General features: G+C 41.7%; 1 protein-coding gene and 1 long non-coding RNA gene across 7 annotated transcripts; both read left to right on the top strand.

Annotated features, from left to right (window-relative positions):
• The first annotated feature begins 32,735 nt into the window (after window positions 1-32,735).
• On the top strand, window positions 32,736-70,819 carry LOC145405848 (ankyrin repeat domain-containing protein 61-like). 4 transcript variants are annotated; one of them, XM_080277098.1, is made up of 11 exons: window positions 32,736-32,930; window positions 40,903-41,173; window positions 41,319-41,409; window positions 42,481-42,668; window positions 44,009-44,209; window positions 45,258-45,335; window positions 59,931-60,007; window positions 61,767-61,933; window positions 62,711-62,949; window positions 64,563-64,736; window positions 67,840-70,819. In XM_080277098.1, the coding sequence occupies exons 2-11, from the start codon at window positions 40,904-40,906 to the stop codon at window positions 67,978-67,980; spliced, it is 1,626 nt and encodes a 541-aa protein (XP_080133224.1). In that variant the 5' UTR covers window positions 32,736-32,930; window position 40,903; the 3' UTR covers window positions 67,981-70,819. The 4 variants fall into 4 exon arrangements, with proteins under 4 accessions (XP_080133224.1, XP_080133223.1, XP_080133227.1 ...); XM_080277097.1 differs by having other exon boundaries at window positions 61,710-61,933; XM_080277101.1 differs by lacking the exon at window positions 45,258-45,335.
• Window positions 70,820-72,655: 1,836 nt separating this feature from the next.
• Window positions 72,656-111,832, top strand: LOC145405748 (uncharacterized). 3 transcript variants are annotated; one of them, XR_013898446.1, is made up of 9 exons: window positions 72,656-72,717; window positions 87,753-88,024; window positions 90,411-90,485; window positions 90,915-91,181; window positions 91,890-92,186; window positions 93,125-93,231; window positions 94,846-95,309; window positions 97,405-97,532; window positions 109,634-111,832. It is a non-coding gene; the product is annotated as an uncharacterized LOC145405748 (long non-coding RNA). The 3 variants fall into 3 exon arrangements; XR_013898448.1 differs by lacking the exon at window positions 72,656-72,717 and adding an exon at window positions 82,589-82,627; XR_013898447.1 differs by lacking the exon at window positions 93,125-93,231.
• The last annotated feature ends 32,347 nt before the right edge of the window (window positions 111,833-144,179 follow it).

Below are 144,179 nucleotides of genomic sequence, written 5' to 3'. Positions count from 1 at the left end.
GAACATGAAGCAGGGCCGGATCCAGCACTACTCACTATCAGATTCCCCCTTTTCGCTGAATTTTTTCTGTGATGATATTAAAGTACGACATTTATTTCATATATATTCTTAAATGACATTGTTCGTTAATTACGAACAAATACTTGTCTGCCCAAAATAGGGGGAGTGCATACCCTCCACCCCCCCCCTCTCCAAATCCGAGCCTGTGAAGGATATTCCCAATAAACACATCCGTATATCGGTATAATTCGTCCTTTTGAACAGTACACGGGACTGTGATATCAAGACATTCTTATCTAGTGTACAAAGCTACACTTTGCTGTCAAACAGTACATCATCATGTGCTTGTGTAACCACAAAAAAAGAAAAAAAAAGACCTGACAGTTAGAGGAGAGGAAGGCTCACGTGTCAGGGTATGGCGTGGCGTGTGTGATGACCCGCTTCCAACATCTCTAGCAGGCCCGCACAGATCTCAGGGTGACATGACAGATTGGCTTATTACGGTGTCCTCACTGCTCATCAGGGCGATACTTCACTTATTATATTCAAAACGATGTATGCTGTAACTCTCCTTCTTGCTGAGTAATAATGTAATTCCCATGCAGGTTGATATGTATTGATATCATGATAAACTGAGTTGAGTAAACGGTAGCAGCCATTTCCATTCCTCTAAGCTGTACGGGCCGGGGGCTAGGCTACATTAGCTCAGAAGTTTTAAGGGCAGATGACCAGCCTACCTCCCTTGGGGGCATTACATGATTGAAAAGCCTCCAGTCACCTCTTTGGGATCGAACCTGTGGAAGGCCGTCCCTCCAACGTCCACAGGTAAACTTATATTCACATACCACGAACGTATACACAACACACGTATTGCACACATGACTTACACATGTAAACATTCACACACACACACACACACACACACACACACACACACACACACACACACACACACACACACACACACACACACACACACACACACACACACACACACTTTGCACATAATAGCTTATGTTATCTGTGTTGATTTGTGTTAGCCTTGGACTGGGATATTTCCCATCATGTTTCTACGTTTTAAAAGGCGGTGTATCATGTTCGCGTGGTTGAACTTTGTTCAGGTAATGGCCACTGTCCAAGCTGCACAATATCCGCAGCAGCCAGGACACCATCAGGCAGCAACAAGACGGGTTTTACAGTGGTTTGCCCAGTACTGCCGCCAGCCTGTTGTAAAGGAAGAAAATGAAAAGTAAGGTGTGCAGTAAGATTTGTACTTTACGGGTCTCAGGTTAGAGTTTTGGCTGTGTATAATACTGGCCGAGTTGCCATGCCAGGAGTAACAATTGTGTAACTTAATGATAGTACGTCTTGATGGTACCCTGTTAGATTATACTCCGTTTCTTGCTTGATATCCCTGTGGTTTGAGGGGAAAAATTATGAAAAAAAAATAGGGATGTAGTATAAGTTCTAGATTTCCTGAATATTTTAAAGCCTGCATAAGGTGGGAGAGCCCTGGTTTGTCGTCTGGTGCCCTGGTGCATCGGTTTCTGTTGCTGGGATACTTAATTCTCTCTCTCTCTCTCTCTCTCTCTCTCTCTCTCTCTCTCTCTCTCTGTCACCAACACACACACACACACACACACACACACACACACACACACACACACACACACACACACACACACACACACACACACACACACACACACACACACACACACACACACACACACACACACACACACACACACACACACACAACGATTTTACTCATTACAGACGAACCTCCCAGTCCTGAAACACGAAGACATTAATAAATATAACAAAATTCTAGTTTTCTATAATCCACCAGATATCCACTCATCATTGTCAAGGACGTCATTCCCCTGCGCCATGACCTTCGTACTTGGAGTTGTTGCTCGAGGGCCTTCTTGCACAGGGGAAAAAAAGAAGTGGTCACAGTGCTGGTCAGGGATGTAAGGTGTCATGTGTAAAGGTTATTCAGTTTCACTTGCTTCACTTTCATGGGTTGTGGGTACTTTCATCTCATCCTGTTTGAACTTTGACGGTGCGAATTTGGAGTTACCTGAATTTGGGGGACTTGGCTATAACCACGGTGCGTACCCCATTGAATTAGGTGATTTTTTACCCACTTGGAGGCGACACAAAAGGCATTGTTTCACTCCCTGGGTAGCGAACGACCTGAGGAAGACAGTGGTATAAGAAAATAATAATAATAATCATAATTTTAGCTGAAGTGGCGCGTACCCACATGTTACAAGGCGCCTCGATTATAAAACCACAGAGTAAGGGTTGCCGTTTTAGATATATATGAAATGGTGCATACTAGTCTGTTATGGCGAGACAGTTACAGAGATCATGCACTTGTGTACATGTTGCTTAGCATCACTTTAACCCCCAACTTGAACCGCACTGTAACTTGTTTTGTCTACGGGCAGTATTAGCCCATATTATTCTCCTTATTGCCATCTGCAGTATCCATTGGGCTGAACTTTTCTTGTTATATAAGAGGGTATGGCGATGCTAAACGATAGGAGCGGTGTTCTAAGTATCAGTATCTCCATCACCACGTACATAGGAATACGGTAGCGTGAGTGACTGTGCTCTAGTTTTATCTCGTTTCTCTAGCATGTTACTTTTAATTTATCCTAGTTGACTTGCGTTTGTTCATATTGGGCTTATGTATGCGAAAATGATAAGCCAATGAGACCTCTGTCCAAGCTTTTATTACAGGTTTATTCAGAACAGAGAACCCCCATAGGTCTCAGTAGGATAATATATACAGAAAATATGTACCAGTACTTAGTTCATCGTCGATGACATTACCTGTTCTGTAATCTGTATCACTGCCTTGGTTTGCCCTACTTTATGTAGAAGTTACTTCACACCCTGTTACTTCACCATTAGAGTGGTGTGGGTACGATGGTAGGTGTGATGTAAGTTGAGGGTGTGTGTTGGGGGGTTTAAGGGTGGGGATAGGGGGTGGAAGGGTGGTACAGATCCCCTAACCCCCACTCAAGTCCTCCCCACTCCCCTCCGGCTGGTGGGGACGAATATTTCCGTACTGTAAGCTATTTTAGCATAGCGCACTTAATTTTCCCAGCCTAGGATAATCATGCCCATACTGTATTTAACCATAACCTAACCCTCGCAGTCTAAACTGACCTAAGATAACCCAAACTAGCCTAACATGAACCTAACCTAAACTAGCCTAACTTAACCTAGAACTTCCTGGAAAAGAAAAAGTGCCGAAATCAACTACAGTAAGGAAATCTGTGTTGGGGATGCAGGCAGGAGTGCGTCGCAGAGAGAGGTGGGGCGGAAGGTGCCATTGACCGCAGTGGGAGAGAGAGAGAGAGAGAGAGTTCTGTTCACTGTTACATCTTAATCTCATCTTAGTAGCATAAAACTCTGAAAGTGTAACAAAATATGGGACACTCATAATCTTAGTGGTGATTCAGAGAGAGTGGGGCTGTAGCAGACTGTCGTGTTTTTCATCCACCGACAACCCCAAAGCGAAACGTCGTGGTCTCAATTTTCTGCCTCGACTCTTTTAATGTTGGTATGAAAATGGTAGCTGTTACGGTGCCAAGCTGCGGTGAGAGGGCACGTGCAGTGTCTCCATGCAGGCTGTCATACTGTGGTAACGCACAGTGAGGGGAAAATGTTCGTTATCACTGTTGCTACTTTACACTTGATGCACAGTCATCACTTTCCTCCCTGATGCTGCGTTGTTAAAGAGCATCATGTGTGGGCTGAAAAGCATGGAAAGGTTCTTAGGGTAGGAATATTGGCCGGCAGAGGAAAGTGAAAAGTGGAAAAGTGTACCGTCTGTGCTCACTGCCTGGTTAGGTTTTGGTCATATGAAAGAAATATATATGTAAAGGTTGAATATATTTCGCAAGAAAGAATTACATATATCTTGCGTTTTCATAAAATGAAGCCTTTTGTAGAATACGCAGAGTTTGAACCATAATATTTCATTTTATTTTCTGTGTAAGTATGAGTTAAGTAATTGACATTTTCCAAGTGAATTGCCATTAAGAAATTGAGGGTGCAGTATCAACAGTTTTACCCTCACACAATCCTTTCTTTTATATTTAGTGTGGAATGGGATTTATTGTCAGTGTTTATTCATATCTTCAAACAGCTCTTGAAACTACATCAGCTAATGTTTCTTAACTTTTAAATTCATGCAGTGGTATTTCGCTTCGCATATCAGGTCTTTCTTTAATCGGTATGAACGTGGTTGAATATAAATTGTATTACCGACAGATGGTTTTGGAGTTCTTACTGGATGAAGATTCGTTTTAATGTATATAATGTACCTACACCAGATTGAGGGGGGGGGGAGGTGACGCTAATGTATTATTAGGGCGGAGTGAACTGACAGGCAAAAGTAAACACCCAAATTAAATAAAGTATATTAATCTGTATGATTTCTGCAGTTTATCATCATCCGTCATCGTCGTTTAGTGACTTTAGTCGACGTCGTCGCTCCCGCCGCCGCCGCCACCGCCGGCCACTAATACGGTGAGAGGAATGTATAAACAGGATCTGTCAACAAAGTACCTAATGAAGTGGACCATACATATATTCCCTTATAATTTTAAGACCTTGATTCTTCTCTCTACAATTTAAAGCCTAACGAACCCCCCCCCCCCAAAAAAAAAAAAAAAAAAGTTTCATAATGCCTGTGAGCTAGAGACCATTATGTCTACCTAAAAAAAAAAGTGCAAACCTTGTCATGTTCGTCTCCGTACCGTACATATTTTATCCATACATTTTGGTCGTCCATCAGTTATTTTCCATCATCTGCTTCCATACCTCACTTAAACACACATTTACTCATTATGAATTTCCACTTTCTTCTTGGCCTTCCATTTTGCCTGTTATTCTCAAACGCACTCATAATATAGACTACCCTGTGTCACTGCCTTGTTCTGTGTTCATAGCCATTCGTTCAGTGTGGCCATTACAGCACACGCCTCAGTACCATCAGACCAACAGACTTCCTTACTCCATTCGTTTTCCTGTTTAGTATCCGTTTCATTCTTTTCGCCCTTACACACCTCATACTCTACATAAGCCCCATTTCAGTATTTTCCACACTTGGGTTTTTATTCTGATACCATTCCTGAGCTTTACCCTTACGTTCATGTAGACACTGGCACTCGTTCATTCATTCGGTTGCACCGTCGCACACGTTCATTCAGTCTTCATGCACCATCCATACTCAGACCTTTATTCCGAACCAGGGCCTTCCTCCGCTCCCTGTATGGTAGGGCAAAAACCAACCAAGTGAAGTGTAATAGTAAGGATGGAGTGTGAGAATGAGGGTGTAGTGTGAGAGGAGAGTGGTGGAGTGTGAGGGTGAAGGTGAAGATAATGTGGAGTGAGAGTGATGGCGTGTGAGAGGAGGGTGGTGGAGTGTGAGACAGAGGGTGGAGTATGAGAGTGAGGGTGGTGGAGTGTGAGAGTGAGGGTAAAGGTGGAGTGTGAGGGTGAGGGCAGAGTGTAATGGTGAGGGAGGCGTGTGAGAATAAAGTTGGTGTTAGAGTGCAGGTTAAGTGTAGGAATGAAGGTAGAGTGTGAGGATGAAGATGGAGTGCAAAGGTGAGAATGGAATGCGAGGGTGAGGTGAGAGTGGAGTGTGCGAGTGGGGGTAGTGCGTGAACGTGAGTGAAGTGTAAGGATGACGGTGACTTGTGAATATGATGATGATGATGAAGATGGGGTATGAGGGTGACGGTGAGACGTGGGGGTGAAGGTGAGAGGTAAGGAAGGTGACAGTGTAGGCGTGGCACTCAATATCATGAGGATGGACACGAGGCATCTTCAGTGCCAAGCCCTCATATTGCCAGTACGTCACGTTGGATGTTATGCGATGGCCGGGAAGGAATGGGGATGGGGAAAAGAAGAGGAGGAGGAGGACGAGGAAAAGAGGAAGAAATGAGAACGTAATATAAATGGGTAAAGATTAAGATACAGAGAGGAGAGGAGTGAATAACAAAAAAGTACGGTAGGTAGACGAAACAAACGAACTGGAAATAAAAAGAAAGTCAGATAGAATGAAGAAAGAATAAGTGATAAATTGAAAACGGGGTTGGAACAGAATATCATAACTTTGCGAGTATTATGTATTAAAGAAGGTCTCGTACAATATATATTCGAAATTTAGTAAGTAACATTCCTCTGTGAACCGAGTTGGAGAATAGTGTACTTGGAAGTGTAAGAAAATGGCAAGAGAAAAAGAATGTAGGCAAACTAATAAACTGTATTTTGAAAAGACATATATAAGGACTGGGTATGACATGAGGATAAACTTAAGAAACTTGATGAGCGACGGGGTGTGGACTGGAATGGTCATCACTGTGCTCTCCCTCCACGCGTCTTGATTCGTATGTGTTGTAGTTTTACACACACACACACACACACACACACACACACACACACACACACACACACACACACACACAGTCGCTTACATTCTGACACATGTGGAAGAATATTGTAATTTTGTATGTTTCATTAAGCGCAAGTAATAATAATAATAATAATAATAATATAATAATAATAATAATAATAATAATAATAATAATAATATTTTATTATTATTATTATTATTATTATTATTATTATCATCATCATCATCATCATCATCATCATCATCATCATTACAAATAGTCACTCGCTTAAGATTCATAATCATAAGATACACAAAAGAGTCAGACATAATGAAACATACTATACATCATTGCCCCTCCCGCACCTCTCCTGTCTCCAGCCGCTCACATCCAGATTTTAGGAAGTACTCAGTTTTAAGTTATTTATTTATTATTTAAATTTTCGAGGTAGGAGACAAGTTTGGATATAAAACTGACCATGCTTGTGTGTGTGTGTGTGTGTGTGTGTGTGTGTGTGTGTGTGTGTGTGTGTGTGTGTGTGTGTGTGTGTGTGTGTGTGTGAACCCCTAAAGTACAATGGCTTTTATTGTCGCCATGCGATTTTAACTTCAGAAAGGCCTGTCATACTGAAGCGGGTAGTGAAAACTATAACTCCCCAGTCTGAAAAATCTCAGTGCTGAATAAAATCGTCTAAAGTTAGCAAAATAAAGTAACAAATAACAACCTGATTCCAGCCAAAAACACATTTCGTAGACCTGAAAAAAAATCGTACCAAGAATCGTACCGAGTTGGCAGAGGGGGATTTCTACAGTATTGCTATGTCTAGTTTAATTTTATATCTCGCAGAATCCAAGGTCAAGAGTACAGATCATCAAATTCATATATTAATTCGTCTGTTTATTGGATGCGTGTGTGTGCTGGGAACGAGGGTGGGTATAATGATCATAGCGCAGTTTGTTTTATATATTTCGGTCCTTTTCTTGGAACTCAAATTTAATAGTTCTTATATTATCGTGCCCTTTTCTTGCTACTCCGATTTAATTGTTGTTTTGTATATTTTCCTTTTCTTTAAACTCAGATTTATTAGTATTGTTTTGTATCTTCCTATCCTATTCTTGCAACTCATCTCTATGGGTTTCATCATTCTTCGCATTTGTCACTTTTTGCATTCATCTCTTCTTCCCAGCTCTCACCTATTAACGTAACATTTTATGACACATCATGTATGTGTCTTACTCTTCTCCCTTTCTTTCACCCCCCCCCCACCTCTCTTCAGTTCTGTCTCCAATCCCACATTCTTCTCTCATTTATTTAATTCTTGTTTTCTCCCATTTTTCCCGCTCCTCTTTCCTCCTTTACAGTTGCTATCAGTACCATCTTCACTGTGTCAAAACTGTGTCAAAGATTAATGATACGTAGCTAATTTATAGTCTGTTTTCATCTGACAGTACTGGGCCACTTCCTCAACTTGAATACTAAGCTGTTGTTGCATTAAATTCAGTGAGCCTCAGTTATGAAATGGGAATGAATCTCCTTGGTTGCTTGTCAAATTAACCCCCCGTTCTGGTTATACATGGCCATCTGAGCTGAAAGGATTAGAGATCTTTGTCAGGCCTGATTCGCAATAATCAAATGGGTTGGAGTCTCGCTTTGATAGTTCACACTCTAAATATGCAGAGGAACCATTGACGTCCTCACCCTTAGTTTGCTTCTGCCTGCACACCAAGTCAAACCAAGGTGGGGCAAAGCACGTGGTTGTTTGGCTCTGCAGGTAGGTGAGTCAGCGCCCAGGTGAAAGCTCTTTCTTCCCAACCGCCATCACCACTACCACAGCCACTGCCAACCAACCTTCCCTGCCACCACTACTAAGTTTTTTGTTCTGTTCTTCCCTGCCATCACCGCCACTACCACAACTACTGCCAGCCAACTTTCTCTGCCACCACTACTAATTTTATTTATTTATTTATTTATTTATTTTTTTTTTGTTCAGTTGCTATCACTACGAGGTTTATCGTACTCTTGCGACCACCTTAAGGTTCTGGTCGTCTGTCACCATTGCTAATTCTCTTGCTGTTTACCACCACTACTAGGCGTCACCTCTACCACCATAAGTATTTTTATTGCTCTCAACCATCACTACAGGGTCATCGTCCTCTGCCTTCACTTCAGGGCCCTTCCATCCCCTCCCATGGCCACAAGTGTTGTTCTGTGCCTTCATTAAAACTTTCATTGTTCTCTTCCACTTTTACACATGGTTCACTGGTACGAGTACCACTGCAAGTTTTGTTCCATACCCCCCACTTATACCCCTTCACCATGTTTTCTGCTCTAAGATAACCTGCTTATTTTCCAGTTGCTACCTCAGTTCATTCGTGATCTGATGAAGGTAGATCTTTCTTTTATGATTAAGCTTAGGTCAGGTAAGAGGAAGGTACTGTATTTGTGTGATGAGCGACAGACTGTACAGTAGTGGTGGGATGGAGATGCAGGTCAGATCACAGCTAGTCAGCATACCTGTACAGTACGTAGAGAAAATGGAAAGTAATATCAAGTGAATTGAAAACCAAAATGATTAAGGGTGAGATTGTTGGAAGATACGGATAATTTCCATCAGTTGAGGGGAAGGGTCAAGGCTAAGATAAAAGCGATAGCAGCATGAATACTCGTACTGGGAGTAAAGTTCAGCGTCTGGAAGGTGAAGTCCAAGATGAGCATAGCCTTCCACTTGTCAAGGACTCACAGATTAAACACTAGGGGCCGGAGTTGCATGTTGAGGGATCCAAGAAGAAATGTTTGTCGTTTACTGAGTGTAGGATACAAGGTGTGACCGAGAAAGGTAATGGCAAAATCTTCAGTACCTCAGAGAACTCAGTCTTTATTATTAGGGTAAGCAGTAGTAAAATGTTTCAGGCATATCAAGAGGCTTTTTGGAGGTACGGGTTTGGACATTATAAGGAAGCTCGGGCCCCTGGGAACAGCCGTCGAGGTTAGTTATCTGTGGTTTGCTTTCATGGTTCATTCGTAGTAAACTGCTGGAGTCAGTGGACAGTAAGTTAGAAGGTTTGTGTACAGTAGGTGGTGGTGGTGGGGGGGGGAGCGTTGTTTGCTGATGCTTGAGATCGTTTTTTTTTTTTTACCATGATAGAGTTTATATAGAAGAGGCAACCTCCACCTCAAAAGAATAAGAACAGTCGTATTAGACAGAACCCTAAGTGATACCTAGATGCAGACTCTGAATAGAGAGAGGGAGGGGGGGGGTCACTAATCATCAAAATTGTTTGCTAATTCTCAAACCCAACAACAATTAGAAGGTAGAGTTTTAATATAAGTTAAAGATCCATCATTTATAAGCTAGTTTTATAATCTGGATGTGAAAGCTGTAGACCAGTAGACCTCCAACTCTGTATTTCGTTTGTACCCTTCTCTACTCTTGCCTGCTCCTCTGCCACCACCACTGCCATACTTTGTTATCTTTAACTAGGCGGAAAATTGCCATTTCTCTGTCTTGAGTCGCCGAACGATAACAAGAGATTCACTTTAGAATATGGTGCAAGTCACGAAAAAGTGCTGTGGAAAAGTTGTGAAGTCGTATTATTGTCCATTTTACGATCAAGCTACGAGAAATAGTCTGCAAAATATCGAAAATCTCCGCAAACTAAAGTGAAAGAACTATTATCATTTATTGCCCCCAACACTGCCAGTCCTATCATCCCCTACCACTACCACTACTAGGCCTATCTTTCATGCCACCACCACTGCTTGTCCTGTTATCCCCTGCCACGACCACTACTTGTCCTATCATCCCCTGCCACTACCACAGTTAGTCCTATCATACCCTGCCACCACCACAGTTACTACTATCTTGCCGCCACCACTACAAGTCTCATCACCCCTTGCCTTCACAAAAGCTTCAATGGTCTTTTGATACCACCAGTTTTCCTTTTTCCTTTCTCATAACCAGGGACACATTTTTGACCATTGCATTCACTCTTTCCCACGCTACTTTCCGTATTTCACTGGCATTTCGTTTGTCATTCACCTTCTCGTCACCTTCTCCTGGTAAGTGCCACCATAATTAATGTCTTCTTGTCACTTTCTCTTCCTTCCTTCATCAGCACCACCAAAACTTCCTTCGCCTCCCTCACTGTCCTCTGCCCTCTCTGCCGCCTTTATCATTCACAGTATTTAGATGTAGAAGCATCTTTAGGAGCGGTTCAGTCCATGTGCCCCTCACTTATGATTTTCGGAAGCGAGGTGCTTCACTCCCGTAGACTTAAGCGATTTTAGCGAAGCCACCGCACCTTCTCACATCACAGCACACCATATCATCTCCTGTACGACACCATACCAATGGCATTAACCTAAGGGCCCTGAAACTCGGATGTAGGTCTGTTGTACTTTTTTTTTTTTCTTCTTCATTCGCCGCCACTATTGCTAACCTCAGACTCCTGGCGGTGCTGGTAGTCCATGTGTACTGTTAGTAGGGATGACTGAGACGCTTTAATGTTCCAAAGAAAAAAAAATAAGAGCAGTGAAAACAAAGAACAAGAAAGTTCCTGATAACAGTAAGAAGTAGTACAAGTTTGAGTAGCCTCACATTGATGATATAATAAGATAATTTTATAGTGGCGTGCTGGTTGAATTTGTCCCTGTATGAATATTGAAGTTGGTGCATGATGGCGTTGGTTCCCCTTGGTAGTGTTAGAGACAGTTCATTGTCAGGTCTCACTTGGAGCAGGTTGTTCATGGCAAGATGAAAATAGAAGTTTGGGACCCGTCCCACCCTCTTCTTCAACTCTGATCTGTATTGTTCTCGAAGGGCAAGCGAAACTTGGCCAGAATAAATATATAAAGAGATAACTGTAACTATAACTATAACTATAACTGTATATATATACTGTATATACAGGGTGTCCCAGGAGTTAACCTAAATACTTTGGGAAATGATAGATGAGGGAATTCTAAGCAAAAAATGTTATATGAACGTATGTCCAAATCTCAACTGTTTCGGATCTACAATTACTGATGACCTTATAGGCGAAGTATGGACACCATTTTTGCCCATAAGGTCATCAGTAATTGTAGCTCCGTAACGGTTGAGATTTGAACATATGTTCATATAACATTTTTTGCTTAGAATTCCCTCATCTATCATTTCCCAAAGTATCAGGTTTAATTCCCGGGACACCCTGTATATATATATATATATATATATATATATATATATATATATATATATATATATATATATATAATGTGCACAGCTTTGTGTACTGGTCTGTTTGGCTGTGTGCAGTGTCTTTTCCTTTTAAAAATACATCTTAGGTGTACCTTATTATTGACGTATATGTAGAAATCTTCTGAATAACCATACTTTGAATGTGGCGTGCTGTCTAAGGATACCTTATTACCAGAGGGAGCTTTGATACGGGGTTCATCTTGTAGGGCAGCGTCGATGATCAATGCTTATGATTCTGGCCACCTACTGTCATGTATAATAATGTATTGCCAATTGTATGTTGTCTCGTTGCAGGCAGTGAACGTAATGTTTACATTTCGCCGAAGATGAATTATGAAACAGTGCTGTCAGTATACTGTACATACTGGTGTATATTTGCTTTATGTATTAATGTATTTATGTACGCGCATACATGTGGTTCGGGTACGTTCGGTTGCATGTGCGTGTGTGCGTGTGATGGAAGGACATGTGAGCCCCACCTGCCTGACCTCTGGGGGTTCCCTGCCTCCTCTGGCTCGCTGGTCCGGGGTAAATTTAGTGAGGCAGGTGGCACAGGGGGTGGCTGGCACAGGGGGAGGGTGGCACAGAGATTGATGGCACAGAGTATGAGTGGTATAGGGGCCTGATGTAACACAGAGTAGATGGACAAGTGGGATACGGCACACAAGTTGATGGTATAGCAGGATAAGGGTACAAGAAGTGAATGAACTAACGAGCTGATGGTACAGGGTATACATACAGCAAGTCCGCGTTGGATGAGTGATAAACGATACGGTGAGTGAAACAGGTTTACCTGGCGACACAGATGTCAGGTGCCACTAGTTTATTGAACACTAAGGATTAGCATGGTACAGGATATGGCTGCAGGAAATACGGGTAGTTGTAGCAAATTCAGTTGCCTCAGGTTTTAAAACCTCCTCTCTTTGATAGATAAAATGCTTGTTATACTTAGTAATATCAAGGCATTCTTTGGCTCAGAATAAATGGATGTAAAGGATCTGCTTGGCAGAGAGGAGACTGAATGATAGTAAAGTGAAAGAGTGATGAATAGGAAAGGTGTCAGGTGATGCATTGTGTACGAGTGGTGAGGTTTTGGAACATAAAAGGGACTTGGAGAAAAGTTGCAGTGCCTGCAGGGTTGTAACAGGTTTGGTGGTAGAGGCAGAGAAGTAATATATTTTAATGTTGTCGTGGCTAACGACGTAGTAGGAGGAATGGCCGTGTTGGCTTCGGGTGTTTGCCTTGTATAAATGTTTTTAGTGGAAACAGTCAAATTAGTTGAGGTTATACTGAAGGCGCAACCTACCACTGGATCTTACACCAACAGTTAATATATTGTAGGTCAGTCAAGGAAACCAGGACAAGACACTGTTGTGAGATGGCACTGGTACGGAGGCTGAAGTGGTGCGGAAGGCAACGAGAGGCATGATGGGAGCGGAGAAAGGAGATGAAAAGTGTAAAGAAAAATATACGTTCTGCATACGGTGATGGAGGGCAGAGGTTATGAGGTATAGGGGCAAGACGACAGCCAGTAGTGTGGAGTGTAGGGGTGTGAGGGGTGGCAGGGTGTAAAGGATGGGTGTATTTTAAGCTTGGCATGGTAGGGTGTGAGAGGTGTAAGAAGAGTTAGGGTATACCAAATGTTTGTGGTGTTATGATGTGAAATGTGTAAGGGAAGCTAGGAGATGCGAGGTTTTAGCGGTGGTAGGATGTAAGGAGTGGTAGGATGCCATAGGTAGTGGGGGTAACGGTATGCTTAGTGTTAAAGGATGGGGTGTGCGAAGTGGTAGGAGTGGTAAAGTATGTGATACGTTATGTGTTAGGGGAAGAGTAGTAGGGTGTTGAGGGTGATGAAGGTAGGGTTGGTATGCTTGTGTTAGGGATGGCGTGGTGGTGGTGTAAGGGGTAGGCTACGAGCATGTGTGTGTGTGTGTGTGTGTGTGTGTGTGTGTGTGTGTGTAGGGGGAGGGTATAGTGTAGGGTAGTAAGGGTGGGGGTAAGGGTGAGGGGTATTTGGGTGGTGTGTGCGTGAGGGGGGAATAGGGGGCAGGGGGTGTAGTGATAGAGAACGAGGGCTTGGCAACAAGGTCTGGAGAACCTGTGACTATCACTCACAGCTTCTACACTACTTCTTCCTTCTTCATTTTCTTCATATTTTCCTTCATTCTTCTATTCCCCCTTTCATTACCTTTGCAACTCCACTCCTTTGTCTCTTTTCCTTACTCCTTTCTCGTTTCCTCTCGCTCATTGCCACCATCTGAGTGTATCCATATTTTTCTTTCTAGTATTCCTCATCCTGTATTACCCTTTTGTTTTCCACAGTCTGTTCTTTTCCTTAGATCTTCTTCATTCGGTTTCACTTAGTACATTCCCAGTCATCTGTATCTTCACTTTACCTATTTCCTCCCTCGATTTTGCCTTTCCCCAACTTCATTACTTTTATTATTGTCCTCCATAAATAGTCTTTCCCGAGTTCTTTCCCAATTCATTTCGTTCATTCGCCAGGTATACCCACACCGCCAGTTCTCCCTCCTACGCCTTTAGTGAGCCTCGCCTTGGCATGACGCTCAGTAAAGCCAGATGTGTTTGTGTCCCTGCGTTTGTTTGTATATACAGTTTTTTCCTGCGATGCATTTACCCAAGAACTCGTATTTTTAGAGCGCCGCCCTGCCCAAATATTGTGCCTGTACTGCCGAAGGAATGATGTGGGGGACCGTACTGGTATATCAGAGTGAAAAGTTAAGAAATATGTTCTATAATACCACATTACCCCCACACCTGGTACTGTTAATTGGGTAAAAGTGGCATATTAGTTTTATAGGTGGAACTCTTGTAGAATTTTTTTTTTTTTCCAACTTACAGGGGAACGATAAAAAAAAAAAAAGTAAAAAATGCGACTACTGCGAAATCTTAAAGTTCGAAGCACTGTTTTAGTCAGTTTTTCCGCAAAAGTGGAGTTCATAGCGAAAATCAACGTGAGAGAGAGAGAGAGAGAGAGAGAGAGAGAGAGAGAGAGGGACTTATTACGAGAGCTTCCAGTAAGGGGAGTTTTAAGAGGCAGTTTATCTATAGCTTACCATAGCCCTAACAGCACAGGAGGACGTCAGAAAATGTGACGTAATGATGAGAATTTGGTGCATAGGTGGGAGTCAGAGCAGGTTTGGATTATGGCAGGTTTACTGAGGCGTCTTTCCGTTTCTCGTGTGTTTTCCCTCGTCCTTATCATTGCGTCTTCTTCATCATCTCCCCATCTCATATTTCATCATGTTTCGTCTTTTCCATCGTTTCACTTAATTCTTGTTTTTTTTGCTTTTTTTTTATTTGTCATTCCTCCTCCTCCTCCTCATCCTCATCCTCATCCTCATCATTATCATCATCATCATCATCATCATTCTTTTTCATCCTATTTCTACGTCTTTATCCTTCCTTTTCTGTTTCCCATACCTCTTTTATGTCTCCTCCCTCAATAATTATCTTCCAGTTTTGTCTTCCCTTTTCTCCTTTTCTGTATACTTCTCCTTGGTCATTATCTTTCCTGTTCTGTTTCCCAATTCCTTTTTTATGTCACACGTCTCACATTGTTTGTCTTTCTCGCATCTTCCTCTTCCCCCTTCGCTTTATACTTCCATTTCGTCATCTTATCATTCGCTGTTTCCATCTTCTTTCTCCTAGCCTTTCTTCTTTCTCTTCCTCCTTCATATTCCTCTCTCATCTCTTCACCCTCGTTCTGCATCTCTCTCTCCCTCCTCCTACACCTTCCTCCATCGTCTTCCTCCCCCGTCCCACCTCTCTCCTTCCCCACACACCCTTGCCTACTAATGCTCCTTTGTTATTGTCCAGCAGAATAATACAGGAACAGTAACATTCTGCGCAACACTTACATCTCCTGTGCTCCAAATTTGGCGCTGTACCTTCCTCAGACCCAGTTTTCTCGCTCTCATTCTCTCTCTCACTCTATCTTTTTCCCTCTCCCCATATATTTGCCACTCCATCACTCATCTTTTTTCATTATTATCTCTCTCCCCTCCCCCTCCAAGCGCATCTTTGCCCCATTTCTCCCCCCCCCATATCTTTTCTCTTCCACTTTTTCTTCCGTTTCTCATCCATCATTCATCCCTTTTCCTTACTTTTCCTTCTGCATGTTATCTCCTCTTCGTTGCCCCATTTTCTCTCTCTCTCTCTCTCTCTCTCTCTCTCTCTCTCTCTCTCTCTCTCTCTCTCTCTCTCTCTCTCTCTCTCTCTCTCTCTCTCTCTCTCTCTCTCTCTTTCCTCACCTTCCTTCCCTCCTCCACCTTCCTCTCCCGCTCCTTCTCTCTCTCTCTCTCCCTCACTTCCTCTCCCGTCCCCTTCCCCCTCCACTCCCCTCTCCTCCCCTCTCCCCTCCCCTCCCCTCCCCTCCCCTCCCCTCCCCTCCCCTCCCCTCCCCCACTCATTTATTCTCAGTCTTTGCTTCCGTTGTAAACATTTACCTTCTTTCCAATAACTTTCTTCCTGCTTTTCTCCCATTCATTTACCCATCATAACTTCACTTATTTTCGTCCTCTCTCTCCTTCCCTCTCCTTTTTTACCCAGTTCATGCATCCAGTCTGATGATTATTCGCTTTCCGTTTTCTTATATCTCTTTCGTCCTTTTCAATATTCCTCTCTCTCTCTCTCTCTCTCTCTCTCTCTCTCTCTCTCTCTCCTTACCTAAATTCTGAATCTTCACCCACTTTCCCCTTCTTCTTTTCGTCTTCCTTTTTCCCCTTTCCTCTTCCCTTCCCCCCCTTTTTCACTAACCATGTCTCTTATTCCGAATCATTGCCCCTTTTTCCCCTCTTCCTCTTCCCCCACTCCTCTTTCCCCCTTCCTCTTCCGTCTCCCTCCCTCTTTTTTTTTTTTCCCCCCTTCCCTCCATTCTAAACCTCCTCCATCCCTCCCTTTTGCACTATATCACCTCCCCTCTTGACGTCATCCCTTGCTCTTGTTGCTGCACTTCGCCTCCTCTTCCTTATTCACCCACACACTCCTCACCCACCTCTTACTCACATACAGAGGCCATTCATTGCCTACTCTCCCACACACGTCTCCCCATTCACCACACACACACACACACACACACACACACACACACACACACACACACACACACACACACACACACACACACACAGAGTCCATTCATTTATTACCCCCCCACACACACACACTTTTGCTTCCCCATTCACACACACACACAAGTTTGCTTCCCCATTCACACACACACACACGTTTGCGTCCCCATTCACACACACACACACACACACACACACACACACACACACACACACACACACACACACACACACACACACACACACACACACACACACACACACACACACACATACACACACACACACACACGCACGCACGCACGCACGCACGCACACACACACACACACACACACACACACACACACACACACACACACACACACACACACACACACACACACACACACACACACACACACACACACACACGCGCGCGCGTTGCTTGTTGACTCATTCAATTTCCACACCTTTCCCATCTCACTCCTCCATTCATTCATTTAATTGCTCCATTCTTCTCCTGTCATTACTTCTTCCACCCCTCCCAGTCTCTCCCCACCTCTTCCACTTCCCCTTTTCACCACTTCCAATCCTCCATTACCCCTCCTCTCTCTCTCTCTCTCTCTCTCTCTCTCTCTCTCTCTCTCTCTCTCTCTCTCTCTCTCTCTCTCTCTCTCTCTCTCTCCATTTCTTTCAGAGCCAACCCCTTCTTATTTCTCAATCCTTCTCCACTCCTCCCCACCTCTTGCAGCCCCCCTCCACCCCCACCAAGTCCCCTTCATCCCTTCCAATCCACTTCCACCCCTCCAATCCCCCTCCACCCCTTTCAGTTCCCCCCCCCAGTTCCACTCTACCCCTCCCATCCCCCTCCACCCCTTCCAGTCGCCCTCCACCCCCCCAGATCCGCTCTACCCTTCCATTTCCCTTCTACCTTTTCCAGTCCCCCTCTCCACCCCTTTAAATGGCTCCATCTCTTCCAGTCCCCACTACTTCCCTCCAGTCCCCCTCCACTCCACTCATTCACTGTCCTCCTTAAATCCCTCTCCATCCCTTCCTGTCCTCCCCAACACCGCTCTCAATCACCCTCTATCCCTCCAAGCCTCCTCCCCACCCCTCCCCGTCCCTCCAAGCTCCCTCTCCATCTCGCGAAACCGCCTCCCCCCTCTCAGTCCCCGTTGTACCCCCCCCCCACACCACCTGAGTCCCGAACATAAGTAAATACGTAACATCATTTTCGAGAAGATGGTCCAAAAAGCAGGGGCCTAAGTTTAGTGTGGTGGGGAAGGTGGGAGGCAGACAGTTTTAAAAGAGAGAGAGGGGGAGAACTGTATGTGTGTGTGTGTGTGTGTGTGTGTGTGTGTGTGTGTGTGTGAGAGAGAGAGAGAGAGAGAGAGAGAGAGAGAGAATTGTCCGTCTTTAACTCTTGCTTTATATAAATTTTACTGATTGTCCTCATCTTCCGCAAAACTTCGTGTGTATACGTTTTTCTTAGTTAGGAAGTCTAAATAATGCAATTACTTCATAACATGGTGCCAATAACAGTTATAAAGTGTGATGAACTGATAGCCTTCAAACGGTTATGATATTAAAGTAATCACACACACACACACACACACACACACACACACACACACACACACACACACACACACCCATCAGGGGACGTACACACTCTATCCACCACACCACACTGACTTAAGACTTCTGAGAACCTTGCAACTTCCGGTGGGTTTACCTTTATGCTTCCATGTTGCACTGATATTTTTACTTTCTCAACCCTCGCCAGAAGTGCGGGAAAATTTAATGTAATTTCCTAGTCTGAGGACGGTGAAAGCATAATCTAATATACTATAGCACTATCCGTGTGTGTGTGTGTGTGTGTGTGTGTGTGTGTGTGTGTGTGTGTGTGTTTTGGGCAGTCGAAACTACACATTCAGATCGCACCAAAATTGGCACAAAAATCGCAAAAAATTCGCTGATGCGAAAAAGCTTGGTCCCATCACGATTGAAAAATTTTTACTATATTTAATGAGCGATCACATGTTGACCAAAAAACGCCGCTTCCGGCGCCCGGCATAGGATTTCCGTAGAATTTTTTGCCCACAGCTATAACTAAAATATAGCAGCACGAGAGCCCTCCGCAGGAGCAAGTGCGAGGGGCCCGAAGGGCCCACGAGCACTTGTACTATACTGCGGATGAGAAGTTAGAGGTGCAGTACACATTCCAGGGTTGTACCTCCGGCTCATATGGTATGCGTAGTGACTGAAGCCTTTATGGACACTGGATGTAATGCTATTTTCCTGGTTAACGGTAGGCCCAGGCTGCCCCAAGAGATGTGCGAGAAAAGAAAAGTAGCGGGGCTGTCCCTGCTTATCGTACACGATTAAAAGGCATGGGAGCTGGGAGCTGGAATTCCTTTTTATCATGCAGAACTTTCCTGAGTAATAGAAAATATTATATTAAACACACACACACACACACACACACACACACACACACACATATATATATATATATATATATATATATATATATATATATATATATATATATATATATATATATATATAGTATACAGTATATATATGTATGTATGTTTTTTTTTTTTTTTTTTTTTTTATGTGTCCGACTCTGGGCAAAGGCTCAGGGCCTATTTCTTGGGGGCAGTTGCCTATCCCAAGGCCCAGTAGTCCTCCTACACCTCCACATGTCACCACTTCGGCGCTAACACCCACCGTCCATATTGAATACATGCTAGGGCTGTCTCATACAGGACTGGTGTATTGGTATTAGCGGGGGTACTTTTACGACATGTCGGCGGGTCATCTGGTAGATCAGGAAAGTCTGCTTTTAGGAAATTCAAATCCTTAAACTGTTCCCTGCCCCAGCCGAGATTCGATCCTGGGTCCATTAGGACTGCAAGCCGCCTCTCTACCGATGTATACATACTGTATGTATTTATGTACAACATGGGTGTCCGAGAAAGCATAACTCGTAATGCCGAGTAAAAAATGTTACATCAGCATACAGTAGTCCAATTCGCAACAGTTACGAGGTACACTACTGATGAGCTTTTTGGTGAATTATGAGGTAGACAGTTTTCGCCCATTTTTGAACGTTACCTTCAATACTTTACCCACTCCTGTCATCCATTTCACCTGGGAACTCATTTTTCCTTCAGCATGCATCTTGCTATTCTTAGAGTGGTACATTGCCAAAACTGGGATATCTGTATATGAAAAGTTATTGAAGGTCAGTTATATGACACCCATCAGATGCGAGACCAAGAAACGCCCTTTGTTGGTTATTTACGTGTCTAGTTTGTGCGTATTTGAAAGTAGCCTACGCCGCTTCTACATCTAGTAGTTAGTGTGTTGTTTGTTTTCTAGTTACTTTATGCGTCTTTTGTTGCTTGTCTGTGTGTTGGGGAGGCGGGGGAGGGGACCACGTGTTGGTGTGTTGTGACTTGGCTGTTTTTTGCGTCCTTAGTAGCCTTCTCTGTCAGATGTAGTAGAGTTGCGTATGTGGTCGACCCCGTGGTGTGTGTGTGTGTGTGTGTGTGTGTGTGTGTGTGTGTGTGTGTGTGTGTGTGTGTGTGTGTGTGTTGTACAATAAGAGCTCGTGTTATATGATGACGTAGATTCGTGTGTGAATATGTAGGCTATGTATGTAAGTGTATATATATATATATATATATATATATATATATATATATATATATATATATATATATACAGTATATATATATATATATATATATATATATATATATATATATATATATATATGTACTCGTATGTGTATGTATGTGCGTATGTATGTATGTATATGTATGTGTGTATTTAATCCCTTGCCACAGTTACTGGCTAAGAGGGGTTCAGAAAATTCAGGTACTAGGGGAGAGGTGGTTTTTCATTGGTGTAAGAAAATTAGGTAAAATATGCTTGTTTGAACTACTTTCAAAAGGTTAAAATGCGGTCAGGTAAAAGCGCAGTCTGAAGTATATTTAGGTGACCTGCACTAGAATATTAGCCTGCTCTTACAGTTTTGGGATTGAGTCCAGTGTTGTGATGCTGAATGTTTTGTATAATCATTTTGTGTAAACAGCTGCTACACACACACACACACACACACACACACACACACACACACACACACACGTGTGTGTATGTGTATCCGATTCTGAACATAAGGCTGAAATACCCGTTTCCGAAGTTCAGTAGCCCAATCTTGCCACACAGCATGCATTAGATGGGACCGCTTATCACGTGTCACCAACTTACGCTAATACCCACCGTCTGTACACTGTTGTTTGTCATTTAAGGCTGCTGTGGTTTTCTGTGAGCTGAATAGAATCGTTTTATGTTGAAAGTCATAAATAACGAAATCCTTAGTTATTGTAGGCCAGAGTGTCAGGTATTTTATGTTATTGCTGCCTGGGTTTCCCTGAGTAAAGAAAATGATGTAAACTGGAATAGAACACAAACTTGTGGATGTCGCAGCGAAAGGGTTAATCTGCTTAGAGTACTATGCAGTCCCTGGAGTGGCACCATCCCATGTATATAAGCGCACACTTCGAATCATTTTCAATATTCACACATACCCGTAGATCAGAAAATATTCAACATTGAAAAGGCGGGAACAAAATAATTTAATTGGAATGTTTAGATGTTTAAGAGTTTGAACATTCTTGATGAGCAGCAAGATCATGGTGCTCTAGAAGGAGAGAGCAGAGATTCTACTTTCAAAATCACTCACACTATTGATATGCTCGACCAGTAACTAAACTAAATCGGCGACGGTAAGGAGGAATCGAAAGTGAATAGAATATAGGAGTATAAAGGGAAATGAAAGATGATTTAGGAAAAAGAATACAGTGACGCACTTTCTGATTCCAGTCTCCTTCTTTTGGATATCTCTGTGTCGAACTGAATCACACTGAGTTAGAAAATATTCTTCTTCATCATTGTTCTGAAGAGGTTAATGGACATAGATTCTGACTCCCTCATTAAGAGAAGAGTCTTAATATGAATATAATCGCGTGTCGGTCGCCCGAATGAAAATAAATTATCATTGTACTGAACGGCTACATGGTGCTGCTGTTGCTTTTGTGGCCCCAGGCTCGTCTGAAACGTGAACCCGGTAGACTCCAGGCTTAAGCAGCCATTCAGCAGTCCACCGTCTTCCTTTCAGGAGACAGGGAGGTTGCTGAGGGGCGTCTGTCTAACCGGATAGGAGCTGCCTAGTTATATTGATGCCACCACGTGAGGGCGTCCCTGTCCAGCAACCAGTAATAACGTAGTTACCAGTAAATGTCCCATGGATCCTCGCCATGGACGGTGATATAACGGCCAAAACTGCAACAGAAACTGTCAGCATTGTAACACACACAAACTGGCTCTCTTCCTGTGGAAAGCAGCAGCTGCAATGCTTGTAAAGGTTCATTTAGAATGGGTCTTGGAGGGTAGAATAAAACAGACGACTTTGGTCCGTTTTCGGTGTAGAGTTAATGAGGCGGCATATGTAAGTAGCCAGATTATAGATTATAAATTTCTTTTCTGTCAACATAGTCTGATTTTATATTGATTGTCAGATAATTTGTGTAATATCATATTCATACTCTACTAGGGCATAATCTAATTTGACTTCAAGCAGGCCACACACTGGCGGTTTTAAATCCTGATTACTAGACATCCACAGAACATGGAAAGAGAGAGAGAGAGAGGTAAGACGTACCAATCAAGGTAGTACAGCATACAAAGAGAGAACCTTCAGGGTCGGTGATCGAGGACGCAGAGTATTGAAGCAAGTGGGTTGAGCAGAAACAGAGAGAGAGAGGGAGAATTTGTTTATATATATATATATATATATATATATATATATATATATATATATATATATATATATATTGTGTGTGTGTGTGTGAGAGAGAGAGAGAGAGAGAGAGAAGGGTACGAAGAAAATGAAATAAAAGTAAAACTATTTATAGATAACTTAAACATAGAGACGGAGAGAGATACAATCAGAGTTGTACTGTACACGAAACAAGAGGAACTGAAAACATGAAAATGTAGTGTGTGTGTGTGTGTGTGTGTATATATATATATATATATATATATATATATATATATATATATATATATATACCGTAGAGAGAGAGAGAGAGAGAGAGAGAGTAAAGAGGAAGTGGATAAAAGAGGGTAGGAAGTGGAGTGGTGGGGTGGGAAGTCACGTGTGTGTTGGGCAACGTATTTATAACCTCTCTTCCTTCCCAAGCGGCACTAAGGGTGAAGCCAGCATGATCACTCTTATGTATGACACCCCTTATGGACCACAGGCTATATCGGGAACCCGGCCGAGGGGAAGGGATGGGAGAAGGGCAGGGCTGCGTAGGGCAAGGGTGGCTTAGGGCCAGAGGGCTTGAGTAGGGCAGAGGTAGAGGGAGTTTTAAAATGTGGGAGGGTAGAGTAGGATATGGTAGGACTGGGCAGGGCAGGGGGTGCATAGAGGCAAAGGACTTGAGTAGGGCAAAGAGTAGAGAAGAAGATGGGAAATAAAGGAATGTGAAGAAGTAGAGGGCTTGAGTAGGGCAAGTGGTAGAGAAGGACAAGAGGGGAGGTAGGGGAGTGTGAAAGGGCATAGGGCTTGCGTAGGGTAGGTTTAAAGACTAAGGAAGGGTTTGGCTGGGTAAGGCAAGAAGGTTCAGGTAGGGAAGCAAAGGACTCGGGGTAAAGAAAGAGAACAGGGGGAGTAGGATAGGGGAAGTGTGAGATTCTTGTATACCCTCCAAATAACCTGTGCTATATACACCTGTACTCTACCAGTCTTCACTTTCACCTGTTATACCTTCCCTCTTTAGCTTCTTCCCATTTTCCTTTTCTAGCCTCTTCCCGTCTTCCTTTTCTAGCTTGATCATCCCATCTGAGAAAGGATGATAAATTTTAAAGAAAGTGAGAAAGGGAAGGGAATTATAAGGGGGACGAGAAAGGGTAAGGATTAAAGGGTGAGGAGGGAGAGTAAGATAAGGAAGAGATGAGAGGTGGTAAAGGATGGGAAATGGGAAGGGAAAAAGTGTGAGAAGTGAGAAGAGATAAGTTAGGGGAGGAGGGGAAAGGGGGCAAGATATAGCAAGGTGGGTGAGAACACACACACACACACACACACACACACACACACACACACACACACACACACACACACACACACACACACACAGGATGAGAGATTGGATGATGTAGACGATAAAACAGAACAGGGAAAAAAGAACGAACAAATAACGAAAATGTTGGATAAGGATTGAAAACAGGCGAGAAGAGGATAGGGAATGAGAGAAATAGAAAATATAACAACCAGCAAAGGAAATGAGAAACATATGGAGAGGAAATGATACCAAAAAATACAGAGGTCAGGGGGAGCTGTAACGCAAGGGAAAATATGAGATGAAGGAGGGAGAAAAGGAATAGGAGGAGGATTATGCTTTCTCTCCAGATGAAGTTTAGAAATTGAACGGATGAGAGGTGAGCTAAGAAGGAGGAAGGGGAATGAGTAGGTAAGGAAAACTAGAGGATCGAATAAATAACGAAATGAGTGAAAGAAGATGATGGGGAATGAAATATTGCATAAGACTCAGAGTATAACTGGGTGCAAGATTGAAGAGGATGTTAGAGGGGGAAAGACAGGAGGAAGATAATAATAAGAGATAATGATCTCTGTGAAAGAATGCAGAAGAGAGAGTAGGGAATAAAAGAAATGGGAAGAATACAGGTGAAGGGTGTGGGGACGAGGTAGGCGGGCGTTGATGGATATAAGGGATATTTACTTCCGCTGATTTGTGTTTGGGCACGGTCGAGGTGGCGCTAAATTTAAGGTTTTGTGGTCTATTGTTGATGCTGTTGTGACGCACGGAGGACGCGGTGGGGTGGAGAGGGAAGGAGAGACGGAGGGCGAGGGGGGAGAGACTGGAGGGAGGTGGAGTTAATTCAGGGGCACCAATAATAGAGACAGAATAGTCAGTCACACTAGTTCTGGGAAACGAGAGAAAGTTGCATCATGAATCGAAACTCTTGCCAATGGAACTAATACATTCAAGTACATTTCTGACGTAATTTCACGATAGACCTCGCCGCCATACGATTCCGTAGACTGTATAATAACCCTGATATTGACTCTAACGTGTGAAGAGTTGGTCCAAGCTCTTTTCTCTTGGGATTTCAGAAACTTGAGGTGATTGTTGGCCAGGAAATAACTCCCTTTGTAAGCACAATTGTTGCTTTACCTCGCTGCTTTATATTTTTAATTGGCGGCAGATGAAGTCACATGGTTAAGTGCATTAGTTAGAAGTGAACTGCCATGAACAGTTCAGGTTCTTGCATCAGTGCACTGTAGGGAACAAGCATCCACAGGTATGAAGATGTTGACTTATTTTCCCCTACAGCGTCAGTGATGAGTTCATAGATCACAAAAGCCATGAACTGTTAGACAGGACTAAACATAAGTTATTATCAGGTTGTCAAGGGCGGGATAAGGGGAGAGGGGAGATAGGTCAGCAACATTTGTGGTGGTATTCTGGGCGGTTGAGGAGGCTCCCTACCACATCTTTCTTCCCAGTAAATTTCTGCATACAGCACGTTCATGATCTTTTGTGTGGTGTTTACGCGTCTGTATTAAAATTATATAAGCAACATACAAGAGAACATCAGGTGTAATCTGAAAAATAGGTAGATAAACAAGAGGCTTTGGTAAGCTTCCTAACCACACGAAAATACCGCCCTTGGTCATTGTACCCTCCTGTCCCCTTAGCCAATGGAGGGCGTGCGAGGGGAGGGGAATGCTTTCTGATTAATGATTTTGTCTTCCGGTTGAGAGAACTGGGTCGCGAGTATCCATCACACAAGTTGCATTTAACAGCATGCACACTCCTTGACAATCTTTAAATAGTCAAGAAAACATGCAAAGGCCTAAGTTATTACTCTCTTCTGTCTTTCATGTTATAAATAGGCCACGGTATAAGAGGATGCAGAGAATATACTGTGAGAAAGGAAAGAAATATAGTAAGGAGTGTAAATTGTCAGAAATAAGAATGAGGGGAAAAGAACGTGGTACAGGATTTGAAATAGAGAGAAGGGAGGTAACACACTCTCGTGGCTGGCGGTAAGAGTTATGGTAAGGGGAGGGTGTGCTTTACAGTGTTTGCTGCCTCCTGTAGTGGTTGTGGTCACGGAAGTAGATTGACGAATAAACTTTGGATCAGTTTCCTGTCTCATTGGTCGTCATAGAAAAACGAGAAGCGTGAGAAGGCTCTGACACTGACCTGCTCTTGTAGTCGTTCATGCAAAAAAAAAAATAAATAAATAAATAAAATAGTTAAGACAAGAAATTGATCGTAAATTTGTGGCGAAATTGCTTGCATTACATTTCCTCCTAAAATGAAAAATCTTAGTTAGGACAGGAAATTAATTGTAAGTTTGTGAATTAACTGCTTGTATTAGATGTCCTCGAAGAAGAAGAACAAAAACAAGAGGATTAGGAGGAGGAGGAGGAGGAGGAGGAGGAGGAGGAGGAGAAGGATTGATTGAAAATTTGTGAATAAACTGCTTGCATTACATGTCCTCATTATCTAAAAAAAAAAAAAATAGTGTAGTTACGACACAGAAATTGACCGTGAGTTTGTTTGTGAATATACTTAATGCTTTATAAATCTCATAACGTAAGAAATTAGTTACGAAAAGAATTGACAATAAGTCTCTAATGATCTTCTTGTATATTTCCTCAGATAGTTATAAAAATGTTACGACAGGTATTTAATGGAAATGTTGTATGTGAATGGACTGAGTGGTCTATGGTCCCAGTTAAAACAAAGAAAAAAGAAAAGAAAGAAAAGGGAAAACTAAAAGAAAAATGGGAAAAAATGATAAGTACATGAATTTAGTTACGACAGAGTATTATTCGTAAGTTTGTAAGTCCACATCCTGCTCTACATTTCCTTGTGCAGTACATCACTCTGCTGTCACCTCCATTTTCACACCGAACATTATCCTCATTGTCCTCTCTCTCTCTCTCTCTCTCTCTCTCTCTCTCTCTCTCCATTCTACGTTTCATTTTCTCTAATTTTGTCGCAGCGTCTCAATAAGCTTATTATATATCAAGCCAGCTTTCTGTATCATGTCCTTGGCCGCATCTTACTCTAGCAACATGTACCCCTCTTTCCTAACATACTTCTTCCTCTCGCTCATCTTACTGTGGTATACTTTGAGAGAGAGAGAGAGAGAAAGGGGGGGGGGAATTCGCTTTGAGTTACAGTGAGCATACGACACTTAACCCTTTCACTTCGATGTCGTCTTTTATCATTTGTTCTCATTTTCTAGTGACGATATTATTCAGCTTAGATATACTTAAATTGTAGGTATGATAATTTCCCTTCGTTAATCTCATCTTGCCTCAGCTGGATACACTGTCATGAAGATAGCAAAATTGTACTGAGACGTTATCATAGCGAAGAGGTTAAGCAAATTTAGTTACTTGTAGTCCCCCTGTGATAAACTAGCCATATTTTTCACCAGCATCTGTCCTTCACCTAGATTACATCCTGAAGTCCTTCCCTGTACACCTACACCACTTTTTCGTCTCCATTCTAAGAGGTGTACTCGATATTCCCCTGTTAGTCTTTTTGTTTTCCTCTCATTGATCTTACTGTTATTCATTCCTCTGACCTCTTGTCTTCCAACTCGTCCTTTCCTTTTATTCCCCATTCCTTCAGCCTCCTTTCCCCCCCTCCCGCTTCCCTGTACCCCTTCCTGGTTCATCCCTGGTACAAATATCTGGTGTGATGAGATGACCTGTTGTTCTTTGGGGACCGATTCTACTTTGGGCGTTGCGTGGTTGAAAGGACAATACCCTCTGGCGTTGGATCAAGGCAGGGTTGGGTGGGGTTCGGGTCGCGGTGTGTCTGGTGTTGAGTTCACTGATTGTGGCTTGGGTCAGGTCAATGTTGGATGGACGGATGATACCAGTTCAGATTACTTATCCCTCTCATGACTACAAAGGAATGCAAATAACGACAGACATATTGGTTCTTTCGAGTGTAGGTTATAACTAAAGTGACTTTTCAGTGACTCGGAGGTAAGGATAGCAAAGCAGGAAAGCTCAGGGCAACTCTTGGTTTATATTTCAGCCACTAGTAGAATTTAACCCAGCTGAGGGTGAGTCCTAAAAGCCTGAGAGTGTAAAAAAAAAAAAAAAAATCTTGGCTAAATAAAACCAGAATATTCATGCCTATAATATATGAGGTCAGACGGCTGTCAGTGCTCTACCACTAAGCTCTGGTTTCATTATTTGAATATGAACAACACAAACCCTCTTACGTACTTGAAATCGCTCTCTCTCACTGACATGTGAGCTACTCTTACGAAAGATCAGGGTCTGGATCCACGAGCAAACTTACGACCAGCATTCTTACGTATGTAGAATATATTATTGCAGGAAGAAGAAGAGACATGGGAAGTTGTAGCAGTCTTCCCTCTGCCCTTCCTGCGGTAGCAGAGCTTGCTTACGACAGGAAACTGGTCGTAAGGTTGTGAATCCAGGCCCAAACTCACTCACTCACACGAAGTCCTACGTAATATCAGATTTTTACTTACATGAAATCAGAGTCGTACTTGGCAAATCAGGCTCACTTACTCGAGATCTGACTCTCTTATCTGTGATGAGACTTTTAATTAGAACAGATTCATGGTAGGTCAAATTCTGTATCTTACCTGAGCTACTCTTACATGTATATTAAGACTCTTTCTTCCGATAGGGCAGGATCTCCTACATACAGTATGTGAATTCAGATTCTTTCCTACATAATATTAGACTCTTATTAATATTAGGTCAGATTCTCTTATTTACCCGAGATCAGGCATGTTTACTTCTAAGTCAGATGCTGTTACTTAAGTCACTCACACCTGTTTATATGAAATTACATTCTAGGGGTTTCAAGATGCCCAATTCATTTACTTCCAAGTGGTCAAATTTTCCTACAAGATATCTGATACAGGTGTTTACAAGATGTCAGTAGATGCGTTAATTAGATCAAGTTTTATTACTTAAAGATGTCCGATTTAGTTATCCTTACTTGCATGAGGTCAAACTAGATTACTTCCCTGAAACGAGACACTTACTTAGGAGATGTCAAATTCATATACTGAAAATTTAGTTTTTGGAGATAGATCAGAGCTGGTTGCTCACAGGATTTATGATTGCAAATATGTACTGTATATATTCAACGATGTATGTGCGACCTGGTTAGAGTATATCAGACTACATGATCTGCGATGTCGATTTGGTTTGCCTGCCTGAGTGAGAAATTATTGTCTGTGTTTTCTACCTAAATTGCAAGATGTCACGTATATTAGAGCAGATGTCCCTGCATTATATATTTCTATTTTATTTATATATTTATTTTTTAATTAATTATTTCTTTATTATTTTTCGACCTTATGAAAACTTTGATGTAAATACTCACGATACATGTCATTGAACTTTCGATACTCGTCTTCAGTTGATGCACAACTCCCGCTCTGTCTCTCCATTTTGCTACCCCAGGCCGTCCCATCCACCTGCCCCCTCCCATACCATCCTTCTTTAGCCACTTCCCTCCCCACTTCCAATTTTCTAATTTTCCTTTCCACCGTCAACCCCATGCTTCACGCAACGTCTACCTCCACGTTGTGTACTTTTCCCGCCCTGCCCCACCACACACCACCAACCCAGCCACCCCACCAACTCTCTACAGTACACCCCATCCAGCATTCACTTTCTCAATGACCACTGAAGCAATCGAACTGTGATTACCTATATATGCTCGTCATGTCGCTGTGGTCGATTATTTTGGCGAGACTGAATTGTGAGATGCTGAGGGGAAAATGTTGGGCGAGTATCTTGGTTCGCTAAACACCATCAAAAGCTTCGATTTACAAACACTGTGAGGCCAAACTTACCCCAGGCAAGGCTGTCGGGGCACTATTTTCATGCCGAGGTCAGTGAGCGTTGCACTGAATTCAAGGTTATTATTTACCCATTCACTGTGATGAAATGGTGCTGGAAACGGACGCCATGGATTGGTGGCAGTGAAATAACCAGGTGGCTCAACTTACCCGTTGTGCAAACGTCTCAGGGACTTCTCTGTGCCCCGAAAGAAGGCTTTCTGTAAACAATGCACCCAGACCATCCCATACGAGCCGTATCCGGCTGGAGCGTCTTAACCCACTAGACCACCAGGCATCTGTTTATTGGCTCTGTGGTTACCACCCAGCGTAGTAAATGGTTTCCTGGGTTACAGGAATCCACTTGGATTGTCACTCAGTGCAGTCACCTGAAGGTAGCACTACAAAAAGTGAGGGGATGGTGAGCGCCCTTATCTAGCACTAAAATAAAATGCAAGAAACTATTAACCTGCTGTATGCTTAAATAACTAGCTTCAATTTGTTGCCATCTGACGGAACTGGGTCACTGACAACTTTAATACTAAGTCGTGGTTGCATGAAATTCATTGAGCCCGACTTGTTTGGTAGGAATAAATAAATCTTTTTTGTTACTTATCTAATCCACCCTTCAGTCTGACTACGCTTGGCCATTAGCTGAGTTGCAAAGGGTTGGGCAGATGAAAATAAGCAGAGTAGCGTATAGAAGAGGACCTGGAGAGGCTCTTAAGCTGACGGGAGGACGGGCAGCAGCTTCTTACGCATTGACGATTTCGGTCAGACCCTGCATGTTTACGTAAGGGCGGAGTTCAGTGTGAAGGAAGCAGAGTGTGAGGCGACGAGCTGGCTGGCTGAAGCAATCCTTGGTATTTATGAAGGAGCTTAACCAAATGAAGGATAAACAAGCCTCCATAGCACTTCACTGTTATGAATAGTCGTCTTGATTTTCGTATATTCTTTCCTTGATATTCATTCTGTTTTGGTCTTGGAAATTAAGGAAGCTGTAAGAGTTGAGGGCAGAAGAATCCACCAGCCATCTTTTGCGCGACTTAAACCCATGAAAAATTGCACTGTACCAAGTTCGCCAAAGCACACGTAGACCAATCAAGCTTAACCTCACACAACACACCATTCTTTACTCCAAAATCATCTCCAGTGTTCTCAGTTTATGGCCTAGCTTCTCCAATCCATTTCAACGCGAGTGTGTCCTTTTTTTGTAATACTGTATTGAGGTTAGGAGAGTTTTCGAACTGCGGGGTTAATATGTAACTTTCACAAGCTCCTTTCCTGTAGTGCGTGTTTTTCTTTTTTTTTTTAAATCAAAGACCCCTAATCCCTTTCAGCTCATTTGTTGGCCTAATGTGAACAGATTACAGGATTGGTTTGACGAGTAACCAAGGAGACTCATTCTTGGGTATTCTGTATCTTCAATTTTGTATTCTGGACCATTTAGTTTTTTTTAATCTATATCATTAATTTTTGGATTGTCATTAATTTTCGATTCTGTATAATTCCTTTCGTATTCTCAGGCATTAATCTTGTATTCTGTAAGAGTAATTTTGTAATGTCATTTATTTTTATTTGTTTCATCAGTTTGACATTCTGTATCATCAATTTTTTGTTGTGTCATTAATTTTGTATTTCACCTCATCAGTTTTGTATTTTATCATTATGTTTTATTCTGTATCATTAATTTGTATTCTGTATTAATTATGTATCCTGTATAATCAGTTTTGTATTTCGTATCATTAATATTGTATTCTATGATTTGTTTTGTATTTCGTATAATTCTTTTTCCCACTCGATCGAGCACAGCGTTTCCTGTTTCCATCGGACCCATCTCTGCAGTATTGGCCCCGAGACCTTCATTGCGGGTGTTGGCTGATGTGACCCTGGGGCTTGCTTTACACACACACACACAACGTTATATTCTGACTACCGCGAGCCTCACTGGTTCATTATGTACTTTATTGTTATTTTTCCCCTGAAGTATTTTAACCCTTTCAGTTCGATGACGTAATTTTCACTTAATTGCAACTATTCTCATATTATTTTATTCAGGTGACGCTTTCGGCTGTTTGAACTAGAGTTATTAATGAAGGCTGCATCTAACCCCCCCTCTCCCCAGTTGGAAGCTGAATAAAATCGTCTAGAAATAGCAGAAGTAAGAAGTGCGTCATCCTAGTGAAGTGGTTAAGGTAGTGGGGGCGTCCTTACGAGATTTCCAAAGCTTACGTTGTGTCAAAGAGTGCTTGTTCGTAGCCTACTTTTGTCTCCACTCATACAGCAGCCAAACACTTCACAGCCAAAGTAGAGCCAACATTTGTGTGTGTGTGTGTGTGTGTGTGTGTGTGTGTGTGTGAGAGAGAGAGAGAGAGAGAAACAAAAGAAAAACTATATATATGATAATACTAAACTACTGGGAAGACTTATTTATTCTACGAACTGATTGAGATCTTTGATAAATACGAATCCAGGGCTTTATCCCCCACCCCCACCGTCACTACGCGGGGAAGTGTTGCGTAGCGGCCGGGATCTCTCGTGGCGCCCTCACCCCTCCCAACTGCGTTTCCTCTACCCATCCCCACCTACCCCTCTTTGTCTCCCCCACTCCTCTCCCTTCAACACCCTCTCTTCCTCGTGGTTTCTATATTTCAATTTCTCTGGCTTTCCTAACACCACACTCATCACACCCTGAGGTCTTTCCTATTATCCATTACATCTTATCTTCTCCTCCCCCCACCTCTCTCCCTCCATCATCAGTTACTACACATCTCTTTCTATCTGACTCAGGGTCTTCTCCACCCCCACCCCATCCCCCCTCTCTTGGCTTCCCTTCTCTTTTCATCCCCGGTTCTTCCTTACCCTCCCACCCCTCGCTGCCCCACCTTTTCTCTGTCACCTGGCCCCCTTCCTTTCCCCCCATCCCCATTACCCTCGCCACCCTCTCCCTTCGGAGTGGCCGCGACGCATGGGCGGGGTATATAAGGGGAAGAGACGGGCGGGGCGGACCCAGACAACAAGGAGAAAGAACGAACCAAGAGAACCGTGTTTGTGAACCTCGCCTCAGCGGAGACCGGCAGGACAGTGTGGGTGAATCTATGTTACAGAGGGACAGTGGCCAGAGAGACATTGATCTTACTGTGTACCTACGTGGATATCACCAACGCACTGAGTCGTGATTCTTTGGTGTTGCTGTAGTGTGTTCACGCCAACGCTTCCACCACGTAAGTGTTGCAGTATCAGTGCTGTGGGATGGATGCTCTGGCAGAGTTTGTCTAACTCTGCCGGTTAGAAAATGCTTTCCACAACAAATTAGTGCTTGTATTAAGCCTCCGGTGGGAAAATACTCTCCAGAACTAACCTCCCGTCTGATATCATGTTGAAATTAGTTACTTGGCGTGACTTGCTACCATCTGCCATCACGGAAATGCAAGCGTTCGTGCTGCAGAATTCAAGTTTGAGGTTCATTGTTGTCAGATAATAAATAATATCAAGAAAAAATCGGTAATATGAAAATGACCACAAAGCTACTAATATGAGAGTCATTGTACATCAGAATAACTAATTTTCCACCTGGAATAAGCTAATTTAGTTTGGCATATCTTTCTTGAAGAGAAGTGCTAGTTTCGTGTATTACACAGTCTCTTATTGAGTTTGTCCCCTAGTTTAACTTTTTAAAACACGAAAGCCAAGAAAAGTGAATCTGCATTCATGTTACGTCAGAGTGGATCAGCTGATCGTGTAAACAAAGCCACGTGGTGAGAGGCGCCACTGCCGCATCCGCCTCCAGAAATACCCCGCCGTTAAACTTGTGTGGGATGCGAAGTTGGCTTTCCCAGCTGGCAGGCGGGCTGATGGTGACGCAGCCACCCAGGTGCTGCTGGGGAAAACAAATGACTCCCCTGCTGCTGTATTATTAGTTCCACTGGGGTGATCACTCCAGTATTGCTTTTCTTTCCATGACCCCATCCTCCCTCCAGTAGAAGGTTCATTCCCGCAGCGGATCTTAAATGAACTTTTACAAATAACTCGCTTTCACCTTGGCATCCACGTGTATTAAATCACATTTAAGTAACTCTGCATTATGTATAAAATTATATATTTTTCATGGTAAGTGTATTTAAGCTATAATTAGTCGGGAGAGGCTGTTGCGAAGGTGAGGACAAAGAACAAAGAGCCAGAGCAACGCGTCTTGCCCTGCGCCAACGTTGGTTGCATCACAGTCGTGTCAGCGCCAACGTAACAAAACAGTAAACAATGGCACCATGCGGGAGAGTCCCACCACACGCCGTCTTTGTTGTTCTTACTATTTCTGGCAATGAAATGAATTTCATACTGACAGTCGTTTGTTCAGTAATTTATTACGACATCTTTTGCGATGTTTAAGCCTTTAATTCCATCCATATAATACTTAAAAATAAAACGTAGTTAGCTAAACCGATAAATAAAGAACGTTAATATGCTTTACTACCTCCCACATGCCTTGTCAAATACTTTTTTAATGGATTGGACCGTAGGCATAGGCTTTGAAGCACGTTCCCGAGGTCACCAGTAGCAAGATGATCCCCACTAGTCATGTCATCACCTGGTCACCAATATCAACTAGTTCCGTTATTATACGTTATTGATGTCACATTCCGGTGTCACATTATTTGCATTTTTTTTTTTTTTTAACGTCAGTGGAGCTGCATAGATAAGCAGGAAATCTGTTGTTAACCCAAGGGCAACGAGAGGCTATTCCTAATGTGCATATGGTAGTCTGGGAGTGGTGATGCTAAACTGATTTCGATTTTTGTGGACTCTAGAAGAACTGGACTAAGATTAATTTCTCATTGTTCCCAACAACAGTTAGGATGAACCGTGACCACACAGTCCCCAACCCACTGATCTATCAGCTCCACCTTGCTTTGTACACCTAATGTTTGCAATTCTTTTCCAGCCGGTTCTTATACACGTTGCTTACGTTTTTAGCAAACTTCGTTTTTTTTTTCTTCTCACTGCAGTTGACCTTGTTGTGTTGCAATAGGCCTCCAGTTATCTGTACTTGCATGTCCTCCCATATTTCTTGGTGCCTGCCCTGTCTCACCATGCCCACTTGAGCCAAGCTCACCTCTCCACCACTGTGCTCTCCTTTTACTTTCCTTACAGGGATTGGTTCGCATCCTTCCTTCATTCATCGTACTTTGGGCGCGGTAACTTTCCACAAGGATCTATTATTGGCTGAAGGTAGAAACAGACGAGAAACCGGAGTAGACATGAAGTAGAAGGTATTTACACAGTCTCGTAAGGGGCCTGTTATTGGCTGAAGGTAGAAGCAAATGAAAAACCGTAGTAGACATGTAGAAGGTACACTAGTGACCCTATAGGCATAGGAGGCTCTCTAACACTTCTTGCTTAGCGATTAGTTTTCCGTATAACACGCATACACTTTCTCGTGCTATTAATTTTGTTCCATTTCAACGGCGACGTGAATCGTTTAAAGAAACATATCAGAGAAAATTGTAACGTGCTCCCTCACGAAGAATCAGATCATTTGGAGGTTGAAAGTCGAACCTATAAAATACCACATTGGACTGAAAGGACTAAGGTGAGATGACCAGAGACTTAGGAGTATGAGGTGAGGCGGGGAGGAGATAACCTGAGGAGCCAGGTGGTTGCTATTTGTGTTGGTGCCTCACGCATGGCAACACAACCGCGCAGTTATCCGGGCACTATACTCTGGCATTTTGACGTGGCCTTTAAATTGTCATCATCTCCATTTTGAACGATGAACTGTCGTAACGGAGAGGAAAGCAGGACCAAAACTTTCCGGCGATAATTTCGGAAACATGTGAAGGGGGCATACATACACGTCTGGCCTTTGTACTGTTGCCGACTGTGTTGTTGAAGATGAAGTAATTATCACAGGCTCTTCGTGAATAATCGTCAGAAGTTGCGGCCTTGTCTGGACCTGTGTAAATGGTTTTAAGAATACGGCTTCAAGTTTGGCACACATCTTATACTGGCTCTTGTACATGTCAAAAATTTAATGTACCCCAGTTTACCTCCTCTGCCCTCGAGCACTTTTTTCTTTCTTCTTCAGAACAAATGCCACTCCCCCCACGTCAGATACATTGGCGCATGTGGCTTTGTTCACTGTTATGCAATATACTTTTAAAATCTTGGGTAATTTGGAAGTAATGTCACAATTCAGGGTCAGCGAGTGATAAAGGTTACTGGGCTTCTACCTGAGTCACCAAAGTGTATGAGAGTAACACAGGCTTTCTCTCGTCATGTTAATTTTGAAGAAAACTTGGATTTAGGCAATCACGTCGCCAATACGGCCCGAATTACAGCACCCATCTTCACACACACACACACACACACACACACACACACACACACACACACACACACACGCACGCACGCACGCACGCACGCACGCACGCGCACACACACACACACACACACACACACACACACACACACACACACACACACACACACACACACACACACACACACCAGTCGTTCCTCACTTTCCGAGTCTTTCTCTCACCTTTCACCACGTGGCGTTCGATTTTGTCCCAGCCAACCCATCCTTTTCTGTACACTCAACATTTGTTTCACGAAAACTTCATTGATGGATGAAGAAATGGTGTGCGTCAGGAAAGTCTGCATCGTTCTTTTCAGTATCTGCTGATTTGCGATATAGTGTAAATGTCCTCATCTAATGTCCACCTAAACCTGTTTCCCTTGACGCTAATAGACCCTTGAAGAACGCTCTTGTTTTTCAGCAGCTAGAGAGTAAAGAACAATGTTAAAAGTTTTAAGAGCGAGAAAGAGAAAGATTTTGGTTCAGCAAGGTTACATGACCAGTTTAGACCATACTTAAAAATTGTACGAAACTGTACGTCTGTTACGTTCGTAGAAAGTGTCCTTAGTTTTTTTTCCGACATTAACCTCTTAACCCCTTCAGCTCAATGACGGACTTTTCCACTTTATTGTGGTCACCCTTCCGGCGGGACTCACTTCAGAGAAAGTTTTCGAACTGAAGGGGTCAAATAACAGCCTTCATTACTCCTTGAACATCGAGATCTCCCTTAAACCGAATGAGATCGTCTGGAAGTAGCAACAAAATATAAACATTTATTTCATCGCAGTGAAGGGTTTAAATTTTGTAACTGAGCAAGCGCTGGGGATTTTGTAAGGCCGAGCCAAATGCGGAGGAGGGGGTGATTGCGGGTATAGAGCAGTGGAAACATGAACCCGGTATAATGAGACAGAAGTAAGAGTAGATGTGGATACTGTGAGGCATTTTACTCCCAGTTCACCTCATTAAAGGCTGTACGACGCACCTGAGACAGTGTGGCGTCTTTTGTTCCGCGTATGACGTCAACAGGGGGGCTTTGACCCTCCCTCTTGGCACAGTGAGTAGAGGGGTAACACCTCCCCCCCCAGCCACTGCCTCTCTCCAACCACCACGCCTTTATCTCGCACGACCATACCAAGAAGTTAATGGCTCCTGAGATCAGTTTAGTTTATCTTGCTTCAGTAAAATCTCTTGTATTTGAAGGGATTGATATACTATAGGAGACCATTTTATCCAGCTTCAGTGAGATCTTTTGTACAGAAAGGGATTGATATACAAGAAGACTATTTATTCAGTTGCAGCGAGATTTCTTACATGTGAAGCGATTGATAACATTAGATTCACGAAACCTCTGTATCACGAGTTTTCACATTCCAAAGTACTTTTTTTTTTTTGGGGGGGGGGATAATTTTATCTTGATCCTATCACTGCGAAGTCTCTCTCTCTCTCTCTCTCTCTCTCTCTCTCTCTCTCTCTCTCTCTCTCTCTCTCTCTCTCTCTCTCTCTCTCTCTCTCTCTCTCTCTCTCTCTCTCTCTTTTAACACTAACACCAGTTCAGCTGAGGAGAGACACATTGAAGAGGTGTTGAATAAGAACTAGAAGATAAGGTGGTGGGTGATGGTTTACTGGTGAAGGGAACATTGCGTTATTAATCCTTTAAGGGTATTGTCGCATATATGCCGGCCAACGTCAGATCCCCCCCCCCCTCTTTTTCCAGCTCTGGGGGAATTTCACCCGATTCAGGAATTCAGAGACAGATGCCAGTACTAGAACTCTCTCTCTCAGTCCCGCGAGGAGTAGAGAAAAGCATATGGACAGCAGAATCACTCACGGAATTCGTATGGAAGCATTTCCTTTTAATTATTGTGGCCTCAGGCTCATCCGAACATGGATACAGTAGACTGCAGGCTGAAGTTTCCCTTCTGCTGCTTGGTTATTGAGATGAGACTGAGTGACGTCTGTACGTCAGTGCTACCGCGCGATGGCGTCCCCCTCCAACACTTTTCTGTAGATGTACCTGTTTCATACAGCCAGTGTCTTATTGTTTTGCTATTTGTCGTGAAATTATTTTGCAGCATTGAACAGGCAACTATTAGAGCTGTCAGTGTACTTAACCAGTAATTGTTCAGCTAGAGAAACATTAAACACTTGTCACATTCGAAACATATCAGTTGCACAATTGTTTAGTAAAGTGTGTGTGTGAGGGGGGAGGGAGAAAAGAAAAAAAAAATCCTTTTGCCCTTTGTGGTTGCAATGACGTCACCCTTTAACACACCACCACTTTATCATCATATCCTCTACTTCTGATTGACTTTAATTCAGTAGTGATTTATTTTGATTTGTGTGCTGGAACTGTTGTCCCTGTATCTACTTAAATTTGGTCCCATCATTATCGGTAAAGTGGACACGATCCAGAAAAAACACACACACACACACACACACACACACACACACACACACACACACACACACACACACACACACACACACACACACACACACACACACACACACACACACACACACACACACACACACACACACACACACACACACACACACACACACACACACACACACACACACACACACACACACACACACACACACACACACACACACACACACACACACACACACACACACACACACACACACACACACACACACACACACACACACACACACACACACACACACACACACACACACACACACACACACACACACACACACACACACACACACACACACACACACACACACACACACACACACACACACACACACACACACACACACACACACACACACACACACACACACACACACACACACACACACACACACACACACACACACACACACACACACACACACACACACACACACACACACACACACACACACACACACACACACACACACACACACACACACACACACACACACACACACACACACTTGCAAACTATTTGCAGTTCAACATATAACAGTGAAATTTTTCGCTCATTCTGCACTTCGAAATTCTTAGCTCCATCCGCAGTGAAATGAACTACACATTAATTCACTCTTTCAAACCTTGGGAATGCTTGGTTCTGTCCCATGCTTTTCTTGTTCATTTACTCCTACATAGACCAGCAAAGTTTGCTTTACCACCGATGTCGGACCCGGTACTGGACAGACCAGTAACGTTACATCATAGCACCGGTAGTATTACCTATCATTGCTGGCCAGCATATCCTCATCCACTTCATCCTACAACCGATCCTACAGTTACGTTGCTTTCGCATAGCAGTCATTTCCAGACTGCTGTTAACACCTGCTTAAGGCAGGTAGAATAAATAATAGGTGAAGAGTGCTGTGCAGAGTTGTCTTGGTTGCCTTCAGTCCTGTGTAGGCTGTGTTGATAACACCTGTTTGAAACAGGTAGAATATTAGATGAAGAGTGCTGAGAGTGATGTACAGAGCATCTATCTTGGTGGCCGCCAGTCCTTTGTTGTTAACACCAGTTTAAGGCAGATAGAATAATAGACGAAGAGTGCTGTACAGAGCATCTGTCTTGGTGGCCGTCAGTCCTTTGTGCTTCAGATACAGCTTGTCTGTAATATACAGTATAGTGTCCACTGTTTGACATCGTGAGTGAATTATAGCATTTACCAGCCAGTGGGAGGGGAGGGGGGGTCAAGATAGTTCAACTCAGTGCCCACTGCCCCAGGTCCTAATAAACAAGAAGGGTTGGCGTCAGGACATCCGCCCGTAAAAACCGGTCAAAACCAAAACTGAGCTGTAGCTGTATGGCGAAGATTGGTCATTCACATCGACCCCCCTATAGAAATGGGAAACTATACAAGAAAAAGATCAGTAGGAACTGAATTCCACTTGACGCAGTGTGCTCAGTATCACTCAGCCGTACTGTACATACCATGGGCAAAACTAATACAGAAAAAAATATACAGCATATATACAGCACCTGCGGCAAACCGCAGTTACAGAAAGCCGGCTCAAGATTCATTCCAGTTTTGGTAGAAAAATCAGTTTCTCCTCAATTTTGACTTCGGATCACCATCTCACTCCTTTCCCAAATTCTCTGACGCTCATTATAATGAAGAGTATACAGTTTTTGAGGAAATGACAAGAATAATAATTTGTCAAAGCTTTGCAGGCTCCTAAAGATGCGTCCAACTCCAGTCATTCCAGTAGATGTTTAGGTTAGATAAGGATGTGGCGTTTCTGGTTGGCAAGGGTTGAAATGGATGATTTTTTTTTTTTTTTTTTTTTATTCTCATTCCCATCTGAAGGATGCCAGGTTAGGTCTGAAAATGCCAAAATTAGGTCCGAAAGGCAGGAGGGTTAGGGCCAAAGGATACCTAGAGTAGGCTGGATACAAATGATTTATTTATTTATTTTCAGCAGAATCGCCAGTTATAGTGAGACTGCTAGTCCCTCCCAAAAATGGGGGTTTCCCATGGAAATGAAGGTTTTACATGAACAAAACGACAGTGGGGTTTTCTGAGGAAATGATGGTTTTATATGAACAAAACACTGAGATATACCAGATTTTTCTACCAGTAACTAGTTGCAAATTAAAATTAATCTTTTTCCTAAGTTTAAAGATAGTTCCCCCGTAATAATGCTATTGTTATGTATGTGAATTTCATAAATCCGTGAATACTGTATCTAGTTTAAACAAATATGCATTGGCCCCAAACCCTTTTTCTTCCATTAGCTAACTGGAAATTTGGTGTTCTGTCTCCTTCAAAGATTATTGACTGATATGCCAGTCATTATACATTGATTGTCAAAACTATTGTGCTGATTATTTATGGAGTTATCATTTACAGTATGCCTTCAGAAACAATCACTCCTGATTTGCATGGGGAAAGGGACGTGGAGGAAGAGGACGAGGGAGTAGTGGAGGGATCTGAAACAGAAGAAGAGGGAGAGGGTAGTAGTAGTGGCAGCAGCAGCGACACTGGCACAGATGACAGGAAGAATGAAGACGAAAGAAAGGAACCTCGTCGCACCACCACCATCCAGAGAGAGTTGGCGGATGCCATCGTTCGTCTAGCACCCATTGAAGAGTTGAAGTTCCTTCTGCAGTGTGGCGCCAACGTGAGTGGATAAGCATGTCAGAAATATGTAAGTCTAACTTGTTTTTGACATTGGTTTTGACAAAAAAAAATATATATCACTGAAAACAGTGATGGGACCATTGAAATAAGGGATGAGCTCTAATAGTTATGGTCTGTGTTTTCAGGTGAAGGATCCAGTGACCCAGGGACTTACACCATTGCATTATGCTGTGTGGCAGCGATACCCAGAGGCTGCAGAGTTCCTCATCAGTGAGGGTGAGAATTCACTTTACACTATTGTGATGTATTCTCGTGCACCAAGTTTTTACAGCATTTTTTCTTTGCCTTTTAAGGGAGGTAAGGCTTCCAGAACCTTGGAAAGTTGTAATACAGACTCACTGTGACATTCCTTAACACAACGTCAAGATCCAAAAAAAAATTTCAGCATGAAACAGCACAGAACGGAAAAAAAAAAAAAAATCAGTCAGGATATACTGTATGTTTAACTCAGTTGAAAGGCTCCCTTTGATGATGCCCCTAAACTACATTTTTGTGAATGACTTCTGTTTATTAAAAACTTAAACTTAAGTAGGTGCTATTACAGATCAGCCTATATATTGTAGTACAGGACATTTCATATTCATCACCACAAATCCACTGACTTCTGGATGAAAGAAAATACACTACAGAATTGTGTAACTTAAGCACATTTTTCTTTACTATTAGAGATCACTTTAGGCTATTAATTTAGTCCCCCCTCCCCTTCCCTGGCCAGTAGGTTGAATTTTACTAATTTCTGATCATGTACACTCATGCAGACTGGTTGTTTTGAACTGCTGTAAATGCCAGTATAGGTCAGGTAGGCTTGTTTGATATAGTTTACAGTTTATCTGAGACAGTTCATTACCAGACGCCATGTATCCCAAACGGGGTTGCCAAGGGCTTAGAGTTAATTGTTTTACAGGGAGGGGCACTAATCCTCCACCAACCCCACCAACCTTATATATCTGAGACAGTAGACCAAAAATATTTTGAATGTAGCATGTTGTTATTATTTGAGTATGTACACTGCTGACACCAGTAACAGCAAGTGCACTTCCATACCTGCTATATCCAACCTTATATTGTATAGTTTCAGATTACCAGAGAAGTGGTACGGTAGCATTATAGTACATTACTGCAACAGTACTCATGTTTACTTTATTTGGTTCATGAAATGCCAGATTAGAGCCGTGAGCATTGGAATGAGGAAGTAATGGATAGAAAGAGTATGCTGTGATTTTAACTGTGCTTTAGCTCTGGCAGTTGGGTACTAGTAATTGGTATGATAATTCTTGTTAACACCAGGCTGTGACATCAATGCTCGTGATGAAATTGGGTACACAGCACTTCACCTGTCAGCTGAGCATGGATACACTGAGATGATGCGGGTCTTGCTCAAACACAATGCTCAAGTCAACTTCAATCCCCCTCCAGAGTTTGACGATGACTTCCCTACAGATGCTTTTGATGAGCCTCTTCGACTGGCCCTGAAGGTAAGATAGCATCTTATTTATAAAATTCAAATTGAGACAGTTTTTTCAGCAATCAGTAAGATTCATTTTTAGTTACTGTACATTATTGACAGTATCTGTTGATCACAGATGATTCCATAGTAAATTCCCCTTTTGAGGTAGCTGTAACAAGAATGATTCTGGGTAACATTATTCTTTGCACATCCTGTCACCTGGCATGCTCTTTCACTTTTCCTCTGATATTCTAACATGCTTTTGTACCTTCCAAGGGTGTCTTCCTCCAAAACCATCTGTAAATTCACTTTTGATCTGTGTTATTTATTGTATTTACGAATTTTGACTTCATAATCTCATATAATTTTCCTCCATTCCTCAAGGCTATATTATATACTTTTCTGTATAAGTATATATAGATAGATAGATAGATAGATAGATAGGTAGGTAGGTAGATAGATAAATAGACAGATATTTCTCAGTTGTAGTACCTGTACCTTAGTACTCTACCTAGGGTAAGACCTAGGGGAGGTAATTGTGGTAACCTCGATAATGCAGTGGCCCTGTATCCCAAGATACCGTAATGGGTGAATAACCCACCATAGGCTCAAATACGTATGTTTAGATGGGCACCGTTGTAAGCTCCTCATGGCATCTGCCCCCACCTTTACCTCTTAGTACAGTGCTCATTATGTTTGCCTGTGTTCTACCAGTCACTGTCAGATTTTGTAGCCTTTACCTGTGATATTTTTTCTTTCGCTACAAATGCACATCATATATGGAACAGTGGTCTAAAATTAACTAAATTGTATTTCCTGGATTAATTTTACTTTGCTAATCAATCATCCTTTTCATATCTACCGGTATACCACGTATGTAGAAGTTCAGTAACTGTATTCTTATTCTTTATTTTTCTTACAAACTATACTTCAGCTTTTCCTGACATACCAGTTGACCTAAAATGTGTGAACTACATTTATTTTAACATATAATTACCCAGAATTATGTTTCACTTCCCATTATTATTGCTGTTAAATACTGTACTGTATGTAATGTACCAGTGCCATGACTTTGAACTACGATGTCCCAGTAAACAATAATACATGTTTTATGGTTTTGAGCACAAGTATGTGGGATAGATATTCTGGGTGTGTTTTGTCTGTGGTATTATGTACCTGTAGTTATAGTATGAAAGACCAGCTTAGGAGTGTAATGAAACTTTCAAATGATTGTACACTGGTAGGTGTCTTGGGAAAGCATAAATTATTTTGCTTGTTCATGGAATGCTGAAAATTGTTCATGTTTAGGAAGTATTTGACTGTAATCACAAAATAAACTGCAATTTTACTGAACTGATATCTTTTCAGCATGACCACCATGATGCTGCCCGTCTGTTGTTGGAACATGGTGCCAATCCCAATACACGCTATTTCTTTGGCTCTGAGATCAACCTGGTGAATCCTCTCAACACCCAGCTACTGCATATTCTTCTCTCCTACGGTGCTGACCCTAATGCACGTGACCGACAAGGTTTTACTCCTATCATGAAATGCTGCCGGCTTCAGCAGGTTTGTCTTTTGTTTACCTACAGGACTTTAGTAAAGTACTGTACATACAGACATCAATCATAACAGCACGACAGGACTAGTAATATATGGTAAGCTTAGACTGGTAGAATGGCACACAGTACATTATTAGATTTAGTAATTTGTCATCAGTGAGATTTCAAATCATTTATCGAGCAATTAAAATGCAGATTCTCCTCCAGTAATATTTATGTTGTATGCTTTTACTGATAAATGCTTCTGTGTGAAATCACCTTTTATAGTTATTACACCCATACCAGGCATGTATTTGAGGGGGATGGGGGTGTATGGCCCCCCTTTTTTATCAGCAGACCAGTGATGCAAATAATAAAGGACAATGTTCTTTACCAGAACATGTGCAGTACCCAGTAAATACCTTGCACAAATGCAGTCATAGAATCATTTCAGTGAAAAGAGGGATTTAGTGCTAAATTTTTGAGGAATTTTGTAATGAGCCAGTATGAGTTCAGACTTGAAGTAATTCCATTAGTAATCATTCCCCGCTCGTTTTCCAAAGTGCTGGGCCTGGTCCTGCATACAGAAGGTATAGTCTTCAGTATGTGTACAGTAATGTAGTCTGATATTTATTACTTGAAGCAATTATCAGCATCTTTAGAACTTTGGTGCGGAACTTTGGTGCGGTATTAAGATATGTGACAAACATATCCTACCAATATTAAGCAAAGTGAGAACAATCATGGCCCTTGTTAAAGGAAAAATATGCCTGGTCTAGATTATTTTATTCACAGTTTAATTTAACCATTGCTTTTATATGACATTCTGTTGCTTGCATTATTATCCTTTGCTGAACCTGTTAATAATCCTGTTACTAGTGATCTATTTAAAATGCCACATGTTTGTAGTCTTATGTAACAGACCCAGCTTTTACATACACTTCCCCCTCCTCCTCCTTTTTGGTTATTCTGAATGCACAGAAAGTCTGTTTTACTCCAGCTTTCCCAAATCAGAATGGAGTTCTAGAGATTGATGTGTAGTTCCACTTGTGAGCTCTTAACTTTCTCCCCTGAAGGATGCCTCAGATGAGATGGAAGCTCGTGATAACATCTCAGGTGTAGAGGTCCTAAAGCACTTCGCCCAGACTCTCATGGTGAGTGAAGACTGCCGGGGGAAGATCTGGTTCTTTGGCCTCAGTCTGTTCTCTAGTTAGTCCCTCCCCTCCCATTTTATGTTTTGACATGTGATCTCTCCCGTCTTCCTAAGCACACACAACACACACAGAACTGAACTTTTCCTTTTGATACAATTATAATTGCCTATAGTAAATTATAAACATTATTACTTTGAAGATGAAGGTGAAACGGGCTGTGGCACAAAAGAAGAAAGCATACAATGAATGGATGAGAAATAGGGGCGTGGAAGAAGTTGAGAGGCGGAAGAGAGAGTTATATGTAGAAAGAAAGAGAGAGGTGAAAAGATTAGTAAGAGAGAGTAAGAAGAGAGTGGATGAGGAATTCGGAAGGAATTTGAGTGTAAAGTAAGAAAATGTTCTGGAAAGAGGTGAAAAGAGTAAGACAGGGTGGAAGTGGAGTTAGCAGGGGAGTGAAAGATAAAAATGGTAGATTACTAGTGGAGAAGGGAGAAAAAGTGAGCAGATGGAGAGAACACTTTAAGGAATTGTTGAACGTGGAGGATGGAAGTAATGCGAGTATAAGTGGCTGGGGAATGGCTGGAAGAAGGAGGGAGGTGAGAAGACAGGAAGAAATCAGTAGGATAGAAGTTGTGGAAGCAATGAAGAAAGTTAAATCAGGGAAAGCCCCAGGAATTGATGGAGTGTGTGGTGAAATGCTGAAGCATGGGGGAGAGATAGTAGTAGAATGGATGTGGAAGATGTGCAGATTGGCCTGGGAGGAAGGTAGAGTCCCGGAGGATTGGAAGTCAGGTATAATTATTCCCTTGTACAAAGGAAAAGGGGAAAAAGAAGTGTGTGGTAATCATAGGGGCATTTGTCTTCTTAGTATAATCGGAAAAGTATATGGTAGGATACTTATTGACAGAGTTAGAGAAAGAACAGAGAAATTAGTTGGAGAAGAACAGGGAGGCTATAGGAAGGGAAGAGGTTGTGTAGATCAGATATTCATTCTCAGATCTTTAGTGGAAAAGTTTCTAGAGAAGGGAAAGAAGTTGTATGCGGCTTTCATGGATTTGGAGAAAGCATATGACAGGGTGGATAGACTAGGATTGTGGAAAGTGTTAAGAATATATGGAATAGATGGGAAGTTGTTGAATGCTGTGAAGAGTATGTACGATGGTGCGAAGGCTGCAGTGCGTGTGGATGGTGAACTAAGTGAATTTTTCTCTTTGAAAGTTGGGTTGAAACAGGGATGTGTCATGTCTCCATGGTTGTTCAATCTGTACATGGATGGGGTAGTAAAAGAGGTACAAGGTAGGGTAGTGGATGTTGGAGTGGCCCTGGTGAGAGAGGATAGTGTTTGGAAACTCCCTGTACTGTTGTTTGCAGATGATACTGTGTTGTTGAGTGAAGACGAAGGGGAGCTGCAAGGCTTGGTGGATGAGTTTGAGAGAGTGTGTAAGAAACGGAATCTAAAGGTGAATGTAGGGAAGAGTAAAGTGATGGTCTTTGAGAGAGGTGAAGTCAGTGAATGTACAGCGAGGTTGGATGGTGAGGAATTGGAAAATGTGAGTACGTTTAAGTACTTGGGTAGTGTGATGAGTAAGGATGGAGGTTTGGAGGGTGAAGTGCTTGAAAGGGTACAGCAGGGAAGAAAGGTTGCTGGTTCTTTGAAAGCAGTGATAAGAAACAGGGAAGTGAGCATGGAAGTGAAAAAGTTACTACATGGCAGTATTGTGATACCAACTCTAACGTACGGAAGTGAAGCTTGGACATTGTTGGAAGGACACAAGTCAAGAGTGAGAGCCGTGGAAATGAGTTATTTAAGAGGAGCCTGTGGAGTCACATGGAGAGACAGGCTGACGAATGAGGATATAAAGGAGCGTTGTGGTGTTGATGTGGATGTGATAGGAAGCGTTATGAGGAACACACTGAGGTGGTTTGGCCATGTGGAGAGGATGGAGGGTGAAAGACTGACGAAGAGAGTGTATGTGAGTGAGGTGGAGGGGGAAAGAGGGAGGGGGAGGCCGAGGATGAGATGGAGAGATGGGGTGGAGAGGTATATGAGAGAGGGGGGTGTGAGTTGGGAGCAGGGCAGTGAAATGGCGGGGGACAGGGCAACTTGGAGGCGATTTGTTTGTGGCCACCCCAAACGGGATTGAGGCGTCTGGCAATAGATAGATAGATAGATAGACTTTGAAGATTGTTATAGAAAATTGATTTTGTATGTTATATAGAAGTAAAAGACTGTATTCAAAGAAAGTATGGAAATGAGTTAGGGAATTCATATTATGGAAGCAAGAACTTCAGATGCAAAGCAGTTACTCTTGGTGCAGTGTGCCATATTTCCCAACCTAGTTCAAACTAGGGATTGGGATGTGATAACATAGTTGAAGCTTAAGTGATCACCAGCATATTAATTGTATCATCAGTTCTAATATTCTAACATTATTGCTATATGCATTCACTAAACTGATGGATGAGAAAATTAATTCACTCCCCAACTCATAGAATACAGTACAGTAAAACTTCACAATGGAAGTATTGCACAGTACTTGTATAACTAACTTATTTTACAAGGAAGATCATGTTGTTCTGCCAAGTAGCATTAAGGCTACCAGGTAATTCCTAAATTCATTATGGGATCTAATACAGGACAACATGTACAGTACTAGCATAAGACTTTTTGAAAATCTGAGAGCAGAAGAAATAAATATGATAGAGTAATTTTTTGCAGCATGCATTTGAATCTTATCAGATCTACAGTAATATGAGTTTTATCATCACAGCCTGTATTATGTAAGAAAATAACTGATCTGATTTTGTGCAACTTCTAATGGCTGCCCATTTTATAAACTTACTTGAGAAGGTTGTTCTGATAAACTTTTTGGAAGCTGAAGTTCTTACCTTATATAATTTTATGATACACAAACTATATCGTTTTACATGTTTGTCTTGAATATATATTGAATTCAGGCGGTAATAATTTTTTCCCATGCAATTATGGTAAAATTCAAGTTTAATCATATTCTATTAGAGTTTCAGGTATGCTAGTCTGTTATGTTGTATCCAGTATGTCACTGGATTTGCAATCATGTTATCACAGACTACCGGTATGTTTACTCCTGCATATTTTCTTTGGTAGCATGTCATTACCACATAAATGAATATTTTCCCAAAAGTATTTACCTGAACATGTATTATGCACAGTTTGAAAGATGTTGTGTGATACACTTTTTAACAAACACTGACACTTGTATGACAAACAGTTATTCTTTGCTCTGCATCCTTATCTTTACTTACCTCTAGGCTAACTTGTCCGTGTATGTTGTTTCTCCCCAATCCTCAAAGGCTGTCCCAGCAATTAATATTCTTTTGCAAGGCAAGCTGTGTAAAGAATTGTTTTGTATTAGTTGTGGCTCCAGGCTCATAGAACATGAACTCAGTAGACTGCAGGCAGAAGATACCCTTCTCCTGCTGTCTACCATCTCCTTTTGGAGGATAAATGGGATTTGAGGGACATTTGTATAAACAGTGGAGCCGCCTGGTTACATCTGAGTCAACACATGATGGTGTCCCTCTCCCTCACTGTTTAAGAATAATAAGCAAGTAACTATTCCACTACTACTGCCTTATTAGCCAATACTGATTTTCATGCTTTTTTGCTTCTGTAATATCCATCTTCAAGAAACTCAACATATGATTTTATACCAAGGGAGAACATACTTTTCAATAAATATGTAATTTCAGAATTTGGTAGTAGTATTGATGGAGTGTAGGAATAAAATTGACCCACCTTCTATGTACTGTTTGTTGATGGGCAAGGAACCAGGTCTTGTGTCATAAACATGCTCTGCGCTGACACAACCAAGCTCAGATGCTCCCAGCTTTGATGAATTTTAGTTTCAATATTCATACATGTTTTTTTATTGTTTGATTTAGCTTTCTGTGTACAGTAATAGAGTTTCAGTATTACTGAAGTTACTCTCACACCTATAGTATTGAGCATGAACGTTTATCTTTTTGAGTCGGTTTATCATACATATGAGAATAGAAACAGGGCTGTGTGCAGAATAATAAAATAGCAGTAAAAGGCCATAGTGCATATAAACAGAGTAATTATTACCTTCATTTCAAGTGCAAGGTAGATGAGAGCAGTATATGCTTATTTTCATATCAGATTGCCTATTAAGTTCCTGTAAACCCATAGTACAGTACCAATTGCATTGCTGGGTTGAGGCACGTTGTGTCTGACGTCTGCTTGACTTTAGACTCCTACCCCCACTTTGTCGGCATTGGCAATAGCCTAATCAGTATATTTTCTGTACAGTATGTCATGTTTTGCTTATTATGTGTTAATTATGTGTTTAATTGAAGTGATATCTACTTCATGTAGCAGTGTAAAAAATAATTGTTTAATGCCGGCAAGCAGCTTCACTCATTGAAATACAGTATATTTATGTTCAAAATTTTAAATGGCTTAGATAGGAGTGACTACATCAGTTTTTCTATAATTTTTTGTCAAAGTGTTGGCGCAGTATAACATGTGTCATTACTTGTGAAAAATTAAATTTTTTGATTTGGACATGAGATTTAATGAAACATGGAATATTAAACCCAATACTCCTGTGTAAGTGTTCGATTCTTGATAGTAAGTTTGGAATTGCAGTGTGGAGTGCAGCTTTTTTAGTGTTTATTCTTTAATTAGGATTAATGCTTATCATTTGATAGCATGTAAATTTTTCAGGCTGTTGTATAATAAAGCAGCTAACCATTGCATTTTGATGTGCACCAGTCACTTTAAAGACTTTGATAACTCCAATTAATATAATCAGTTTAGCATCAGACTGTACATATAGAACTTATGCTTTTTTGACAGTCACTGATACATGTGTTGCTGGTAGTGGCATTAATTCTCAACCAAAGGTTTTGTGCATGCTAATTCTTGTCCAAACTTTATTCTGGTATGGTATTCTGTGATAGGTAATATCTTGGATAAAAATCTTCTTGTATGTACTGTTCTGGAGCCTCTCCAGCACCATTGGAGTTACCAACTAAAATTATTACAGTATTAATAACCACTGCTTTTCTAATGACTAATGGATTATACAGAGATCAGATGCTACCGATAATTAAAGAAAGCATGGGGTACACCTCATACAGTAGTTCATTGTTATAAATGAAATGGAGTGTATAATTCTCAGTTGTGTTGTACTGGTATGTCCTGGATGCCTGTGTGTATACTTTTGTTTGGGAAGCTTTTTTTTTTTTTTTTTTTTTTTTTTTTTTTTAACAATGCCTGCCCCTTCTTAATTTCAATTTATGTTCCCTTCTTTATCCTTCATGCATCATAAAAAGATCCTTTCTGTCCACCCATTCCATTCCCGTCATACCTTCAATCATTTATTCATCATCCAATCCTACATTGCCCCATGAGGAGTGTAGGATCCCTGGGCTAGGCAAGTTGGTACTGACATTTAAGATGAGAGTGACCAGCCTCACTCATCCCTGAGTGGCATTACGTGAGCAATAAACCCTAGCCACCCCTTAGACATAAACCTTCACCAGCTCAATCCGATTGGAGCACCAGAATTACCCACTAAATCACCAGGCACCAAAATTTGGTTATATGGTTACCACCCAGCATAGTAAATGGTTTCTGGTGAACAGGGTGAACAGGAAACCATTGGACTTGTCACTCAGTGTAAAGTCACCCATAGGCAGAAGGACGAGGAAAGAATGAAGGAAAGAAAGAGAGAAGAAGGTGGAAGGAAAGAAGGATGGAGGAGAGGAAAGGGCAGACTCTCGAGAGCAGCACTACATCGAGTGCCTTTAAACATCATGATTAATTTCCTCTCTCCCTCCTTCCTTGTAGGTTGGAAATTTATCTTCTTCACTCTCCTTACAAGACAACACTCTCAAGCCCAGTAATTATCCTCATAGCCATTCTTTGTATCTGTTGACTCTCTCTCTCTCTCTCTCTCTCTCTCTCTCTCTCTCTCTCTCTCTCTCTCTCTCTCTCTCTCTCTCTCTCTCTCTCTCTCTCTCTCTCCCCCCCAGATGTGGTGACCACACCACTGATGCATATCCTAATCTCAGTCTTATCAGGGACATTTTTAACTCCCTCAGCATCTTGTGCATGTAATTAAAAGTCACTTGTGTTTATAAATAACTCATATGCCTCTCCAGTAAATCTGTTTATGATTTTCTGATGGTAGGTTGTTTTGTATGGTCACTCCTGAGTCCCCTTTTTGTTTTGCTGATTTTCTCTCTGCCCATTTTATACACCCAGCTTAGTCCTTTCTTTTTTTCTTTTTTTTTTCTTTTTTTTTTCATAGACTCCCATTTCTAAGATACAGTATGGTACTTTTTTTGCCTTCAGGTTTTGTTGTCCAGATCTGTCATCAGCTATACTGTTTGTCCATATTCTTTTGCAGTTTCTTACAGTTATCAGCAATTATCGATATACTGTATTTCTTAATATGAACATCATATCATGAAACCATTCAGCCCTTCTGGCATGTCATTTATTGGTACATACTGTATATCAAAAGCATAAGTGAACCCAACATGGAATCCTAGGGCATTCCACTAATCACATTTAACCATTGGGAAAAATGTGTGTGTGTGTGTGTGTGTGTGTGTGTGTGTGTGTGTGTGTTTCATCAGAAAAAGACTACTTTTGATGTACTGTACTGGGTCATGCATGTTGCTAGATAATTTTATAGTGGAAAATGTATTTCATAAAAATTATATATGATTATTGTTTGTCCTGTACAGTATTCCTTGCATTTTTACTATTGAAGAAGGAAATTCTAGATATACGGTATACCTTTCCCTTAGCTAGCAAGATTATTTGTTATGGTGAATGAATGGTGTACAGCATAGGTTGCTTAAAACAGGTCATGTTCCTCCTCATTACCTTCATGCTTTTCTGTCTTCATGACGCTACACTCACATTCAGCACTAATTGTAAGTGAATGTTGTTCTGTATGACTACATAATGCCCCTTCCCCCTCTTTTATTTTATAATTGTAGGTTCTACTCATTATACCAGTTTATTTGTAGAGTTGGTCATGTAATTTTTTTAATACACAGGAAAGCACATAAATATGGATTATGTGATATGAGTTTAAATAATCTGATTGATAGTATTCATGTAGAAAGAAAGATACTCAAATTTTTTAGCAACAGAGACAAGGATACTTAAGAGTATTGCAGACATAAGAGTTGAGGGGTGATGGTGTGGAGATATGTTTACTGATATGATGCAGCTTGTGGATTGATATAGAGATGTTTTGAAAGAAAAGGTTTGATGGGGTTAGTTTAATGAAAGAGTAAATGTGAAAACTTGAAAGAAACAATAGTGGCTGATGATTATGAGCCATAGATAAAGAAGTTAAATGTTAGTGATTAGAGGTAAATGGATTTAGATAGTTGTGGATGTTGTATTGATTATTTGGTTAAGAATGCTGTGTGTGTGTGTGTGAGTGTGTGTGTTCTTACCTAATTGTTCTTACCTAATTGTATCTTTACAGGAATGAGTCAAGCTCGTACTGTCCCGTGTCTTAAACCATATTTATCGTACATATCCTTAAATTTGTGAATTGTTTTGGCACACACTATTTCATTCGGTAGTGCATTCCATTGATCAATTGCTCTGTTTGGGAAACTGAATTTCCTTACGTCTTTATCACCTCTCTTCTTATGCAGTTTTTTGCAGTGTCCTCTTGCTGATGCTTCTCCATATGTTAAGTAATCATTTATGTCTATTTTCTCCTTTCCTGATATGTGTGTGTGTGTGTGTGTGTGTGTGTGTGTGTGTGTGTGTGTGTGTGTGTGTGTGTGTGTTGGTGAACATGATGAGAAAAACTTCGTGGAATTTGGTAGTGGAAAAGGCACTGAAAAGAAAGAGGAAGTTGTGGTTGAAAAATTTTAAAAGCTCTGATGAAAGGTATGTACCAGTACTGCGAGTAATTGTTGTGTAAAGAGATTAGTACAGGGAAATACAGAGAAAAATACTTGGAGAGTTTGAAAGAAAAGTTTATGCAGACATCCCTAAAACAGGAAACCTTTTTTTGGGTACACGCTTACTTAGCTATTGAGAGTGTTCCATGTTGCATAGTTCAGCCTTATTCAGCTGATGGCAGACTTCCATGTTGTATGATCTCTCAGCATTGTTGTAAAGCCCCATAACCCTGAGATGTTAGAATGTTGGAGTAACTTTGGGAAAGCATAAAGAGTGGAAGAATGCATAAAAATGAAAGAGGAATAAATGTGCAAATAGAAGGTCTGTTTTGAAAAATTTGATATCATCATAATCCAGAGTGGGGTGTGCCTGCTGAGATAGATGAGAATGGGAGTGCGTTAGTGGACATCTGTGCTGGGAGGGGGTTGGTAATAGCCAATACCCTCTTCAGGCATAAAATGATCCACAGGTATACATGGCGAGTGATGAGAAGGGTGGGTGGTGAACTGAATGAAAGGAAGGCAATGATTGATTATGTGTGTGTGGATGAAAGGATGCGAAGATGTATATTGGATGCAAGAGTTTATAGAGGTTGGGGGAGTGGCCTTTCTGACCACTACTTGGTGGTGGCCAGAATTAGGATGCAAGTAAGATGGAGGAATAGAAGAAGGGAAAGACGAGAGGAAGGAGTAGTTGCAAGGAGAGTGGAAAGGTTACAAGAGGATGAGAAAAAGGCAGAGTATAAGAGAGAAGTGGAGGAACGATTGGGCAAATATGAATTGGAGCAGAGGGGAGATGTGGAAGGTGTGTGTAAGATATTTACAGAAGAAATATGTGCAGCATGTGATGTGGTGTGTGGAAGGAAGAGAAGACGGAGGGGGGTGCAAGGAACAGCGTGGTGGACTGAAGAGGTGAAACAGGCTGTGGCACAAAAGAAGAAAGCATACAATGAATGGATGAGAAATAGGGGCGTGGAAGAAGTTGAGAGGCAGAAGAGAGAGTTATATGTGGAAAGGAGAGAGGTGAAAAGATTAGTAAGAGAGTAAGAAGAGAGTGGATCAGGAATTTGGAAGGAATTTGAGTGTAAAGTGGAGGGACTGTAAGAAAATGTTCTGGAGAGAAGTGAAAAGAGTAAGACAGGGTGGAAGTGAAGTTAGCAGGGGAGTGAAAGATAAACATGGTAGATTACTAGTGGAGAAGGGAGAAAAAGTGAGCAGATGGAGAGAACACTTTAAGGAATTGTTGAACGTAGAGGATGGAAGTAATGCGAGTATAAGTGGCTGGGGAATGGCTGGGAGAAGGAGGGAGGTGAGAAGACAGGTAGAAATCAGTAGGATAGAGGTTGTGGAAGCAATGAAGAAAGTTAAATCGGGAAAGCCCCAGGAATTGATGGAGTGTGTGGTGAGATGCTGAAGCATGGGGGAGAGATAGTAGTAGAATGGATGTGGAAGATGTGCAGATTGGCCTGGGAGGAAGGTAGAGTCCCGGAGGATTGGAAGTCAGGTATAATTATTCCCTTGTACAAAGGAAAAGGGGAAAAAGAAGTGTGTGGTAATCATAGGGGCATTTGTCTTCTTAGTATAATAGGAAAAGTGTATGGTAGGATACTTATAGACAGAGTTAGAGAAAGAACAGAGAAATTAGTTGGAGAAGAACAGGGAGGCTTTAGGAAGGGAAGAGGTTGTGTAGATCAGATATTCATTCTTAGATCTTTAGTGGAAAAGTTTCTAGAGAAGGGAAAGAAGTTGTATGCGGCTTTCATGGATTTGGAGAAAGCATATGACAGGGTGGATAGACAAGGATTGTGGAAAGTGTTAAGAATATATGGAGTAGATGGGAAGTTGTTGAATGCTGTGAAGAGTATGTATGATGGTGCTAAGGCTGCAGTGCGTGTGGATGGTGAACTAAGTGAATTTTTCTCTTTGAAAGTTGGTTTGAAACAGGGATGTGTCATGTCTCCATGGTTGTTCAATCTGTACATGGATGGGGTAATAAAGAGGTACAAGGTAGGGTAGTGGATGTTGGAGTGGCCCTTGTGAGAGAGGATAGTGTTTGGAAACTCCTGTACTGTTGTTTGCAGATGATACTGTGTTGTTGAGTGAAGATGAAGGGGAGCTGCAAGGCTTGGTGGATGAGTTTGAGAGAGTGTGTAAGAAACGGAACCTAAAGGTGAATGTAGGGAAGAGTAAAGTGATGGTCTTTGAGAGAGGTGAAGTCAGTGAATGTATAGCGAGGTTGGATGGTGAGGAATTGGAAAATGTGAGTACGTTTAAGTATTTGGGTAGTGTGATGAGTAAGGATGGAGGTTTGGAGGGTGAAGTGCTTGAAAGGGTACAGCAGGGAAGAAAGGTTGCTGGTTCATTGAAAGCAGTGAAACAGGGAAGTGAGCATGGAAGTAAAAAAGTTACTACATGACAGTATTGTGATACCAACTCTAACGTACGGAAGTGAAGCTTGGACGTTGTTGGAAGGACACAAGTCAAGAGTGAGAGCAGTGGAAATGAGTTATTTAAGAGGAGCTTGTGGAGTCACGTGGAGAGACAGGCTGACGAATGAGGATATAAAGGAGCGTTGTGGTGTTGATGTGGATGTGATAGGAAGCGTTGTGAGGAACACACTGAGGTGGTTTGGCCATGTGGAGAGGATGGAGGGTGAAAGACTGACGAAGAGAGTGTATGTGAGTGAGGTGGAGGGTGGAAGAGGGAGGGGGAGACCGAGGATGAGATGGAGGCATGGGGTGGAGAGGTATATGAGAGAGGGGGGTGTGAGTTGGGAGCAGGGTAGTGAAATGGCGGGGGACAGGGCGACTTGGAGGCGATTTGTTTGTGGCCACCCCAAACGGGATTGAGGCGTCTGGCAATAGATAGATAGATAGATAATCCAGACCTCTTCTCCCACCTTAGGGTGGGCCGAAGTAGGAGCCAGAGAGCAAGAAAAAACTCGATAGAAATAGACCCAACCAAAGTCTCCCCAACTAAATTGCCCAAACTCTGATTCACTCACCATTCATACCCTCAGAATCCTGGCTTCACTTTATAGGCATACCTTACACATGCATGTGCTGCATAACTACCTGTCAAATGGAAACAGTCACTGACTGTCTATGAAAAAGAGATGCCGAACTCCAGTCATACACGTCTCTGCACAATATTCTTCCCAACACCTCAGTCCACTGTCTGTTCCCTAGGTTCATCAACATCCATACCTCGTTTTCTCACACACACATTTACCATATCTGTCCACATTCATCATGATCTGTCATGCCCTTTCCGACCTTCAGACACATTCAGGTACACTCTTTTCACCACCTGGTTCACATCCATTCTTCACACATGACTGTATCATCTAAGTACATTTGCTTCAACTCTGGTGTCCACAGATTTCCTCATGTATCTTTCACAAATCACAGTATTTCTTATCCCATCCACTCTGCACTCCAAACTTTTTTCAGTAACCTGTTTTACACTGATCTTACTCTTTACTTTTCATTCTCATGCCACACCAAAGTCTTCACTCGTTCATGCAAACCTCACCTCCTTCATATCAAGGCATTCATAGTATCAGCCACTGTCCTTCCCTGTGCTACTTCCCTTGCACAGTTACATATCTTCTCTGTCATTTCACCCATGTACTTAAACTCCCTCACCAATTTGAGTCTCTCATCATACACCATCTCATCACACTGGGAGCCACCTTCTCTCTCGACAACCATAAGTGGAAGTAATGCAAACAAAGCAGTGGTTTAAATTAGAGAGTATTAAGTTTTGTGGTGCACAGAAGAGGAATGTGATGAACCAAAATTTAGAAACACTAGGAGTGAAATGAGTCGCAATAGGAGTGGGAAGATAACAGGTATTATGAGATCTATATAAAAATCTTAACATAGACACAGCCGTTACCATGCTTTGACTCTCACATTCGTAATTCACCAGTCTGGGGGAAGAGTTAACTCTCCTTCCAAGGAGAAGGCCATTCTAGCAGTGGAGCTAATATAGACAGAAACAGATACAGTATACAGTAGCTCTAATTATGACTTTTGATAACCTTTATCATTAACTTATTCAGATATTTACAACTAAACACGATGAAAGTAAACTATAATATCAGGGTTTTGAGACTAGCATCCATTGCATTAATGCAATATGCAAGGTTACATTTGTAATTTTGTTGGTAAAATTTGATAAGTTTCTGTTTTCAGTAATTTATTATATGACCTTGACTGCAACCCTTTCTGTAAAAACAGAATTTTAATGTACTGCATGAATCTTGGAGAAGCATGTGACATAGTAAAGAGAAAGGTAATTAGGAGGTTTACGGGTTTGGGATGATGGTGGTAGTAATGATGAAAGGAAGAATAATTGCTGACTAGAGCTGTTATGAACCAATGAATGTGCAAGGGGTAGATGGAAGTTTGAGGTGTGAGAGATTCATTCTTGTTCGAGTGTGACTAGGATATTTGGTGTTCCCATGATTGTTCATTATATTTGTTTATTTTACATCTGGTTGCTCTATAAAGTTTCACAGTGTTTGTTTATATTTCATCTGATTGCTCAGTAAAGTTTAATTTTCCTTGTGAAAAGTAGTGTGCCATATTTAAATTATTAGGTGATGCTGGGCTGCTTGCTAATAGTGAACAAGGACTTTGCAGATTGGTTCAAAATTTTGTGGATGTACTTGGGTAGTGATGTTTGGAAGTGAATGTAGATAAAGTTGGTTGCTTTAGAAAAAGGTGATTCATGGTGAGGTGTGATAGTGAATTAACGAATATTTTAACTGACAAAGTTAGAAGTACCCTGATGCACTTGTCAAAAGGGAGAGGTTTTGAAGTGTGTGATGGAAGAGGAAGGAGCAGTAGATAAAGGAACAAAAGTGACTGTGTGTGTGTGTGTATGTGTGTGTTCTTACCTTACCTAATTGTGTGTGTGTGTGTGTGTGTGTGTGTGTGTGTGTGTGGGTGTGGGTGTGTGTGTGTGTTCTTACCTAATTGTTCTTACCTAATTGTATCTTTACAGGAATGAGTCAAGCTCGTACTGTCCCGTGTCTTAAACCATATTTATCGTACATATCCTTAAATTTGTGAATTGTTTTGGCACACACTATTTCATTCGGTAGTGCATTCCATTGAGCAATTGCTCTGTTTGGGAAACTGAATTTCCTTACGTCTTTATCACCTCTTTTCTTATCCAATTTTTTGCAGTGTCCTCTTGCTGATGCTTCTCCATATGTTAAGTAATCATTTATGTCTATTTTCTCCTTTCCTGATATGCATTTATATAGCATTATCATGTCACCTCTTTTCCTTCTCTCCTGTAGTGTTGGCAGATTCAGTTTATTTAGTCTTTCTTCGTAGCTTAGGTCCCTTAAGCTTGGTATCCATCTTGTAGCGGCCCTTTGAACTTTTTCAATCTTGTCTATGTGCTTTTTGAGATGAGGACTCCAGACTACTGATGCATATTCCAGGGTTGGTCTAATGAATGATGTTATTATCCTTCTTAGTATATCTTCATTTATGTATGTGAATGCTATTCTCATATTTGCAAGCAGTGTATACATGTTCCGTACCTTCTCGCTGATGTGGTCAGCCGGAGATAGTCTGTTATTGATAATCACACCTATGTCTTTCTCTCTTTCTGATGTGTATAGGGTTTTATTTCCTGTGTGTGTGTGTGTGTGTGTGTGTGTGTGTGTGTGTGTGTGTGTGTGTGTGTGTGTGTGTGTGTGTGCACATTCACACATGTAAAGAAATAACATTCAAGGCTAGAAGCCTGCAAAGTTGTTATATTAAAAAAAAATTAAACAGGGAGCCAAATTCAAGATTTGTTCATTTCAGGTTGTTTTTACATATTCCATTTTAAAAATTGGTGGTCATAGGCAGAGGGAATTACAGGCTGAGGACGAGAGTTTCAGAGTTGACCTGTTGAGTATATGAATGACTGAGAGTATCAGTTAACACTTGTAGTAGCAGGTAGGACAGAAAAAGGATGAGATGAGACAGTATTGCTAAATGGGTGCCATGAGCCCATCATAATATAGGAAGGATGCAAGCAGATAGTTCAGAAAATTAGTGACCATTGAAGAAGCTGCAGTTGAGAGATAAAGATGTAACAGTGCAGTAATGAGAGGGAGGTTGCAGGGAGTTTGTAAGAGGAGGGAAGCTGATGAGTTGAATAGTTTGACTCCACCTTTATGTGGGGAGCTTCCCCTCCCATGAGAGTTATACTCCACAGAGGGGCAAATATGACTCCTGTACAGAGTCCACACTTGTGCAGGGGTAAAGAAAGCTTGGAGTCAGATCAGCACACAAAATCCCTGTGAAGCAGAATTTGCAAGAGAATGTGATCTATGATAGTTCCCAAGAGAATGATGAAGGACTGAGCTGTTTATTGTTAAAAATTAAAGAGCACTCCTATGGAAGAATATGACATTAAAAAATATAGGAACTTAATTTGGGATGCATTAAACACAGCAAGGTTTCTTTTACCCCAGTCAGAAAAAAGAGTCAGTTCAGAAACCAGGGTGTGCCATGGTCTTATCCTGTGATTCGTGAGGTAGCTTCTTTGATGGAAGCTGTATGAACCAAGTGGGAATGTGAAGGGTTCTAACAGCACATAGTTATTTCTGTAACAGTGTTTATCTTCTTGCAGGGCCTGGAGTCAGTACTGTTGCTTATCTCCTTTGGTGCTGATGTCAATGCCCGCACTGAGGCCCGACATGACTACAGGTGAGCCTCACCTGGCCATCACCTGTCCCTTTCTTTTCATCTCTCCATTCCCTGCACTTCTGCTCGGTCATTCTTTCGGTTAACATTCAGTAAAAACTGTCACATATATTTTTAATACTAATAAGTTAACCTTTTTATAGGTGGTTGAGTTTCCACTAAGAATATTCATCTGTAAAGGTATTCATTGTTTCTCTGGGAAATTAAAAGCATAATGTTGGTGTTTGTGAAGGTAGATGCAGTGTTAAGGATACCTGTAAATGTTTTTCACCTAGTAGTGCAGGGGTTGTGTATGAGCACATTTTTTTCTAGGTGCTACAGTGTTCTTATTTCTCAAAATTTTTCACAAAGTGCATGATTGCCCTCTACCATTAAGCCCGTATATCAGCACTTACGGTTCAGATTGTTCTTTATAGTAGTATAGAAGGCCCCATTAGTCTGTTCTCAGTAGTGATGTTTGTGTGCTTTTTATTTATGATTTATTCTTTTTTAAATAACAATTTTCCCTTGCAGTGTGCATTTACTGTAATACTAAGACTTGCTTTTTGCACTGTCCCATCCATTTTTCTGCACTTGAAACTTCTTGACTTGGAAATATGCTCATTTGAAATGAGAGCCATTTATGTTTGTTTGTTTTTTACTGGTGCTGCACTATTTTAGTTGCCCACTTTGCATTGCTTAGATCATAATTACTGTGCTGTAGTTATTATTTTTTTTCTATCTGGCATACATTGCTGCAGAGGTACAGGTACAGTTTGTAGCATCTTATCACCTCATTGCATTTTGCAAGATTTTCTCAGTTTTTATTAGTTATTTATTGTGTAGTTTTCATAGTATTTGTTGAAATGGTAATTTTAGTGAAAACTGCCTGCTGGAACTTAAAAGGTATTTTATATTTAAGTTGCTCATAAGCTTCATTTGCTCATACTAATGTGACTATGTAGAATCTCGATAATCTCTATTTTGAGGTGATATTTGTAAGTAAACTCATCATATCCTAATACAGACAGTGTTCAGAATGTACACTGTACAGTATATGAACTGTTAAGGTCACCATTGCCCCTATAATTGGATGTCAGTTATGGGAGAAATGCCCAGTCCACTTAGTAGTGTACAGCTGCCAAAATATTATTGGCAGTTATTTTCAACCTGTACACCGGTGTACAGGTTGAAAATAATTGTCAGTAATATACTTGCACTTGTACAATAGTGATAGGCTGGTCTTCCAATTTAAATTACTTTGCTTTTGTTTGTAAAGAAAATGCTGTACAGGTATTTGGTAACAGCATTAATGAAAAGCAGGAATGTTTTTTAGATATTCTGAATTATTGCAGTTACCTTATGCAATACTTTGGTTTATTACTGCTTTGGTATAAATCACTTGAATGTTGTAACTTGTTGGAGTGAAATACACCTGTATTTGTTTCAGTGTATAGTTGTAATTCTTAGTACAGTCGCACAGGTTACCAAATTCCAAAGCTTTAGCACACATAATGCTGTACCTGTATTTTATTTACAGTATTTTGGCCAGATATCCAAGCTAATGTATAGATACAGAGTATCGTGATTCTACTATGCCCATAGAGTTTTAGGTACTTCATTCAGTAAAGCCATTTCAAACTTAAGATGAAATCAGCGGTCCCCATTTATCATTTTTCTCGTTTCCCTCTCCCCTCCCTCCCTGTTCTTTTTTCACCTTTACCAGGAGGAATTGGCTGTTTTCTGACTCAGCATCCCCCTCCGCTCTGACCCCCCTCAACAGGTCGGTGCTGCACTATGCTGTCCTCTCTGGTTCGGTGCCCATTGTCAACCTTCTTCTTAAGCAGGGTGCTCGTGTCAACTTTGAGCCTGGGTACAACAAGCCTACACCCCTTGACCTGGCAATTCTCAAGGGTGACGTGGAGATGGTGCGCCTCATTCTTCAGCATGGTTAGTCATAGGCAAATAATTTTTGCATTAACCAATGTGTAAGGTAATGAAAAGTATATTCCTGTAATTAGGAAACCTCATATATTGGTTCTTTAATGCAGAAAGGGTACTTTTCCTGTATCCCCTGCCTGTCTGAAAAGGCACATAAAAGGACAAGAGTGTACATTAGAATTATATATATATATATATATATATAGAGAAGGTTCTCCATTGCCCATAACCTTTGCTGCAAGCAGTCATATACCTCCAGTGGCAAAAGAGAAACTGATAAATTATTATAGAGAGAGAGAGAGAAGGTTCTCCATTGCCCATATCCTTTGCTGCAAGCAGTCATATACCTCCAGTGGCAAAAGAGAAACTGATAAATTGTGAGGTACTTGAGATCTCTGACTGTGGTTTTTGTCCCTCTTGAAATCAGAGAACTAGGCCCTAGATCTTTTGACCCTAGCTGAACTTGAAGTATTGCATTAGAGTGATGATAACCACATTTTCAGTACATAATTAGACAGGGATCTGGTTTTTCAAGAGTCTATTACATACACTTATGTACTTTTTCCTTTGCCCTGTTATAAGGTTTTATATCTGTTATGTGTTCTTGAAATTATACAGTAGTAGCTCATAACCCATGAATAATTTTTTTATTCCCCACAACCTAGATTTTACAGTTCCTTCCCAGACCTCACATCTTTGCATTATAAACTCACAGTAGCTTAAGTTTCTCAGTGTCTTTCAAAATTAAAATCTAATTCCCATCAATTTAACTACCATGTTCCACAGATCCCAACTTGAATGCCAGCTCTCCCATCATTGGGTCACCTCTGCATATGGCATGCAGTGAGGGCATTCCCAATAGGCTGGAAATACTTAAGCTGTTGCTGGAGAAAGGAGCCAACCCTAATTTGGTGATTGTGGGTGAGGATAATTCCCCCATCAAACCAGCTTTGGGGGAGTATCTTAACTCCAATGAGGACCCAGATATGGAAGTGGTGAAACTCTTCCTTAAACATGGTGCCGAGGTGAGGTGCTAGAGTTGACTGGGCTATGGTATTAATCATAATCATCTTTATTATCTCTGACATCTTGCTCCCTCTTGGAAACCTTTGAACAGAGGATGGCCGTAACAGAATCGCTTCTTGGCAACTTTATCCTCACATACCTCTTCCATTCTCTCAGACACTCCTCTTCCTTCTCTCTCACCAGTTTCCTGCTCCACTCTCATCTATATCACATAATATCTGCCTCTACAAAAAGTACCATTGATCTAATTTCACACACTCTCTTTATTACCCTATCTGTGGGCATTCTTTGTGTATGTCCATACCAGTTCAATGTATTCTTTTTTATCCACTCATTCATTCCACATCCTACTCCTATTGCCCATTCTTCCATTCCATAACACTCATAAATTTGACTTATTTACACCATCTATCCTCCTTATGCCTGCAGTTATTCTTAGAAAGATCATTTCTACAGCTCAAAACACAGAAAGCTCTCTGTCACTCACTGCCCAGGTTTCACTCCTATATGACAGCCTTAGCAGTAAAACACTCACACAGGGTTGTCTTATCCTTTAAACTAACCATTTTATCATTCAAAATGCAACTGAGCATTCCAGTTATTCTTCTTCCTTGAAACAGTCTTCTTAACCTCACACATTTTGCCATGTTGATATAATATACATCCCAGATACAGTGTATTTAAAATTATCAGTCTTCATCTGACACAAGTCAAGAGTGAGAGCAGTGGAAATGAGTTATTTAAGAGGAGCCTGTGGAGTCACATGGAGAGACAGGCTGACGAATGAGGATATAAAGGAGTGTTGTGGTGTGGATGTGGATGTGATAGGAAGCGTTATGAGGAACACACTGAGGTGCTTTGGCCATGTGGAGAGGATGGAGGGTGAGAGACTGATGAAGAGAGTGTATGTGAGTGAGCTGGAGGGGGGAAGAGGGAGGGGGAGGTCGAGGATGAGATGGAGGGATGAGGTGGAGAGGTATATGAGAGAGGGGGGTGTGAGTTGGGAGCAGGGCAGTGAAATGGCGGGGGACAGGGCGACGTGGAGGCGATTTGTTTGTGGCCACCCCAAACGGGATTGAGGCGTCTGGCAATAGTCTTCATCTCCCATGTGTTAACATATAAGGATGCACAAAATGTTTACAGCAAGAAGAAAGTAAGCCCCAGTGTGAGGTGTTTCAGCCATGACCCTTCCCCTTTATCCTGGCCTGTTAATGATAATGAAATCAATAAAATAAATAAGTAAAAAAAATAGAATTTTGTTGGTAAGCATTCATAGTTTAATGTAAATAATATTATTGTGAAACTGTGTTCATTTCACTGTATATATAGGGACAAATAAAAGATAAGCACTGGTACAGTAGCTGTGTGTGGAAGACCTCAAACACAGAGAATAGCTGGTTGATGTGTATTATGAAAGTAATTAAAGTTACCCTCTCTGCTGTTTTCAGATGTTATGTGTAGTGTGATTTTGTCATTCTGTTTTATGGTGAATATAAAATGCCTGTATACATTATTCAGACACAGACATCTTCATTGCATTTTTTCCATGTAGTGAATTATCACAATGTTCAACTGTTGTTGATATATAGTGTTTATATTTTGAATGTTCCAGGTGGTGATGCAGAGCCAGAGCAGAGACCCCCGTGGACTGCTCAACTGCCTTCCCAACCTAACTAAAAGCCCAGATGTGTTGATTACCTTGCTGGAGGCTGCACAGCGCTTTGATCTCACTATCATCAAACACTCCTCACTCATTGACAATGAACAGAGGAAAATATTTTTGAAGGTAAGAATGACCTTTGTCATCATATCGTTGTTTGAATGTTTTATCATGATAAGAGCATGCATCATGAGTTTTGATCATACATCTTGAATTCTTTGTATCATAGTCTGCTGTATGGTGCTGTTATTACAAACTTATTCAAGTGTAGAGTATGAACCCTATTGATTTTCATAGTTAAGATACTGTAGTGCAGTAGCTTCAGTTATGCTTTAAGTCATTTGTCTCCAGATTACTCTACATATTTGTAACAAAGATCTGTTAAGAGGTGCCATATGTACTGGCATCTGCCATTGTGATGTTGGGAAGGGAAGGAAAGAAGTAAAGGGTTTCCACTCTGCTTTAGAAATGCCCATTTTGGCCCTTTTGTGTTTCTCTCTCTCTCTCTCTCTCACTCTCTCTCTCTCTCTCTTTGTCTGTCTATCTGTCTATCTGTCTATTTATACTGTATATCACTATCATCATCATCATCAAATCCATTACTGCCCCATCAGGACCATAGGGCCTGGAGTGAGGTTATTCAGTCCCGAAAAGTGAGGGTGACCAGTCTCACTTATCCCTGAGTTCTGGGGTGCAGCCAGGATTTTGTTATGGGAGGGAAAGGGCCTAAATTTTGGTTGTCATTATTCTTGAGATAAAGGTGCATGGAAAGGACTATAATAGTATTTAGATTACTGTAAGAAAAAATGTATCCAGTGTTAAATAGTAAGGAAAGCAACCCACGAAATAATCATTAATACCTGAATAAGGAAATAAGAATATAAGTAAATGACTAACTTACTACCTCCGATTCAGGTTATTCAGTTAGAAATGAGGGGAGGCATAGCCCCCCTCTTTGGCTACACCCAGGCGAGAGTGGCACTGTGTGGACAGTAAACCCAAACCATCCCTTGATTGTAAACCTTTGAAGGTTCCATCTGACTGGAGCACCTTAACCCACTGAGCTACCAGGCATCAGTTGGTTATAAGGCTGCTGTGACCATGTCACCCTATTGTCTGTCATTAGGCTGCTTTCCCTCCAGTATGCACTACCTGCATTTATGTACCTCACCACCCCCCATCCTTAGTCTCCTGTCCCTCTCTTCTGCATCAACTCACTGATATGCAATTTCCCTGTCAATCTCATTCTTCATTCTCTTCCCATGGCTAAGCCATCTGAGGGTACATCTCGTCTCACCATACTGTACAATGCAGCCATATCAGCATGTCAGGGCCGTGCACAGGATTTTTAAAAGGGGGTTTTGGAAAAAAAAAAAAAATTAATATAGTTTATTCACTTCATTCATTCATTCATTCAATTCCTGTGTTGCCTCATGAGGAGCGTAGGAGCCCAGAGCTAGGCAAGTTGGTCCTTACATTTAAGATGAGAGTGACCAGCCTCACTCATCCTTGAGTGGCATTGGATGAGTAATAAACCCCAACCATCCCTTGGATGTAAACTTGCACAGGCTTAATCCAATTGGAGCGCCTTAATTACCCACTACACTAAGTAATGTGGTACGGTAAACTTAGGTACTGTAACTGACCAAACTACTGAAAGGGTACAAACTCAGGGTAATTTACATAATGAAGTCAACAGAACCCTGGAAGTGAAACAAATAATTCAGTTATTTACTTTTTTTTTTTTTTTTTTACATGTTCGACTCTGGGCAAAGGCTTCAGGGCCTATTTCTCGGGGGCAGTGACCTATTCCAAGGCCCAGTAGTCCTCCTACACCTCCACATGTCACCAAAAAACATAGGAAAAACAAGAGAAGACACTTCTTTGCTTGCTGATTTCTGACCATAAACTAACTCACGTTATACAGAAGTACTATTTATATACTCATATGAAACATTCAAGAAATTTCCACTATGTTCTACAAACTTACATTTTTTCAATAGCCTTCCATGACTTTCCATTTACTCTTTTCAGTAACAAAATATTCTAAGACCTTCGTGAAACTTCTTAATTCATTCTTTCTTATATTTTGTAGAACTTTTAAACTTTTTTCTATTATTTTTCTATCTTGTAAAATTCTTAACAGGATTTGATTGATTTCATGAGTTGCATTTTAGTGTTATTTTTATTCAAATTTTTCATTCTTTCCAAATGGGCTGTTAAACCTACCCCCATGTGCAAGGCCTTGCAACATGCTCCTGAACTTCCCTTTCTGCTCGTCTTTCCTGTAACTCAATATGCTCTTCTTATATCATTTATTTTCTCTTCTCACTTTTCAGTTGTCATCTCAGTAACATCCAAGCTTCACTTCCTTACATTACTGTGATCATAATACTGATGTGCAGTGACTTTGCATCCATGCATACCTCCCAGTTCCATATCACCCCGTTTTAATGTATCTGGAGCCCTTTTTCCCATACTGTACCCATTCCCACACTTCAACTTGTAACCTCCCGTCCATGCTCATTACACTACTTACATACTTGAAGGCACTCACATGCTCCATTTTCTGGTCATTCAACTTCACTATGTATTCCATGACTCCATTCTGTAAAAAAAAGCATGACTCTTTGCTACATTTTCATAACCGTTGTATGTAAAGCATTTAGCTAATCCATCCATGATCATTGATTCTTGACTCTTTATTAGGTATTATGGATATCAAAATTTAAATTTTCAGAATAAAGTTATGTCTAGATTCTGTGACCCAGTTTTTGCAACTTATGGGAAAGGAACCCAAAGGCTGTGCCATTGAAGAAGCTATTTTGCAGTAAGAAGAGAGTGAGGTGGCTTATGTGACCATGGTTCATATCATCATTATCATCATTTGAACTCTATTACCCACCTAAGGAGCAAGGTGAGGAAGAGTCCACAAAGCTAAGAAAGAAAAAGCCTGAGGGAGAAAGAACTATCAGCAGTATATCCAGTGAAATGAGCCACACACTCATGCACAAATGACTCAAGCTTCTGAAATTATGGCTTTACATGCCACTGAAGTCCCTAGTATCATGGCAGTGCTGTAGGACTTAAACATCAACACATTGGGGGTTATTACCTGCCTGATTCATGCTTCACTGAACATAAAAGATAAATGTCATTTTTAAACTAACATAATAATAGTAAGCCTATCCAGAGCTTGCTAAGTGGGTATATGTAATGTTTTCTGCAGGTGGGACAGTCTCCACTACCACTGAAGCACTTGGTTCGTGTCTTTTTGCGTCAGGACTTGGGTAACAAGATCCCAACAAGAATTGATGAGTTGGAACTTCCTTCAATCATGAAGAAGTACCTGCTGTATGAAATTAGTTAATATGTACAGGTCTATCCTTGTGCAGAGTAAAATTAAGGCTGTAGTTAGTAAGGTATTTCATCAAAAGTTATCATGACAGAGTTCTTTGTAAACACGAAACATACACACTGTATTATGTAGCATTTTATATACTGAACCCTTTATTCACTCTGCTCTAGTAGTGCAATGTTTATCACACTGTAATATTTTTGCCATCATTCTGGATGTAAGCAGTGACAGTGGAGGAAATAATTAGCAAGTAAATTAGTTGGTGGTAGATACGAGTGTTGTCATATTACACTGATATAATGTCATTCTCTGTCGTCAGTCACTTCAGTACTGTACTTAAACACGCTTTGTCTCCCATTGACACTGACAGCACTGATTTCCTTTACTATTAAATCACATTTTCTCTCATAGCCAACTGTGGATACATAAGGGAATGTATATGTTCTCAGTTCCATATTAGTTTATTGAATGGCATCAATGGAAAAACCAGTTTCAGTATGTCCTGTGTACCTATTTATGCATTTCATTAAAATAGTTCATGTGTTTCCCATTCACTGTTAAGTTTGGGAATTTTGGAGCAGATACAGACCTTGTTTTTAATTTTAGATACTGTTGTTTGTGATATTTAAGATTTATTAATGATCTTTAATAATGTAGTATGTCATCAGGTAATTTGGATTGGATACAAGTGTGATAATTTATTTATTTTTTTTCCCAAATAGAACATACAGGCATTTCTGATGCCAGAATACTAACAATATTTACTGTTATTTATCGAGAACTGAAACCAAGAGTTTCTTGTCAAGTTATCGCTGATGTATACTACATTGTCTACTGTGATTAGTCATGTAAATAATTTGTACAGAATTGGTAAATGTTTTGATATTTGTAATGTTAATATTGTACAATATAGGATATAAATTTGTTCCATTATGGGTGAGGTGACAGCAGTTTATTCAGATATGTACAGGCATATGTCTTAATTGTCAGTTTTTCTCAGCCACCAAACAGTCAAAAGAAAGTTTCACTTTTCATTTTTTTTCCCCTCCAACAACTTGGAAGGAACTTGTAACACTATCAGATGGTGTCTGTTCATGAGAAAATATGCTACTGTATTTTGGCAGTCTATATTGTAAATCAGATGTTGGTATTCAAGTATTGTAGAAGCAAAACTCAGAATTTTTATTTATAAAGGGATGTAGTTTTACATGATCAGTGATATATAACATAAATTGAGGATGCTTTATGTGCTTTTCTGTTTCACGTTTAACAGTCTCCCTGGCAATTTAAAATTTAGAATATTTGCTGTGCAGTACTCAAAAGGAAAGGTACCATGTTTGTCTTATATATAAAATGCTGTTTCCAAATGATGGTGTTCAAAGCAAGATCATTAAATACAAATTACCTCTGCTGAACATTTTTGAAAATTGTCACCACCCATTGAACTTAGTGGGAATGAACTGAAAAGGAATTTTTTACATATCAGTGTAATGTATGTATATATATGAGTTTTGTATTAGTAGTTTGGTAAATATTTTTGTATGTATGCATATATATATTGTATACAACTATTTTATACTTTTTTTATTTTGAGTACAGTATACTGTAGAAGTAAGGAAATTGCCATATACAGTATGAAGATGATTAATAGGAGGAAAAATTTGTTTTACAATTTGTCATGAGTAGCTCATTATATTAACTGCAGTCAAGTAGAAAAGCTGTTAGTAGTTGTAGATTTTTTTAAAAGGTCAATTATCATTGAAACATAGTATGTACAAGACAGTCTCCATTATCAGTGTCTTAGATGTTCACATTAAGTAACTATTGACTTACTAGCTGAAAATTGAGCAACCTACATGTAATGTATGCCATACACAAATACTTGTTTTTTTTTTCCCCCCCCCACATCAAAACATTAAGCTTTGCAGAACTTGTTTCGATTAGCCAAGTATGCATACTGTAATGTAAGCTGTATTACAAGTGAATTAATTTTGTATTATGTGATGGATGATTTTTCTGGCAGTAAAAGCAAATTTGTGTTGGAAGATGTGTTTTTTTTTTTCTCTCTCCAGTGTTCACAGACTCTTAATCTTTGGAACAGACATTAGACGATAGTGAATACTTTCTTGTATGTACAGTAGAGTTATTAGTATCAAGTCTTGAATACTTCCCTCCAGTACCAAATGAAGTTGCAGTGTACAGAAAGGTTTACCTTCATATAACATGGGTTCAGTCTACATGCATTTTGTAATGTATTACATCAATCTAATGGCAGTCCACCATTGGTGTGCTGTGGAAGTTATTGTTAGTTACACTTTGCCACAGGTATTACAGCAGTGTTAGAGGTGATAAGTTCTGTGCCAGTTTATGATAGTGAGATTTTCTCGTGTGTTTAACTTACCAGAATATGCTTATTGGAGATAGTGTGCTCTTTTGTTTCTTTCATACAGTATATTGCGTTCCTGTACTATTATGACTTTATCAGGCAGAAAAGTGAAGCAAAAAATATTAATGGTAATATGACTATGATATTGTGAATAGTGATAGGTACGAGTATGTTGAGTATCAAGCACAGGTACAGAATGATTCAAGTTCTCACGTTGTTATACTTCTCCATTCTAGTTAGAATGTTATCCTCATGTTATTGATTGGTTCACCATATAGGTACTTGTTAGTTTATTTAATGAACATGAGCAAAAGACAGTTGTTTCCATGTATAAGTGTGGTACATGATTAATGACATATATCGATTCTTGTCATTGCAGAATATGAATGTGTAACACCTTGTAACAACTATCATAACAATTCTTAGGAGCCCAATTTTGCTCTTGAATAAATTATATGACCTTGGGTTACTGAATTTATATCCTCAGAAATGAAAAAAAAAAAGTAAATAAAACTTATTTGACTTGGGAAATTCTTTTCCTATACAGGTACAAACACTGAATAACTCATTCTGGAAATATATGACAGATACTGGATGTAGTTCTCTTCAAAGTGTCATAACCATCTGATCCAAACTGCCATGTTCACATGAAATTGGGAATTCTAGAACAAGGCAGTTCAATCTTTAGAGACTTTAAATACAGGAGAGAGAAGCACTTACATTGTATACTAAGTGCTATGCCTGGTTGTTTGTAGTACAAGTGGTAGGTGGTGATGTTTCCACATCCCATATCATCATCGTCATCATCATCATCATTGTTATCCTGCCCCCTTCCCCCTTTTCTATTCCTCAGATAAGGTAAGGTAGGGTCCAGAAAACAAGGAAAATTAAAAAAAATACAGTACAGGGAGAAGTAATCAACACCATGGCCAGTGAAATGAGTCACACACATATTCACCCCACCTCTCAGGTGAACTTTCTCTCCATCATTCCCTATAGCTTTTTCACAAGTACTCTAATCTTCCCTTTTAATACATCTAATACATTCCCTCCCTTTATACATCTTAATTTCCTTCAGTCCCACTTTCTCAGTTTCATCCATAAACAGACTTCACATTCTCTTCCTACCATACTCCTTTTCATTACTTTGTTAAACATCTGCTCTTGTGTACATATCTTTCCCCTTTTCATTGTTATTTGTTACCCTCCCATTTTTATTCAGTACATCTTCCTTCCCTCATTTCCTGTATTTATTTCTTTCCTTAATCACAGTCCTTCCAATATCCCTTCCATATAGCCAGTTGTTGAACACGAATTTGAGGATAAATTTGAATTAAGGGGCTTAAATAACATTTTGCTGCATGTGGAAAGTCAGTGAAGATACCAAAACCACATCCATTTGCATTTCCAGCCTGTATCACCCCTTGCGGGATTGTGGCGTTCTGGCTGTAGATAGAGATGTTGTGAAAGGTTTACGTCATATTGTTACTAATCATCCAATTCTGTTAATCTTTCTTTAAGGGTTAATTTAGCTTAAGCTGATGTGTGTTACCCAGGAATCGCTACACACTCCAATTATTTGTACTGTAATGACCTGAGGTGACATGCACAAGATTAGTCACCTTGACCTCAAGGTGAAGGATTAAAGCTACAGCCACCAAACTTGGTGGACTTACAGACTGTGATGACCTAAGTTGACATGCACAAGATCAGTCACCTTGACCTCAAGGTGAAGGTTTAAAGCTAGAGCCACCAAACTTGGTGGACTTACTGACTGTGATGACCTAAGGTGACATGCACAAGATCAGTCACCTTGACCTCAAGGTGAAGGATTAAAGCTAGAGCCACCAAGTGTGGTAGACTTATAGACTGTGATTACTTAAGGTGACATGCACAAGATCAGTCACCTTGACCTCAAGGTGAAGGATTAAAGCTAGAGCCACCAAACTTCATGGACTAGACTGTAATGACCTAAGGTGACATGCACATGATCAATAAGCTTGACCTGAAGGTCCCTTTATAGCTCGGCTTCTAGTTGGCAATTGCTGGGACAAGGTTATATTGTGCAAAATTGTACTTGCACACTTTGATGACATTCTAGTTATTTTATTTCATGTGGTTGTAGTAGCAGAGGCAGTGGTAGTAGTAGTAGTAGGAACAATAGTAGTAGTGATAGTAGCAGCAAAATTATTCACATTTTTCCTTACCTTTCGTCCCATCTTCCTCAGGTACACATGGTCGTGGCGAAGTTGTTTGAAAATATCAATTTGTTTGAAGACGGAAGCGCGGAGGTGTGCAAGATGTGTGCAGTGTGTGTGCATAAGGCGTACTCCGGCCGTGGTATTGCAAGCACGATGGTCAAGGTGAGAGATAGATAGTGATAGATAGATAGATGGATGGATGGATAGATAGATGGATAGATAGATAATGTGTACATACCATATATATATATATATATATATATATATATACGTACATAGGTAAATTGATGGATTGATAGATAGGTAGATAGATAGATGGGTAGGTCTGTGGATGGATATGTAGATAGATAGATGGATAAGTAGATTGATAGGTAAGTGGATGGATGGATAGATGATAGATAGATGGATAGATAGAGATAGATAAGTAGGTAGGTAGGTAGGTAGATGGATAGGTGGAACGATGGATAGATAGACAGATGGATGAAGAGATAGATAAATACACCAGTATGAAAATTATACTCCTAAAACAGATAAATAGATAATAGAGACAGATAGATAAATAGATAGACTAAGTAATGAGGGAGAGTATATAATAGACAAAAATCCATCATGTAAACGAGTTTGTCATTGTAGGCTGCATTTCCAACTGGTACAGGAGGTTAGTTAACATCTCGTAGGCGATTTATTTTAGCTTATTAGACCTTAGCAATATCTTGTGTGGCACTTATGTTGGTTTTTAAGTTTGCATTAGTAGTAGTGGTAGTAGTAATGGTGGTGGTAGTAGTTGTAATAGTAGTAGTGGTTGTAGCCATTAACTCAGCTCCTCTCAGTAAGGTGCAAATCAGGATAAATCACACAAGAGAAGGCGTTAGGGATTAATTCACCCCCTGTCCACAGAAAGCGTTGAAACTGGGAAAACAAAATGGATGCCGTCTTGCCTGCGTGGATATAACGAACAGTTTGTCCGGCAAAATATACAGTCGGTTGGAATTTGAAATTCTGAATACTTTAGATCTTACTATCTATCTATCTATCTATAGCCCGACGCCCTAATCCCGCAAAGGGTGGCCACAGACAAAACGCCTCCAAGTCGCTTTGTCACCCACCATTTGACTACCCTCCCCCCAACTCACCCCTCCCCTCCCTCATATACCTCTCAACTCCATCCCTCCACCTCATCCTCGGTCTACCTCTCCCTCTCCCTCCCTCCACCTCACCTGCATACACCCTCTTAGTCAGTCTTTCATTCTCCATTCTCTTCACATGTCCAAACCACCTCAGTGTATTTCTCCTAATCTTCTCAACCACATCCACATCCACCCCACAGCGTTCCTTCACTTCTTCATTCGTCAACCTGTCCCTCCACGTCACTCCACATGCTCCTCTCAGGTAACTCATTTCCACTGCTCTCACTCTTGACTTGTTCCCCTCTTGCAAGGTCCATGCCTCGCTTCCATACGTCAGGGTAGGGATCACAATACTATCATGCAGTGACTTCTTAACTTCCATACTCACCTCCCTATTTCTCATCACTGCTTTCAGTGGATCTTACAGTGGTCAATATTACGACCGTTGACGTATCCTGCATCTCGGGAGAGGTTGTGATGAAGGTGATGGTGGAGAGGATACAGTAGACGCCATTAGAAGCTCCTTAACACCTCATCCTTAGCGATTTATTTTTATGGGATCTTACAATTACGGTCAATTTTACGACCGTAGACGTATCCTGCATCCCGAGAGAGGCTGTGATGAAGGCGATGGTGAAGAGGATACAGTAGACGCCATTAGAAGCTCCCTAACACCTCATCCTTAGCGATTAATTTTTATGGGATCTTACAACGGTGAATTTTACGACTGTTGACGTATTCTGCATCCCGGGAGACGCTGTGATGAAAGCGATGGTGATGAGGCTACAGTAGACGCCAATAGAATCTCCCTAACACCTCTTCCCTAGCGATTTTCATTATTATTATTATTATTATTATTATTATTTTTATTATTATTATTTGCGGCTGGCTAGAACCGTTTTCTGTTAACATGTACTGTTAATATGTACTGTATGTAATGTGTAATGCTATGTTGTTATGAAATAAAAAAGAAAAAATGCTACCACTACTACTACCACTACCACTATTACTGTTACTGCTGCTACTCCACCACCACCACCACCACCACCATCACTGTAACTACCACAACTATTACTACTATTACTACTACTACTACTACTACTACTACTACTACTACTACTACTACCACCACCACCACCACAACTACTACTACTACCACCACCATAACAACTACTACTACTGCTCAAAAATCGATAGTTATTTCATACATCTTTCACCTCCTTTTATGGCTAATGGTCATTCTGGATTATAATTTTGACTGGTAACCAAGGAGACTCCTCATACCTCCCAAATTTCCTATGTCTAGGTCTACTTCTCACCAGTTCTGCGCTAAAACCTACTGTACTGTCCTTATTAAACAGTATCTGTCTATGTCTATCTATCTATGTCTGTCTGTCCATCTATCTATCAGTCTTTATCTGTGTCTGTCTCTGTCTATGTCTATTAATCTATCTGTCTATCTATCTATTGCCAGACACCTTAATCCCATAAGGGATGGCCACAAACAAATCGCCTCCATGTCGCCCTATCCTCTGCCATTTCACTGCCCTCCCCCAGCTAACACCCCTCTTTCATATAACTCTCCATTCCATCCCTCCATCTCATCCTCGGCCTCCGTCTTCTCCCCTCTACCTCACTCACATTCTTTTCGTTAAGCCCTGTCCACACGAGCGGGCAATGCCCGCGGGCACAAGCGATCAGTTTGCCTGTTGACGCAAGCGGTGAGCCTGTCAACAGGACGGGCAATTTACGCATTTGCCCGCGGGCACAAGCGGTGAGCCCGTCAACAGGCAAACTGCTCGCTTGTGCCCGCGGGCATTGCCCGCTCGTGTGGACGGGGCTTTAGTCTCACACCTTTCCACTCCATCCCTCCATCTCATCGTCAGCCCCCCTCTTCCTCCCCCCTCCCACCTCACACTCACTCTCCTCGTTAGTCTCACACCCTCTCCACTCCATCCATCTCATCCTCGGCCTCCCTCTTTTTCCCCCCTCCATCTCACTCACACACTCTCCTCGTTAGTTTTATACCTCTCCACTCCTCAACCTCGGCCTCCCTCTCCCCACCTTACTCATCACTCTCCTTGTTAGTCTCACCTCTCCACTCTCTCCATCTCATCCTTGGCGCCCCCCTCCTTCTCTACATCTCACTCACAGTCTCCTCGTTAGTCTCATATACCTCTCCATTCCATTCCTCCATCACATCCTCCCCCTCCCCCTCCTCCCCTCAACCTCGTTCACTCTCCTCGTTAGTCTCACCTCTCCACTCCATCCCTCCATCTCACCTCTCCACTCCATCCCTCCATCTCATCCTCTGTCTCCACCTCACTCACACTCCTCGTTAGTCCCTCGCATACCTTCACTCCATCCCTCCATCGTTAGTCTAATGTCTCTCCACTCCCTCCATCTCATCCTTGGCCTCCCTATCCCCACCTCACTCACTCTCCTAGTTAGTCTCACCTCTCCATCCATCTCATCCTCGGCCTCCCTCTCTTTCTCCCCACCTCACTCACACTCGTTAGTCTCACTTCTCCACTCCAACTATCTCCTTATCCTCTAGCCCCCTCTCCCCACCCCACACTCAATCTCCTCGTTAGTCTTTCACCTCTCCATCCATGTCATCCTCGGCCTTTGTCTCCCCACCTAACTCACACTTCCGTTAGAGTCTCCTCTCCCCTCCAACACTCTCATCCTCTCTCTCTCCATCTCCCCACCTCACACTTACTCCCCTCGTTAGTCTCTCGCTCCATCTTCCGCAGTACTACATATTGCATTATTTTTACTTATCTATTTCCTAGTTCCTGTTTCACGTTATAGGTCCATTTTCTGATTGTTGTGTACATGTTTATAATAGTAATGGTAATAGTAATAATGGTAATCCATCCATCCTTCATCCAATTCTGTATTGTCCCACGAGGAGCGTAGGAGGCCGGGGCTAGGCAAGTTTTTGCCGACATTTGAGTGACCAGCCTCACTCATTCCAGAGTGGGAATACGTGAGCAATAAACCCCAACCATCCCTTGGATATAAACTTTCACCGGCTCAGTCCGACTGGAGCGCTTTGATTACCCACTAAGCCACCAGGCGCCATAATTTGGCGTTATAGTTACCACCCAGCGTGGTAAGCGGTTTCCTGGTGTACAGGAAACCATTTGGCTTGTCTTTCAGGGGAGAGACACCCATAGGCAGAAGGAAGATGGAAGAATGGAAAAAAAAAAAGTAAAGTCACCCAAAAGGCAGAAGGGAAGAGAATGAAGCAAAGACAGACAAGAGGGGGTCTGGTCTTCCATAGGCATAAGGGAGAAGAAAGAATGAAGGAAAGATAGGAGGGGGAGGGTAAAGCCACCCCTAGGCAGAAGAGGAAAGGATTATGAAAATAAAATATAGTGTAAATCCACCCATAGGCAGAAGGAAGAGTAAAGAATGAAGGAATTTAAAATCACCCACAAGCAGTAAGAAGAGGAAAGACTTTGGTTACTTCTTCCTCGCTAAATAGAATGATTTAGCAACAATTTATATTGTTATTTGATTTATCTAATTTATAATAACAGGTGATTCGAAATTAGGCTCAGGCTTTGGTTCCTTCTTTAAGGTTTTGTAACTCGATTTCCCACATTTAAGTATTTGCAGGTGTGTATATAGGTGAAGGTTCAAAACTAGGGTTCAGTTTTGTTTGGGTTTAAAAAAATAACTTTATAAATTATAGTTTTATAAAAAGATCCCCTACAAAGATTTAACAGACCTCTTACAAATATTTAATTTACAGTTATCAAAATAAATATACGTATCTGTGCAGGTTACAAGTGGCGGCCGGGCTTAGGAGGCAGGACGTCGGGTGTGCCCTCCCTCAGGAGGCACGGAACGACTGCCAGAGGAGGGGTAGTCCGGGTTGGGGGGGGGGGGAGCTGGGGGGTCGGCGTGCAGGGAGGCCCTCTCCTGGTGGGGCCTCAACCTGTCGTTTGGTCCTCGGGACTGGGACCAAACATGGCCAACAGGCGCCAGTGTCTGCGTCGGCACCTGGTGGAGGGTCGTCATGAAGTGGGGCTCAGAATGTCCCGCCCCAGGGTCCTGGGGGTGTCCCTGGAGGGCTAGGGGCTGCAGTCTCCATTAGGGTAGACTGCCATCAGGAGCTGTCTGCGACATCCCTTCGTGGCGTCATAGTCGGGCATTGTTCAGGGGCAGCCTGCAGGGCGTGGATCCCCAGGTCCGGAAGAAGCCCTCGCCACAACTCTTTCAGCTGCAACTTCTCTGGAGGACTGCACCTGTGAGGAGAGGGAGCGAGGCGTTCCACTCGGCCACCACATTGGTAATGGGCCAAGCAAGGGACTTGCTCTGAAATGGTAGTCTCAAGGGCCATGGACAAAGGGCGTACAGTAGCAGTTCCTTTCCCCGGTGCATACAGTGGCAGTCACTGCGGTTTCACGGACCCGAGAAACGACAGTTGAAGGGCGTACAGTGGCCGTTACTTGTCGAGTCCATACAGCGGCAGTCACTGTGGTGCTGTTCCCCAAGGAGGAGGGAAACAAAGATGCGTACAGTGGCCATTACCGCGTTTCTGTCTCTGCCTGGTTTACCAGCTTAAGGGCATACAGTGGCCCTCCCTTCCCCGGTGCGTGCAGTGGCAGTCAACGCAGGTCTGGTTCCAGGGGTGGCTGCAATCTACGTGCCTACATTGGCAGTCATGTCCTGCCCGGTGCATACAGTGGCCATCACAACGGTGACACTCGGCTGTGTCTGTGGACAATTCCCACCCCGATCCCTGACAAGGGCTGGCCCGGCTATGATATAGTTGCCCCGGACTGATTTCCTGCTGCTGGCCGTTTTGAATGAAAATGGGCGTAGGTCCGTGGACCGCCTAGGCCTGTCTCTCTTGGGTCCGGCACTCCCTTCATATGCCCCTCCATGGAGTCTTCCTGGGGTGGGCGTGGGGCCGTGTGTCCTTCCCGGGGTGGGTGTTGTGACACCTTTCCATGGGTGTCTCGGAGAGGCAGACATTTCACCGTCATACGAAGAATAATGTAATTACCGAGGCCAGTCTTACACCACCATCTGATGTTATCAGCTATTAAAAAAAGAGAGATGGAGATATGGTTCGAGATATCGACTTTCCCAAGCCATAAATAATGCAGTTCCTTCGACACAATCTGGAGAAGGAAACAGTAGTTAGTTTTATTACATGCAAACATTATGCCCTATTCAAAATTCATTATCATATAATGAAAGTACTTGACCAAAATAAAAACTTAATACTAACCTCTTAAAAATTGAAGTTAAAGACAACCCAAGCCATGTTGAAATAAAAGAAATTATTTCAAGACACGAAAAATAAAAGAAACCGCAAATTATGAAAAGCGACCCAAAAACATTTTTTAATTATAATACGAAGAGAAAAAAAACACGAAAAACATTATTTACTAACAAAAATATAATGACATCAAAATACTAAAATAAATTCTGTATATCAATAACCTACCTCCCATGAACCTCAGTTTTCAGTTGTTGCCTTCTCACTGTCCTTCTTCCAACCTCGCCATCAGACGTCACCTCGTTGGCGGGAAAATTCAAATCATATTGGCTCGTTTCATTGCTTCAGGCCAACTGGAAAATTCGAATCATATTGGCTCGTTCCATTCATTCAGACGTTTTGGCGCGAAATTTCAAATCATATGATAGTTTCGTTGCGTCAGGGTTTTGGCGGGAAAATTTGAATTATATTGGGTCGTTCCGAAAAAAAAAAAAAAAAAAAAAGGAATATTTTGGGGGGTCTTTCGTTGGTGCAGGGATTTTGCCTCCCTAACACCTTTTCCGAAGCGATTTATTTTGCTTATTACATCCTACTGTCCTCTTTTTGTTGCGTAAATCCTTCCAATATCGCCATACTCTCCATATATAACATACAAAAGGATACTAACCAGCCATATCCAAAAATAAATAAGGAAGAGGTGTTAGGGGCCTCATCACCATTCTCTGCATACTCGTAAATAATTGACGATATTAGGCAGTCGTATACAAAAATAAATCGCTAAAGAAGAGGTGATAGGGACTAAGGAGCATATTGCCGTACTCTGCATAAATAACGTACAAAACGAAATTAGTCAGCCATATCCAAAAAATAAGTCGCTAAGGAAGAGATGTTAGGGATTAAAAACGTACAAAAGGATATTAACAAGCCACATCTAAAAATAAATCGCTAAAGAAGAGGTGTTAGGGAGAATATGAACCTTATAATGCATGAATTTTGAACCTAACGACCGTATTTTAAAAGACGTAGGTTCGTTACACTTGATCTCTTGCGATTTAGTTTGAATTTGACACCTTGAATTTCTCCAGTAATTTTTATGTAGTCAGAGAGAGAGAGAGAGAGAGAGAGAGAGAGAGAGAGAGAGAGAGGATAATGAAGAGTGATGTAGAGAATAAATCGGTTCAGAAGAGGTGTTGCGTATCCTTTTATATTGCTACCCAACTATAGTTTTTAAATGTTGAATCTCCTTGGTTTCTAGTCTATTTTCACTTCGATTCACAAAATGAGTTGCTACAGAACATTTGTTACGAAGTCTCATGCAATTTACCAGCATCAATTTTTCGATAGCAATGAATCTCCTTGGTTTCTAGTCAATTTTCACTTTAATACACAGAATAAATCGCCACAGAACATTAGTTACGAAGCTTCATGCGACTTACGATCATGAATTTTGAGACAGGAATGAATCTCCTTGGTTTCTAGTCGGTCTTCACTTTAGTATACAGAATAAATCACTACAGAGCAGGTTTTACGAAGCCTCATGCAAATTACCAGCATCAGTTTTGAGATGGGAAAGAATCTCCTTGATTTCTAGTCGATTTCCACTTTAATATACAGAATGAGTCGCTACAGAGCAGATTCTACAAAGCCTCTTGCAATTTATGAACATGAATTTTGAGATAGGAATGGATCTTCTTGGTTTCTAGTCGATTTTCACTTTAATATTCAGAAAAAATCGCCATAGAACATTTGCTACAAAGCCTCATGCAACTTACAAGCATCAATTTTGAACGAAGAATGAATCTCCTTGGTTTCTAGTCTATTTTCACTTCGAATCACAGAATGAGTCGCTATTGAACATTTGCTCTGAAGCCTCAAGCAACTTGCGAGCATGAATTTTGAGATAGGAATGAATCTCCCCTGTTTCTAGTCGATTTTCACTGTAATGGAACAAATCGCTACAGAACATTTGTTACGAAGCCTCATGCAACCTACGAGCACCAGTTTTGAACTAGGAATGAATCTCCTTGGTTTCTAGTCTATTATCACTTTAATATATAGAATGAGTCGCTACAGAACAATTGTTACGGAGCCTCGTATATGCAAATAACCTAGTGTACCAAATATGATGCTAGTCACGAAGAAGAGCTTTGGAGAAATTTGATAGTTATGAGGTATGAGTCTCCTTGGTTACTAGTTAAAGCAGCCCTCAAATTTGACTACACAGGGCCAGAGTCTCCTTGGTTACAAGTCAAATCAGCCCTCCAGTCTAGCCAAAAAAGGATTACGCATTTTGTTGGTAGGTAGGTAGATAGATAGGTATATAGATTGATAGGTTCGTTAGTAGGTAGGTAGGTAGATATTGATAAGGGAGGTAAAACTAGGTAGATTGGTATAGATAAGTAGGTAGGTAGGTTGGTAAGGAGGTAGGTAGATAGATAGATAGGTTGGTAGATAAGTAGGTAGGTAGGTAGGCAGATAGGTGGGTAGAAAGACCGGCATTATAGGTAGATATAGAGGTAGGTAGGTTGATAGCAGGTAGAGATAGGTAGATAGATTAAGGTAGATACAGTAGAGGTAGGTAGGTTGATTGGTAGGTAGGTTGGTACGGTAGGTAGGTAGACCGGGATGTAGGTATAGGTAGGTAGATTGGTAGTAGGTAGGTAGGTAGATTAATTAAGGTCGATAGAGAGGTAGGTAGATTAATTGGTAGATAGCTAGATAGATACTGGGAGATTTATGTAGATAGAAATTACAGTTGGAAAATACTACATAGAAACCTCATTTTTATCAGTTATTCTTTATATTTCATCTTGGGGTTAATAATCACTAAATAATTTATCGTTTAAATAAATGACAATAATTAGCGTAGAATAAGCGTAACATATTTTTTCAAGCAGTTAATGATTTTTCCTAACGATTGCGTGATAATGCAGGGAAGAAATTCGTATATCGTCGTTTATCGTTGTTATTTCTTAGTTATGGTGTCCTATGGTGATATTAAATGATTTATAGCGGTTTATTCTTTATCTAAAAGGCAGAAAAAGTAGTATGAAAAAATAATAAAGGATTTTTAGGAAATAATGGTAAAGTGTGTTTTTGTCGAGTGAGAGCTCGTTTATCATCGGAATTTGTTATAATTTGTTGTTTATTATGATTTATACGTAATCCTGGTGCTATTAAAAGATTGGTATTTATTTAACTGATAACTAGAAAGCAGAAAAGGAGGGGGAAAAGTAGCATAAAGCAAATATTTTGAAGGTATTTCAGATTTGAATCGTACGTCTGGCAGTTAGACCCTCATTTATTATCGTTATATTTAGCTGTATGTCATGTTGGTGGGATTAAATGACTATTAATTATTTAACTGACAATTAGAAAGCAGAAAGAGTAGTATAAAAGAAGGATATGAAGTTGTTCTTTTCAAATTTGAAATCATACATCTGGCAGATAGAATCTCACATTTATTATAGTTATTGTTAGCTGTATGTCATGGTGGTGGGATTAAATAGCCAATAATTATTTAATTGATAATAATAATGCAGAAAAACTGGTAAATAAGAAGAATATGACGCTTTTTTCCCCCCAATTTTAATCGTACGTCTGGCACTTCGTGGTGCCGGAGGCTGTGACTACGCTGCTGCCGGCTCAGTCCCTCCTCTACTCTAGGCGAGGGGGGGAGGTGCGTCGTGGCTCGCTTTTTAAGGTAAGTTCCAAGTTTTCCTTACTTTATTATATACACACGAAAAACTTCTATATGGAACTTTTTAACGATATTGAGGTTAGAAATAAATAAGTGGAGGATTATTTTGATTTTTTTTTGCCAATTATGGAGCACTCTACGATATCCAATATGGCGTATACATACCACTGAATTCTCACTTCGATTTTTGCGAATTTTCTTCCCCTTTGGAAGTTATTTTTGAAATTTGAAAAGCACCATGGCAATCTAGAGATTAATTTAGGATATATATAATTCCTCTAGAATGAATAACTTCTAAGTTTGAAGAAACTTATATGGTGAAATCGCTTGCTTAGAGTCCGTAGCTTCGTCTGAAGCGATATAATTTTACATATATTGCCATATTGTATAGTATAATAAATAATTTTTGCATAGTTTGAAGCTTATGCCCCAAAGGGGATATATAGTGGAGAATAAAGTTGCTGGGAAGATTTTCACTCCCTGAGGCCCAAGATTTTAATTTCCATGCTATGACTTTTTGAAGTCAGGATTTTTCAGATTATAGTATGTTTTGATTTTCATTATTTTCATTTTTTTTTTTTTTTTGCACATTTTGAGACTGCATTTTTTTGGAAAGGCCTTTTTAGGATGGGTATTTTGAGATTTGCATTTGTCGATTTTTTTTTTTTTTTTTAGGATGGGTATTTTGAGATGTGCACTTTCGATTATTTTAGGATAGATCTTTTGAGATTTGCATTTTTCGTATCGATTTTTTTATTGGTTTTCTTGTTTAGGGATACTTTGAGATTTACGCTTGCCATGCCCCCTTTGTTCATGGATACTTTGAGATTTGCACTTTTTTCATGGGTTTTTGACATTTTAAGATTTGTACTTTTTTCGTCATTTTCTTTTTTCTGATGGGATGAGTTTTACACTTTACATGTATTTATGGGTATTGAGATTTGCACATTTAACTTTTTCTGATGGATTTTTGAGTTGCGCTTTTAATGTGTTTTATGGATGTTTTGATATTTGCACCTATTGTCATGTCCGGAAATTAATTTTTTAAGATCAGAAATATACGGGGTGTTTTTCTGATTTAACATGGACAGCCAAAAAATGTACAAGGTTGACTATGGGATTTTCATTATTATTATTTTTTACATGAAGATAACGTAACCTAACCTTTGACTTTGCAACGAAAGTACTGTAGTCATACAGAACAGTGGTTAGGAACACAAAATGAGTCTGATCCATGAAAACTATGCCTATGGCATATTCATCAAATTTTCTTTTTACTCGATAACTGAACCGAACCTTTGACTTAAAAATAACTGGTATAAGTTCTATAGAACAGTCGTAATGGTGATTGGAACATGAATGTTTTTAAGACGTATATATATATTTTTTTTTAAGATAATCTAACCTGACGACCGGAGAATAATTTACAATGTGCCAGAGAACCATCGTAAATTGAAATGTAAAGTCTTATTATTTTTTTTTAGCTGAGACATTTTCCCACAACCAAAGCTAATTAATTTCACCTATCAGCTCATCTAATCTAAAATTCGCCTAAAATAAATTGTCTGAGCAATAAATCACTTAAACCTAAACATTTGGGTAGATTTTTACAAGTTGCCGGTACACCCCCCTAGGTAGTGCAATATATTTTTCTGGTAGTTGTTGATGCGATTTAAATGTTTTTGACTTTCATTTTTGTCGAAAATGCCTCATTTACCCTATTTTCCAGTCATGAACTTTGGACAAGGTGAAATCAAGCATTTTCCGAAAAAAATGAAGTAATAAAACAACTCAGATCGCATCAAAAACCACAAGAAAAATATACTGCACCACTGGTTAATGTAACGGAACAGACGATGTAACGTAACCTCACCAAACATAACCCAACATACCTAACCTATCCTAGGGGAATGCTTACCTTACTGTAGATAAGAGGGTCGTCTGGGTCGTTGTCCTCCAGGGGTAGGCCTAGTGGGATAGCGGCCACAGAACCAGGTCTTTCACGTGGCCGATCTGACTGTGGTGGGTATAGTGCGGCTGCAGCAACGAGGTGTAGAGTCTGCTCAGCGTTGGCGTGTAGTTACGGATACCTAGAGAAATACTGTTCAAAATATTGTCCTTAGTCCAGGACGCTTTGACCACTCCTTTGTTTTACCACAGTCTTTCAGTGGTCTGCGTATTGGTGGTCGGGTTGTCTGGGTCCACAAGTTCCTCCTTGTGGTTTATCACACAACGCGTGTACCCTTCGTCCGCCAGCTGTCGATAGGCAGCCCAACCATCACTGTTAATGATGCTGCCTGGCCGAATTAATTTTTTGATAATCTGTCCAAGGGTTACTGCACTCCTATCAAGTCCCCCTTCACAAAGGACACCAAGAAAAACTTCTTTTCGACCCTTTCAATCCCTCTGAAAAGCAACACGTCCCTTAGGTTTCTCCCACAATCATATTTTGCCCTCAAAAAAAAATTCATCAATCTCGACGCCAGGCTGGTTCTGTAGCCACGAAGGGGGCACTTCTGAGCAAAAGCTTCGCCAGTCCACACTCGTTTTTGTTGACCACACATAACGTCGTGGTTCCAGAACTTTTGAATCCAGTGGTTTATGAACAATATAATTTGCCAAGCAGGAAGGTGTGTTATCCAAAAAAGTTCCATTGTAGTCAGAAACTCAAAAACTACTGTACCCGTTTCTTGGTTTTTGCGTACTTTTTGTACCGACCACTGTACCACTGATGTCTTTTCTAAATTTACATGGTTCCTGACAGCCTGAGCAATAAACTTCAGAAGGTAATGCACTGTATCTTCTAAGAAACTCAGTAGCCTCAGGTTGAGTGAAAACTCTTAATCACCTGTAAATAATCAATAACCCACCCGGGACACAGCACATCTTTCTTCAGAGGCTTTACCGAGAAGGATTTGAATTTTCCATCTGCAAGTAATCAAAGATCGGGGTTCAGATTCATTGGTAGAATACCATCATGTAACCTAAAGTAGGCCTGTGGGTGATAGACCTACGAGACGCATGTGCAGTCGAAGGGAAGAGAAACATACGAATGCATGCTTTTTTAACAAGGACTGGCTGAGTGAAGATCTATGGTATGATTTTTTTTTTCTATCTATCTATTGCCAGACGCCTTAATCCCGTAAGGGGTGGCCACAAACATATCGCCTCCATGTCGCCCCAACCAAGTCCAAAACCCACCCAAAAATTGTCCAAAAATAAGTGTCTAGCTCACCTAAATCCCCAAACATCTTTAAAACACACTAAACTAACCCTAAAAGCTGTTTGTAACTCGCCTAAACCCAAAAATACGATCAGAAAATCATCAAAAATCTATCTATCTATCTATCTATTGCCAGACATCATAATCCCGTAAGGGGTGGCCATTTGACTTTGAGTTATTTGTTTTACGGGGAGGGGCACTAACCCTCCACCAACCCACTTGTTGACACGTAGGGAGCACGTATGGTTTGGTTATATGGTTACCACCCAGCGTTGTAAATGGTTTCTTGGCTTACAGGAAACCATTTGGCTTGTCACTCAATGTAAAGCCACCTGTAAAGGAAAGAAAAGCAATAAGAAGTGACAGGAAAGATGGGAGAAATAGGAAGAGAGGAGGACAGGCACAGAAAAAGAATGACAAAGGCTAAGGAAGAAGTAGGCAGCACTACATCAAGTGAGTGGATGATGGTGAGAAATAGGAAGAGAGGAGGGCAGGCACAGAAAAAGAATGATAAAGGCTAAGGAAGGAGTAGGCAGCACTACATCAAGTGAGTGGTTATGGGGGTTCGTTATGATCAATTGGGGATATACTATACATTAATGGTGCAAAAATTCCTGAACTGCATATCGGCAACTTGTAAAATACCAGAATTTGTAGGTCAAAATAATTGTATTTATAAGTGGTTGTGTGAAAGATATAATTCCCTCACAGCCCAAGCTAATTAGATTCACATTAGCTCCTCTTACCCAGAATTCCCCTAAAGTCAGTTGTACGAGAGCAATAAATGACCTAAAAATTTGTTGGTCAAAATAATCGTATTTTAAAAAAGTTGATGTGAAAGATTTATTTCCTCAAAAAGCAAAGTAGATTCACATAGTTTCATCTGACCCAAAATTCCCTTAAAATCAATTGTATGAGAATAAATAACTTGTCTAAATTTGTCAAACACTGTACCCCCAAAGATAACCCAATCTATTTGATGGTAGATTGAAATTATACATGTGGGAGTGGGAGACTGAGGATGAGATGGGATGGGGTGGACATACCGGTATGAGGAGGGGGGGATTGAGCTGGGAGCAGAACAGTGAAATGACGTTGGACAGGGTGACATGGAGGTGATTTGTTTGTGGCCACTCCTTACGAGATATGGGCGTCTGGCAAGAGATAAATAGATGGATAGACAGTTGCAACAATCGATTAACACCAGAATGAGTCACGAAGTGCTATAGAAAGTAGTACAGAGTATCTCGTTATAGCTTACAATCTTACAGCTTTGTATAGTTTACAATAATCGTATCTCATATTATAGCTTGAAATAATCATATCGCATCTTGTAGCTTAGTTATGGTATCTCATATTATAGCTTATTGTATCGCATTTTGTAACGCAGTAATCGTATCGCATTTTATAGCTTACAATAATTCTATAGCATTTTATTGCTTTCAGTAATCGTATCTGATTTTATAGCGTACAGTAATCGTACCTCATTTTATAGCTTACAGTAATCGTATCTCATTTTATAGCTTACAGTAATCGTATCTCGTTTTATAGCTTGCAGTAATCGCATCTCGTTTTATAGCTTGCAGTAATCGTATCTCATTTTATACCTTGCAATAATCGTTATCATTTTATAGCCTACAATAATGGTATTGAATTTTGCTTACAGTAATCATATTGCATTTTATAGCCAACAATAATCGTATCGCATTTTATAGCCTACAATAATCGTATCGCATTTTATAGCCTACAATAATCGTATCGCACATTTGATAGTTTACAATTACTGTATCGGATTCTTGTGGTGGTGATGTTTCGTTTTATATTATTTATTTTTGATATTTTTATTTTTTACTAGAGATGATTTTTGGATGGTTATGGTGATGATTTTTTTTTTTCTCCTTTCAGCGTAGTCCCGGGGCACAGCAAGGCGGGTGTGGGTGCGGGGCCTCTCACCCTTGTGTTGATCCTTGGGGCGGGGCTGGGTATCCCCCCGACAAGGCCGACCTCGACTGGCTTCCAGAAAACTGTAGGACCTGTCGGACTAGACCGGAGGGGGAGAAGGAGGGGTCAGTCCAAAGACAGCGGCGGCTAGTATGGGGCGTAGTTGACGCGGTAGTTGGGGTCCCTGGTTTCCGCAGAGAGGCCCCGAGGACACACAACGTCCGACTCGACGCATGGTATGTATACTCGTTCCCTCTCGCCCCACCTAAGCCCTCCTCTGCCTGTCAGTCCGCCCTTTTTCCGTGCCCCCAGTCTGATTTTATGCTATGAGGTGCTTGAATTAGCGGGGTGTGAGAGCCTGCCTCCACCTCATTCAATCCAAGAGTTCACTCATAGCCGCACATGTACGCGTAGGTGCATGTGTATGCGTTGCATGGATGTGTGCACCATTGTGTACACATCATGCGATAAAATCAACAGGGGGTGTGGAGATTGGGCGGAGCGACATTCTATGGCCGGAGAGTTTAGCTTCTTTCTTCAACCTCCTTCCTTTTTTTTTTTTCCTAAGTCTTTTCGTGGTCTGTATTATATACAAATTTTCCCTTCATCTATGTCACCCTGTCGCTCTGTCAGTCTATCTATCGCTTTCCCTGCTATATCTGTCTGAATTAACCCGTTCTCTCCATGTGGTGGTTTTAGATAGACGGGTGGGGTGGGGGGAGGGGGGTTGGTATAGTGATTAGAAGAGGCTTATGGGGAAATGGGATAGGACTGGCTCAGGTAGATAGATAGATAGATTTTATATTGGTCTGTCAGAGTTCTGGGTTTGTGGTCTTAGTCGTTTTGGTCCCAGGTTTCAAGCCATCAGTCTACAGTCTACTTCTACTGCTTCATCTACTGGTATATCCCATGTTGGTAAATGATATATCTGTATGTGTGAGTATGCTTTTACCAGTACAGTATATCCTTTAAGTATACTGGTACTGTTGGTATATTGTATTTTTATTACACCATATTATTTTCATTACAGTATGTTCTTTTTATTATTGGATACTTATAATATTACTTCAGTACTCATATTTTCACTTAAGTACTTGTATTTTCAATTCAGTACTCATAATTTCACTTAAGTACTCATATTTTTAGTACTTGTATTTTCACTTAAGTACATATTTTCAATTAAGTACCCATATTTTCAAATAAGTACCCATATTTTCAATTAAGAACCCATAATTTCACTTAAGTACCCGTGTTTTCACTTAAGTACCCGTGTTTTCACTTAAGTACTCATGTTTTCACTTAAGTACTCGTTTTCACTTCAGTACTCATATCTCCTAAGTACTCGTATTTGCACATACGAATTCGTATTCTCTTAAGTACCCAGATTTTCACTTAAGTAATCATATTTTTACTACAGTATACTAATATTTTTCACTACAGTGAACCCATTTATTCATCACTATATGAGTATATATACAGTATATCCCATCTATGGTAAACTTGTGTAACCTATATAGCCTACATGGTATGCTAACTACAGTGAATTATTTCAGATATATTTGTACTAAAATATATATATCTTGCAGTATACCAGCTGAGAACTGTAATTTTAAGTTGTATTTTGAGTACTGTAATTACTATTTTTGAGTCATGTACCAAATTTGTCATTTTAAGTACATTTGTCACAAACTAAATTTTGAGTACTGTAATTTAAAGTATATTTTGTCATTTTAAGTACTGTACTAAGTTTAAAGTACTAAATTTTTTTAGTAATTGTAATGACAATTTTTGTGGACAGTCATTTTAAGTACTAAATTCCTGAGTACTGAAAAAATAGTTTTGAGTACTGTTGAAAAGTACCGATTTTCTGAGTACAGTTAAGAAGTACTTAATTTTAGAGTACTGTTAAAAAGTACTATATTTTTTAGTACTGTCACAAGTACAAAATTGAGTACTGTAATTTGTACTGGTATCAGCAACTCAAAGTATTTTGTCAGTAACGTAAATCCAAGTTATCGTAAAGTAACATAAAGCCAAATTAATGTAAGATTCTTTTTAATAATACTTATTTGCTTGTAAATTAAATTATTATTGCTGTTAACAGTAAATATATAGAAAAATTGCCTTTTAAGTTTAAATTTCTTTATAAATTGGATTCATTTACAATTTAATTTGTATAGATTTAAGTATTATTGTCAGAGAATAGTAATATAGTCTAGATAGACACCATACATAGTTGTGGTGTCTGGATAGTGAAGGATAGTCACAATATAGACACCATTTCATTGTTGTGGTGTCAGAATAGGGATGAATAGTCAAGAATAGTCACAATAGTCAAGATAGACACCATACATAGTTGTGGTGTCAGAATAGTGAAGGATAATCACAATAGGCACCTTACATAGTTGTGGTGTCATGAAATAGTACAGAAAGGAGAGAGGATAGTAAAGTTACACAAGTCAGTCAGTAGTAAAGAATAGCCCCATAGTCAGGATGGCCCCATGATAGTCAGGATACAGGCACTATCAGAGGTACAGTTGGGCTGCTATCACAAGGAGGCTTTTGTGATGGTGGAACAACTGTATTTTCGACGGTTTGCTGTATATTGTGTTGTATTTTCAGACAGAAGACGGCGGCGGCGACATAGCCTGGGTACAAAGCTGGAGAGGGGTAAAGCAGGGGGATTGTGGAGACTGGGTGAGTGTAACCATCCTCTCACTTGTAGTTATTTTTTTACTACTTATTTATTTTTTTTTTTTTGAGGGAAAATTATCTTAATTTTTAGCTGTCTATTAATTGAGGGAAATTATACTTGCAACCATCCACTCGTACGATAGTTTTTTATTTCTTTGGGTAGGGAAAATCATGGAAGTAACCCACTCATTTGATGGAATTTCCTTTATTTGAAGAAAAAATTGAGTTTGTAATCATCCACTCGTAGTTGTTTGAGGCAAAGTTTAAAAAAAAATATGGTACTCATTCTGTTGATAATGATGGTAATTGACTAAAATGATGTGATGGTGGTGGTGATTATGATGATTTTGCTGTAATAATGGTAGCTAACATTTTTTTTTAAGATAGTGAAGATGATGATTTATAGTAATATATATGTTTTTTAAATTACAGCATAGGGGTCCCAGATGTTGCAGTACGCCCGAAGAAAAACAAACAAACAAGTGATCAATCAGTCAAGCCCAAGAGTGTCGACACAGGAAGTCTTCTTTGTCTTATGAATGCCCAAGAGTTGTGGGGTTCATGAAGGGGGCACGGGAAGCCTAGGAGTGTCGATGGTGAACTCTGGGATTGGGCAAGGCTGCAACTAGAGGAATTCCCTGTGGTTTTGTGGGGGAAGTTCCTGGACCTGGGACCTTGTTTGTGGCTGGTTTGTTGAAGGTGGGTAGATTGGTGTACGGTACGCTGGATTCTTAGCTAAAAAAATTTACGTCATAGCTAAGAAAATTATACTTCGTAGCTAAGAATATATAAACTTTTTGTAGCTGAGAATTTATATACTTGATTAATTGCTAAGAAAATTTATACTCGATTCATAGCTAAGATTTTGTACTTGATTTGTAGCTAAAAGAATTTATATACTTGATTCATAGCAGATAATTTTTGTACTTGGTTCATAGCTAAGAAAATTATACTTGATTCGTTGCTAAAAAAAAAAAATACCATATATAATTATAATGGTGGTCAGTGATTGTGGTGTTAATGGTGGTGATATTTATTGTAGAATTAGACGATGATTGTGGTTTAGGTGTTATCAGTTGTGGTATAGATATCAGTTGAATAGGTATCAATTGTGGTATAAAGGTTTTCAATTGTGGTATAGGTATTAAAAATTGTGGTATTGATGTAATTGATTGTGGTATAGGTTATCAATTGTGGTATAGGTATCAGTTGTGGTATAGATGTTAATGTTTTATAGGTGTTATCAATTGTAGTGTTAATTTCCTGTTTTTCCTTTTAGTATAGCATTTATTGTAGTGTTAATTTCCTGTTTTTCCTTCTAGTGTAGCGTTTATTGTAGTGTTAATTTCCTGTTTTTCCCTTTATGTAGCATTAATTGTAGCGATAATTTCCTGTTTTTCCTTTCAGTGTGGCCACAGGTGCGGGGCCGCCCAACTCTCGCGTGATCCGAGGGGCGTGGCCAGACACCCTTGCTCCATTTCGACCCCATAGCTGGCTGCCTAAAGACTGTATGACCTGGGACTAAAGGGTGGAGAAGGAGGGAGGCTGTAGGTGCGGTTAGTCAATCCAGCGGCGGTCAGGTAGCGGAGTTCGGGTGGTGGAGACTAGAGGACTGAGCCACGTGGGGCACTCCCAATAGTCCTGGAGGCCCGCCACTTCGCCAGCCAGCGCCAGTCGTTGGAGCATCTGTGGGGGATAAAGAAGGTGGGTTTTAAGATCACTATACCCCTTTCATCTTTTTTTTTAATTTATTTTTTATCTTTAGAAGGTAAAACAAAAATAAAAGTCCATGAGCCTAAAGGCCTCCTCTATTCATAAAATATTTAAAACTGGAATAAAATAAAAGTTGATTAAATGTTTGTGGAAAGCAAATTCCAGGAAGCGAATTCCATAGAGTAGTAGTTCTGGGGATGAATGAATTTTGATAAGCGGAAGTTCTGCATTGCGGGGGAGTGTGTGAGTTCATGGGCGCTCCCAGCTGCTGGAGTATTTCGAGAGAAAATGTGAAGGAGAGGCGCAATTGAAGCTAGTTCGTCAGAGCACTTACGTTAAAAATATTGATAAAGTAATGCAAAAGAAGCTACATGTTTACATACTGATAATGAAGGAAGGTCCTGCGTAATGACAGGATTATTGATTAATCTAATGGCTTTATTTTGAATTTTGTCCAACTGCCTTAGTGGAGGGGAGGCTAGATTGAAAAATTCAGGGATGGTTTGGCCATGTGGAGAGGATGCATAGCAAGAGACTGATGAGAGTGTGAGTGAGTTGGAGGGGAGAGAGAGGGGGAGGCAAAGGATGAGATGAAGGGATGGAGTAGAGAGGTATATGAGAGGGGGGTGTGAGCTGGGAGCAGGTCAGTGAAATGGTGGGGGACAGGGCGACATGGAGGCGAATTGTTTGTGGCCACCCCTTACGGGATTAAGGCGTCTGGCAATAGATAGAAAATAATTAATACATAATAATTTGGTTGTACATCTATTCATCAATTTTTTCATCAGTCTTCAAACTTTTTATTTATTTTTTTCCTACTTAAGGTATAAATTAAAAATTATGGAAATCTAGCCTTTTTTTTTTTAGGTATATACTGTATACTGTCTAATGATTGGTATGTACAATTTTGGTTTTATTTTGGTTTTCAGGGAGGTGAAAAACCTACCCATAAAAGTATATCGGAAGCAGCACATCTCTTGCAACTGAAAAATGGGTCGATAATTGTCGGCCTGAACAGTACTTGCAACACTGTATGGTGAGTGAATTATTAGTGTTATCCACTCACTTGATGTAGTTCTGCTTTAGGTGTCTGCCCTTTCCTCTCTTCCTGCTTTCCTCTTCTTTCTTTCCTTCATTCTTCTCTTCCTTCTGCCTATGGGTGACTTTGCATTCCCACTTCTGTCTTTCCTTCATTCTTTACTCTTCCTTCTGCCTATGGGTGACTACCTTCCCTCTTCTGTCTCCTTCATTCTTTCCTGTTCCTTCTGCCTATGGGTGACTTTACACTCCCTCATCTGTCTCTCTTTCCTTCATTCTTTCTTCTTCCTCTTGCCTATGGGTGACTTTACATTACCTCTTATGTCTTTCCTTCATTCTTTCCTCTTCCTTCTGCCTATGGGTGACTTTACTCTTCCGTCTCCCTATGGGTGACTTTACACTCCCTCTTCTGTCTCTTTCCTTCATTCTTTCCTGTTCCTTCTGCCTATGGGTGACTACACTTCATCTGTCTTTCCTTCATTCTTTCCTCTTCATCTTGCCTATGGGTGACTTTAGACTCCCTCTTCTGCCTTTCTTTCCTTCATTCTTTCCTCTTCCTTCTGCTTATGGGTGACTACTTTCCCTCTTCTTTCTTTCCGTCATTCTTTCCTCTTCCTTCTGCCTGTGGATGACTTTACACTCCCTCTTCTGTCTCTTTCCTTCATTCTTTCCTCTTCCTTCTGCCTATGGATGACTCTACACATAGTGACAAGCCAAATGGTTTCCTGTACACCAGGAAACATTTGCTACACTGGGTGGTAACCATAACACCAAATTATGGCACCTGGTGGTTTAGTGGGTAATTAAGGCACTCCAATCGGATTGAGCCAGTGAAGGTTTATATCCAAGGAGTGGTTGGGGTTTATTGCTCAGGTAATGCCACTCAGGGATGAATGAGGCTGGTCACTCGTCTTAAATGTCAGGACCAACTTGCCTAGCCCCGGCCTCCTGTGCTGCTCATGGGGGAACATAGGATTGGATATTATTCTTATTACTATTATTATTATTTTACCATTATTAGCATTACCAGTGTTAATAGCATTAGTATAAATATTACCATTTTTTATTACCATAACTTTATTACAATTATTGGATATTATTTTTTAGTATTATTATTTTACCGTTATTAGTATTACCAGTGTTAATAGCATTATTATAAATATTACCATTTTTTATTACCATAATTTTATTACAATTATTAACATTACCATTATTACAGTATTATTATTACCATTATCATAGTAAATATTAAAGTATTTTCTATTGCTGCCCTACATACAACACTGCTAATTTTTCTTTTCAGTAATAAATTAGAAAATAATTACATATCTGCCATCATGTATGTATATATATATATATTTTTTAAACAAATTGTATAGTTCCATTGTTACCTATATAATTTTTTTTATTGGTTTTCCAGTTTTTGAAAAAGTAAATATATTGAAATAGTTGTTTGATAGTATTTTTTTGTGTAAAGAATTGTATATTTGTGATTATTATTAAAGTATTATTACTACCACCACCACCACCACCACCACCCTCCTAATCATACCACCACCACCATATCCTACCACAATCACCACATCCTAACATCTTCCTATCCACATTCCAGATAAATAGCAAGAAGGGCGATAAGGAGAGAGTGCAAAAAAATCCAGTGCAAAGAAAAACAAGGAGAGTGATGGCCAATAATGAACTATACCCATGCTGACCAAGAATTTTCAAGATTAAAGTTAAGAATTTTCAAGATGCAAGATTTTTCATGATTAAAGTTGCAAGAATTTTCAAAATTTATTTCAAGAATTTTCAAGACATTTCAAGAATTTTCAAGATTTGTTGCAAGAATTTTTGAGATTAAAGTTTAAAGATTTTCAAAGTTGCAAGAATGTTCAAGTTGCAAGATTTTTCATGATTAAAGTTGCAAGAATTTTCAAACTTTATTTCAAGAATTTTCAAGACATATTTCAATTATTTTCAAGATTTGCCAAGAATTTGAAGAAAGTTGCCGAGAATGAAGAAATAAATTGCCCTTAGTCCTGGCTTTGCGGCCTGGAGCTAATTGGAGAAATAGTGGTTGTAAGTATTCGTGTATATTTCTGTATCTACCCACACTTATCTACTTATCTATTCATCTACCCACATACTTATCTACTCATGCATATCTACCCACATACTTATCTACTCATGCATATCTACCAACATACACTAGCTACATACCTACCAACATACAGTACAGTACATGCATACCTACCCACATAACCCACCCACATCTGTATCTTTCCAAATACCTACCCACACCTACCTACATACATACAGTATCTACCCACATACATATCTACCTACATACACTACCTACATACCTACCAACATACAGTACATATGTACCTACCAATGTACAGTACATACATACCTACCCACATCTACATCATTCCACATACTTATCTACCCACATACACTACATACCTACCTACCAACATACAGTACATGCATACCTACACATACATACCCACTCACATCTACATCTTTTCACATACATATCTTCCCACACCTACCTACATACTTGTCTACCCACATTACCTACATACCTACCAACATAGAGTACATGCACACCTACCCACATATATCTACATCTTTCCACATACATATCTACCCACACCTGCCTACATTTATCTACCTACATCCTTATCTATCCACATACACTACCTACATACCTAGCAACATACAGTACATGCATACATACTCACCCACATCTGCATCTTTCCACATATCTAGCCACACCTACCTACACTTATCTACCCACATACATTACTTACATATCTACCAACATACAGTACACAAATACCTACACTTATCTACCCACATACTTCTGCCCACATATCTACCCCCATACCTACCCACATTATCTACTTGTATGAAAGAATGTGAGTTTGGGTGGTGGTGTGGTAGGTAGAGAATTAGTCCTTTGGAGAGACTAACTAGGAGTGTTTGTGTAAGGTGGAGACTGAGGATGAGATGGAGGGATGGAGTAGTGAGACTAACTAGGAAGGTGAAGGAGAGACAGTATGAGTTGGAGGGATGGAGTGGAGAGGTGTGAGAGACTAACCAGGAGAGTATGACAGGTGGAAAGGGAGACCATGGATGAGATGGAAGGATGGAGTAGAGTTGTATATGAAACTAAATAGGAGAGAATGTGAAGTGGAGTGGAAGAACAGGGAGGGGGAGACCAAGGATGAGATGGAAGGTTGGAGTGGAGAGGTGTTTGAGCTGGGGGGAGGGCAGTGAAATGGTGGGGGACAAGGTGAAATGGAGGTGATTTGTTGTGGCCACCCCTTGTGGGATTAAGGCATCTGGCAATAGACACATTATAAAAGCTCAATTCAATAGCACTTCTTCATGACTAGCATTATATTCTAGTGGAAACAGATGTAAGCATTTTTATAATTAACATGGCCAAAATTATCATCTTTTTCCAGTTTATTTCGGACAATATTCTCCCTCTCCATAACTAGCATCATATTTTAGTGCTAATCTGTTGTTACAACTCAGCATTCAAGATGGAGAGATGGCAATTTTAGGCCAAGTTAGAGTAAAAAGAGTATAGCACTTCATGACTAGCATCATGTTCTATTATTCTATAGCTACACTTATTTCCATAGCATTTCTTCGTGACTAGCATCATATTCTAGTGTTAATCTGTTGTGCTTCTTTCCATAGCACTTCTTTGTGACTAGCATCATAGTTAGTGTTAATCTGTGATATAGCTTCTTCCATAGCACTTCGTGACTAGCAACATATTCTAGTGTTAGTTATTTGATAATTGCTAGAGACTGACTAGGAGAGAATAGTCATGAAAGACTGACTAGGAGAGATTAAATTTATGCAAGAGTCTGACTAGGAGAGTTTGTTATGCAAGAGACTGGCTAGGAGAGTTTCATGCAAGACTGACTAGGAGAGTATGTTTAAATTTATGGAAGAGACTGACTAGGAGTATATTTAAATTTATGGAAGAGACTGACTAGGAGAGTTTGTTTTGCAAGAGACTGATAAGGAGAGTTTGTTCTAAAAATGTTTGGTACTTATAATATTTAACCACTCTCTCCTCTGTTTGTCTGTCTGTCTGTCTCTCTCTCTCTCTCTCTCTCGTTTTTGATAACACTTATGTTTTTTTCAGAACCCACAAGCTCCTCTTTCTCTCTCCTCGACTGGGCTCAACTCCAGCTCTCTGGCATATGAGCCCAAATTCCTCTCCTCTCAGCTCACTCTCCTTGGCTGAGCTCGTCTCCTGTGGCCCCTAAGCAAGTAAGTTTTGATTCTCTTTCTCTCAGTATACATATAAAGTTTTATCTTGTTTCTATCACTTGATGAACGATGAGAATGGTTTGCACTGATGTGCCAGAAAGAAAGAAAGAAAAAGTGCTTGGATACTTTGTTTGACAAAATTACATTACCTGGCTAAATTTTGCCACCTTATTGTTTATTTAGAATATGAAAAACAAAAAATGTATATATTTTAAAATGGACAGTTTGCATCATTTAATGTACAGTTGGCCTAAGAAGTGACGGCAGAGTACCGGTATCTAGAAGGTATTGGTCAGTGATAATGGATAACACTCCTCTTGTATGGCAAAGTACTTATACATTTCAAAGTTGTAGGAAACTGTTATCTACGATAATAAGAAATCCTAAATAGAACTCACTGAAATTTCAGAACTATCACTCAAGGACAGTCAGGAATAAGTTGCGAAGTTTAATTCTAGTGTGGTAGTAAGCAATTATTTTTGGTAGCGTAAGACTAAAAAGAAAAGGTCTTCAGTAAACAATGAAAATCTGTCATTTCTGTATATAAGATATTTACCTTTAGACTACTAGTGAGTAGTTATTTTGTCTCCATGGACAGTGACAAAGCAGGAATGCAGCATAAGTTAGGCTACTTTAAGTGGCCCAATCAGAGTTCCATGGAGATTGCAAACCACTGTGCCTGAATGACTGGCAAGAGTAATAAAATGCAATAAACATATGAGTTCAAAACTTCCAAATCAGCATTTTCAGTTGCACAGGAAATAGTGGTTTATTTAAAGATTAAGAGATCGAACAAGTGCTTCTTTTATTGCACGAGTTTGCAGGGCCATGTTACTGTATAGTCCTCCTTACTCCCTGGTGTAAGAGAAAAAGGTAATGAAAATCTGTCATTTCTGTATATAAGATATTTACCTTTAGACTACTAGTGAGTAGTTATTTTGTCTCCATGGACAGTGACAAAGCAGGAATGCGGCATAAGTTAGTAGGCTATTTTAAGTGGCCTAATCAGAGTTCCATGGAGATTGCAAACCACTGTGCCTGAATGACTGGCAAGAGTAATAAAATGCAATGAACATGTGAGTTCAAAACTTCCAAATCAGCATTTTCAGTTGCACAGGAAATAGTGGTTTATTTAAAGATTAAGAGATCGAACAAGTGCTTCTTTTATTGCACGAGTTTGCAGGGCCATGTTACTGTATAGTCCTCCTTACTCCCTAGTGTAAGAGAAAAAGGTAAACTGTCATACCTAGTCATTTTGCATCAATAGGGAATAAAGTAGATACAGTATTTATTATTATGCTTGGTTGAAGGCAAGGAATAAGAGGCGGAAAAGGTCTTACTGTGTCTTCGGGAATCGTATCCTTACTAAGAATTTAATTTTAGCAGCATCCTCATTGTTCCTACATTATCAGCATAGCATTTGAAAACCAAGTAGCATATTGTATTGACTTCGAAACTATGTAATCAGTTTTTGAAATCCTTGGGTGTAAACATGGGCACATTACACATTCAAATCTGGAAAATGTATGTTACAGGATAGCTTCTAATATATCATTGCCTCATGTTATTCGTTTCTCATAAATCTTAGCGTGATATACTGTTTTTTTCTTTTTTCGAAGCGATCTGAAACTCTGCCATCACTTCTTGGGGTGACTATACAAGAAGACATTGTGTAATATAGACATGTCATATAATGTAGGTCTATGTTCCTTCAATTTTTGGAAGGGATGGTTAAATAATAGAAAAATAAATTCAGTAATAAAATAAATAATAAAACATGTACCAAATGAATATCAAGTAAGCCTCAATTTGAGCCTCTGGATGAGAAAGTATGTAAGAAGCCTAATTTTTCAGTCCAGTGGTATAATGAAATGACTAGATGGGATTGCTGAGTGGAAGCACAATGTACCCTCGTTAAAAACACACACACACACACACACACAGCTCGGGTAGGATGTGAAATTCTTGGTTTCTGCTTCAGTCTGTAGTGGTGGCTTTCCTGTTTGACAGAATTGGTTGAGTTGCCATGTAGTGCAATGTTACTGACTAGTCCAGCTATATACTGTACAGTACAGTAATACCTCAATATAATGATGGGGGTAGAAATACCACCATACCCCGCCTAACGATGGCCAAACCCCGGTTTAACGATGGGTTTTGATTTTTTTACCGACTTTGATGATATTTTAGACTAAAATTGTGTTCAGGTTGACTTATAAACTGTTTTTAGCCTTTGTGTTTTAGCCGTAGGTGGGGTGAACATTGTCATTTTGGGGTATAGTTTACTAAGCTTGATTTTTTCCAGACATTTACAATTTTCAGATTTCTTTGTTTTTAGTGAGTTATTTACAGGTGTTAGGTTTAGGTTAGCTTCCTAGACAGCTGTTAGGCCATTTAGACTGGCTTTAAACTTGTTTTAGGGCTCATTTGGGTGGGTTTAGGACTTGGTTGGGGGGGAAACCCAATGCTGGTGAACGCTCCACATGTTAAAAGTACCCCGATATGATACCCTGCCTAAAGATGGGGTTTTACCTAACCAGTTAGATCGTTAAACCGGGGTATGCCTGTATCTGTAAATTATATCACAAATGAACAATAGAGCGAAATAATCGTGTCATTTCCCGTAAATCATTGGTTGTGTATCATGTCATGCACTAAGAGGATCCTGATACATTATTTTATGGGGGGTACACATATGCAAGGAAAATAGTCAGTCAAAAGTATTCATTCATGAGTGTGATACTTTTTACCAACGAGTATTTTAGTGACGTTGATGAACTGTAATTTTGATATGTATATGTTTTATCAAGTATTTTAGTGCCTATAATGGTCTATAATTTAGCTTTCTCGTAATTTTATCCAGACATATAGTCACAATAGTTATTTTTTTCAGGTTTTCTGTTATTTTTTCATTATTTTGGAAAGTGTTTTTATGAGGTGGATTTTCTGATTTTTGATGTCCCAAACCTTTCACCAATAATGCTTCTGGCCATTATTATAAAAATATATTTTTATTTTTGGTATTTTTTTTATATATTGTAACTTAATAAGATAACATTAGTCTGTTCACATTAAGTTGGTGAAATGTATGCCTTGGAATTAGGTAGTTATGTAGGGTATTGCCATTCTCTCACACACACACACACACACACACACACAAAATAACCTTAAACACATCTTTTTGTATCATTAAGGAAGCTCCCTAACACTCTTCATAAATTATTTATTTTGCTTTTTACACCTTACCATCCTCTTCTATGAAATATTGTTGGATAAAGAAGCTCCCAAGCACGTTTCCCTTAGTGATTTATTTTGCATTTTACACATTGCCATCTTGTCATATAATATAATTTTTGGTTGGTGCCTTAACACCTATTCATAAGTGATTTATTTTGCTTTTTAACACTATCCTCATATGTGTCAATCAAATCGGCATAAGTTTGACAGCAACCAGCCCTATCCCATAATAAATTGCTAAGGAAGAGGTGTTAGGGAGATATGTACCCAGATTTTAGGGAAAATTTGACTAGTTACCAAGGAGACTCATTCATATACTTCATAAATGCTCAGTTGATGGCCAGGTATAGTCAGGTTTTAGGCAAAATTTGACTAGTAACCAAGGAAATTCATTTGTATCTAATAATTACTGTGTAAGGTGTGATATAGTCATCTTGTAGGAAAATTTGACTAGAAACTAAGGAGATTCATTTGTACAGTCGACCTAAGAAGTGACGGCAGAGTATCCAGATTTTGGTCAGCGATAATGGACATACTCATATTTTATATCTTTCCATATATCTTTACAGAAAACAATAAGTTAGTGTTAAAGTACCTGTATATTTCAAAATTGCAGGAAGCAGTTCGTTAGTTATGATAGAAAATGTAAATGGAACTAACAGAACTTTCACAACTATTGTTCAGGAGTAATTTGTGGACTTCAAATCTGGTATGGTAATGCAATAATTTTTTGTTGTTGTAAGCCTGAATAGAAGAGTGCTTCAGTAAACTTAGTCATTATTATTATTATTATTTTTTTTTAATATTAAGGAATAATTTAGTCATTTCCAATAACCCCATGTCTGACAATGACAGAAAGCGGCGTAAGTCAGTGTTTTGATACTTGGAGAATGGTGGTTTGTCACTGCCTTGTAATAAAATGCAAAGGTTCATAAACGTATCATTGATCTCAAAACTTCCAAATCAGAACTTTCAGTTCAGCAGGGCATAGCGGTTTATTTTAAAAGAAAGGTTTGACATTAAAGATAAAGCAAAAAGTGTCTGCTTTTATATTGCAAGAGTTTATAAACTCATGATTTGGACCTCTCTATTGCCTAGTGTAAAAGAAAATGGTAAAATGTCATACCTCCTTACAACTGAAAATAATTTAGCGCCAGCGGGGGATAAAGAAGCTAATTATAATTATTATAAGTGAGGGGAAGACGAGGAATAAAAGGCATAATTGTCTTGCTGTTGTTGAAGGTAGTATATCATTACTAAGAAGAATTTCATTGTTGTGGCATCCTTATTGATGCTTTGTGAATTTAACTATGGGTCGCGAGAGGAATTTTGATGGGTCACAGGGACATAGAGTAGGCCTAATGCTTTCAGTGTATTTACTTAATTGAAATTGTAGTTATCCTTATTACACTGTTAGCATATTCGTGATAACTACGATACACTATGTACTGGTTTCTCTTTGTGGGTCGCTGCCCTATCATCACCATAGCATTTGAAAATAGAGTACAGCAAGCTCGCCCCCAACGCGTGGGTTTCGTTCCTAACGTGGTGCGTTCGATGCAAAACCGCATAAGTTTTAACTACTCCTTATTTTGCTCCCTAGATCTCCTAAACGTGGTCTTTTGCTGTTATCTGCCATTGGTAATCAATATGAAGCACTTTAAGTGGTTAGAAGGTTTATTTAATGTTATAACTTACAAATAGTGCTGCACTGCAAAACTTCAACATACAAATACGTAAACACAAGGCAACATTTCCGATGCCGAAACCAATCTGTGTCGGAATGTTGCCTTGTGTTTATGTATTTATATGTCGAAGTTTTACTGTGCAGTACTGTATTTGTAAGTTATAACATTAAATAAACCTTCTAACCCTTTAACCCTTTAACCACGGGCATTGTTTTGCCCCGACTGGCCTCTCCCGCGGGGGTTCCAGCCAAAATGTAAACAAACTTTAAACCTTTATAACAATGCACAGAATAAATCTAGAGCGAAAAATAAGGTACCATTAGAAAGTACTAACCTTCGGCTTTGCATTGATGTAGGTTTCATGATTTCGTTGACTATCACTGGATGGGCAGTGCCGTTAGAAGTGAGCGATCTAAAATCACTATTTTTTGCTCATGCACCATTACCTTCGCTTACACACTATTAGCAAATGCCAACCTCATTCTGATAATAATACTATAAACATATATGAACACTGCACATACGATAAACACCCACTGTGTTCACTGAGGCAGGTAAAAGGCACTGTAATTGCCCGCACTTCACTGCCACATCAGCGGTGTTGTAATCACCATTTTTCGCTCACATACCATTACCAAATGCCAACCTCATTCTGTAATAATACTATAAACATATATGAACACTGCACATACGATAAACACCCACTCTGTGTTCACTGAGGCAGGTAAAAGGCACTGTAATTGCCCGCACTTCACTGCCACATCAGCGGTGTTGTAATCACTATTTTTCGCTCACTCATCATTACCAAATGCCAACCTCATTCTGATAATAATACTATAAACATATATGAACACTGCACATACGATAAACACCCACTCTGTGTTCACTGAGGCAGGTAAAAGGCACTGTAATTGCCCTCACTTCACTGCCACATCAGCGATGTTGTCACTCACACAGCTGGACAGATACTGATGCGTGTTGGTCAGGGGTGGGGTGGGGGGCCTGGGGGGTGGGAGGTGGGGGCCCGGGGGGTGGGAGGTGGAGGTCGGCTGGAGTGAAAGAACTTAATAGCTACTCTCCCTTGAAACAATTGGCGCACGGAAAAAACGCGGGGTATTCAAAATATTCACAAACATTCGAGAATGGCACCCGCGGTTTGGTCCAGTTTTTGCAATGTCATTCTGGAATGACACCCGCGGTTAAAGGGTCAAAGTGCTTCATATTGATTACCAATGACAGGTAACAGCAAAGTACCACGTTTAGGGAGTCTAGGGAGCAAAATGGTTTCGGGACTATTCGCTGTCAAGCCAGTTTACCGTCACAACAATAACAAGACAACATAGACTTTGATGGATCCCTTTGAAATATAGTTATTAAAGTACTGATTAATTAATAATAAGTGTATTTATAAAAGTATTGATTAATTAATAATATATTTATAGAATCACGGGAATTGACATGATGGCGAATTGTCTTGGAATCCACTGATCGTGTGTAATCAATAAATCAGGTTAACTGGTTACAAGGCTTTATTTAATGCTTTAACTTTCTTTAAATGCTTTAACCTATAAGTGCATACCAGAATAGTAAATATTTAACTTACAAATACAGTAATGTGGAAAAGCAGTACAGCAAATATTTAAATAAAAAAGGTAATACTCTGACGCCTATCACAAAACTGGTTAAAAGACTTTATTTCTTGCTTGAACGTTATTTAATAATACTTTAACTTGCACATAAACTTACCAGAACAGTACTGTTAATATTTAACTTACAAATACAGCACTGAGGAAAAGCAGTACAGCGAATCACATCACGTGATCAAAACAAACCATGCGTGCTGAGCTGATGTTTGAGGATTTGGCTTTTCAAAGGCCTGTCTTGCATAAATTTAAAGTTTTCGTAATGTTCTTTAATCTTACGTTGTCTTATATGTATCCCAGCACTAACAGCGTATAATTACGAGCGCGTTCGGCGAGAGTTTACTGTAGTGTATTGGAGTCATAAGAATTTTCCTTAATTGGTCTTTGAAACTAGAGCATCTGTATTGAAATCCTAGGAAGCAGATAGATCAGGAACATGGGGTTATACTGTGCACTGCACGCGAGTAATATGTTACACATTCATTCAAATTGGGAGACGTATCTTAAGTGCTACCTTCTAATACTGTATATCACTGCCTCCTGTTATTCATTGTCCATCTCTCTCTCTCTCTCATTGAGCCTACATGATGTAAGATAAAAAGATAGTATTTACACTCTTATCTTGGCCAGATATTGCCATCTCTCCATGTTGAATACCGAGCTATAAAAAATACATTAACTGTAGTCTATAATGCTAGTCACGAGGAAGTGCTATGGAAAGGATGTGGAGCATCAGTATTGTCCTTTCTACAACTGAGATACATGAAATACGTTGCAAAAGGATGAAACTTATATTAACGCCCTCGTGCACAGAAGTGTTCTGTAAGTGTGTGACATGATCAGACAGAAGGCTGGACTCTCACACAAAGGAAAATATTCCCGTGTATTTTATTTGCCCCAGAATTGGTTACGGTGGTGTAAATTGTATACCATCATCTTCCTTGATGTTTATACTATACGATAAGCTAATAAAAACCTACAACTGACGAGTAAAAGTACCATGAAAGTACCAAAATGTGGTGAGAATACTGTTGTTCAACAGTGAAAATAACTGCCATACACTGTTGCACAAAACTTCGCCTGCATGATGCAAGAGCTAAGTATATGTCTAGATGCAGAATTTCACGAGCTTTCATGCGGTATTGGTGGGATTCTGATACGAACAATAGTTTTTTAGTAAATTGCCAAAAATCGAGCGCCCCCCTCCCCCACCAAAAACCAAGAGAATGCCAACTGTTTGAGAGTGTTGGTCTGGAAATAGACACCCTCCCCTATGATGCACCAAATTATAGCAGCCGTGGCTCAGTGGGTTAGAGCGCTCCGCTCCGACCGTAGGGTCGGAGGATCGAATCCACCCAAGAGTCATTGGTAGACATCAGGAAGGGCATCCGGTCATAAAATGCTACACGCTCCAAACCAAAGTCCTCTATCCAGGGGCAACGCCTTAGCCCTTATCCAAAAAAAGGGGTACCTGGCGTAAAACTCACATTTATGCTAAAACATAGGTTTTGGTGAATATTTTGGTTGAGAATTGCCTAATTGGCATCCCTTCAAACCGCCACTGCAAGTGCGTCAAAGTGCATCATCAGTTCCATTTCAGACTAACTCCGTTTTGACTTGTATTGAGTCACGGTGCACGAAGGGGTTGATTATCAGTTCATCCACTATTGCTTACTTGGCCCAAAATTGCAGTCTTGAATGCTTATGCCCATAGTCTTGAAACTGAGGGTGGGGCATTATTATTATTATTGTTATTATACAACCCCCACCCCATTGGAAGTGGAAGCTTAAACCTTCAACGTAGGTGGTAACCTTGAAACCGTAAGAGCACACCCCTTTGTGTGGGGAGGCACAGCAAACTGTTGGTATCTGACTATCTATAGGCCGACGCCCTAATCCTGCAAAGGGTGGCTGCAGACAAAACGCCTCCAAGTTGCTCTGTCACCCACCATTTGACTGCCTTCCCCCCATCTCACTCCCCCCTCCTTCATGTACAGTTGGTAACAGTAAGTAATTTTAACATTGAAAATCTTAAAATAAAGCTTATGACAGTCTCCAAGATTGACATACAATATAATCCCATAATGATAGGAGTTTTAACCTCTTTTTATTATTAAAGATTGGTATTTGTTCTTGAATACATAAGATAATGCTTACAGGCTTTGGAGAACCTGTATTGTAGGAAAAATTTGGTGTCAGACAGCTTCAAAGGGGTTCATGCAGTCAGTAATAACCCCACGAATACGCATTGCCTAGTTATACTGATTTTGACTATATTTCTGCCTCAGATAATAAAGGCTGTTATAATATGGTAAATGAGCATGCGAAGGGGTGCTATGAGACTCGACCATCGGATTCCAGTACTACACTGTGGTAACCCTCTCCCACTCACCGGGGAATGCTCTCCTTTTCGTGTGTTATTACCTAACAGATAGGGCCATAAATCCTTTCCATGGCACGTCTTTGTGACTGGTATCAATATTCTAGTGTTAACCCTCTTGTTACTGGCTGGCCAACCACGGGCAAGTACTCGGGATGTGGGGCTCCTGGAACACATCTCATTATCTGAAGTTTCCTTGGGGAAAAATGCTTCAGTATACGAAAAATCGATATACGAAATATTTTAAAGGTACCTAACCCTTTTGTTTATCGGGGACTCCGTGTAAATTATGCGCAATTTTTTTTTCCTTGTTTCCTCACAGAAATGTTTCATGGTAGTTGTTACTGAGAAAGAATGTTGGGAGGTTTCATTAGCTACATTTTGGTATATAAATACTTACTGTCGGACAATTTGGATCGGTTTTATATACCGCAAAAGGAAATTATCTTATAATAGTGCTGCGGTGTGGGAGCAGTGTTTCGCACAGCCAAAGTTATTGCTAAATTGTTTTCCCATGCATTTATTTATGCCTCTGTCTGCATAGGTGCAGCGCGTGGAACAGTACATGAGATGCAAAAAAGTTCTAAAGCAAAAAAATTAAGTGGTAATGTGTTGGATGCAGCTTGCATTGTACAGTAACAAGTGGGTGAGAGTAGGTTTGACGCAGCATTGCTCATCCAGTATCGAAAGGGTTAATTTATTGTTACTCTTCTTTCCTTTGTACTCCTTTGTACTCCTTTGTAACTAGCATCATATTCTAGTGTTAATAGGTACTTATTGGCATTCAAGATGGAGAGATGGCAACCAAATTATCGTAAAGAAAACCTCTTAAACTTTTATATGGAATTTTTTTTTATCATACACAAAATTCAATACCACATCTCTACAATCTTGCCATAGCACTTCATGACTAGCATGATTATCCACACATCTAGCTTGATTTTACCAATTTACTTTAATTTATAAATGCAATATATCTTCAATTTTGAGTATGAATTGCCTTGTTTTTTCTTATATATTCTGTATACAATTATTATTATTATTTGCCTGTTATGGATTTTTTTTATGGGGAGGTTTGAGGTTACATATATCTGTTGCAATTGATTGTTGCTTTACCAGTGACTTGTACCATCTATTTACCTATCTACCTTCCAACCTACCTTCCTTCCTTCCTATCAACCGACCTTCCTTCCTACCTACTTATATCATGCCTGCCTGCCTTTCTGCATTTCTTCTGTTCCTTTCTTCCTTCATTTATTTCCTTCTGTTCTTCACTCCCTCCTTCTTTCCCTCTTCCTTCCTCCGTTCCTGTCTTTGCCTCATCCTTTTACCTACATTCCTTCCTCCCTCCTCCCCACCTTCCTACCTTTGTTTCTACCCATTTTCCTTCTTTCTCCCTCTCTCTCTCTCTCTCTCTCTCTCTCTCTCCCTACATATCCTTTATTAGGTCAATTAATTTTTCAGTTCAACTCCAATTCAGAATAAAATTTGAATTAATTCCAATTTATTCGTTAAAAAAAATCTTCAATTCCAATTTATTCGTTAAAAAAAATCTTCAATTCCAGTTCATTATGGTCGATATCTCATTCAGTTAGTGTTTTGAATTCAAAATCAGTTTTAATCAACCCAGCACCAGTAATCTAAAGGAAAGAAATAAAAATGAGGTTTCAAATTAGCATCATCAGTCTGGCACACTGACAGGAACTAAACTTTTAAATCTTACATTTATTTAAAACACATGAATTATGCAGGAAATAGTTTCTCAGTTAAATGAATATTAGTAGGTTACTTCGTTATCTTTTTAACTATTGTTGTTAGCAAATCATACATTTTACTGTTTGAGTATACTCTAAGTTACTTATTGTACAATAATGAATTCGCTTATTACAGTATAAAATATATTTATCAGTTCATTGATATCAATTCCAATTCAGTTCAGTTAATTATTTTATTTTCCTCAATTCCAGCTCGGTTCCAGTTCAGCTTTTAAAAATCAATTCCAGTTCAGTTCATAAGACCTCAGCCATCTCTCTCTCCCTTCCTACTTTCCCCATGCCTACTTAATTCATAATTGACCCCAGCCATGTCTCTTCCAACCTACTCTCCGTCGCCCTACCTATTTTCTCTCCCCCTACCTACTGTCTCTTTTTTTCCCCCTACCAACTGTCTCTTTCCCCCCTACCTACTTTTTTTACCCCTACCTACTCTCTTTTTACCACTACCTACTCTCTTTTTACCACTACTTACACTCTCTTTTTACCCCTACCTACCCTCTCTTTTTACCCCTACCTACTTTCTCTACCCCTGCCTACTCTCTTTTTACCCCTGCTCTTTCTTTCTCCCATTACCTACTCTCTCCCTTTCTCCCCCCTACCTACTCTCCCTTTCTCCCCCCTACCTACGCTCTCCCTTTCTCCCCCTACCTGCTGTCTTTCCCTCTACCTGCTGTCTTTCCCTCTACCTACTGTCTTTCCCCCACCTACTGTCTCTCTCTCTCCCCCTGCCTTCTCTTCCCCCCTACCTTCTTTTTCTCACGCTTCCCCTACCTTCTTTTTCTCACGCTTCCCCTACCTTCTTTTTCTCACGCTTCCCCTGCCTTCTTTTTCTCACGCTTCCCCTGCCTTCTTTTTCTCACACTTCCCCCCCCTACCTTCTCTTTCTCACACTTCCCCCCCCTACCTTCTCTTTCTCATACTTTCCCCACCTTCTCTTTCTCACACTTTCCCCACCTTCTCTTTCTCATTCTTTCCCTACCTTCTCTTTCTCACTTTCCCTACCTTCTCTTTCTCACTCTTTCCCTACCTTCTTTCGCTCTCTCCCTACCTTCTTTCGCTCTCTCCCTACCTACCCTCCCTCTCTCTCTCCCACTACCTACCCTCTGTCTCCTGCCCCCCCTACCTACCTTCTCTCACTCCCCAACCTACCTTTTTTTCTCCCATTCTGTCCTCTTTCCCCCCCCTACCTACATTCTCTCCCCCCCCAGCCTACCTTCCTCTTGTGGTTATCATAAGGCAGGAATGAGTCTCCTTGGTCACTAGTTGTATTAATCATACACTTTGAGCAGGTTAGGTATTTTACAGAACAGAAGAAACGGGATATAAAAACTTGTAAGTAAATTTTCTTCAATGGACCTTTTTGTTTTTTTATGAACAGAACATGGGTGGCCACAGTGGGGATGGTTGTCCTGAGCTGCTGGCTGCTAGGTGGCTCCAGGCTGCCCTCCCAGTGTTGCAGAGGACGTGCCTGCAATAGAAATAATAGGGTGCTTAGAAATTGAAGGCAGAGAGAGCAAAAATATGTACATGAAACTCCTTTAAGTAGAAGAGCATACATATTCAGAATTAAGCAGAGGTCAGTATGCCATAAATTAATAATCCAAGGGGATAAGCACTGGTGATCTTGTGATAGCGAAAAAATGGCGTACTGCTAAAGTATGAAGACCCCCTGTACTCTGCTGATGCTGCTTGTCTGCCTTCTAGTCTTTGCACCTTCTGATTTCCCTTCACTACAGCAACATTTTCATTTTAATCAGTCAAGAGAATTTAAGACCTTATTATATTAACTGAAGTTGGGTATTAAAGTTTAGTTGAACTCTTTTAGTATTGCAAAATAATACGTTTAAATCAACTCCAGTATGAAAGGAGTTTAACCTAACAAATTGAAAAATATCTTCCGACAAAGTGAATGTAATCTAAAGGTAACAAGTAATCTGTAGTGAAGGGAAGCAACCTACGTAAGTGATGTAAAGCTCACTTATTGTAAGCTAAGTGAGGTGGCTGTAATTGGAAAAATAGTTGCTCCCCTACTGAAACTAGTATCTTTTGTCACAAAATATTGAGCATAGTACTTGACTAAATGACCTACCATTAATAAATATTTCTTGATGCAGTTGTAAACTTAGTGAGAGTTTTCTCTGAATCAGTTACTTGTGTTTAAGATATTTTCAAGTTGAAACCAACCCTAGACTGGAATTAAGTAGGGAAGCAACTGCTGAAGTTCCTGCAGATAGTTCCATAGACTCTGACTGGTTGACATGTAAAAATTGGACATCAGTCACTAACTGTATAGTTACTTTTTGAACTTGGTGTTTATGATGTATAAGAAGTTAACTTGTAGTAATATCAGCCCTCCAGCTAGTTTGGCCATCAACCAAATTGAAAGGGATTAGATTTTTTTTCCATCAACCAAATTGATTTTTTTTTTTTTTATAAGTAATGTCTTGGGTATAGGAGTTAATTCGTCTGTTTTCACAAAGCACTTGAGTCCCAACATTGTGATAATTCCCCAATAACTGCATACACTGGAGGGATGTGATTCCCTTGGATTAATTCACCAAGTTGTTTACCACCAATACTTAGTTCTTTACCATTTCCATACCAGTTCAACGTATGAGTGAAATACAGTTAGTACTAAATGTAATTCAAAGTACATGAATCCGAAGGTGGCTGTTATTAATATAAAAGTAAGGATCGGTGTAGATACTTGATACACGGTTATGACTTCATAGTATCTGCCGTCAACCAGTCAATTGGAACAAAGCAGGAACTTCTTGATGGTCCCAGCAGTGTTAAAGGACCATATACAATGTGGCATCATACGCTTCCATAACCTCTTCCATGGAGATGTATTAGCATATTGCAGCTTTACATCCTCTTGTTGAACTATACAGGATGGACCTGGGCAGGAGGGCATAACTGATAAATGATAGATGAGGGAATTGGTAAAGACAGCTGTATCAACTTGTGTCCAAACATAACACCTACAATCACCGGTGACTCTGGGTCAGTGGTCATCATAATTACCCGGGTTATCAGTAATTGTATTCACAATGGTTGAGATTTGGAGACATATTAATACAGCAGTGTTTACTTACATTTTCCTTACCTATCATTGGAGTTGTGTCCTTTTTGTATCTTGGACACCCAGTATAGGACATACAATAGGATGGTGATGTAAAATGCTGAATACACACACAGGAAAAAGTTAGTGCCACATAATGGCCTAAACTTCAGTGTCTGACATATCTGAAGTCTGGGCCAGAATACTTAGCTTAGGAAGTATAGGACCGTCGTAGGTGGCACTGGAGACTTACGTAGCCCCTCGTTCCTTGGTGATTTATTTGACATCCAAATGGCCTCTTATACATTATAAACCTGAGAGCTTAATGGTGGTACACAAGCAGCAGTGCCATGCGATGTACAAAATACTTTGCCAAGGAAGAAGTTACGAAGTACTCCAGTCACCTGAAAGCCCCTCACCACCTCCCAGCACTATTAATACTACTAACCCAACTAACACATTAACTTGGTGTGGAGGTGGGGTTGGCACTGAGCTTAGTGTAGGCTAAAATTTGGAAAAGAAAATAAAAAAAATAAATACTTTGACTGTAATTTCCCCTTTCTAAAATAACCAGTGACAAGACAAATGAGGAAAACCAAACATATTTGCAAGCGTGTCTATATATATATATATATATATATATATATATATATATATATATATATATATATTTCTAAAATAACCAGTGACAAGACAAATGAGGAAAACAAAACATATTTGCAAGCGTGTCTATATATATATATATATATATATATGTATGTATGTATATATGTATGTATATATATATATATATATATATATATATATATATATATATATATATATATATATATATATATATATGTATATATATATATATGTGTGTATATATATATGTGTGTATATATATATATATGTGTATATATATATATATGTATATATGTGTATATATATATATATATAATATATATATATATATATATATATATATATATATATATATATATATATATATATATAAAAACCATCAGGGTAAGTTTACCACCACCAAGCTCTAGTCGGGGGGGGGGAGATGAATGAACCCCAATCCACCAGGGAGGGGGGGGGGGGGGCAAGACAGCTACCCCCGAGCTTCCTTGGGGGAGGGGCATCGGCATCCCCCTCAAAGCCCCCAATGGGAGGGGACCAGCGGCCTCCCCCCCGTCTGATGATCCCTAGGGGGGCACCAGCAATATATATATATATATATATATATATATATATATATATATATAGTTATTGAGCTCTGATATATATATATATATATATATATATATATATATATATATATATATAGTTATTGTTGTATATATATATATATATATATATATATATATATATATATATATATATATAGTTATTGTTGTATATATATATATATATATATATATATATATATATATATATATATATAAACCATCAGGGTAAGTTTACCACCACCAAGCTCTAGTCGGGGGGGGGGGGAAAGACAGCTACCCCCGAGCCTCCTTGGGGGAGGGGCATCGGCATCCCCCCCTCAAGCCCACCATGGGAGGGGACCAGCGGCCCCCCCCGTCTGATGATCCCCTAGGGGGGCACCAGCAAACCCCCAGTCAAGCCCCTAGGGGGGAGGTGGCACCAGCAAAACCCTCCAACCAAGCCCACCAGAGGAGTACCCAACGCACCAGGTAAACCCTCCATCCAGCGATTACTGTAGCCTGCCCTGCCCTGTACACCACTCTATGTACAGTATACCCTGCCATGTCCTGTGTACCATGTCTTGCATGTGTACCCTGTTGTGTGTGTACCCTATCCTGTGTGTACCCTGTCCTGCGTGTACCTTGTCCTGCGTGTACCCTGTTCTGTGTGTACCCCATCCTGTGTGTACCTTATCCTGTGTGTACCTTATCCTGTGTGTACCCTATCCTGTGTGTACCCCATCTTGTGTGTACCCTGTCGCGTGTGTACCCTGCCCTGTGTGTACCCTGCCCTGTGTGTACCCAATCTTGTGTGTACCCTGTCCTGTGTGTACCCTACTGTGTGTACCCTATTCTGTGTACCCTGTCCTGTGCGTACCATGTGTGTACCATATCCTGTATACCCTAACCTTTCCTAGTAACATTTCACATACCTTTAAAGCAATGATTTACTTAATATATATTTTGCCTTGTATATAGTACCTTATTAACATACATTATATTTTATTTACAAAGGAAAAGTAGAGCATCACTAATACTGACGAGTGCAATAATAATAATAATAATAACAATCATGATAACTAATAACGACAGGCTAACAATAATATAATAACAATACTATTATCAATAATACTATTACCAATAAGTCAATAATAATAACTGATAATAAATAATAATAATAAAGCCTGATTTTAATTTTCCCCATTAAAAGACTTAGCATGTGGAGAGAACAGGGAAGAGCAGAGAAGAGAGGAAAACAATAGTGAATAGAGAACAAGAGAACAGACAGAAGAGAAAATAAACAAGAGAAGAGAGAGGAAAGGGTAGAATAGTTTAAAGAGAACAGAGATGAGAGATATGAACAGATGAGAGAGAACAGATGAGAGAGAAGAGAGAAAAGAACAGAGGAGAGGAGAGAGAAGATAATAGACGAGAGAAACAAAGAACAGAAAAGAGAAGATAGAGAGAGAACAGAGAATGGAAAAGAGAACAAAGAGAAGAGAGAACTGAGGAAACAAGAGAGAGGAGAAGTGGGGAGAGAACAGAGACCTGAGAAGAGAACAGAGAGGAGAACTGAGAAGAGCTTAGAGAGGAGAACTGAGAAGAGATTAGAGAGAACAGAGAACCGAAATGAGAACAGAACAGAACAAAAAAACAGGAGAGCAGAGAGGAGAACAGAGAAGAACTGAGAGCAATATCACTATAGTTATCCCTAAATATTACCCTCTCTTTCGAAATGAGAACAGAACAGAACAAAAAACAGGAGAGCAGAGAGGAGAACAGAGAAGAACTGAGAGCAATATCACTATAGTTATCCCTAAATATTACCCTCTCTTTCTCTCTCATTCATGATTGGGGGAACTCTAGTATGTAATAAAATAGTACACTAATAGTAATAACAGTAATAGTAATTATAAAAATAATAGTAACAGTACAGTGACAGTAACAGTAGTAATTGTACAATGATAACAGTAACAGTACAGTAATAATAATAATAATAATAATAATAATAATATCGGAGTACAGTAATAATAATAGTAATAGTGCAATAATAGTAATAGTACAGTACAGAGAGAGGAGAACAGAGAACTGAGGAAAGAACAGTGAGGAGAAATGTGGAGAGAATAGAGAAGAGAACAGAGAAAGAACTGAGAAGACAACAGAGAGGAGAATAGAGAGAGAACTGAGAAGACAACAAAGAGGAGAACTGAGGACAGAACAGAAAGAGAACTGAGAAGAGAACAAAGAAGAGAGAGAGCTGAGAAGAGAACAGATGAGAACAAAGAGAACAAAGGAGAGAACAGAGAAGAACTGAGGACAAAATCACTATAGGTACCTTAAAATTACCCTCTCTCTTGCTGTCTAACGCTCTCTCTCTTACATGATTGGAGGAACTCTAGTATTTTTATTATACCCAGTAGTAATAATTCAATTATCCCAAAATATAATAGATAAGTAAATAATAGTAACAGTGCAATAACAGTAATATACATAAATAAAAATAACAGTAATGAAGGTAATAGTACAATAATATTACCTATGGTTGACAAATATACAAAGCAAGTAGCTAGATGGAAATTGCTAAGGGACCGTATGGTTGTTAGGTTGGGAAGCTCCCTAACACCTCTTCCATAGTGATTTATTTTTGGATATGGCTGGTTAATATCCTTTTCTATGTTATTTATGCACAGTATGGCGATATTGGAAGGATTTATGTTACAGAATAAAAGTGAGGTGTAATAAATAAATAAAAATCACTTAGGAAACGGTGTTAGGGTGGCATTCCTCACATTCCAATGAAACAAGCCACTGGAAATTATCAAATACAAAGTTATATGGACAAAATTATTTTAAAATGACAAACTAATGTAATATAATAATAATAATGTGTAATAAAAAAATAAATCGCTTAGGAAAAGGTATTTGGGCTCGAATTCCTCACATTCCAATCAAGCAACCACTTGAAATGATCAAATACGAATATATATATATATATATATATATATATATATATATATATATATATGTGTGTGTGTGTGTGTGTGTGTGTGTGTGTGTGAATCATAACTTTTAATTGACAGTAAAATAAACTAGTAATAATAATATGCAAAAAAATAATAATAATAAATAAATTGCTTAGGAAAAGGTGTTAGGTCCTGCATTCCTCACATTTCAATGAAACAAGCATTGGAATATATCAAATACAATTATAGGTATGTGAATTATAACTTAAAATTGACAGTAAAAATCTGACAATAATAATAAAATGTAATACGCAAAATAAATCGTTTAGGGAAAGTTGTTAGGGCCTGCATTCCTCACATTCCAATGAGAGGCCACTGGAAAATATCAAATACAGAGTTATATGAATAATTAATTTAAATGACAGCAATATTAATTGAATTTAATACATAATTTTTAAAAGAATAAGTGGTAAAGGATGATAAATGAAAGAATAATGGGTAATAACAGAATAAACCACTAACCGGCATGCCTTAACGACCCCTTCCTGTAACAACCACCCCCCTCCCCCTCTTATGGCAAACCGAGGTAATCTGATTTATATATACAGGGCCTGCGGTCAGTGTGCTCCTGGCAGTGGTGACGGATGGACCTACTGTATACCCTGGCTCTCCCGGTGGATTTGAATCGTAAGGTTGAACCGTTATTTTCTGGTATTTATCAATATTTCCTGTTATCATTATTTTCTATTTATTATTTTGAGAGAGGGGTGTGTGAGTTGGGAGCAGGGCAGTGAAATGGCGAGGGACATGGCGACGTGGAGGTGATTTGTTTGTGGCTACCCCGAAGGGGATTGAGACGTCTGGCAATAAATAGATATTATTTTCTGGTATATCTCGTTTTGTTATCTCGTGATTTTATTTCTCGTTATTTTCTGTTGTCAACCCTTTTTAATATGGTGACGTCTTTAATTTGAACTATTTTAAAATCAGACACGTTCGTTTATCCTTATGTATCATAATTTTCTTGGCTTTTACGTGCTAGTTTGAAATACTTGAAAAATGTTACTTTAAATTTTTTTTATTGTCTTGCAATAACTGGCTTTATTCTGGATAGTTTGAAAATACTGAAAATCTGAAACGTTAATTTTTTCCCGGTAACTTTCTGCTAGTTTGAAATGTTTTAAAATTTGTCTTTGCCTTTTTATTGATATATTTTTTTGCGGTAACTGACTTTATTATTGTTAGTTTGAAATATCTGAATTTTTCACTTGTAATACTAAAACTACTACTACTAATATTGATGATAATGATAATACAATAATAGATTACTGTAAATAATGATGTACTGTACTGTATAGTAGTTGCAGTAGTAGTAATAGTAGTAGTAGTTGTAGTAGCACTAATAATAATAATAATAATTTAATATCAGTGGTAATAACGGTAATAAGAATCGTAAAGACTGTTAATAATAATGATTGGTAATGACTTAAATATGATGATGATGATGATGATGATAAATCCGTTAAAGAATCGAATTTCAGAGTCACCATACTAAAGGGGTTAACACTATTTCCATTACCTAGTGTCTAGTGTTTCGAATTTAGCTCTAATGCGTACCGCCCTTCGCCTACGAACTCATACTCTGAAAAAGAAAATGTTCGTACTTGTATAAAAATGTTTTTTTTTTCTGTCACTTGGAATTAATTGGTAAAAAGAAAAAAAAATCTCTACACAACCTTTTTTATTGCGAATTAATCTCCATTTTTCTTATTCAAATTTTTATCTATCTGTCTGTCTATCTATTGGCTGACGCCTTAATCCCTCTTAATCACGAAGATGGTGTGGAAATATCACTTTAATCTTGCCTCTTAAATGCTAGTCACGAAATGCTGTGTAAATACCATACTATAACTTGTTGTACTTAATGCTAGTCACGAAGAAGTGCTGTGTAAAATACCAATTGCCCCTCAAATGCTAGTCATGAAGAAGTGCTGTGGAAATTGAAAGGGCTAAAATTGTTCTCAAACGGCAGTCACCATGAAGTGCTGTGGAAATTACTTTAATTTTGCATCTTAAATGCTAGTCACGAAGAATTGGTTTAAATACGATCCTATAACATGGTATAATGTCCTTGTATGCTAGTCACAAGGAAGTGCTGTGGAAATATCACTTTACTCTTGCTTCTTGTATGCTGGTCATGAAGAAGTGCTGTCGAAATGCCATAATATAACCTGGTTATGTCCTTTAAATGTCAGTCACGAAGAAGTGCTGTGTAAATACGATCTTATAACTTGCTATAATGTTCTTAATGCTTGTCACGAAGAAGTGCTGTGGAGATTATACGGCCTACAATTATTGTTCTTAGCTAAACGCTAGTCACGAAGAAGTGCTGGGGAAATATTACTTTAATCTTGCCTCTTAAATGCTAGTCATGAAGCAGTGCTGAGCAAATAGCATACTGTAACCTGGTATAATATCTTTAATGCTAGTCACGAAGAAGTGTTGTGTAAGTACCATACTTTAACCTGTTGTTCTCAATGCTAGTCACGAAGAAGTGCTGTGTAAGTACCATACTATAAGTTGCTGTCCTTAATGCTAGTCACGACGAAGTGCTGTAAATACCATACTATAACCTGTTGTCCTTGAATGGTAGTCAAGAAGAAGTGCTGAGTAAATGCCATATTATAACCAGTTGTCCTTGATGTTGGTCATGAAGCAGTGCTGAGGAAGTAGCATACTGTAACCTGGTACCGGTATAATATCTTTAATTCTATACGATACTATAACTTGCCGTCTTTAATGATAGTCACGAAGAAGTGCTGCAAATACCATACTATAACCTGTTGTCGTTGTATGCTAGTCACGAAGAAGTGCTGTTAAATACCATATCATAACCTGTTATCTTTGATGTTAGTCACGAAGAAGTGCTGTGAAAATATTACCGTACTTTAATTTTACCTCTGAAATGCTTGTCACGATGAAGTTTTGGGGCAATATCACTAATTTTGCCTGTTAAATGCTAGTCATGAGGAAGTGCTGTGGAAATATTACTTTAATACTGCCTCTTAAATGTTAGTCACGAAGACGTGCTGTGGAAATACCATACTATAACCCTGGTATGTCCCTGTATACTAGTCACGAAGCATAGTTGTATTAATAACATACTATAATGTGTTGTCATTAACGCTAGTCACGAAGAAGTGCTGTGGAGATTATGAGGCATAAAATTATTGTTCTTAAATGCTTGTCACGAAGTTCGGGGGAAATTTTCACTATAACCTGGCCAATAGTAGTGGTGTATGGTATGTAGGACTACTGGGCCTTGATAGCAGGCCATGAAGCCTATGGCCAGAGTCGAAAAAAAAAAAAAAACTTTAAATGCTAGTCACGAAGTAGTGTTTGGGAAATATCACTATAACCAGGCCCATAATTGTCCATAAATGCTAGTCACGATGCAGTGCTGTAGAAATATCATAAAAATTCGGCCTATATTTGTCCTTAAATGGTAGTAAAAGAAGTGTTGTGTAAATACCATACTATAACCTGGTATGTCCTTGTATACTATAATACTATAACCATTTGTCTTTGTATGCTAGTCAGGAAGAAGTGCTGTGTAAGTAGCTGACACTCTCGTGTAAATAACAGCCTTCGTAAATGACAAGTGTAAATAAGAAAGCAACGGGTGTATATAACTGACAGCCTCTCGTGTAAATAACTGACAGCTTTTGTATATGAACTGTTTAAATAAGACAGCCCCGGGTGTAAATAGCTGAGTGTCGTGTAAATAACTGACAGCTGTCGTAATTGAAGTGTAAATAAGACAGCCACCTGTAAATAACAGCCTTCGTAAATGACTAGTGTGTAAATGCTAGGCACTGGTGTGAATAAAGTGACAGCCTCTCGTGTAAGTAACTGACAGGCTTAGTAAATGTGTAAATAAGGCAGCCACGGGTGTAAAAAACTGACAGCCTCGAGTGTAAATACCAGGGTTCGTAAATGACTAGTGTAAATACGACAACCACGGGTGTAAATAAATAACAACCTCGTGTAAATAACAGCCTTCGTAACTGACGTGTAAATGACAGGCATTGGTGTGAAATGACAGGCACTCGTGTAAATAACTGACAGCCTTCGTAAATGAAATTTAAACAAGACAGCCACGGGTGTAATTAATTGTGTAAATGATAGCCACGGGTGTAAATTCTAAGCCTCTCGTGTAAAACTAACAGCCTTCGTAAATCGCTAGTGTGTAAATAACGCATTGGCGTAAATTAACAGCCGCTCGTGTAAATAAAAACCTTTGTAAATGACTAGTGTAAATAAGATAAGCACGTGTGTAAATAACTGACCGGCTTCGTAAATGACTAGTGTGTAAATGACAGGCATTGGTGTGCAAAGTAACAGCCGCTCGTGTAAATAACAGCCTTCGTAAATGCTGCGTAAATTAGACAGGCACGGGTGTAAATAACTGACAGCCACTCATGAAAATAACAGCCTTCATAACTGACTAGTGTGTAAATAACAGGCATTGGTGTGAATAAAGTGACAGCCGCTAGTGTAAATAAGGTTCTCGTGTAAATAACCTGAAGCCTCTGTTTTAAATAGGCGACGGGATAATGTTGTAAATGGGCGATGGGGTACTGGTTTAAACAGGCATGTGTATATTGATATAAAACCATCTACTGTACAAAATCAAAATATGGTAGTTTAATAATGATGATGATGATGATAATAAGAATGATAATTAATAAATAATAATAATACAAACATAATAAATGATGCACAGTAATACTACGTAACAATAATAATAAGCTATCTACATATCTATTGCCAAACGCCATAATCCCGTAAGGGGTGGCCATTTGACTTTGAGTTATGATTTACAGGGAGGGGCACTAATCCTCCACCAACCCACTTGTTGACACGTAGGGAGCACGTATGGTTTGGTTATATGGTTACCACCCACCGTTGTAAATGGTTTCATGGCTTACAGGAAACCATTTGGCTTGTCACTCAATGTAAAGCCACCTGTAAAGGAAAGGAAAGCAATAGGAAGTGACAGGAAAGACGGGAGAAATAGGAATAGAGGAGGGCAGGCCCAGAAAAAGAATGATAAAGGCTAAGGAAGAAGTAGGCAGCACTACAGCAATGAGTATATGATGGTCGCCACCACCTACCACGAATAATAATAATAATAATAATAATAATAATACATAAACGTAATAAAAGATGCTTAATAATCTATCCATGCATCCTCTAATCCACTGTTGCCCCATGTGGAGAGTAGGAAGCCGGGGCTAGGCAAGTTGGTGCTGACAATTAAGACGAGTGACCAGTCTCACTCATCCCTGAGTGGCATAACGTGAGCAATAAACCCCAACCATCCCTTGGATATAAACCTACACAGGGTCAATCCGATTATAATTATACATATCATAATACATAATACTACACACCATAATTCATATCTAATAATTATAATAACTACATAATGATTATAATACATAGTATACATTATGCATAATAATAATAATAATAATAATTATACAATATTGTTTGTTTTTTTTCCACTTCACAGTTGTTAACTTTATTTTACTTTGATTTGTTTTACGTAATTATTTATATTTAAAACTGAGGTGGTTTGACTATGTGGAGAGGACGGAGAGTGAGAGGCTAACTAGGAGAGTGTATGAGTGAGGTGGGGGGGAGGAGAGGGAGGAGGAGGCTAAGGATGAGATGGAGGGATGGAGTGTAGAGGTATATGAGATGGGGGTGTGAGCTGGAGGGAGGGCAGTGAAATGGCAGGGTACAGGGCGACATGTAGGCGATTAGTTTGTGGCCACCCCTTGGCAATAGACAGATGGACAGAAAGAATTTAGTAATTGTTTTACTTAGGACTTTTTAAAAATTTTTTCCGATATTTTTACTTAATGATTTTATCCAAGTAACGAATTATTTACACTGATTTTCTTTCACTATGTTTTTTTTTTATATTTCAGTACGAAATATTTCCAGTAAGAAATGTTTCCACTTTACGGAATTTTTTCACTTTACGAAATTTTTTCAACTTTACATTTTTTCAAGTTACGATATTTTTTCCACTTTAGGATATTTTATCCACTACGATATTTTTTCGACAACGATATTTTTCCCAAAAATGCGTGACTTACAGATCAGTGCCCCCGAAATATACCATAGTGCCCCCGACAACGGGGCAAGCAAGATACAGCCCAGTATGGCCGGGAATGTGCCGACATCTCCATACGGACCCCACGGGGTAGCCGCCACCAGTCGGAACAACTCCCGGCAACAGCGACATATGTCAGCCAGGGCCGTGCGCCCCTATGTCACGCAGCCACCACGCCATCGCCGTCGTAGGAGAAGGACACTACCTTCACGGAGTGGGATTGTTGAACCAGCTAGGGGTGGAGTTGTGATAGACACTCCAGACGGCGCCCCTCCTCGTGAGATGGCCTATTGTCGCTCCGAAAGTGCTCTGGTAGAGACGGCCTATTGTCGCTCCGAAAGTGTTTTGGTAAAGACGGCCTATTGTCACTCCGAAAGTGTTTTGGTAAAGACGGCCTATTGTCGCTCCGAAAGTGTTCTGGTAGAGACGGCCTATTGTCACTCCCGCCCTCGTGAGACGGCCTATTGTCGCACCCCTCCTCGTGAGACGGCCTATTGTCGCACCCCTCCTCGTGAGACGGCCTATTGTCGCACCGAAAGTGTCCCGGTAGAGACGACGTATTGTTGCTCCCGCTCTCGTGAGACGGCCTATTGTCGCTCCCCTCCTCGTGAGACGGCCTATTGTCACTGCGAAAGTGTCCTGGTAGAGACGGCCTATTGTCGCTCCTCTCCTCGTGAGATGACCTATTGTTGCTCCAAAGGTGCCCAGGTAGAGACGGCCTATTGTCGCTCCCCCCCTCGTGAGACGGCCTATTGTCGCTCCGAGGGTGCCCTGGTAGAGATGGCCGATTGTCGCTCCCGCCCTCGTGAGACGGTCCACTGTCGCTCCGAAGGTGCACAGAAGGAGGCAAGGAGCGAGACGTCACCCCGGCAGGAGACAAGAGCCCAGGCCTCCCATCCCAGAGTGGCCCAGACAGGCCTCACAGCCTCCCCTGGCCTCTGCTCCCTACGTTTGGCTCTAGAGCAGACGCACCTGACGGGCCCCAGTGTAAGTCGATGCCGCAGCCCTCCCCTGTCGGCGCCCCTAGACGCTGGAGACCACAGTCCGCAGTCTCTCCCGATTCTCCCCAGGACACCCGGGCGTGATCTCCATACGCCCTTACGACGACGTAAGGCTCCCACTTCCGGCCGGGACTTACAACAGAGGTTCCTGGAACTATTCGGCCCCAGTCCCGAGGGCCATACTTGTGAGCCCAGTCCGGGAGCCACGGGTAGCCCAGGACGCGAGAGGACGGCCTTACGAGTTGTCCCGTGCCCTCTTGGTACGCCTCCCCTTGGCGGTGCCCCTAGCCCGGCAGGATTGCCGACAGCATATTCCCGCCTATCCCCACGATGAATACGTGTGATGTTACAGTGCAAGTGATTTAGGTTAAGTGTGATTTCCCCTAGTATAGTATTGTGCAGTGACTTAATATAGTGAGTATCGGGGCAAGTAAGATCACTGAGAGAATAAAGGACGAGTGTATGGAACAAGATCTGATGAACTACGTTTATGAGTGACGTCCCTTATATCCAATTAGTAAGGCTGTGCCGCCTGGAGATTCCTCCGTAGTGACATACCCCTACTACTGTGAGCCCTAAAGAAATATTACGAGAGAGTATTAGTGATATTCTCCCACTCACGCTGCCCGTAAATCTTGTACGACACTCTGTCGTCCCAGTATCTAGAGTAAGTGTAAATAAAGAATAAAATCAATTACCAAAGTCAGTGGAAAACGTGCAGTCCTCATTGTTAATATTTGCCTCTCTCCAGTATTACCATAACTCCCTCCTAGCCGTCACAAGTCACTCCCCGCACCCTCCCCCCTCTTCCCCCTTGTGAGACTCGCCCTCCGCGCCTTCCGCGCGCCTATATTCACTGTACCCTGAATACACTAGGATTGCTTGTGTTGGCATTAATGTCAGATAAGCAAGTATCCTGCGAGATACCCATGTCCTAGATAAGGTTTTATATTGCTATGTATTATGTTGTAATATCTGCTGATTTGTCCTGTGTCTGATTGTGGTAATATACATGTAAAGGTTATTGCCTAAGAGTTTTTGTGTCCTGCCTCTCTTTATTGCACTAAGCTCCGGTCTCGAAAGAGGACCCCGCCCCACGTTAGGTGTAGTAGGAACGAGAAGTCGAGCCTATTTTCAGCTGCATTACATTCCCAGTATACGATAATTGTTTCACCTAACGATGATTTGTCCACTTTAGGATAATATGTCCACTTTAGGAAATTATTTCCACTTTACGATATTTTTCCGACTTTACGGAAATGTTTCTGGCTAATGATATTTCTCCCATTTTACGATAATTTTTCCAATTAACGATATTTTTCCGACTTTACGATAATTATTTCACTTAACGGTATTTATTCCGCTTGACGATAGTTGTGAATTTACGGTTTTTTTGTAGACTTTACGATATTTATTCCACTTAATGATATTTTGTTTCCACTTATGGATTTATTGCACTTTGCAATTTATTTCACTTATGGACTTTTTCCAGTTACGGTAAGATTTTTGCCCATTGTAATTTTTGTCCCACAAATTTTTTTCTCTACATTCGTTCCGAGTTGTGGTGTTTTTTTCCCATGGTTTTTTCCCACTTTACATTTTTCCCATGGTTTTTTCCCACTTAACATTTTTCCCAGTACTTTTTTTCCATTTTACAATTTTCCCTTGTAAATTTTTTCCCATTTTACAAGTTTCCCTTGTAAATGTTCCCCCACAACGTGTTTTCCCCACTTTACGTGTTTTCCCACTTTACATGTTTCCCACTACATTTTTTCCCACTTTTTTTTTTTTTTTTTCCAAAATTTACGTTTCTCCCACTTAACGTTTTTTTTCCTACCTTACATGTTTCTCCACGACATTTATTCCATTTGTTTCCCCATCGATTTTTGCCACTTTACATTTTTTCCCAAAATTTGTTCCCATTTGACAATTTTTCCTTGTAATTTTCCTATATAACGATTTTTCCCAACTTTACGTTTGTTCCCACTATACGGTACATTTGTTCCACTTTCCATTCTTTCCCACTACGTTATGCACACTTCATTTTTGTTTATACTTAACGTTTTTTCTCGCTGTAGGTTTTTTCCTAGTTAACATTTTTCCCACTTTGTATTTATCCCACAACATGTTTCCATGTACGTGCTTTTCCACTGTACGTTTTTCCCAACTTTAAAATTTTTTCAAGTAAATTTTTTTCCACAATTTTTTCCCTGTTATTTTTGTCCACTTTAGGTGTTTTGCTAGTACGTTGTTCCCACTTAACATTTTTCCCAGTTACGTGTTTTCCACTTTACGTTTTTTCTCACTTAACATTTGTTGCTACTTTACATTTTTCTCACTTTAGGTTTTATTTCCCATCTTACACTTTTCCTACTTAACGTTTTTTCCCACTACAATATTTTCCACATTAAGTGTTTTCCCACTAAATTTTTTTCGAGTATGGTTTGTGCCACTTTAGAATTTTTTCCTACTTCACATTTTGACTGTACTTGTTTTTTCCAATACGTGTTTTCCTACTTTAGGTTTTTTCTCACTACATTTTTTTTCACATTTTTCCCATTATATTTTTTTAATTTTACGTATTTCCTACATTACCTTTTTTCCCACTGTATATTCTTTTGCAGTTTACGTTTTTCCCACTTAACATTTTTTCAACCTAACCTTTTTTCCCACTTTACCTAATTTCCCACTTTATGTATTTCCTCACCTTTAGGGCTACATTTTTTCCCATCTGTCGTACTTTATGCGTTCTTCCACTAAGAATCTTTTTCACCTTATGGATTTTGTTCATTGTAGAAAGTAATTCCACTTAACGAAGTTTTTCCTCATAATGAATTTTTCCAGTTCACGATTTATTTTCCAGTAAAAAATTTTCCACTTAGTGATTTAATGACTGAACCTTGTTTTGACTAAGCTAATTTTTTCCGTAAATTTTCACACTTTCCGAATAATTTCCACAACGATTTTTTCTGACGAAATTTTTTTTTTAAATTGGTTTTTCATTTGTTTTTCTCATTTAGCGGATTTTCCCTACTTTTTTTTTTGTTAAAAAAGAATTTTTTCTAATTTACGATAATTTATCACTTGAGGACTTTTCCCCATTTGGTGATTGTTGCTCTACTGAGGGATTTTTTTCCCCACTTGGCGATTTTTTCCGCACTTGGCGACTTTGTTCCACTTGGTGAGTTTTTCATTTGGCGTTTTTTCCCACTTGGCCGTTTTTTCCAAATGGCCCTTTTTTTCAAGTTAGCTCTTGTCCACTTTGCATTTCAAATGCAATGGATACTTATACCTACATTTGAAATTTAATACTGAAGGATTTTGAGATATGGTGGAAAAAATGAATTAAACGTAACAACATATAGAATGTTAACGTAAATACAGACACGGCGGTACTGCGTCACTGTACTGAACATGCCCCCGCTGTATTAGATTTTTGTAAGGGTTTACCAACCCACACGCCACTGATGAAGGGTTTACCAACCCCCACGCCACTGATGAAGGGTTTACCAACCCCCACGCCACTGATGAAGGGTTTACCAACCCCCACGCCACTGATGAAGGGTTTACCAACCCACATTCCACCGATGAAGGGTTTACCAACCCACATTCCACCGATGAAGGGTTTACCAACCCACATTCCACCGATGAAGGGTTTACCAACCCACATTCCACCGATGAAGGGTTTACCAACCCACATTCCACCGATGAAGGGTTTACCAACCCACATTCCACCGATGAAGGGTTTACCAACCCACATTCCACCGATGAAGGGTTTACCAACCCACATTCCACCGATGAAGGGTTTACCAACCCACATTCCACCGATGAAGGGTTTACCAACCCACATTCCACCGATGAAGGGTTTACCAACCCACATTCCACCGATGAAGGGTTTACCAACCCACATTCCACCCGATGAAGGGTTTACCAACCCACATTCCACCCGATGAAGGGTTTACCAACCCCCACTCCACCGATGAAGGGTTTACCAACCCACAGTCCCCCGATGAAGGGTTTACCAACCCACATTCCACCGATGAAGGGTTTACCAACCCACATTCCACCGATGAAGGGTTTACCAACCCACATTCCACCGATGAAGGGTTTACCAACCCACATTCCACCGATGAAGGGTTTACCAACCCACATTCCACCGATGAAGGGTTTACCAACCCACATTCCACCGATGAAGGGTTTACCAACCCACATTCCACCGATGAAGGGTTTACCAACCCACATTCCACCGATGAAGGGTTTACCAACCCACATTCCACCGATGAAGGGTTTACCAACCCACATTCCACCGATGAAGGGTTTACCAACCCACATTCCACCGATGAAGGGTTTACCAACCCACATTCCACCGATGAAGGGTTTACCAACCCACATTCCACCGATGAAGGGTTTACCAACCCACATTCCACCGATGAAGGGTTTACCAACCCACATTCCACCGATGAAGGGTTTACCAACCCACATTCCACCGATGAAGGGTTTACCAACCCACATTCCACCGATGAAGGGTTTACCAACCCACATTCCACCGATGAAGGGTTTACCAACCCACATTCCACCGATGAAGGGTTTACCAACCCACATTCCACCGATGAAGGGTTTACCAACCCACATTCCACCGATGAAGGGTTTACCAGCCCACATTCCACCGATGAAGGGTTTACCAGCCCACATTCCACCGATGAAGGGTTTACCAGCCCACGGAGCCACCGATGAAGGGTTTACCAGCCCACGGAGCCACCGATGAAGGGTTTACCAGCCCACGGAGCCACCGATGAAGGGTTTACCAGCCCACGGAGCCACTGATGAAGGGTTTACCAGCCCATGGAGCCACTGATGAAGGGATTACCAACCCACAAGCCACTCACCTGGAGTGTCAACCCAATACTCTGCCTGTGGCGGCTCGCCCTTCCTCACTTGCACAGTACCTGTGTGGTTTGCTGGTGGGGCTATGGACACAGCTGGTACGGCTCGATAACCAGGAAGTCCTAGGAGTGAAGTGGATCCGTTTCCTATGATTACAGAAGGGCAGACTGTCTTAGATGTGAAGTGGCCGAATCCTTGGACTGAAGTGGATCCGTTTTCTATGATTACTGAAGGGCAGACTGCCCTAGATGTGAGGTGGCAGAGTCCTTGGACTGAAGTGGGTCCGTTTTCTATGATTACTGAAGGGCAGACTGCCCTAGATGTGAAGTGGCAGAGTCCTTGGACTGAAGTGGATCCGTTTTCTATGATTACTGAAGGGCAGACTGCCCTAGATGTGAAGTGGCCAAATCCTTGGACTGAAGTATGGCTCCTTGGAGTGAAGTGGGTCCGTTTTCTATGATTACTGAAGGACAGACTTCCCTAGATGTGAAGTGGCTGAGTCCTTGGACTGAAGTGGGTCCGTTTTCTATGATTACTGAAAGGCAGACTGCCCTAGATGTGAAGTGGCTGAGTCCTTGGACTGAAGTGGATCCGTTTTCTATGATTACTGAAGGGCAGACTGCCCTAGATGTGAAGTGGCAGAGTCCTTGGACTGAAGTGGATCCGTTTTCTATGATTACTGAAGGGCAGACTGCCCTAGATGTGAAGTGGCAGAGTCCTTGGACTGAAGTATGGCTCCTTGGAGTGAAGTGGGTCCGTTTTCTATGATTACTGAAGGACAGACTTCCCTAGATGTGAAGTGGCTGAGTCCTTGGACTGAAGTGGGTCCGTTTTCTATGATTACTGAAGGAGAGACTGCCTTAGATGTGAAGTGGCCGAGTTCCTGAATTGTGGCTCACTGGACTGAAGTGGGTCCGTTTTCTATGATTACTGAAGGGCAGACTGCCCTAGATGTGAAGTGGCCAAATCATTGGACTGAAGTATGGCTCCTTGGACTGAAGTGGATCCGTTTTCTATGATTACTGAAGGGCAAACTGCTCTAGATGTGAAGTGGCCGAGTCCTTGGACTGAAGTGTGGTTCAGTGGACTGAAGTATGGCTCCTTGGACTGAAGTGGTTCCGTTTTCTATGATTACTGAAGGAGAGACTGCCTTAGATGTGAAGTGGCCGAGTTCCTGAACTGTGGCTCACTGGACTGAAGTGGGTCCGTTTTCTATGATTACTGAAGGGCAGACTGATCTAGATGTGAAGTGGCAGAGTCCTTGGACTGAAGTGGGTCCGTTTTCTATGATTACTGAAAGGCAGACTGCCCTAGATGTGAAGTGGCTGAGTCCTTGGACTGAAGTGGATCCGTTTTCTATGATTACTGAAGGGCAGACTGCCCTAGATGTGAAGTGGCAGAGTCCTTGGACTGAAGTGGATCCGTTTTCTATGATTACTGAAGGGCAGACTGCCCTAGATGTGAAGTGGCAGAGTCCTTGGACTGAAGTATGGCTCCTTGGAGTGAAGTGGGTCCGTTTTCTATGATTACTGAAGGACAGACTGCCCTAGATGTGAAGTGGCTGAGTCCTTGGACTGAAGTGGGTCCGTTTTCTATGATTACTGAAGGAGAGACTGCCTTAGATGTGAAGTGGCCGAGTTCCTGAACTGTGGCTCACTGGACTGAAGTATGGCTCCTTGGACTGAAGTGGGTCCGTTTTCTATGATTACTGAAGGGCAGACTGATCTAGATGTGAAGTGGCCGAGTCCTTGGACTGAAGTGGATCCGTTTTCTATGATTATTGAAGGGCAGACTGCCCTAGATGTGAAGTGGCTGAGTCCTTGGACTGAAGTGTGGCTCCTTGGACTGAAGTGGGTCCGTTTTCTATGATTACTGAAAGGCAGACTGCCCTAGATGTGAAGTGGCAGAGTCCTTGGACTGAAGTGGATCCGTTTTCTATGATTACTGAAGGGCAGACTGCCCTAGATGTGAAGTGGCAGAGTCCTTGGACTGAAGTGGGTCCGTTTTCTATGATTACTGAAGGACAGACTTCCCTAGATGTGAAGTGGCTGAGTCCTTGGACTGAAGTGGGTCCGTTTTCTATGATTACTGAAGGAGAGACTGCCTTAGATGTGAAGTGGCCGACGAGTCCTTGGGCTGAAGTGGGTCCGTTTTCTATGATTACTGAAGGGCAGACTGATCTAGATGTGAAGTGGCTGAGTCCTTGGACTGAAGTGTGGCTCCTTGGACTGAAGTGGGTCCGTTTTCTATGATTACTGAGGGGCAGACTGCCCTAGATGTGAAGTGGCTGAGTCCTTGGACTGAAGTGGGTCCGTTTTCTATGATTACTGAAGGGCAGTCTGCCCTAGATGTGAAGTGGCCGAGTCCTTGGACTGAAGTGTGGCTCACTGGACTGAAGTATGGCTCCTTGGACCGGTGGGTCCGTTTTCTATGATTACTGAAGGGCAGACTGCTCCAGGTGTGAAGTGGCCGAGTCCTTGGGCTGAAGTGGGTCCGTTTTCTATAATTACTGAGGGGCAGACTGCCCTAGATGTGAAGTGGCTGAGTCCTTGGACTGAAGTGGGTCCGTTTTCTATGATTACTGAGGGGCAGACTGCCCTAGATGTGAAGTGGCTGAGTCCTTGGACTGAAGTGGATCCGTTTTCTATGATTACTGAAGGGCAAACTGCTCTAGATGTGAAGTGGCCGAGTCCTTGGACTGGTGTGGCTCCTTGGATTGAAGTGGTTCCGCTTTCTATGATGAATTGAGGGGTGACTGAAGAAAATGCAAAATTGCTTGTACTGAAGGGGTTCCGTTTTCTTTGATGAAATTAGGGGTAACTGAAGGAAAATGCACGTCCTCGTACTGAAGGGGTTCCGTTTTCTTTGATGAAATTAGGGGTAACTGAAGGAAAATGCACGTCCTCGTACTGAAGGGGTTCCGTTTTCTTTGATGAAATTAGGGGTAACTGAAGGAAAATGCACGTCCTCGTACTGAAGGGGTTCCGTTTTCTTTGATGAAATTAGGGGTAACTGAAGGAAAATGCACGTCCTCGTACTGAAGGGGTTCCGTTTTCTTTGATGAAATTAGGGGTAACTGAAGGAAAATGCACGTCCTCGTACTGAAGGGGTTCCGTTTTCTTTGATGAAATTAGGGGTAACTGAAGGAAAATGCACGTCCTCGTACTGAAGGGGTTCCGTTTTCTTTGATGAAATTAGGGGTAACTGAAGGAAAATGCACGTCCTCGTACTGAAGGGGTTCCGTTTTCTTTGATGAATGGAGGGGTAACTAAAGAAAATCGCACGGCTTCGTATTTTTATTTTGGGGGGGGGGGGGAGTATGGTTGACGAGACACGTGGTATGTCTTTGCACGCCTCCCCTACCCCTGTTGATGTTTACCCGGCGCCTGGATTGCCGTGGCTTTTTTGATTGAGTGGCTTCCTCCCCCTGTCAATCTGCTCTGCTCTCCCTAGTTGCGTGGCTTTACTAGTTGCGCGGCTCCCCTTCCCCCAAGGATCTGCTCCAGCCCTCTAGGTGTTATGCACCTAGAGGGCTAGCCTGGTGTATGGGGCGGCGGCGCGTAGCCTATCTTTAAAAAAGATGCGATTAACGCACCGTGTGGCAACTCATGGCCATGAAAGTCTAGGGTTCTCTTCACCACCTTCCACGGTATTAAAGTCTATGGATGTAAAACCATAATTATAACTTTAGTCTTTATTCATATTTATTAATATGTGTTTGTTACATACTGTATTCACTCTTTTAATACTTTTTGTTTCCTTTTCACAGGTGTTGTGTTGTCTGCCTGCAGTGCCTACACCTGCATGAACACTACACACTGAACAACAATGACTTTGTTCTTTCTGTACAATACTTATGGTTTATTACAATATATTGTATGTTTTATGCCTAATAAATACAATGGCTGTACCTTGTGTATACTTTAACCCATGTATGACAGTATATCATACTATTTATATACATATATAGAAATAACAGTTTATATATATATATATATATATATATATATATATATATATATATAGAATACAGTTTATATATTCTATATATAATGTATGTATGTATATATTATATATACATACACTACATATATAGTTTATGTATATATAAAATATATATATATATATATATATATAGTGTATATATATACATACATTAAATATATAGTGTGTATATATATATATATATATATATATATATATATATATAGTGTATATATATACATACATTACATATATAGTGTGTATATATATATATATATATATATATATATATATATATATATGCTACATATATATATACACATACACATGTATGGTAACAATACAATTATTGGACATAAGACAAACACATACAAAGCAAACGATATGATGCTGATGATAACAATGGAGGAAGAGGAGGAGGACGAAGGTAGTGACGAGAAGAGGAGAAGCACACACAGGGGAGGCGAGGAAGACAAGGGAAGGGACGAAGAGAACAGGTTAGCAGGGGAGCAAGAGAAAGAAAGGGACGGAAGAGGAGGGGAGGGAAAGAAGAGGAGGGGAGGGAAAGAAGAGGAGGGGAGGAAGAGGAGGGGAGGGAAAGAAGAGGAGGGGAGGGAAAGAAGAGGAGGGGAGGAAAAGAAGGGGAGGGGAGGGGAGAAATAGAAGAGGATAGAATTGGAGGAAGAGAACGAAGAGGATAGAAGGGGAGGAAGAGAAAGAGGAGGAGTACAGGAGAGGAAGAGAGGAAGACAACAAGAGAGAGCAGGAAGGAAATGAAGAGGGAAGGGAGTACATGATGTAGGAAATGTTACGAATAACACACAATAAAAATACAAGAGGACACATCTATATACAAATAGAACATAAGATTCTTAGAAACAGGAGACATATATATAATCAATGCCAACACAAACCATGTTATAGTACGAGATGTTGTGAGACAGACGAGCATGAGATGGAGACTGACAAAGAGGATAAGAGAAGGAGAAGCAAGACGTAGGAGAAGCAGAGAGAGGAGGAGACAGAGGAGGAGGCATTAGAGAGCAGGACAAGGAGACAGAGGAGGAGGCGTAAGAGAGGATGAGGAGGAGGCGCAAGAAGAGGCATAAGAGAGGAGGAGGAGGAGACAGAGGAAAAGACACAAGAGAGGAGGAGGAACACATGTGAGACAAAGCAGGAGGAGGGGGAGAGAGAGGAGGAGGGGGAGAGAGAGGAGGAGGGGGAGAGAGAGGAGGAGGGGGAGAGAGAGGAGGAGGGGCAGGAGAGGGGAGACAAGACGAGGAGTAAGAGCAGAAAGGAGGAGGCATTAGAGAGGAGGACAAGGAGACAGAGGAGGAGACGCAGGGAGAGGCATAAGAGAGGAGGAGGAGGATGACACAGAGGAAAAGACACAAGAGAGGAGGAGGGGCAGGACAGAGGAGACAAGACGAGGAGTAGGAGCAGAAAGGAGGACACAGAGGAGGAGGCATTAGAGAGGAGGACAAGGAGACACAGGAGGAGGCGTAAGAGAGGATGAGGAGGAGACGCAGGAAGAGGCATAAGAGAGGAGGAGGAGGAGGAGGAGACAGAGGAAAAGACACAAGAGAGGAGGAGGAGCAACACATGTGAGACAAAGCGGGAGGAGGGGGGGAGAGAGAGAGAGAGAGAGAGAGAGAGGAGGGGCAGGAGAAAGGAGACAAGACGAGGAGTAGGAGCAGAAAGGAGGAGACAGAGGAGGAGGAGGACGAGGAGGAGAAGGACGAGGAGGAGAGGCAAGACGTGAAAGAAACAAAGGGAGAGCAGGAGCAAGAGATAGGAGAGGACAACAATCATTAGAGGAAACAGAAGAGGAGGAGAAGAGATGAGGAGAGATAGGAGGAAGAGGAAAAGAGAGGAGGACTATGAGAGAGGAGGAACAAAAGAGAGAGAAGAGACAGGAGACGAGAGGAGAGGAGAGTACAGAGACAAGAGGAGAGGAGAGAACAAGAGAGAGAAAAGAGGATGGGAGAACAGAAAAGTCACATAATAATTCCTTATTATAATTCCAATTCACTCTTTACTATCCACATTTGTAATAAAAACCTTTTCAATGAAGGGAATAAATTAAAATCATTGGAAATACTTTCTTTTCCTCCTTTATTATCTTGTAAAGATATATTTACATTTTTTTGGGGGGAATGTCATTTTCTTTAACCCCATAACATAATATAAATATCAAAGTAGGTATGTAGGTAAGTGGGTAGGCAGGCAGACAGGCAGGTAGGTAGGTATGTGGGCGGGCAGGCAGGTAGGTAGGTATGTGGGCAGGCAGGCAGGTAGGTAGGTATGTGGGCAGGCAGGCAGGTAGGTAGGTATGTGGGCAGGCAGGCAGCTAGGTAGGTAGGTAGGTATGTGGGCAGGCAGGCAGCTAGGTAGGTAGGTAGGTATGTGGGCAGGCAGGCAGCTATGTAGGTAGGTAGGTATGTGGGCAGGCAGGCAGCTAGGTAGGTATGTGGGCAGGCAGGCAGGTAAATGGACAGGCAGGTAGGTAGGTGGGAAGGCAAACAGATGGGCAGGCAGGTAGGTTGGTATGCAGCCAGGCGGGTAGGTGGGTGGGTGGGAAGGTGGACAGGCAGGCAGGCAGGTAGGTAGGTGGACAGGCAGGCAGGTATGTACAAAGGCAGACAGGCAGGCAGGTAGGTACAAAGACAGACAGGCAGGCATGTAGGTACAAAGACAGACAGGCAGGCAGGTAGGTACAAAGACAGACAGGCAGGCAGGTAGTTAGGAAGGTAGACATGTAGGTAGGCATGTGGACAGACAGACAAGCACATGATAGGTGGGCCGGCAGGTAGGTACGAAGGCAGCCAGGTTGCTTGGTAAGTAGGGAGGCAGGCAGGCAGGCAGACAGGTACATAGCCTGGTAGGTAACTTGAGTGGGTGAGTGAGCAGGCAGGTGGGTGGGTGGGTGAGTGGGCAGGTAAGTGGGTGGGAAGGAAGGTAGGTAAGTGGGTGGGAAGGAAGGTAGGTAGGTAGGTAGGGTCGTAGGTAGGTAGGTAGGGTCGTAGGTAGGTAGGTAGGGTCGTAGGTAGGTAGGTAGGGTCGTAGGTAGGTAGGTGGGCTGGTAGGTTGGTAGGTGGGTACTGCATGGGTCAGTGGCCTGGTAGGTAGGTAGGTAGGTAAGCAAGTGGGTGGGTGGGTGGGCAGGCAGGAGGGTTGATGGGTAATATAGGTGGGTAAGTTGGTTGGTGGGTAAGTTGGTTGGTGGGTAAGTTGGTTGGTGGGTAAGTTGGTTGGTGGCTAGGTGGGAAGGTAAGTAGGTAGGTACATAGGTAGGAAGGTAAGTAGGTAGGTACATAGGTAGGTAGGAAGGTAGGTAGGAAGGTAGGTAGGAAGGTTGGTAGCTAGGAAAGTAGGTAGGAAAGTAGGTAGGTAGGAAAGTAGGTAGGTAGGTAGGCAGGCGGCCAGGCAAATCGATGAGTGGTTGCATAGGTGGGTGGGTGTGTCAGTGCATAGGTGGATGGGTGTGTCAGTGCATAGGTGCATGGGTGTGTCAGTGCATAGGTGCATGGGTGTGTCGGTGCATGGGTGTGTCGGTGCATGGGTGTGTCGGTGCATGGGTGTGTCAGTGCATAGGTGCATGGGTGTGTCAGTGCATAGGTGCATGGGCAGGTACATAGGAGGATGGCCAAGGTGAGCAGGTATATAGGTAGGTGACTGAGTGGGTGACTGGGTACGTAGCTAGATGAGTGGGTGGGCAGAGGAGCAGGTGGGTGGGTCAATGGGCAGCTAGGTAGGTCGATGACATTGCAGGCAGGTGAGTGGATGAGTGAGTGGGTAAGTAGGTGGGTGGTTGGGTGCATGAGCAGGTAGGTAGGTAGGCACATGAGTGGGTGGCCATGGGAGCAGGTAGATAGGTACATAAGTGTGTGGCCAGGGGATAAGGTAGGTAGGTAAGAGGGAGGGTGGGAGCAGATGGGTAGGTGAGTAGGCAGGAGAGCAGGTGACTGAGTGGATGGACACATAGGTAGGCGGACGAGAGTGCACGCAGGTCGGTGGGCATGTAGGTGGGTGGTTGGGTGTCAATGGGTAGGTGGGTGGTTGGGTGTCAGTGGGTGTGGGGGTGGTTGGGTGTCAGTGGGTGTGGGGGTGGTTGGGTGTCAGTGGGTGTGGGGGTGGTTGGGTGTCAGTGGGTGTGGGGGTGGTTGGGTGTCAGCAGGTGAGTGGGTGGCTGGCTGTCAGTGAATAGGTGAGTGGCTGGCTGTCAGTGAATAGGTGGGTGGCTGGCTGTCAGTGAATAGGTGGGTGGCTGGCTGTCAGTGAATAGGTGGGTGGCTGGCTGTCAGTGAATACGTGGGTGGCTGGCTGTCAGTGAATAGGTAGGTGGCTGGCTGTCAGTGAATAGGTGGGTGGTTGCCTGTGTGTCAGTGAGTGGGTAGGTGTCTATGTAAGGTTGGTATCAGTGTCCATGGATGTGTTCCTGGGTAGGTGGTGGGTCCATCAGTGGATGGGGTGTTTCAGTGAGTGGGTGGGTGTTTCAGTGAGTGGGTGGGTGTATAAGTGAATTGGTGGGTGTGCAAGTGAATTATTGGGTGAGCCAAGTGATTCGATGGGTGTGTGGTTGTATGTGAATGAATAGGTGGTTGGATGTACTAAGTGGGTGGGTGGTTGTGTGATTATTGGGTGGTTGGGTGTATTAAGTGGGTGGGTGGTTGGGTGTATTAAGTGGGTGGGTGGTTGGGTGTACTTAAGTGGGTGGGTGGTTGGGTGTATTAAGTGGGTGGGTGGTTGGGTGTACTTAAGTGGGTGGGTGGTTGTGTGATTGAATGGGTGTAATTAAGTAGATGGGTGGGTGTCTCATTGGGTAGGTGGGTGGGTGGGGGGTTGGCAGTGTCAGTCCATGGGGGGTTGGCAGTGTCAGTCTATGGGGGGATGGATGGGTGTGTCAGTGCTTGGGTGGATGGGTGTGTCAGTGCTTGGCCTGATGGGTGTGTCAGTGGATGGGTGTGTCAGTGGATGGGTGTGTCAGTGGATGGGTGTGTCAGTAGATGGGTGTCGGTGGATGGGTGTGTCAGTGGATGGGTGTCGGTGGATGGGTGTGTCAGTGGATGGGTGTGTCAGTGGATGGGTGTGTCAGTGGATGGGTGTGTCAGTGGATGGGTGTGTCAGTGGATGGGTGTGTCAGTGGATGGGTGTGTCAGTGGATGGGTGTCGGTGGATGGGTGTGTCAGTGGATGGGTGTCGGTGGATGGGTGTGTCAGTGGATGGGTGTCGGTGGATGGGTGTGTCAGTGGATGGGTGTCGGTGGATGGGTGTGTCGGTGGATGGGTGTGTCAGTGGATGGGTGTCGGTGGATGGGTGTGTCAGTGCGTGGGTGGATGGGAGTGTCAGTGCGTGGGTGGATGGGAGTGTCAGTGCGTGGGTGGATGGGAGTGTCAGTGCGTGGGTGGATGGGAGTGTCAGTGCATGGGTGGGTGGGTGTGTCAGTGCATGAGTGGGTGAGCAGGTATGTCAGTGCATGGGTGGGTGGGTGTGTCATTGCATGAGTGGGTGAGCAGGTATGTCAGTGCATGGGTGGATGGGTGGGCATGTATGTCAGTGCATGGATGGGTGGGCATGTATGTCAGTGCATGGGTGGATGGGTGGGCATGTATGTCAGTGCATGGGTGGATGGGTGGGCATGTATGTCAGTGCGTGGGTGGATGGGTGTGACGGTGCGTGGGTGGATGGGTGTGACGGTGCGTGGGTGGATGGGTGTGACGGTGCGTGGGTGGATGGGTGTGTCGGTGGATGGGTGTGTCGGTGGATGGGTGGATGGGTGTGTCGGTGGATGGGTGGATGGGTGTGTCGGTGCATGGGTGGATGGGTGTGTCGGTGCATGGGTGGATGGGTGTATCACTGTGTGGGTGGGTGGGCAGGTGTGTCAGTGCGTGGGTGGGTGGGTGGGCAGGTGTGTCAGTGCGTGGGTGGGTGGGTGAGCAGGTATGTCAGTGCATGGGTGGATGGGTGGGCAGGTGTGTCGGTGCGTGGGTGGGTGGGTGGGCAGGTGTGTCGGTGCGTGGGTGGGTGGGTGGTCAGGTGTGTCGGTGCGTGGGTGGGTGGGTGGGCAGGTGTGTCGGTGCGGGGGTGGGGGGGTGGGCAGGTGTGTCGGTGCGTGGGTGGGTGGGTGGGCAGGTGTGTCGGTGCGTGGGTGGGTGGGTGGGCAGGTGTGTCAGTGCGTGGGTGGGTGGGTGGGCAGGTGTGTCAGTGCGTGGGTGGGTGGGTGGGCAGGTGTGTCAGTGCGTGGGTGGGTGGGTGGGCAGGTGTGTCAGTGCGTGGGTGGGTGGGTGGGCAGGTGTGTCAGTGCGTGGGTGGGTTGGTGGGCAGGTGTGTCAGTGCGTGGGTGGGTGGGTGGGCAGGTGTGTCAGTGCGTGGGTGGGTGGGTGGGCAGGTGTGTCAGTGCGTGGGTGGGTGGGTGGGCAGGTGTGTCAGTGCGTGGGTGGGTGGGTGGGCAGGTGTGTCAGTGCGTGGGTGGGTGGGTGGGCAGGTGTGTCAGTGCGTGGGTGGGTGGGTGGGCAGGAGGGTCAGTGCGTGGGTGGGTGGGTGGGCAGGTGTGTCAGTGCGTGGGTGGGTGGGTGGGCAGGTGTGTCAGTGCGTGGGTGGGTGGGTGGGCAGGTGTGTCAGTGCGTGGGTGGGTGGGTGGGCAGGTGTGTCAGTGCGTGGGTGGGTGGGTGGGCAGGTGTGTCAGTGCGTGGGTGGGTGGGTGGGCAGGTGTGTCAGTGCGTGGGTGGGTGGGTGGGTGGGCAGGTGTGTCAGTGCGTGGGTGGGTGGGTGGGCAGGTGTGTCAGTGCGTGGGTGGGTGGGTGGGAAGGTGTGTCAGTGCGTGGGTGGGTGGGTGGGTAGGAGTGTCAGTGCGTGGGTGGGTGGGTGGGCAGGTGTGTCAGTGCGTGGGTGGGCAGGTGTGTCAGTGCGTGGGTGGGCAGGTGTGTCAGTGCGTGGGTGGGTGGGCAGGTGTGTCAGTGCGTGGGTGGGTGGGCAGGTGTGTCAGTGCGTGGGTGGGTGGGCAGGTGTGTCAGTGCGTGGGTGGGTGGGCAGGTGTGTCAGTGCGTGGGTGGGTGGGTGGGCAGGTGTGTCAGTGCGTGGGTGGGTGGGCAGGTGTGTCAGTGCGTGGGTGGGTGGGCAGGTGTGTCAGTGCGTGGGTGGGTGGGCAGGTGAGAAGGTGTGTCAGTGCGTGGGTGGGTGGGCAGGTGTCTCAGTAGATGGGTGGGTCGGTGCATCAGTGCATAGGTGGATGGATGTGCCAGTGCGTAGCTGGGTGTGTGTCTCAATGCGCTGGTGTAACAGTACGTAGTTCAGTCGGTGTGTGTGTGTCACTGTGTGGGTGGGTGGGTGGGTGTGTCAGTGCATAGGTGGCCGGGTTGGGTGTGTCAGTGCATAGGTGGGTGGGTTGGGTGTGTCAGTGCATAGGTGTGTGGGTTGGGTGTGTCAGTTCATAGGTGGGTGAGTTGTGTGTCACAGTGCATAGGTGGGTGGGTTGTGTGTCACAGTGCATAGGTGGGTGGGTTGTGTGTCAGTGCATAGGTGGGTGGGTGGGTGTGTCAGTGCATAGGTGGGTGGGTGGGTGTGTCAGTGCATAGGTGGGTGGGTGGGTGTGTCAGTGCATAGGTGGGTGGGTGGATGGGTGTGTCAGTGCATAGGTGGGTGGGTGGATGGGTGTGTCAGTGCATAGGTGGGTGGGTGGATGGGTGTGTCAGTGCATAGGTGGGTGGGTGGATGGGTGTGTCAGTGCATAGGTGGGTGGGTGGATGGGTGTGTCTGTGCATAGGTGGGTGGGTGGATGGGTGTGTCAGTGCATAGGTGGGTGGGTGGATGGGTGTGTCAGTGGATGGGTGTGTCAGTGCATAGGTGGGTGGGTGGATGGGTGTGTCAGTGCATAGGTGGGTGGGTGGATGGGTGTGTCAGTGCATAGGTGGGTGGGTGGATGGGTGTGTCAGTGCATAGGAGGGTGGGTGAATGGGTGTGTCAGTGCATGGGTGGGTGTGTGTGTCAGTGCATAGGTGGCTAGGTGGGTCAGTGAGTTGGCGGTTGTGTCTGTTAGTGAGTGAGTAGGTAGTTGTGTGTTCTGGGTGTGTCTGAGTGAGAGGATGGTTAGGTGTGGGTGGGTGTCAGTGGATAGGTGGATGGCTTGGTCAATAGGTAGGCAGGTAGGTAAGTAGGTAGTGGGTGGGTGAGTACACAGGTTGATGACTAAGCAGATGAGCAGGTGGGTGGGTAAACAGGTAGGTTACTGGGTGGGCAGGTGAGCTATGAGGTCAATGGGTCAGGAGGTGGGTGGGTGGATGGGTGGGCAGGTGAATAGGTAGGTAGGTCGGTGGGTGGCCTGATGAGCAGGTAGGTAGGTAAGAGGGTGAGCAGGAAGGTGGATGGGTGGTCAGGTGAAAAGGGTAGGTAGGTAAGGGATAGTGAGGCAGGGTAGGTACGTTGGGGGGGTAAGGCAGGGTAAACAGGTAAAGAAGGGTGGTGAGCCAGGGTTGACAGGTAGGTAGGTAGGGCTGGTGACAGGTTATATTGGCAGGCAGATAGGGGTGGAGGCAAGGTAGGTAAGTAGGTGGGTAAGGGTGGTTAGGCAGGGTAGATAGGCAGGCAGCCAAGGCTGCTGACAGGGTAGATAGGCATGCAGGCAGGGGTGGAGGTAAGGTAGGCAAGTACATGTAAAGGAGTGGTCAGGCAGGGTTGGTATGTAGATAGTGATGGTAAGGCAGGGTAGGTAGGTAAGTAGGTAGGTAAGTACAGGTGGTAAGGCAGGGCAAGTAGGTAGGCACGAAGCAGGATAAACACGTACGTAAGTACAGCGGTGAGGCAGGGTTGGTAGGTAGATAGGGGGTGAGGTAGGGTTGGTAGATAGGTAGGGGGAGGCAGGGTTGGTAGATAGGTAGGGAGAGGCAGGGTTGGTATATAGGTAGGGGGAGGCAGGCTTGGTGGGTAGGTAGGGGTGGTGATGCAGGTAGGGTGGGTACGTAGGGGTGGTGATGCAGGGCAGGTGGGTAGGTAGGGGTGGTGATGCAGGGCAGGTTGGTAGGTAGGAGTGGTGATGCAGGGAGTGTGGGTACGTAGGGGTGGTGATGCAGGGCAGGTGGGTAGGTAGGGGTGGTGATGCAGGGCAGGTGGGTAGGTAGGGGTGGTGATGCAGGGCAGGTGGGTAGGTAGGGGTGGTGATGCAGGGTGGGTGGGTAGGTAGGGGTGGAGGCAGGGTGGGTGGGTGGGTGGGTAGGTAGGGGTGGAGGCAGGGTGGGTGGGTAGGTAGGTAGCTAGGGGTGGTAAAGCGACGTGGGTAGGTAGGTAAGAGTGGTGAGGTAGGGGTGCTGAAGTGGGGTGCTGAAGTAGGGTACGTAAGTAGGGATGTTGAGGCAGGGTACATAGGTAGGTAGGTAAGGTTAGACACGGTACGTAGGAGGTACAAGGCAGGGTAGGTAAGCAGGTAGGCTGGAGTGGTAAGATACAGTATGTAAGTAGGTAGGGGTGGTGAGGCAGATTAAGTAGGATGGTAAGTAGGGGTGGTGAGGCAGGATAGGTAGGTAAGGATGGTGAGGCAAAGTAGGTAGGTAGGAATGGTGAGGCAAAGTAGGTAGCTAGGAATGGTGAGGCAAAGTAGGTAGCTAGGAGTGCCGAGGCAAAGTAGGTAGGTAGCGGTGGTGAGGCAGGGCAGGTAGGTAGCGGTGGTGAGGCAGGGCAGGTAGGTAGCGGTGGTGAGGCAGGGCAGGTAGGTAGCGGTGGTGAGGCAGGGCAGGTAGGTAGGTAGCGGTGGTGAGGCAGGGTAGGTAGGTAGGTAGCGGTGGTGAGGCAGGACAGGTAGGTAGCGGTGGTGAGGCAGGGCAGGTAGGTAGGGGTGGTGAGGCAGGGTAGGTAGGTAGGGGTGAAGTACAGTAGGTAGGTATGAGTGTTGAGGCAGGGTAGGCAGATGGGGTGGTGAGCCAGTCTAGGCATGTAGGTAGGTAGGGGTGGCAAGGTACCATAGGTAGGTGAGACAGGGTAGGTAGGCAGGTAGGGGTGGAGAGGCAGGGTAGGCAGGTAGGGGTGGAGAGGCAGGGTAGGCAGGTAGGGGTGGAGAGGCAGGGTAGGCAGGTAGGGGTGGAGAGGCAGGGTAGGCAGGTAGGGGTGGAGAGGCAGGTAGGTAGGCAGGTAGGGGTGGAGAGGCAGGGTAGGTAGGCAGGTAGGGGTGGAGAGAGGCAGGGTAGGCAGGTAGGGGTGGAGGCAGGGTAGGCAGGTAGGGGTGGAGAGGCAGGGTAGGCAGGTAGGGGTGGAGAGGCAGGGTAGGCAGGTAGGGGTGGTGAGGCAGGGTAGGCAGGTTGGGGTGGAGAGGCAGGGTAGGCAGGTAGGGGTGGAGAGGCAGGGTAGGCTGGTAGGGGGTGGAGAGGCAGGGTAGGCAGGTAGGGGTGGAGAGGCAGGGTAGGCAGGTAGGGGTGGAGAGGCAGGGTAGGCAGGTAGGTGAGGCAGGGTAGGTAGGTAGGGGTGGTGAGGCAGGGTAGGCAGGTAGGGGTGGAGAGGCAGGGTAGGCAGGTAGGGGTGGAGAGGCAGGGTAGGCAGGTAGGGGTGGAGAGGCAGGGTAGGCAGGTAGGGGTGGAGAGGCAGGGTAGGCAGGTAGGGGTGGAGAGGCAGGGTAGGCAGGTAGGGGTGGAGAGGCAGGGTAGGCAGGTAGGGGTGGAGAGGCAGGGTAGGCAGGTAGGGGTGGAGAGGCAGGGTAGGCAGGTAGGGGTGGAGAGGCAGGGTAGGCAGGTAGGGTAGTGAGGCAGGGTAGGCAGGTAGGGTAGTGAGGCAGGGTAGGTAGGTAGGGGGGTGTGGCAGGGTAGGTAGGTAGGTGGATGAGACAGGGTACGTAGGTAGGGGGCTGAGACAGGGTAGGCAAGTAGGGGGCTGAGACAGGGTAGGCAGGTAGGGGGCTGAGACAGGGTAGGCAGGTAGGGGGCTGAGACAGGGTAGGCAGGTAGGGGGCTGAGACAGGGTAGGCAGGTAGGGGGCTGAGACAGGGTAGGCAGGTAGGGGGCTGAGACAGGGTAGGCAGGTAGGGGGCTGAGACAGGTTAGGCAGGTAGGGGGCTGAGACAGGGTAGGCAGGTAGGGGGCTGAGACAGGGTAGGCAGGTAGGGGGCTGAGACAGGGTAGGCAGGTAGGGGGCTGAGACAGGGTAGGCAGGTAGGGGGCTGAGACAGGGTAGGCAGGTAGGGGGCTGAGACAGGGTAGGCAGGTAGGGGGCTGAGACAGGGTAGGCAGGTAGGGGGCTGAGACAGGGTAGGCAAGTAGGCACACAGTAAATATATTAAAAAATATCAGATCGGTATACATATACAAATATATAAACCCAATACAGACACCTAAAAAACATGACCATTCAAAAAAATACAAAAATACATAAATTCTCACATTTAAAAATTTATAACGAAAATTTTTTTTATATTTCTGTATTTGGTTATTCTCTACGGTATTTTTTTTTTATTTATTTAAAATTCTTAGGCCTATTTTTCAAACAAACATAATAAGCACTTTTAAATTTAAGGGCTTAATAAATTCATACACCATACAGGAAATAAATCTGATTATAGAATTTGCCTATATATACAAAAAAATACAGCAGACCATTAAATACATTTACAGTTCCAAGATACAAAAATACCTTCAGGTCTTTTTTCAACTTGTTAAATTCTCCTTTATGCTCTTTCAGCAACCTGTTATTATATCGTATTTACTGTTACTGTAAATATGTCATGTTGTTGTAGCATGTATTTACTGTTGTTGTATTTAAATGTAATGTTAAATCTGCCAAAACGGTCAAGTTTTTGCCGGGATTGGTATCTTTGTTTGTCTGTCTGTTAGCAGGATTACTCAGTACGTTAACCCCTAAAGTCTGCAATTACTTCAGGCAGGGTACCTCCCACAACCGCAATTCGGGGGGGTTTTGGCGAATTTCACCAAGGGCAAATTGATTGTGTTCTGCCTACCTGACAATGCAATCCCCACCCATGTAGGCCAACTGGTTATTGCAAAATCACGCATCAAAATTTAAAAAAAAATTGAAATAGTTACCCGTCAAAAACACTCTAAAACGAGAACATTTTCATAAATAACTATTTCTCTAAATGAAACAGATCATTTCAAAGTGTTTTTTCACACCAACCATGAACACAGGTATATATAGGTGTGGGGAGATCAAGTAGCCAAGGGGGAGTAGGCCTATAGATATGGGGGTTGGGAACAATAACAATCTTTTTGCATGAAAATAAAGCACTTCATTGTGTTCTGTAGCATCTTAGCGGCCTGATACCTCTCAGGGGTCTGTAGGGAGTAGAAGGGTAGTGAGGGACAAGGAGGGAGCGATGGGGTGGGGTTCAGGGGGAAACCAAGGCCAGCAGAGTGGGAGGAGGGGCAAGAGTGGATGGGAAGGGACACAGGTGGTTGTGGGAGGAGAGATGCAGGTGCTTGGAGGGGTGGGAGGGTGACGGGAAACAAGGAGAGAGTGAGGGACTGAGGTAGAGGGTGGCATGGAAACAGCCCAGAGAGTGGGTGTCCCCCCACCCCCTGGGTTGGTCCCATCCCACCTCACACCACCTCAGGGGTGAATTCTCATTGGCCTGAAGCCATGTACGTCCTAGTCAGGGCGGAGAAAGCCCTCCGCAGTTTTTTACAGGCCCCGCTCAATTGATGTCATTAGGCATTT

The sequence above is a fragment of the Coenobita brevimanus genome, chromosome 68 (genome assembly GCF_032717465.1).
Source record: "Coenobita brevimanus isolate Jiangsu-jjx chromosome 68, ASM3271746v2, whole genome shotgun sequence".
Classification (NCBI taxonomy): domain Eukaryota; kingdom Metazoa; phylum Arthropoda; class Malacostraca; order Decapoda; family Coenobitidae; genus Coenobita; species Coenobita brevimanus.
Note: the sequence above shows the minus strand (reverse complement) of the source record. Positions and strands in the feature narration are given on the sequence as shown.

Bases quoted from the DNA above. Each gene is read 5' to 3' on its own strand.
- LOC145405848 (XM_080277097.1), top strand. From the start codon at position 40,904: ATGCCTTCAGAAACAATCACTCCTGATTTGCATGGGGAAAGGGACGTG. The intron at 61,934-62,710 runs GTTAGTCATAGG...CATGTTCCACAG, and splicing joins GCGCCTCATTCTTCAGCATG to ATCCCAACTTGAATGCCAGC. The intron at 64,737-67,839 runs GTAAGAATGACC...TGTTTTCTGCAG, and splicing joins AGAGGAAAATATTTTTGAAG to GTGGGACAGTCTCCACTACC.